The sequence below is a fragment of the Equus caballus genome, chromosome 4, assembly GCF_041296265.1.
Source record: "Equus caballus isolate H_3958 breed thoroughbred chromosome 4, TB-T2T, whole genome shotgun sequence".
Lineage (NCBI taxonomy): Eukaryota > Metazoa > Chordata > Mammalia > Perissodactyla > Equidae > Equus > Equus caballus.
Genome location: NC_091687.1, coordinates 65056038 through 65187595, shown reverse-complemented (window position 1 = coordinate 65187595; position 131558 = coordinate 65056038). Strand labels below are relative to the sequence as shown.

General features: G+C 37.2%; 1 protein-coding gene across 4 annotated transcripts; it reads right to left on the bottom strand.

Annotated features, from left to right (window-relative positions):
• Positions 1-27897: 27897 nt before the first annotated feature.
• ZNRF2 (zinc and ring finger 2) lies at positions 27898-119220 on the bottom strand. Of its 4 annotated transcripts, XR_002807498.2 has the most exons (6): positions 118291-119187; positions 69765-69860; positions 49093-49169; positions 43078-43183; positions 35380-35459; positions 31282-33007 (listed from the first exon to the last, which is right to left on the bottom strand). XR_002807498.2 is itself a non-coding variant. In XM_023639453.2 (5 exons), exons 1-4 carry the CDS (start codon positions 118748-118750, stop codon positions 35402-35404), a joined length of 720 nt encoding a protein of 239 aa, XP_023495221.1. In that variant the 5' UTR covers positions 118751-119220; the 3' UTR covers positions 27898-33007; positions 35380-35401. The 4 variants fall into 4 exon arrangements, 2 of the variants coding, with proteins under 2 accessions (XP_023495221.1, XP_023495220.1); XM_023639453.2 differs by lacking the exon at positions 49093-49169 and having other exon boundaries at positions 27898-33007; positions 118291-119220; XR_002807499.2 differs by lacking the exons at positions 31282-33007; positions 35380-35459 and adding an exon at positions 39870-39885.
• Between the last annotated feature and the right edge of the window lie 12338 nt (positions 119221-131558).

Sequence of the window (131558 nt, the reverse complement as noted above, 5' to 3'; positions counted from 1 at the left end):
CATTGTTTTTTCATTCCTCACAACCACCTTGGAAGGTTGAGGAAACTGAGCTCCAGAGTCTAAAGTACCTTGCCCAAGGTCACACGAGTGACATTGCAGATATTCCAACAGAGGCAGCCTGGCTCCAGAGTCTGTATGTTTAACCCCTTACGCTCTGCTGCTGCTGTTTCTAAGTAAACAATAAAGAGATAAGCCAAAGATGAGGAGAGACAAGAGGCCCTGCAGGGAAGAAATTCGGGAGACAGGAGCGGGAGAGGAAGGAATGAAAAGAAAAACGGGAGATGGAGAGAAGTGGGGAGAGGATTTCCATCCTTCCTCCAAATTTTTATTATCAAAAATTTCAAACCTACAGAAAACTCGAAATACAATGAACATTCATATCCTACAAATATTAACAAGTAGTAAAATTTTACCATATTTGTTTTCTTTCTATTTTCAGTGTAATTTTCTTTTTTGCTATACCATTTGGAAGTAGGTTATATACCTCATGAAATTTTATCTCAATATTTTGGCATGCATCTGCTAAGAAAATAGGCAATCTCCTACCAAAACTAAACTTATGATGTAGCATCAGTAAATATTTCATTCTCAGATATAGGTCTGCAGAGTAACTAAAAAATAAGATTGTCAATTATACGTCAATAAAGCTGAAATTCAAAAAAAAAATTAGTATGACTTTTTTTTTTTTTTATAACCTTGGCTAGGCTCTGAACTAAGGGCTTTAGGTCAGTTATCTCATTTAATCCTCACAACCCTATGAGGAAGGTTGTGGTAATTATCCCCACTTCATAGATGAAGAAACTGAGGCACTGAGTAATTCAATCACCTAGGGTCACATAAGGAACAAGCAAAAGTGAGGGGATTTGAACCTGGACATTCTGGCTCCAGAACTCAGGCTTTTAACCGCCATACTACTTCTCAAGTCAACATCATTGTGGAGGTAAAGCATGGTAGAGCACTGTGCCCTGAGCCACAGAGGGAAGCGCTGTGCTCTTACAGGTGATTCAGTGTGGCCTAATAAAGGAAAAGTTAAAGGAAGGTGAGCAAGTACCGAATTTATAACTTAATCATTTAGTTACAAGTTACTTTCAATAAGCCCTTTAAAGACTGCTTTAGTTAAAGTATGGATTTGGTTACAAATCCACAGGACCTTGAGAAATTAGATCCTTTAAACCTCAGGTAAAGTGGAGATCTTAATTTGGACTATAAACTAAAATATCATCACTCTAGTGGTTTAAAGAAATAAGATTCATTTGTTTAAATGCCAATTCTACTAACCTAAATTTATCATGTATTGGTAAATATTTTTATAGAGAGACCTAAATGTAATTTTAAAATAAAATCAATATGATTATTATAACCAACACTGATATTAAAACTTGATTCAGGGGTTATGAAAACAGCCTCATGGCTGAACTCTACTATCAAACATGTGGCTAAGATGTTGTACGTAAGTGACTGATTTGCCTGACCTGTGCATTAGTACTGCAGTATGTACGGCAGATTGTTGCAGCAAGCGCTCCTTGATAAATTACACTTTCCTCTACCCATGTGACTTGCATTAGATAAGGGTACACGGCAAGCAGAAGCCTGAAAAGTATGTGCAGATTGGGGCTTGCCCTCTCTTGCTGCTGAGAACCCTTCCACTGCCACAGGAAGAATCCCAGGCACAGCTGCTGGAGACATGTGGCCCAGCCAGCAGCCAGCACTTGTCTCCGGACATGTGAGTGAGGCAATGCTAGACCAGTTAGCCCCAGGTGACCCACCTGCTGGTTGTAGCTGCATGAACAAGTACCGGCAAGAGCCTAAATTTCTAACTCATAGAATCACGAGTACATTAAGACTGTGGTTTTAAGCTACTAAATTTGGGGGTGGTTATCCAGCAAAGGATAATTGAAACAGTACATAAAAATTAAGGAAGGCTAACTGCTATAATAAAAGACCTCTAAATACAGAATGGCTTAAATACAAGAGAAGTGTATCTACCACTCATATGAACAGTTCAAGGAGGTTTCAGATGGGTGGCAGGGAGCTCTGTTGTATGCAGCCATTCAGGGACCCAGGCTGTCAGTTTTTGCCATCTTCAATATGTGGTTTCCAAGGTCACCTTAGGCATCATAAATCCGACAGCAGAAGCAGAGAGAACATAGAGGAGAGCAAATGGGAAGTTGTACTGGGTCCCATCAAGAAACAGGGCATCTCTCCTCTTCACATTTCGGCCACAGAATCCAATCAGGTGACCAAACCTAACCATGACGGAGTCTAGCTGTGTGCCCAGGAAGATGAGGGGACAGTGTGATGAACAACTCACAGTGTGACGCAACAGAATTGCATTGGCTTTTTACGAAAATAAAAATCATGTCTGTCAGATCCAGAATGGCATAGTGCCTTGAGGGTTAGAAAGATCTGGGCAGGATTTCAGTTCCATACTCACCATGTAACCCGCGCAAATTACCTAATCCATGTTAATCTGCATTTCTTCATCTACAACATAGGGAAATAACCATCTTCACTAGGTTGTTGTGAGGATTAAACGTAAGGTACTTGGTAGAGTGTCTGGCACATGACAGCTTTTCAATAAATGGTAGGCATTAGCATTATTATTATTTTGCATGTTTCAACAGCCTCTGGAATAGTAACTTTATTTTATTTTTTTATTTTTTAAATTTTTTTTAAAGATTGGCACCTGGGCTAACAACTGTTGCCAATCTTCCTTTTTTTTTTTTCTGCATTTATCTCCCCCCCATACACAGTTGTATATCTTAGTTGCACGTCCTTCTAGCTGTGGGATGTGGGACGCTGCCTCAACATGGCCTGACGAGCAGTGCCATGTCTGCGCCCAGGATCCGAACCCTGGGCCACCGCAGCGGAGCACGTGAACTTAACCACTCGGCCACGGAGCCAGCCCCAGGAATAGCTAATTTTTAAATATGCGATAATGTTATTGTGGTTATATTTTTAAAAAGTCTTTATCTTTTACACATATATATTGACGCATTTATGAACGAAATTATATCAGGGTTTTGCTTTAAAATAATACTTTTTTTTTTTTTTTGAGGAAGATTAGCCCTGAGCTAACATCTGCTGCCAATCCTCCTCTTTTTGCTGATGAAGACTGGCCCTGAGCTAACATCCGTGCCCATCTTCCTCTACTTTATATGTGGGACACCCACCACAGCATGGCTTGCCAAGCAGTGCCATGTCTGCACCAGGGATCTGAACCGGCGAACCCTGGGCCGCCGAAGCAGAACATGTGCACTTAACCGCTGCACCACTGGGTCGGCCCCTAAAATAACACATTTTAAATATACCTGGGGAAGGGAAGTATAGAGCAGATGACGGATGACAATCAGCCATGAGTTGATAATTGCAGAAGTTAGTGGATGGGTACATGGAAGTTCACTATACTGGTCTCTCTACGTTTGTATACATGTGAAAATTTCCACTAAACAAACAATCAAAGAAAAACAAAAGCCCAAGACTGATCTCATCTCAGCTTAGAGATTCAAGAAGAAAAAGGGATGGACTTGATTGGTCCATCTTACATCACAATTTTTTTTTAAAGATTTTTAAATTTTTTCTTTCTCTCCCCAAAGCCCCCCGACACATAATTGTATATTTTTAGTTGTGGGTCCTTCTAGTTGTGGCATGTAGGACGCCACCTCAGCATGGCCTGATGAGCGGTGCCACGTCCACACCCAGGATCCAAACCACTGAAACCCTGGGCCGCTGAAGCGGAGTGCACGAACTTAACCACTTGGTCACGGGGCTGGCCCCTTTCATCACATTTTTTTAGCTGTGACTTTCTGCCTTGGTGAAACTTTATGTAACTAAAAAGGAGATACTGCTGTGATCAGCGTTATCCTTCACTTGGCTGCAGTCTTTCTGGATTTTGACAGAAATGGCTAAAATGACATACAGAAATCAAGACTTGACAGGGTTGGAAGAACTCAACTGCAACTGTTTCTTGACCTGCTGACTGCTGGAACACTTTCCCCACTCTCCTCACAGTGTATCGCCTAAGAAAGGCAAAGCTGTTTGGGCAATGTTTTCCTCAAGCACCATGATACTTAACAGAGTCTCAGGAGAGAACAGATCAGAGAAAAAGCAGGAGGACTGTAAAGATTACGGATCTACTTTCTAGTGATGGAGACAGTAAGCTTTCAGAATAGTCACATGTGTACTGAGGGTACGGTACTTAATCAGAATATCCAGTACACGAGCGATTCTCTGGTCAGCAGCACAAAATAGAAGGAGAAAGAGATTAAGAACCAGTTACTATTTCTTTCTCATAAAATGTATTTTCTGAAAGAAAAAAAACCAATTTCTCTTTACTACACCAAAGGTGTGCATAGGTTTTGTAATCATGTTCTATGAACTGGTTGATCTCATTTGTTATACTGGTCACATAAAAAATAAGAACTGAGTAGAAAGATATTGATAACTTTAGGAAAAAAAAGTCTAGGGATACAGAAGCAAGAGTTTGTTGGCCACAATTTAGTGGCCAAAAAGAAAGAGTGTATTTGGAATGTAACTTACACCACTAACATCTTTGCTAATCAGTCGCTGTACTTAAATCATGTTGTTGGATCCAAGTCAGACTTTTAATTTTCACAAATGTGGCAGACCGCCTTTTCCAAAGATGGATGGGTACAATATATCCAATCCCACACACTTCTTGTGTGTGTGTGTGTTTTTTTTTTACCATGTAACAATTGACATTCCTTCCATTGGGTGGTGGGGTCTATGTCTTCTCCCTGTGAACCTGGGAAGAACTTTGTGCCCTCCCCGACCAACAGGGTACAGTGCAGTGACACTATGCACTTCGAGACAACTTAACAAGAAAGTCATGCACTTTTGCCTTGCTCTCTTGGGACAACTGCTCTTGGAAGTGAGCCACCACACCGTGAGGACGTCAAGCAGCTACATGGACATGCTGCATATAGGTGTTCCAGCAAATAGCCCCAGCTGAGGCCCCAACCAACAGTCAACATCAACCACCGGAAGTGAGTTACTGAACCTTCAGGTGACTCCAGCCCCAACCCATTGAGTCATTGCCAGCTCCAGTGGATACTGCATGGAGCAGAAATGAGTTGTCCCTGCCAATCCCTGCCCAAATTGCAGATTTGTGAATAAAATAAATGATTGTTGTTATCATAAGCCACTAAGTTACGGGTGCCTTATTATATAGCAAAAATAATTGAAAAAATAATATTAAATTAGTAAAGCTTTTGACTTTTTGAACATGGTAGAATGTATAAGTAAAATGTGGAATGAATATGAATACAATGGGATATTTTGAAGTAACCAGGAGGGATAAATTAGATTTATACGTAACAGCATAGATCTCAAAAAGATACAGTGAAAAAATGAATAATCAGAACGATATACAATGAACACTTACATACATTCTAAAAATATTTGCAAAGAAATTTTACGTATTTTTCAAAAATTCATAAAAATCTTGTTAAATATATAGAAGGTAGATCAGAAAGACATATATTAAATAGACTAGGGTGTATATCTACGGGAGTGGGAATGTGGAAAAGGGAGAAAATAATTTAAAAAGAACAAAAAATCCCCCAAACAAGAGTGTTATGTTATGTAATTACTAAACTTAATTCACATTTCCTTCTGGGCACACAGCTAAAATCTACTTCCGCATCTCTTGTGCAGTTAGGTGTAGCCACATGATTGCATTCTAACCAATCATAGGCAGAAGTGATATATGCTATCCCTAGGCCAGGCACTTAGAAAGGGAAAAACAGCCTTGGCAACTAATAGGAAGGGTGTGACATTCCCACCTGAATATAGGCAGGCAACTCTGTGACTATAACAGACCAAGACTCAGCACAACCACTCTGTGAGCATGTCTGAAACAAGAGACAAAAGCACCCTGCAACCACAAATTATACATCCCCTCTTCTAACATGAGTGACTCGATTCTTTTTTGCCAATGATGACTCTAGCTTTGCTTTAAACATACTGCTCCTAGGTACAATCACCAAGGTACACAGCACTGAACAGCCCCAAGTTGCTGACAGCCCTCAAATCACTACAGCCTCTCCTTCCATTAATCCTTCTTTGGTTCACCCAGCATGAATCCAAACCTGTAAGTTTGTCCCAATTCTCTAACAAGGATGCCTCTTGGTTCCTCAGCCAGCTAAAGAAAGCTTACTTTGTTTGACCTCAGTTGTGTTCATGGTGACCTTTGGTTGGTGAGCTTTAACAAGAGTGGAACTTCCTGATATCCGGCTTAGATCCCTCCCTGCCACAAACTGTGACCCTTCACTTGGAAATGGTGTGCAAATCTCAAACTCCTTATATCTCCATATTCTCAAGGCCATCCTTCCCAAGACAACACCAGCTGAATGTGAGCTCCAAATAATTTGTTGAGCTCTTTGGTGTTACGTTTACACTTAGCTCCTAGGACTTTTGAGTTCTGATCAGCTTGTACTGTTCCTTGGTGAAATCTGGCTTCCAAGCATTTAACTCAGTGTTCCTATTATCTGTCTAGGTGTCCACTGTCTTGACTGTCACTCCTCTATAAGAGAAAACCTACAGTGAGGGACACAGACCAGGTAAATTGTCAGTGAGGCTGGTTATCATAGCTGATGAGTTCAGAACATCTCATTTCATCAGCCCTGAATCCTTGGAGCAAACTTGGCCTTGTGTCACTGAATTAGTTTGCCAAGAGTTGCCAAAACAAATTACCCAAAACCAGGTGGCTTAAAACAACAGAAGTGGACGGTCTCACACTTCTGAAGACTAGAAGTCTGAAATCAAGGTGGCAGCAGGGCCATGCTCACTCTGAAGGCTCTTGGGAAGAATCCTTCCCAGCTTCTGGTGGTCGCTGCAGTCTTTGGGGTTCCTTGGCTTGTAGCTGCAGCACTCCAATCTCTGCCTCTGTCATTACATGGCCTACTTTCCTCTTTGCATGTCTTTGTGTCTCCAAATCCACTTCTTCTTAAAAAGACACCAGTCATTGGATTTAGGGCCCATCCTAATCCATTATGACCTCACCTTAACTTGACTCTATTTTTCAAATTAGGTCACATTCTCAGGTACCTGCAGTTCAGACTTCAATAACTTTTTGGAAGACACCATTCAACCCACAAGAGTTCCCTTTCAAGATATTTTAGGAATTATTTTCTTTAGTTGTGTCCTCCTAGAGCTTTTCCTTTTTTTTTTTTTTAATAAGTCTTCAGTTAGTAACAGCTGGTCTTTGGCCAGACTCTGGAGACATGTGGTTGCACAAGCACATTATCAATACAACAATTCACGTGAGGACTTTTTAGTCCAAGTTTGCACTCCCTTCAGACCAAATACTTTTTCCTTTATGATATCCTGTTACATTGCTAAATCGTGCACACATCTTTCCAAGTTGCATAATTTCATCATGGACAATTAGGTATTGCAGTGGTCACTTTGGAGAAATTTGACAGCAACACTGTTAATTTGACAGGCACCCTAGCACAAAAATGAAACAAAATCCAAACTATCCAATGGGCTGCTTCTACATTCCATTTGAAGTGGTATAATGTTGACATTGGTACACTGTGATCAGTTATACACGCAAATGTAGAATACCCCTAAAAACATTATATGAAGAGATATACCTACAAATACTATAAATAAATCTAAATGGAGCACTAAAAAGGGTTCAAGTAACTCACAGGAAGCTGACAAAGATCAATAAAGAACAGAAAGAACAAACAAAACAGCAGACAAATCCTAACACATCAATACTTACATGTAAATAGTTTCACACACTATTTAATAGTAATAGTCCTACACCAACACTTAAAGGTAAACGGTGTATACAAACAAATTAAGAGATTGGCACAACGGTTAAAAAGAGCGTTTTTCTGTATGCAAGAAAGAGAAGAGACAAGACAAATTTTACCAGGAACGAAAGTGGGGATATCATTACAGACCCAGCAGACATGAAAAGGATAAGGGAATGCTACAAACAACTCTGCACATAAATTCAACGCCTTAGATGAAATCAACCAATTCCTCAAAAGCTACAAACTATCAAAACTCACCCAAAATAGATAACCTGAATAGTCTTGTAACTACTAAAGAAATTGAATCAATAGTTTAAAAACTTTAGATACAGAAATCTCTAGGCCAAATGGTTTCATTGCTGAATTGCACCAAATATTAAAAGAATAAATAGCAATTTCATACCATTTTTTCCAGGAAACAGAAGAGAACACATATTGTAATTGAGTTTTGGCAGGGTCACAAGATACAAAGTTCACATATAGAAAACCAATTCTATTTCTATATACTAGCAACAAATGTTGCTTTCATTTCAACAAATGTTTTCATTTCAAAACTGAAATGAAAAACACAAAGCCACTTATAATTGCTCAAAAAAAAAAAAGAAATACTTCGGTTTAAAATCTAACAAAACACATACAGGATTTGTATGAAGAAAACTACAAAGCTCTCATGAAAACATTTTATAAAGACCTAAATAGAGAAACCTAGCATGTTTATGGATTGCAAAATGATTCAACATACTGAAGATGTCAATTCTCCTCAGATTATTCTATAGGCTTAATGCAATTTTCAACAAAACCTCAGAAGGACTTTTTGTAGATATAGAGAAACTTTCTAAATTTATACGGAAATATAAAAACAAACAGAAAACAAAACAAAGAAAGAAAAGTTGGTGGAATCACACTACTCAATTTTCTAATAGTTACTATATAGCTACAGGAATCAAGACATTATGGCATTGCTGAAGGATCAGATACACAGATCAATGGAAGAGAAGAAAGAGTGCCAGAAATAACTGACAGAAGTACAGTGAACAGATTTTGACAAAAGGGCAAAAGCAAGTCAAAAGAGAAAGGATAGTTTTTTCAACAAATGGTGTTAGAATAATTGTACATTCTTAGGCATAAAAATGAACCTCAACCTAAACCTCACACCTGATACAAAAATTAACTCAAAATGGATCATAGATCTAAATGTGCAAAGTGAAAGCATAAATCTTTTAGAAGACAACACAGGAGAGAATCTTACGGGTTAGGTGGAGTTTTTAGACAAGACACCAAAATCATGATCCATAAAAGAAAACTATAATAAATTGGACTTTATTAAAATCAAATCTTTTTGCTCTGAAAAGGACCCTGCTAAGAGGATAAAAATACAAGATACAGACTGGGAGAAATATTTGCAATTCACAATTCTGACATGGGACCTATATTCAGAATATATAAAGAATTCTCTAAATGCAACCGTAGGGGGAAAAAACTCAATTAGAAAATGTGTGGAAGACACTTCACTGAAGAGGATATTCAAATCATAACGCTATTTAATGGTAAACAAGCACATGAGAAGATGTTCAACACCATCAGCCACTGGAAAAATGCAAATTAAAGCCATGACAATATACTACTATACACCTGCTAGACAAGGCATAAAAAACCCACAATACCCACTGCTGGTGAGGATATAGAGCAACTCAATCTCTCATACATTGCTGGTGGAAATATAAAACGGTACAGCTGCTCTGGAAAAGAGTTTGGCAGTTTCTTATTAAGTTAAACATAGACTTACCATAAGACTCAGCAATTGTACTCCTCGGTATTTATCCTTGAGAAATGAAAACACATGTCCACAAAAAAAATCTGTACACGAATGTTTAGAGCAGCTTTATTCGTAATAGCTGAAAACTGGAGACAATCAAAATGTCCTAGAAAAAGTAAGTGGATAAACTGTGGTACATCCACTCAATGGAATACTACTCAGCAATGAAAAGGAACAAACTATTGATACATGCAACAAGTTGAAAGGATCTCAATGCCATTATGCTGAGTTAAAAAAGCCTATTTCAAAAGGTTATATGAGTATAATTCCATTTATGTAACATTGTTGAAATGACAAAATTATGGTGATGCAGACCAGTGGTCACCAGTAGTTACAACTACTAGAGAAGGTATGATTTATAAAAAGGTTAGTATGAGAGAGTTTCCTTATGGTGATGAATAGTCTGGTATCCTGATTGTTGTGGTAGTTACAGAAATCTATATATGTGATAAAATTTCATAGAACTATACATAAAAAAAAATGCATGCAAAACCTGGTAAATTTCAAATAAGGTTTGTAGTTTAAAGTATCATACCAACAACAATTTCTTGGTTTTGCTAACGAACTATGGTTATATTACACAAGATCTCACCACTGGGGCATCTGGGGAATGCTAGGTGAAGGTACACAGGAATTCTTGCTACTATGTTTTGCAATTACGTGTGAGTATAAAATTACTTTAAAATACAGCTAAAAAATTGGTAGGCGAGGCTTCTAAATAAAATCCATAATCCAAAACTTCTCTAAAAGACTCTACCTAGACCAAGAAAATGTAAAAACTTAAAATCTGCCTCACTTGTGGATTCACCTAAACCCTGTTCCACACTTTGCTGTTTTTATCTTTCCTTTCTCTTCTTTTCTCTTCTCTCTTCAGAACTATCCCTACTAACTCAAAGTCCCTTAAAATCATAATCTTCATGAAGAGGTCCCTCATATTTCCTAGTATGTCAACTTCTAATCCTGGTTACATTCAGATCTTTGTGCCATTGTTAAGAACTTCCCAAATCCTGTTCTGCCCCACATGCTCCAAACCCTCCTGACCTCTATACCAAGCAGTTCTTCTGATGGCTCCAGGAGATGCAAAAACATGATAGTGTAAACAAAAACATCACTAGAAAATTGTCCCTCTGTAGCCAAAAAGAGAAAGAACTAGAAGCCTGAGTGATTATAAAGGAGAGCCAAGGAAAGCTGTAGCATCCAAATTCCAATGATTCCCTTAGTCCAAGAAGGTGAATTATCTCTGACAGAAGGACCAAAACAAACCCTTCAAATTGACACAGGTGGGATTATAAATCCTGTAACTGTTTCTATAATTATAAAGTTATATTTTTTCAGAACTATAAAATTATCAGGTGGTAGGTTAACTTTCCTCTGTCTGATCTGCCTATAGCTGGCTCTCTCTCATTCCCTTCCCCGCTTCCCTTTCTCTTGGAAAAACTTCAGGAATTAATCAAAAATCAAAAATTAATCAAAAAACATTCTGTTACTCACATACACATCCAGTCCAGATAAAATTCAAATGATTTTTTTTAAGTCTCAAGGTTTACACATATGGGGTTTAAATTTTTCTTGCTAAAACTAATACAGGAGAAAAAGTTAACTGTTAGTTTGAATAATGGTCTTGGTTACTAGGTTGTAAGTTCCAAAAAGCAGGAAAATTAAAATTTTTGACATGATATAAATTTTTGGTTTATTGATACAGAGGTTCATCGTATATCAGAATTAGAGTGATACTAGAAAGGATTTCACCTAATATTCCTGATCTTAACCTTTTGGACATAGTGGAATGATTTTACTTTAAAAACAGCTCCAGGTCTCCTCACCGATTTACCATCACGTAAAAACCATGTTAGTGCAAAGTGTCAGTTTGTACAAGACTTGGATCTAAGGCTTATATGATTTGAACTTCCTGAATCTCCTGCCTTGGTTTTATGGTTAAGTTGATTTCATCATGTGTAATTCTTATTATGCTACAAACCATAATGACTTAATACGTAAACTTAAATTGCAGTCTCCAGATCCAGAGTTAACTTTAAGAACTTAGGTTAATATTTAATTGAGTTAAATTAACAATCAATCTTCGGATACCTCAATAATTTCTAAGTACAGAAAAGATACAAAACCCTGGTCATTTATCATGGTTTTAATTTATCCTTGTCTCCTATTCTTATATAGAACAGAATGACTAAAGAGTAAACTAAGTGCAAATGCCTTTGGACATTATTGATCTTTGCCACCTTAAAATCTATGAAAGATACAAAATGTGTAGCCATGGAGAAAAGAATTAAACAGTTTTTGGCTTTACATATTCTAGTTCCGTGTTTGGAGGAAACAAAAGCGGTTATTTTGGTTAAGCTAGTAACTAATAAAATGGTTGAGACTATGCTATAGTACAGTTACAAAACAATACATCTCCTACATATGCGATAATGGAGGTGCTTCAGCTATTTATTAAGGGAACGGTTAATTTTACTAAGATGATAAATTCAATATAATAATTTTATTTAATTGGTTTATTTAGTATGCTCATAAAGGTAATTATATTTTAAAGCTGAATTAAAACAATTTATTACATGTCTACACATTTACGTATGTCTAAATAAATATTTAGGTGCATTAATGAAAGGCATACAAATTCTTCACTGCAAATCATCATTTGGATGCTATAACAAAAGAGTCAAATTAGGGTTTTTTTTTTCTGTAAAATAACCCAACACATTCTGGGTCCAGATAGTAGAGTTTCTTTTAAAAAGTAAAATATTGTGAAATCTCTTTAGTATTGGCACACTCTTGAATTATTTTAACCCAAAGGTCCTTCTTTTTGAAAAAATTAAATTTTTACATTGCCACTTATTGCTGTTTTTATATTATCAACTTATAAAAATTTCTTACATTTAGATACTTCTTACTTATGTTTCTATTTTGTCTCCTCGTCAACTCTTCTGTAGTTTGCCTTTCCCAATTTGAGAATAAATAAAACTGCCAATGTGTCTTTTACAGCTAAATGTTCTCTGGTCACCCTGGAATGGCTACCAGGTAACCTGTGATTTGCTTCTTCACCTTATAAAAGAAAGAACAGAAATAACTGAATGTGTTTGATACTTCAAATTTTAACCAACTTAAAACTATTGTGAGAGTTCTTTTTAGTTGTCCAAACATAGGTTAAAAGAACAAAAATTGACAATTCTTAAGAGAAATTTCAAAAACTGATTTAATATCAGAGAAAACTATCTTTGAGTCTTAATGGAATAGACATTTCCAGGAGATCATAAATTCCTGAGTCTTAAAAATCCTCTGGGAACAGATGGTCTTCAGATGCAGACTGCTAAGTCAAGACCCTCAGATCAAAGAGATAATGACACAAAGCAGACAGCTTCTACCCAACATGGCAAAACAAGATCAATTTTCTCATTTTCTTTTTTCTGCTTTACTGCTAATGTGATTTGTTACTGTGCTTTGGTGCCCCCTAGCAATCACCTAATGGTTTCACAGAATGCTTTTACATATTCTCACTGTTGTATTTTCATTCTCCCATCTTCTCTGCGATGTAAGGAAAGGCAAAACTCTTGTGCCTTTTTCTCAGTCCCTAGCAACTGCTCTACATCTAACTGACTACTAGATTATTTTCATCCCCGACCTCACTGACAAAAATTCAACAGCTGTTACTTTATATACCTCAGATAGCAGGTCCCTTCTGATATTTGAATTTTCCTCACATTTATTAATCCAAACCTTCAGTCTCTCAAAAATTGGAAGCTAAGCCTTAACAAAATACTTCTGTTGGAATCATGATAGTAGAGACATTACAAGCTCACTAGTAGTGGGAACAAAAACTGGGCCTATCCTTGTGGCAATGGTCAGTCTGTTCTCTTCAGAGACTCTCCAGCCTCATTTGGAAGAACTCTTTACCTTCACACTCAGGGAATCTGCTCGCCTCAAGGCACCAATAGTTGGCTCATGCCTAAGGTGATAAACGTTATTTACACTCCCAATATAGTCTACCCCCATCCTTGTTTTCAACCAACTTTTGCTTTCATCCTTTTTTTAAACCAACAAAGCACAATTCGTGGGATACAGCTAAAGTGGGGCATAGAGGAAATTTATAGCATTCTACATAAACTCTTTCAGAAAATAAAAGAGGAAGGAACACTTCTCAGCTCTTTTAATGAGCCCTCCATTACTGTGATACCAAAACAAAGATACTGTAAGAAAACTACAGACTAATATCCCTCATGGACATAGATGCAAAAACATCCTTAACGAAAAATTAGCAAATTGAATTCAGAAATATATAAAAGGTTGGTTCAACATTCAAAAATCAACCAATCAAATTCATATCAGCAGATGAAAGAAAAACCACATGATCATTTCAACAGAAGGAGAAAAAGCATTTGACAAAACTCAATATCCATTCATGATAAATCCTCTCAGGAAACAGTAGGAAGAGAAGCCAATTTCCTCAATTTTATAGAGGGCATTTACCAAAACACCTACAGTTAACATAAACTTCACAGTAGGAGACTGAACGCTTCCCCTTTACCTTCAGGAATAAGCGCGGTTCCCAGCTTTCAGCACTTCCAGTCACAACAAACTACACAAGAGAAGGAAGGAAGGAAGGGAGAAGGTCAGGACGGGAGAAGGGAAGGAAGAGAAGCAGAAGGGAGAGAGAGGGAAAGAGGAGGAAAGGAAAAAAAGAAGAAAGGAAACAGGAAGTAAGCAAAGGGAACAGATTAGAGAGCAAGAAATAAAGGATTTCAATTTGCGGACAGTATGATTGTCTATGCAGAAAATGCCAAAGAATCTACAAGAAAGCTACTAGAATGAGTGAGTTTAAGAAGATCATAGGATACAAAGTCAGTGTACAAAAATCAATCGTTTTTATATAATAGCAATAAACAATTAGAAATTTAAAATTTAAGAACTGTATCATTCACAACACTAAAAAGCACGCAATACTTAGATGTAAATCTATCAAATTATATGTAAGATCTATATGCTGAAAACTATAAAATACTGAAGACATTTTTAAAAACTGAAATAGATACAATGCGATCAATGGCTAGAAGAGGCAATATTTTTCAGACTATAACAACTGATCTATAGCTTCAATGCAATCCCAACCAAAATCCCAGCAAGAGTTTTTGTAGTGACTGACAGGCTAATTCTAGAACTTACTTGGAAGAACAAAGGAACTAGAAAAACGAAAATATTTTGGGAAAAAAAGAAGTTGGAGGACTCATACTACCTAATTTCAAGAATTACTACAAAGCACAAAGTTACAGTAATCAAGACAGCATAGTACTGAGGAAGGGCAGAAACAGAGGCAGAACAGAGAATCCAGAAATAAACCCACATATGTATGGATAATTGATTTTGACATGGTATAATTAATTGGAGAAAGAATAGTCTTTTAAACAAGTGGTGCTAGAATAATCGGACATACATATGCAAAAGAAGCTCAACTCATACTTTGCACCATATTAAAAAAAATTAATTGGAATGGATCACATACTAAATGTAACATGTAAACCTTCTAGAACATGCGTCAGCAAACTAGGGCTCATGGGCAGATCAATGGGCTGGTAAGATGTTTCTGTCTTGTCCTGTATGGTTAAGGAAGGTCTCTTTAAAGAGGAGCCTGTAGCCACTCGGAGGCAGTGTCAGGCACAGGGAAGAACAAGTGTAAAGGCCCTGAAGCAGGGGCTTGCCTGGTGTTTTTAGGAATATTCAGAGGCCAGCATGGCTTCAGGAGAACAAGTAAGAGGGAGAGTGGGAGAACTGAGTCAGAGAGGTGGGAGCGTGTGGCATGTACATAGTTGTGTATGTGTGCACATGCACTCCAGATGTTGCAGGGTCAGTAGGTTAAAGACCTCAGCTGCGGCTTTGAAAGATGGAATCTATGGAGGATTTTCAGCAGAGGAGTAACATGTTCTGATATTATATAAATTAACCTATAATTTGACCTCTACTCCTTGATCCATCAACTTTAGGCAAGAATGTTCACTGAAGTATTGTTTATAACCGTAAAAAATTTGGGGAAATTATTCAACCATAGGCATCGTTTAAACATATTATGGCACAAATATGAAATGGAATACTATGCAAATACAAAAAATGATAAATGGAATGACTATGAAGAAAGTGGTTATAAAACACCATATATAATGGTATCCTGTGAATATATATGCATAGAAGAGAGTCTGGAAATACATATACCAACAAATTAAGAGGAAAAAAAATTCCCCGGGTTGACAAGGAAAGAAAGAAATACATTGTTTTCTCCTTTGTGCTTTACTTGTATTTTCCAAAGTTTCTACAACAAATAGCCGTTATTTTATGAGAAAAAATTTTACTTTAAAACATTCAAAGGATGCATTATTAGAACCATAAACTAAAATAACCTTTTTCTTTGCTTTACCTAAAGCCCAAAAGAATCATATGCAGCCCATTTCAGCTCCTATGATAATAAGCAAGTCTGAATATTAACTAAGTGGCATGCATGTGGCTAACAACTCTCTAGAATGAGCCACTGACATTTAGCGAGGGCTGAAAGAGAATATGGTTAACTGTCCTGAACAACTGTTTTAACTTATTTGAATACAGTGCAACTTTACTTTTTAACTTAGCTTGCCAACGTTTTGAAAGTTGTCTACAGGTTTCTCTTAATTGCAAGGATTTTCAAATGTCAGGATGCTGAGACAAGGAGAAGCTTTTGGTAGATAAGAACCTAGTCAACAGGGCATTTAGAGAAAACACACGCAATGGGCACCACTTGAAAAGCAAGCAGCCAAACACGGAGATGGTAAAGGACCATCCCAGTAAATGTGCTCCAGTGTTTCTAGGAAAGGTCTCTCTTCTAGTTAGTAGTGACTGCTATGTAACAAACAATCCCAAATCTAGTGGCATAAAACAATACTCATCATGAATTATCCTCTCTCACAATTCTAGGGGTTGAGTGGACTCAGCTAGGTAGTTCTCTCGGGGTCTCTGGCATGGCTGCAGTCTGACAGCAGCTAGGGCTGGGCTGGAGTCATCTAGGAGGCTTCCTCACTCACATGTCTGGAGGTTGACATGGCCTGAGCTTCCTCACAGCATGGAAACTTGGTTCCATGAAGAAGCTTCTGGGGAAAGCCAGGTAGAAGCTGTATTGCCTCTTCTAACCAAGCCTCAGAAGTCATACAGCATCATTTCTGCTCATTGGTTAGAAACAAGTTACTAGGGCCAGCCCATACACAAGAGGACTGAAATTGTTGTTTTACTTCTTGATGGGAGAAATATCAAAGAATTTGTGAGCACGATTTACAACCAGCACAGTCCACCTTCTGGCTTAAAATCTACTAGATGGAATCAGATAAGAATAGAGATAACTATAATAAAAGGCATTAGGCTGTGATAAAGGAAGTGTTTACAAATTCTGAATTATGAGCTGGGGGGTTCACAGTAGTTTAGCACAATCACAAGCAGCTTTCTCTAGAAAGGGCACTTTGAAGGCCTTATAGAAATGGTAGAATAGGGGGCTGGCCCGGTGGCACAGCGGTTAAGTGTGCACATTCTGCTTCGGTGGCCCGGGGTTTGCTGGTTCGGATCCCAGGTGGGGACATGGCACCACTTAGCAAGCCATGCTGTGGTAGGCGTCCCACAAATAAAGTAGAGGAAGATGGGCATGGATGTTAGCTCAGGGCCAGTCTTCCTCAGCAAAAAGGGAGGACTGGCGGTAGATTTTAGCTCAGGGCTAATCTTCCTCAAAAAAAAAAAAAAAAGAAAAGAAAAGAAAAGAAAAAAAAGAATTCGTGAAACTCAACAATAAAGATAAATAACTTAAAAATAGGGAAAAGATTTGAATAGATATTTCTCCAAAGAAGATATACAAATGGCCAATAAGCACATGAAGAGACACTGAACATCATTAGTCATGGAAATGCAAACCAAAGCCACAATGAGATATCACTTCACAGTCACTAGGATGGTTGTATTAAAAAAGATGAACAATAACAAGTGTTGGTGATAATGTGGAGAAACTGGAACCTTTATACATTGCTGGTGGGAATGTAAAACAGTGCAGCTACTCTGGAAACAGTTTGGCAGTTTTCAGAAAGTTAAATACAGCTGTCATATGTATGACTCAGCAATTATTACTAGATACATACTCAAGGTAATTGAAAACATATGTCCATACAAAGACTTGTGCACAAATGCTCATAGTCAAGATAGTCAAAAAGAGGAAACAACTCAAATATCCATCAACGAAATGTGGTGTATCCACACAGGGGAACTTTATTCAACCATACTGATATGTGTTACAGCATGGATGAACCTTGAGAACATTACGCTAAGTGAAAGAAACCAGACACAAAAAGACACACAGTGTATGATTCCATTTAATGAAATGTCCAGAATAAGGAGATTCATAGAGAAAGAAAGTAGACTGGCCGTTACTAGGGGTAAGGGGGAGGGGAGAATGGAGTGTAACTACTAATGTGCATGGAGTTTCTTTTTGGAGTAAGATAAATGGTCTGGAATTAGATAGTCATGGTAGTTGCACAACTTGGTGAATGTACCAAAAACACCGAATGGTACACTTCAAAATGGTAGATTTTATCGTATGTGAATTGTCTCAATTAAAAATTTTAAAAAAGAATGATGGTAAACTTCTTGCCTGAAGCTATGTAAGATAGAAGACAATGGAACAGTATCTTTAAAATACTGAAACAAAATAAAACAAAAAAAATGACAATCTAGAATTCTGTGCCCAGAAAATTTCTTTCAAAACCAAAGGCAATAATTTCAAGACTTATTATAAATCTACAATAAACAAGATAGTGTGGGCCAGCACTGATGGCCTGGTGGTTAAAGTTCGGCGCACTCCGCTCTGGCAGCCCAGGTTTGGTTCCCGGGCGCAGAACCACACTGCTCGTCTGTCAGTGGCCATGCTGCGGTGATGGCTGACATGGAGGAACTAGGACTTACAACTAGAATATACCACTATATACTGGGGCTTTGGGGAGGGAAGAAAAAAAAAGAAGATAGTGTAATACTGGCATAAGCATAGACATAGGTCAATGGAACAAAACAGAGCCCAGAAACAGAACAACACATATAAAGTTATTTTACTTTTAACAAAGATGCCAAGTTAATTCAATAGGGAGAAGACAGCTGTTTTAATAACTGGAGAGTCATATGGATAAACACAAACTTCAATACTTACCTTCACACAATATACAAAAATTAACTCAAATTGTATCACAGATCTAAAAGTTAGAGCTATAGGGAAAATCTTTGTGACTTTCCTTTAGGCAAAGATTTCTTACACAGGACACAAAAAGCATACCAGGAAAAGAATAAACTAATAAACTGGGCTTCATCAAAATGTAAGACATGTGCTCTTTCAAAGACACTGTTAAGAAAATGAAAAGACAAGCCAAAGACTGAAAGTATTTTCAAATCATCTGATAAAAGACTGGTATGCAGAACATACAAAGAACTCTTACAACTCAACAATATGATGATGGATGACCCAATTTAAAAATAAGCAGCCCTATGAGACTTCAGAAATAACTGGGTAAGGAGTATGGCAAATTTTCTCCCCAAGAAGTAATGATAAAATTTGACAAAACTGTCAAAACAAGCATTTTAGAACTTTGGAAATTGACCGAAGGCATGCAACAAGCTGAGAAACATTTACTCAAGAAAACGTACTGAGCCTTAGTCAAAACAGTCAGAATTTGGCATTTTCGCCTGGAGCAGCTCCTACCTCCACCCACCCTGCATGACCTCCCAAGTTCTGTGGCACTGTAGTTCTACCAGAGCGGGGCAGGCTGTGAGGACCTGTGGCCTCCCTGCTGGAGGGAGTTAACTATCCGGAACAAAATGTGGTAGAAACTCATGCTCAGGGGTACTGTTGGAAACAATATCGATCTTCGTGGCAATCAGGGAAGGCCAACATTGTAGCTCGCCTGAGGTTGAGATATTGGTTGTCACAAGCAACAGATGAACAGAACAGCAGAAATTTAACATAGAGATCTAGCGTGAGATGATAATAAGTGAGCCTCCAACATATCCCAGGGATGGGATGTAAGGCTGCATGCACATAACCCAGCAATTCTACTTAGAAGTACTTACCCAAGACAAATGAAAAACAAACACATTCACACAAAGACTTGAAGGTGAGTGTTCAAAGAAGCATTATTAATAATAGCCTAAAAAGTGGAAACAATCCAAATTTCCATCAAATGGTGAATAAACAAGTGTGGTATATCCGAACAATAGAATACTATTCAGCAAAAATAAGTAAAGAATTACTAATACATGCTAAACATGGATGAGGCTCAGAAACATTATGTTAGGTGAAAGAGGCCAGACGCAAAAGACCCTATCTTGTATGACTGTGTTCCATTTATATGAAATATCCAGAACAGGGAAATTATGGAGGCAGAATATAGATCAGTGGTGGCCTAGGGCTGGAGGAGAGGGAAATGGGGAGTGACTGCTAATGGGTATTAAGTTTCTTCACAGTGATGAAAATATTCCAAAATTAGATTATGTTGAGGATTGCACCACTTTCTAAATATAGTAAAAACCATGGAATTGTACACTTTAATTTTAATTTAATTATATACTACTTTACAGTATGTAAATCATACTTCAACAAAAGTGTTAAAAGTAATGGGATAAAAATTTGCACAGACATTTCACCAAAGATAGAGCAATGGCAAATGAGCACATAAAAAGATGTTTAGAGGCCCACCCGTGGCCGAGTGGTTAAGTTCGTGCGCTCTGCTTCAGTGGCCCAGAGCTTCACCAGTTCAAATCCTGGGTGCGGACATGGCACCACTCAGTGAGCCATGCTGAGGCGGCATCCCATATGCCACAACTAGAAGGACCCATAACTAAAAAAAATACACAACTATGTTGGGGGCTGGCCCCATGGCCGAGTGGTTAAGTTCGCGCGCTCCGCTGCAGGTGGCCCAGTGTTTCATTGGTTCGAATCCTGGGTGCGGACATGGCACTGCTCATCAAACCACGCTGAGGCAGCATCCCACATGCCACAGCCAGAAGGACCCACAACAAAGAACATACAACTATGTACCGGGGGGCTTTGGGGAGAAAAAGGAAAAAAAAATAAAATCTTTAAAAAAAAAAACCACAACTATGTACCAGGAGGTTTGGGGAGAAAAAGGAAAAATAAGATCTTTAAAAAAAAAAGATGTTTAATATTATTAGTGGTTAGATAAATTCAAACTAAATGGGATACAACTACATACCCACTAGAATGGCCAAAATTAAGAAGACTGACAGGGGCCAGCCCCGTGGCTGAGTGGTTAAGTTCGCATGCTCTGCTTCGGCCGCCCAGAGTTTTGCCAGTTTGAATCCTGGGCGCAGACATGGCACCGCTCATCAAGCCATGCTGAGGTGGCGTCCCACATGCTACAACTAGGGGGACCCAAAACTAAAAATACACAACTATGTACTGGGGGGCTTTGGGAGAAAAAGGAAAAATAAAATCTCTAAAAAAAAAGGAAGACTGACAATAGCAAGTGTTAGCAATAATGCAGCAGAACCCTCATGCGTTGCTGGTGGGAAAGTAAAATGGTACAGCCACTTTGGAAAACAATTTGGCAGTATCTTACAAAGTTAAATATTTACCATATGATTCAGTAATTCTACTCCTAGGTATTTATTCAACAGAAATGAAATCACATATTCACATAAAGATTTATATATAAATGTTTACAGCCACTTTATTCATTAGAGTCGCAAACTAGAAATAGCCCAGGCATCCACCTGTAGGAGAATGGATAACAAACTGTAGTATATTCATACAATGGAATACTACACAGCAATAAAATAGAACTGATTCAAGCAACAGTACTGATGCCTCTCAGAGATATGCTGAGTGAAACGAGCCTTACACAAATGAAGTACATACTGAATATTCTCATCGAATCTATAGTAACATACAGCAGATCAACAGATCAACGGCTGCCTAGGGTTGAGAGAGATGGGTGGGAACTGATGGTACAAGGGCTTGAGGTAACTTTTGAGGGGTGATGGAAATGTTCTCTATCTTGGTTGTGGTGACAGTTACACAGGTATACACCACAGGTGTATATGTGTGTCCAAACTCATCAGACTGTATACTTATAATGGATGTTTTTGTCCTATGTAAATTATAACTTATTTGAGTTGCTTTTAAAAAGCTGTAAAGAAAAAAATTTCATTAGAAATATAACACCGTTCCTACTGAGGAAACAGGCCTCTAAAAACAGAAATGAATTAGGAAATCTGTGTCTGGCTGCCTCTATGCAAGCCTAATGTTTGTAGTACTTTCATCTGTTTTCACCTTTAACAGCATTGACACATACCAGAGTCTGGCACAAGGTATAAAACTGTTACCAGATGCAAAGTCAAAGTATTTTCCAATGACTTTAATAATCTCATGTCTCGAAAGATCTGACACAAACACTTATTCAAGAACCAGGTTTCACATACTTATGTTGTTTATATATTGGCTTGCAATACATGACTACCAACTTTTGCTAGGAATACTAAACCATAAGCTCTCTAAGGGGAGTAGCTGTCTTTTTTTCCCATCAGTGTATCGCCAGTGTCTCACACAGTAGGTTACATCTATCAAATGCTCAATAAATATGTGCTGAATGAATGAACCAATACTTCAGTTCACTCTGCATTCTAGTTCAAGTAACTCCCACACATTCTTCTTCAGGGTGAGAAGACTTCTGGAGATTATCAACATAACTAAGAATGAAAATCAGACTACAGTTACTCACAGTGGCTTTCTAGCAACTGATGTGAGTATAACAGAACCCTATTTTTGAATTATTAACTGGTACATTTTCCATTCCTCGTGTTCCTGGTTGCTTATGGCAACTTAGTAACTCACTGGTAGTTGCTGCTTCAATTGGGAGAGACAATAAGGATAAAACAAAGACATCATTGCTCAATTTTCTGTCAAAGTCAAGTTTTTTTAAAGCCAAAGGAAGAGACAAGAGCCTTAAAAGCAAAGGGTTTTTGATTTGTCAGAGCCATGTTCTGGAGGCAGAAAGGAATCTACAAACTTTCCTCTGCCAATCAAGGATCTGAGCCTGGCTGAATCAGGCAGGTTATTCTACAGACTACAGAGCTGGGAATGATGCATAATGATATAGGAGTAGCTTTCTCATTCAGAAAGCGACAGGAGCTGGACCAAGCAGGAAAGACTTAAAGGGGACACAGCCAGAGGTGAGTTGCAGAGGTCTGAGACATGCTTGGCACTCCTCCTCAAGGGTTGACACCCTATTTTGGGGTATGTGAGAAAACCCCAGATATAGGTTGTACACTGGCTATACAATAGACTCACATCAGAACGATTAACTCAGCATCTCTAGGGTGGGGTCAGGGCCTTACTATCTTTAAAAAGCTGCCTTTGAGCCAGCCCTGGTGGCCTGATGGCCTAATGGTTAAGTTTGGCATGCTCTGCTTCAGTGGCCCAGGTTCAGTCCCCAGGCACGGGACCACATCCACCCTTTGTCTGTCAGTGGCCACGCTGTGGTGGTGGCTCACATTAAAAAAAAAAAAAAAACCAAGAGGAAGATTGGCAACAGAAGTTAGCTCAGAGCAGACTTTTCTCAGCAAAACAAACAAAACCCCTGCCTCTGCCTTCCCTTCCAACCTTCTGAGTTGATCTAATGTTGAGCCAAGTGTTGAGAATCATTGGCTTATGGGGATCCCGAAGCAGAAGAGAGTAATATCCATCTTTCCGTGGTGTAGCCCATCCTGGTAGACCAACTCCCTGGCAATCCCATCCCCTGACTCCTTTTAATGAGGCACGTGAGCACAGAACCCTTACACAAACTAGGGAGCATCTTACTGAAGACAGCTTCGACTTGACCACTGGTGACTCTCCAGGTGGATTTTGCAGAGTCTCAGTTTTGTGAATGAGGGTCTGGTGGACACATTTAGCAGTTTAGGCATGGATGTGGTAAAAACTCAACTACTGCTGGAAGGCCTGAAACTCACGAAATGGCCCCGATAAAGTTCAACAGAGGGGACAACTCAGACCAGAGCAACACATCAGGACTGTTTACAATTCCTGCTGGTCATTTGGCTAAAACTTCAAAAAGACACCAACTCCTAACTATAAAACTGACCAGGTATTCAGAGCCTGTGTGTCCTCACCAAAACACTGTAATCACAAGGAAAGCCTGTGACATCTCTAAAAGCACATGAAGAAGATTCAATAGACCATCAACCTTTTAAGGTATTTCCATCCCTTTTCATTGAAAAAATTAGGAAACTCTGTCTCAATCTAGTAACAACATAGGACCAGCTCTGCTCATGCATAGTGCGTAAATTAACTTTGAAGGCAAGGTCTTCAGAAAGTAGGAATTAGTTTCAGGTAAGGATAGATAGGAATGGAAAACCAACCTCCCAGAGACACGTAAACTTGTGTGTCAAATATGGCAGCCACTAGTCACATGTGGCTCTTGATCTCTTAAAATATGGCTAGTTCTAAACACAGAGAAGTGCTACAAATATAAAATACACATCAGATTTCCAAGACTGGGAAAAAAAAGGATGCAAAATATCTGATAATTTCTACACTGATTACATGCAAAAATGACAATAGTTTAGATATTTAAACACTCTAGGAGGGGGCTGGTCCCGTGGCCGAGTGGTTAAGTTTGTGTGCTCCACTTCGGCAGCCTAGGGTTTCGTCGGTTCAAATCCTGGGCGCAGACATGGCGCCGCTCATCAAGTCATGCTGAGGCGGCATCCCACATGCCACAACTAGAGGGACCCACAACCAAAAATACACAACTCTGTACCGGAGGGCTTTGGGGAGAAAAAGGAAAAATAAAATCTTAAAATACTCTAGGAAGGCCTTCAGCCTTTGCAATGTTTGAATTCCAACAATGGATGAACTGTATCTAGTCTGACTGCCTAGATGGATATCCTCCAAATATTTGGATAATGAATGCCATTAACATTTATAGATTTAATTACATTCCAGTTATTAGTGAGACCCTTTGACTGGTTCATGATATATAGTTATTTGATATTTTCCTGAAATAGAAATTTACATTGCTAACACTGTACAGTTTGTTTTCAGTTACCCAGCGATTAAATGATCAAGTCTATCAGAAAGCACTTAAATCTCAAACTGACTTTGTTTGGAAGATATTTTTTGGTCATGCACTTCTTAAATCTCATAAAATAGTGAGTATTGAATTCATAAGTTGATGGAAAAGAACCATAGGAATAAGGCACTATATGGCAAAATTTAACAACTTTGTCTTTTAATTACAGCATCATTAAGGTATTGCAGAAAAATTATTTTTACCATATTTTATGTAGGAAAGCAAATCTTAAATCATGCAACGACATTTATGAATATAAGGGTTGTTGATACTTTAAGACAATTCCCTTTCAGGTGTTAAGTTTCTATCATTCTCACAGGCCTTGCTTTGCAGGAACTCTTGGTCTAGGAAGTTTCCAGTTATCTACAGGTGTGCCTTTGAACCAATTTGGAGAAACGTGTGAAAGCCTGAATTGGTGTTCCCATGGACACACCATATTAGATTAAGGAATCTATGAGGAGAACTGACTCCTTGACTTAATCTAATACAAGGACATCCCAAGATTTCTGCTGCTTCTCCAGGGACTAAATCTAAGTTTACCAGTCTTCATTTTCTGTCCTTCGCTAAACAAAGAAGATCATGACACAGCCAGCCAGTGGTAACACATAGCCTTCTAGAAACTAATAAACCTCTTCTGTCCTCCTCTTGCCTAGCCAAACCGACCCATCTCAACAGCAGCATCCATCAGGACACCAGGATTCACCTTTCCTGGATGTCTACTTCTACAAAGACTCTGCCTTCAACAGCAGCTTACTCCTGTTGTCAAAGTCTGAGAAGACTAGTTTAATGGAAAGGGTATGGGACAAATAAACCAAAGAGAAAAAAACCTAAAGAAAGTTTCAGAGTGCGTCTCAGCCTTTCACTAAGCAAACCTGGGAAAGTGTGGCCCTACTCTAACAGGCATCTGAGCTTAAGGAGGGATGTGCGGGAGAGTGCTGGGAGAGATCCAACTCAACCAAGCTAGATGTCGTGAAACTAGCTCAGTGTACCCCACTTGTTACGTACTTATTGACTCTTCTAATAGTGTTGGCAACTATTGTCTCTAGACACCTGCTGAACCCTAAGAGCCACACACACACACACACACACGCTTTGCTTTCTCACAACTTCCCAAATATTCCTGTTCTGGCTTCTCTCTCAAGGCTCTACCTCCCATTTAAGATCCAATTCCTTAGGTTAGAATTGATGTTCTTTATCTCTTCTCCAGCAGATACTTCTAGGATAATCAGCTTTCCCTAGGTAGACTTATTCTGTCCTTAAGATTCATCCTTTCTAGATGTGGAAAAAGAATGACTGGGAGTTGTCCTGGTCTTGTCTTTCATCTCTTGCATCTAAACAACTACCAAGATGAGTTACTTCCAGTCTCCAAATCTTTAAAGTCTTCCATTTTACTTTTCCTATTGCCAATGCTTTAGTTTTGCCCTTCATCATCTTCTCTGAATTACTATAAATTTTTTTTCCTTTTTTAAGATTGGCATGTGAGCTAACAACTGTTGGCAATCTTTTTTTTTTCTGCTTTATCTTCCCCCAAATCCCCCCAGTACATAGTTGTATATTCTAGTTGTGAGTACCTCTAGTTGTGGCATGTGGGACGCTGCCTCAACATGGCCTGATGAGCGGATGAGCGGTGCCATGTCCACGCCCAGGATCCGAACCAGGGAAACACTGGGCCGCTGCAGCAGAGCGCGCAAACTTAACCACTCAGCCCCGGGGCCAGCCCCCTGAATTACTATAAATTTTCTAACAGGCCTCTCTGCTTCTGGCTTCATTCCTCTCTAATCTGAAGGGTATATCTGATTATCTTTTTCGTGTTTAAAATCCTTCAGTCACAGTTTGGCACATACATCCCTTCAAGATTTGTCACCTGCTTACCTCTCCAGACACGGCAACTCTCCAAGAGTGTCATGCTTGTATGTGCTATACTTTCTGCCTTGGGAATATCCTTCCCAAACTTCCCATTCCACAAGTCCTTTTATCCATATCCCCTAGAGCTATGATCTAGTTGTTCTTAAAGACTTAGTTTAACCATTCTCTTGCCTAGTCTGAGTCTAATCATCTTCCTCGCTACCTCCACAACACTCTGTGTATATGTCTATTATAGCAATTATTACTCTCTATTATATGCTTATTTACTCATTTGCCTCACTCACTAAAGAATAAGTTCCTGGAGGTCACCTATCTTTGATTTCTATATTCTTGGTCCCTAACAATCCACAGAATCAAGTAGTGCCTAATATAACTGCTGAAATAGTAAAATCTCTAGATTTTAGCAACAGGGAAGATCAGAATCCACAATGTCCTCCATTATACTTAGGTTTCTTAAACACATCAGTTAAGGTCTAAGACATTACTCTTACACCTCATGACTGGAGAGAATAACAAAAATTATTTATTCTCAGATGGGCACAAATATTTTTATTTCTAATAACCGCTAGCATCATTAAGTGCCTACTATGCGCTTTGTGCATACATGTACCTTCCCACTTAATTCTCACAAAACCTTGAGGTAGACAGCAGTATTTCCTCTTTTTATAGGCAAAGGTGAGGCACAGAGCAGTTAAGTATCTCACCCAATGTCATGGAGATGGCAAAACTAAGCAGTCTGGCTCCAGAACCCATGTTCTTAACCACTATGTTACAAAACTCAATACCTCTTACATCATGAAAATTGTGCTTCAAAAGAACAAATACTCCCCTTTTTAAAACATAATAGAATGCTACTAAATACAATCCAAATTTTAAAAGTTACGACTGTACACTGACAGATCATCCCTTCCCAAAATGTAATAGCTCTCCAATCATATTTCAATGACAAAATTTACAAATAGATTTTACATTAAAAATTTGGAAGTACATCTTTACTTATGGTTAAGGTAATGAAGAAAGACCTCTTTGTGCATTAAGACTACAGTCATTTCTTAAGCTATTACAGAATTTTAACTAATACTTTTGGATTCAATTTTGTGGTAATGGGTATACAAAAATAAATAAATCATGACATCAGTTAATTCATGGTAACCTTTCAGCATTCAGATAAGTCTGTTTTATTGTGATGCACTGTCAACTTCTAGACATAAGGGTGGATATGACAAATATCCTTGAAAGCATTCTTCTCTTATTTTCTACTTCTAAATAATGGGATAATTTGGCAAGATCATTTGAAAGTCTTATTTATTAAAATATCAATAATGAGTTGTTCCATTCTAGTTTAGAACATACAAGTTGCTCTTAATACATTTTCTATATTTCTTGTGATTGACGCTTTTGATACCTTATTTAACAGGAAAATACTTTCTAATAGAGGAAATTAAGAGGTATTACAGAAGAGTTGTAGAAATCATGAACAAAGCAATAGAGATAAATATCTATTATTATCTTGATTTTCAAACAATGAAACTCAAATAGTCATTGCAAAGAAATAAAATATAATGGATTGCTGAAATAAAGATCAATTATCATCATCAAATTCCAAAATCTCTTTTGTATCTGCCTCTAGGGTCTGCTAACTGTATTATTTGCATATAGGTGCTCAAAACGCTATTGACTAATAATGAAACCTTTTCCAAATGCTGGAATCTGGTTCACTGGTAGCAGGGTCCGTCAGAACTGTTAAGTTTGTAAACATAAATCATCAGTACCTATCAACCTCAGTACACCAAATCAAAAAAGGAAGGCATGAGAATTCAGTAATAGGAGAAATCAGTCACTTCCAGTTCTAAGACTTGGAGTCCTGACAGGTGCCTTACAGTCCAGGGCAGAGCTAAGAAGCACAACTTTGGTTAAGAGATAGCACAGTATCATTTTTTAAAATTTCACTTATTTCCGGGATGTGAGTTCATGCCATGCTGCTCTTTGTCTCTCTCTAAGTAAGCAACCAACAATCCATCTTATTATTAGCCACTGGTCTAAAATTAGTGATAGCTTAAATATCTGAAAATATACCAACTCCCTTAAGTATAGTAATGTTGCACTTTCAACTAAAACTAAATATTAACCTATCTGGTTTTCTTCAATGCCTTTTACTTTCCATAAAGAATCAGCTGACTTAGAAGACTGGGTATCTCCCATTCAACACAGGAATTCTGTGATTTAAAAAGAACATTCTGTTTCCTAGCTTAAGCACAGCATTCACAGAATATGGTACTTAAAATGCTGTCTGGGTAAGTTACTACCAAAAAAGTTTTATCAGCTGTTACAGAATAAGAATCACTATTAGGAGTATACCAAGTAGCAATTTCCTCTAAAGAAAGCCAAGTAGCAATTTAATTTCAGAATGAAAAGATCTGGGTAGAGAAGAAAAGTAGACAGTAAAACAGATTAATTTAACTACTGTTAATCACAATATAGCAAAGAAAAAAATCAGAAGTTACATACTTCAGAAAAAGGTGGAAAGGGCCAAAGACAAAATGTTGGCATGCTATAGTTTTTTTTCCTAACTTAGAAAATATCCATACAAGAACAAGGGACACTTCACATTTAACCACCCACTGTCAATATGTATTTAGCTCACCTCAGGATAAACCAAACTGCAAGAAAATGGCCCAACTAACAAACTGTACTCGTATTTAATAAGCAACATTTACCTCTATGTAGTTTTACAAAGTTCCCAATAATCTGATTTATATGGAAACTTCCTCTGTGAAAGAATAAGATGATTTGGATATTATTATCAATGCAGTAATATGGATGTCAGTCAGATGGTAAATTCAATTATTCTTGAATTTTAAAAAAGGAGTTTCATGCTTTCTTCAAATGTGGCTCATTGTTAGGAAATTTCCCTTCTTCAACTCTCCAAGTTAATAAATAAAATTAGGTAATAATATTTACATTGAATTTACAATCTTTTTCATTTAAAGATATATCCCTATATCTTGCTATGTTAATTTAAATGATTCTCTGAAACTTCACTATAACCAAATTTAGAAAGTAAAATAAGCTTTGAAAAGGAATCTTCCATTTTCACTAACTCATTTAAACTGAAATCTTTTCAAAATACTTACTACAAATATACTGAGGGTGCTTCTCAGGCATTTTTGGGCTACATTCTAGTAAAGTGTTTAGTGGGTGAGAACTGAAATAACTGTGTAACATTTAAATGAAATATAAGACTTACACTAAGAAATTAAAACTTGTATAGTATGCAACAGTCAACAACACGACTTTTTCAATGTTGTTTCCACTACCACAAAACAACTTCAGTAACAGAAACATTATTTATATTTCAATCACAAACACTGCTCTTAGACAATCTGTATCTGATTTATAATCAGATCTGAAAAACACAGATTAAGACTATGCTTAGTCTATTTCTCTGGCAAAGAGCCAAAAGAAAGAATAATTTTACTATCTCTCATACATTCTGGCAAAAAAAAAAAAAAAGCCAGATCAAAGTAAGATGAGTCAAAATTGGCAATAAACCCATCATGAAGAAAAGAGTGGCACTAAAGTGAAACTTCAGAACATATTGCTTTCTATATACGCAACTGTGATCTTATTTGAGAATAGGTATTTACAAAGATTCTAGAAAGTTATAACCAACTTGGTAACCTAGGCTTTCAATATCTGTCTCCATAATATTTAGTTGTCAGCAGTTTCAGCTACATATGTAAATATCTAATGTGATTTTATGTTCTACTTAGTCAGTGTCCACATACAGATTTACAAATATTATAAGTGATACTGTGTAAAATATTACTTATAATATTTTCCAGAATGGCAACTCTGGCTTTGAATAAACACTGGAGCATCTGGGCTTTAAAAACATTTTCTTTTCAATTTCTAAATTCTTTTTGGGAAGATACTGGTGGAAACTGAATTTAAAGTAAAAATTGCTAATTTTTGTAAATTTTAACAAAAATGGATTGCTATAAACAGATTTAAGTAAATACTGTTCTAGACAAATGTAATAATCAAGTAGCACTTGACACTGACAAACACTGAACTTGCTTTTAAACCACAGGAGCTTCTATTGTACCAGCTGCAGCACAGAACCTTACAACAAACAGAGGCCAAGTGAACCACACTGTGAGAGTATGGTACAGGATAAGGAAGGAAAAGAGAACTTCAGCCACTAAGTTTTAAAAAGTCAATGAGAAAACTATATCAGAAAATCAACTTCCAGGAGAATATTAACAGTTAACTACCACAACTATAGTAAATCTTTTCCTTTAAGAATGGAAGACAACAAAGTAATTCTTACCATAACAATATAGCAGTAATAGAAAGAAAATGAATTATTCACATTCTAAGAGGTTTTTCCTGGTGTGTGTGTGTGTATGTGCAAAAGCTTACAAAATTGAAAATGTGAATAAAATGGATTCATATTAAGATATCATGATAACAGAAAAAAGTCTAAAGAAAGAATATTTTCCTTGAGGGAAGAATATTTTCCAAAACTGGTTTAAAAAGCACCTAGGAAACTGTGCTGTCAAGCTGTCACGTGGAGGTTTTGGATTCTTTTATCAATTGCAGCATAACAAAAGGCATTTCACAGCATAACTTTAGGGAAAATGTTATCCAGTCTAGAATCACACAGAAAGCAATTATAAACTCTTTTAATTGTTTATAATACACAAATTTTTCTGGGTAGCAGCAGTTGCTCCTGTATGTGCCCTTTTAAGAAATATGAAACAGAAGCAATAGAGAAGGGAAAAAATTTGAGAAGAATAAGGGTAGCAGCATTAAATAGAAAAGCATATACTTAAATACATTAGAGTATAAAGAAAGCTTGAAGGGAAAAAATTTGAGAAGAATAAGGGTAGCAGCATTAAATAGAAAAGCATATACTTAAATACATTAGAGTATAAAGAAAGCTTAAAACAAGGAAACAGTACTGTGCAACTTTCAATTACATTGAGTAAAGTGCACTGCTTAAATGTTCACTGATAACATTTTCCCCGTGTTGAAAACATGAAATCTACTTACTGGTATTTGCGATATTAAAAAAAAAAAAAAAATTTCACTACTATAGCCCTGATAGCTCTCTTCCAGTATTTTTAACCATTCAGATGAATTTTGTGGGAATATTTATTCACATAATTTTGCTTAATACATTTCTTTCTAAACAAGACTGAATTTAAAACTCTCTATAACATCTTCAATTACAGTAATAACACATTAATAAATTATAAATTAACAAAATCTTCATATTTGCTTTAAAAAATCATTTATCAAACACTAACCTCCAGATTATCTGGAAAATTAAAGATGCAAATTGCTATAAATCTGGCATCCCAATTAAATTCTGATTTTTAAAAGTATATAAAATGTCCCTCAAATTATTCCAAGTTCCACTCAAGAAAATTTTATTTTACCCTTTTCATAAGTTATTAAGTTTATGACCTGCTAAACATTTCACCCAAATGTGGGAAAACTGCCTGGAGATGCAAAGCACAATAAAATAATTACATGAAAAAAACAAACAAAAATACCCGTTAAAACAAAGTTACTGTAGCTGGCAGCACTTAAAATTGGTAATTCTTTTTTTTTAAAAGTTGCATAGCAAGATGATTCACTGCCGATTAACTGTTCAGCAGTTATAAGAGCAAACAATGTATTTCATAAACTGCAATTCAGTAGACAATCGTAGATTTAATTAATTCAAATGTAATTATGTAACTTGATTTATTCTTTGGACTGCATTCTCATAATGTTAAGCCTTTAATTTAAAATATTAACATATTTTAGCTTTCCTATGTAGAAGTCTATTTTCCACTCTTGGGGAAAAGAATCGCAGAACTTGAGATCACGGTCTACATTCAGAGAATGTTTACTGCTTGATTACATTTCTTGGTTTCACATTTAAGACTTTATAAGAAGTAAATCATGTGTTGTTAAATTATTTAAGAATAGATGAAGGCAGAAACATCATGTTGGGGGAAAATAAAGAGACCCCAAACTAAAAAACAAAACCAATTAAAACACAACGAGTTGCGCAGCTCTAGAGAACTTAATAAAAAGTAAATCAACTTTTAAATCAGTTAACTTTGGCGTCTGAATACAAAATGTTTATCAGTATTACCTACGTAGATAACTATTAAGGGATGTGCAGCATTTCCAAAATCCCTGTGTGTCCTTTACACGCATGTTTGGTACACTGAGTCCTGCAGCAATTGTCCTCTCTTCAGCAGGATTTTTTCCTGTATGATTGTCCATCTCTGCATTTCCGAGTCTCACAGAACTCAAATTTCTGGCTGCGTATGCCTGTGTTTTTGTTTTTGTTTTTCCAGAGACAGATCCTCATATCCTCTTGGTTTTTCAAGCATCTTGAAAAGACAAGAAAACTTGTGTAAAAGTAGACAAATTTAGTTTAAGCAGTAGTTCATAAAAGTAATACAAATCAAAACATAACATCCATTTCCCCATGAACACTGCTTTAGTTACTATATATTTTCATACACTTATTTACTATTCTAAAAACTCATAAACTTAGTGTTCCGCAAAAGATCAGATCAAAGACACAGGAGGACCAATTAAAGCTTAAAATAGTCAAAAAATAGCCACTACATAACAGTCATTTGCCCTCTACAATAAAAACTAAACCAGAGTCAGAAAACACACTCCTACACACAACTTATTAATCTCTCCCCAAATAACCAAAAACCTCAAACTGAAATAGTAAACAATTTCCTAATTAATTAAGACTTTAGATATTCATTTATCTCTATTTTGGACTGAGTATTAAATTCCTCTGCTGAAGAATATCAAAAATGTTGTGCTTGCTGCTACAAGTTGTCTTTTTTTTTTTTTAATGCTTTAACAACACTGACTCCTCTTCAAACCTATATACTTTTAATCTGGGACAATAAAAGGGTTATGAGGAATTTCTCATTTGACAAATAAGAGCAGTCAAAACAAAATCAAAACGTGGAAGAGTCAAGATATGCCATGTATATACATTCGTAAAAATGACTCTTCAAGAACCACAGAGACAGACTCCATTGATTCAGATTTCTGAGGGCAGTTGCCACCAAACTCAGGTTGTACATAGAAAATAAATGAAAAGATAACACTGGTACATAAGGTGAAAAAACTGAAATGCTGTTTAAGACCAAGAGACCTGCATATGGACTATGAGATGAGATGCATGTTCCACACATCGCATTAAATCATTGTGACATTAAAGGAAAAATTTAGCTGATTAGACCAGGAAATAAAAAATTTTATGCTATAAAATTCCATCACACAGAAAAAAGTTTATTGACTCTAAAAGACAAATTTTACCTATACGGGAAAGATTTAGACATATTACTCTCACATGTAAAATACTAAGAATTTTATTTTATTAGCATTGGTTTTTAATATATCTGTTAAAATGCTTCTAATTTTAGCCAAAGTTTTACTTTATTACTCATACATAAGGCGACGCTCAAGACATTCCAAAGCATTCCCTTGTTCAAAAAACGTTTTTCACAGTGAAATAAAAACATACATGCACGTATACTCAAAATACCACTCCATCATCACACTTCTCTTACACAGCAATCTTATCCCAACTTCTACTTCAAGTGTGTAAAGGTATGAGCTGAATAATATCACAGTAAAAGGTTCAAAAGCTGACAGTCTTTTAGCTCCCTACAATTTACCAAGGCTTTCACATTTCACATGCATAACCCTCCTGTTCTTATGACAGAGGTCTGAATGTTGCCGCTCTTATTTCAATTGCTTATATCTGCTGATAAACTACCGCAAATCTCCTTTGTCATATTCTAATCTGCTGCTCTGAAATTATCCTCAGTAAGTGCAACAGAATTCCTTGAATGTGTTTATTACCTCCACACCTCAAATTTAAGACTAGAAGTTACTGAAACAAAAGGAAGTCGGGGGGGGGGGGGGGGGGGGGACACACACAAGAGTAGACCTCAGGATATCATCTGTTTTAGTTCCCTGCCTTCAGTCTTGAGCCATTCAGAAAAGATTGTTGTCCGCTACTATCTCGAGTCTCTGAACATGGAGACTCGAACTCCTGTGAAACAGTTCCAGGATTGGCTAAAATGTTCTGCCTTGATGTAAAACCCAGTGCTTTATGTCATTTCTGGAAGTCTTCTCAAAAAGCGCTTTTCATATATAAGAAGATAGCAATTAAGTTAACTACTTTTCCAAAGCTAAATGAGGGCATTTAATTCACTTCACAGGGGGGCTGGCCTGGTGGTGCAGTGGTTAAGTGCAAACATTCCGCTTCAGCGGCCCGGGGTTCACCGGTTCGGATCCCAGGTGCAGACATGGCACCCGTGTCAAGCTATGCTGTGGCAGGTATCCCACATATAAAGTAGAGGAGGATGAGCATGGATATTAGCTCAGGGCCAGCCTTCCTCAGTAAAAAAAAAAAACAAAAAAAACAAAAAACAGGATTGGTAGCAGATGTTAGCTCAGAGCTAATCATCTTCCTCAAAATAAAGAAAGAAAGAAAGAACCAGGAAGGTAAAAGTTACTCAATATATGAGTCTCCTCAGGTATCAAGAAAGTTGTTTTTTATGTATCTTTTAATGTGAGTTTTCTATACAGTAGCCTCACACAATGTCCAGAACACACACACACACCCCTCAATGAATAAACGAATGAATAAAAATGGTGGTTGAGAACGTATGATTCAGCTGACAGTTTAAAAAGCAATTAAAACAGAAAAAGGGAGAATTACCTATAAAACAAGAAGCTGACGCTTAATCTGAAGGGTGCTCAGGGCAAGATCTATTTACTTCAAACCATTCATCTATGCAGCTAAAAAAGACAAAACCAGAAAAAATGAAATACTTACATTTAATTATTTATATCATGACAGCTATAATAAAAATGCTTACTTCTTGACTTTAAGACATCTTTGCAGAAAAAAAATTCAATATTTTAAATGATCATATCTGGCATATATAGATAAAAGATAAAGATATGTTTATTACATTTTGATTATTCTAAGCAGTCAAGGAAATAATATTTGCAAAATTATGCTATAAAGTACTTTAAAGTTTAAACAGAACAACCATTTTATTAAGAGAATCTAAAGAACTACCACTTTACCAATATTCAAAATTAAATGACAGATCTAGGCAGATTTTTCTTCAAAATAGATATCATTTATGCAAATATCAACCTGTTCATGCTACCTATCAACATAATCAAAAACAGCTTTTAAATTTTAATTTTTGACAATATTGCATCACATTTTAAAAGACCATATTTATATGTACTGAATACTTATTTTAATTCTATCCCATCCTGCAATACATATACATACACAAATAAATACACCTTCATCCATTTGCATTTATAAAGTATTTCATGATTTTATTAGAAGTTAAATATTAGGGTGCACATAATTACCCTCGTTGTAGATGTGCACCGTCCAATGCAGCAGCCACAAGTCACATGTGGCTATTTAAACTTAAATTCATTAAGATTAAATAAAAGAAAAATGCAATTCCTCAGTCACACTGGCCACATTTTAAGTGCTCAATAGCCACATGGCTAGTGGCTACTCTTCTAATCAGCACAGATACAGAACATTTCCATCACTGCAGAAAGTTCTATTTCACTGTGATAAATGATAATTTCAAGGCCTTGAAAAGGTTAAGTAACTTACCAACAGCTAGGAAGTTACCCATGCAGGATTCAAACTGTTTAACATCCTCATTGTTGACACATGTCAAATTTGCATATGCCACAAAGCTAGAAGGCTTGGCTAATACGCTGAAGGATAAGATTAATATTTATCATTCTCATATCCTGACAGGATGATTTGGTAGGTAAAAATAATGGAGAAAGGAAAAGTAATAGAAGAGAGTAAAGTATCTCATCTACGTGATATTCTTTCAAATATCTAAAACAATTTCTGTTGCCATTAAGACTTCTGTTGTCTAAATAAACATGCCCAATTTGGCTTATGACACTGTTTTCAGGCTGCTTTCTCCTACTCACTCGGCTCTAGAGGTCCCCTGGTCTACCAGAATACTTCTTAAAACAAAGTACTGAGAACTGAACAGAATATGCCACATGTGCTAACAACTCACAGTACCTCTGAATAGTACCTATGTGATCTAAAATGTGTACTTCTTATTTTACGACCATGTAATTTTGGCTCAATTTGAGATGGTAATAATTTAAAACCCCAGGTCTTTCTCAAATAAATTGCTATCAACCCACGTTATTTAAAATGCTATATTTCCTTCTCCCAACTTCAGTAGGAAATCATTATTCTCAATTTGGTGCTTTTCATTCTTAGGTCTGTAACTATATATGTGCATATAGTGTCGTTTCCATGTTTTAAATTTTACATAAATGCTACCCTAAAGGTAAGTATGCTTTTTCTAACTGCTTTTTTCAATCAAATTGTTTGAGATTTGCAATCGTTAATAAGTAAGGCTGTTTTTTACATTTTCATTGTGTATAGCATTCCATTATATAAGTATATTGCAATTTATGTAGCCATTCTTTTACTGATGGACACTTAATGATACTATGAACATTCTTACACGTGTCTCTCAGCACAGTGCTACTCAAAGTGTGGTCCAGAGAGACAGTGCTAATCCATAGCTGGTTTTTACTAGTCCTCAATAAGGGGCTTGAGCCAGAATACATGTTAATTTTGCCACTAAACACACTGTTTTGGGGATTGGTTTGTTTGTTTTTTTGCTGAGGAAGATTCACCTGGAGCTAACATCCACTGCCAATCTTCCCCTCTTTTTTGTAAGTGAGCTGCTTGCCACTTACAGCATGGCCACTGACAGACGAGTGGTGTAGGTGTGTGCCCAGGGAACTGAACCCAGGCCACTGAAGCAGAACACACCAAACTTAACCACTAGTTCACCAGGGGTGGCCCTAAACACAATTCTGATTGACTTTTTTTTTAATCATTTCAAGATTTTCTCAATGAAGACAGTATTATATTTACATTCTGGCACAAGCTCCTTTATCTCATCCTGGACCTGCACAATGAGTAGCACTGTCCTAGAGCAAGAGATTAAGAATTCCTCCAGGAAATATACCTAGGAGTAGAATTACTGAGTTGTAGGATATGTACAGCACTTAGCTATTACAGAGCTATCTGCCAAGTATACCAACTTAAAATTGTATGTTTATTAGCCATTTGGAGTTCCTTTTTCCTGAATTGACTATTAACAATTTTCCTAAATTTTCTTTGATATGTCTTTTTCTTATAGATTTGTACGAGTTATTATTCAAATATTTCAGCTATAATATTACATGTTTTTGATGAACCTTGCTTTCTACAGAACTGTACACTAATCTGGGCTTATGGGGAAAAAAACAGATTAAAGGCAGACCACTCACATAATACAACCTTGTAACCAGAACAAAGATGTGTTCATTCCAAATAAATAAGATACCACTGTAAATATAGGATGTTTTTAAAAAAACGGTGAAGTTAGCTTGACAGAAAGAAGATTAAGGAAGGATTGATATTGCTGGGTCAGGCAGACAAAAATCAATGCACAAAATTTGCGAACTACGAAGTAAGCAAGCACTTTCAAAATAAAGCTGTGATCTAAGCGAACTGGGTATAAGAACATCTGGTGAATGGGTGCCCTTTACCCACATTCTTCCATGGTGTGCTTCCACACACTCTCATCTGGTGAATGGGTGCCCTTTACCCACATTCTTCCATGGTGTGCTTCCACACACTCTCATCTGGTGAATGGGTGCCCTTTACCCACATTCTTCCATGGTGTGCTTCCACACACTCTCATCTGCTGAATGGGTGCCCTTTACCCACATTCTTCCATGGTGTGCTTCCACACACTCTCATCTGGTGAATGGGTGCCCTTTACCCACATTCTTCCATGGTGTGCTTCCACACACTCTCATCTGCTGAATGGGTGCCCTTTACCCACATTCTTCCATGGTGTGCTCCCACACACTCTCATCTGGTGAATGGGTGCCCTTTACCCACATTCTTCCATGGTGTGCTTCCACACACTCTCATCTGCTGAATGGGTACCCTTTATCCACATTCTTCCATGGTGTGCTTCCACACACTCTCATCTGCTTTTATTTGATGGAGCAAAACATTAAAGTACTGAGAAACATTATGAACCAGTAGGATAATGTCATCATATTGTCATCATTCTTCCATCTACCAACTGCACTGAGCTAAGTGCATTACAGAAAGTCGCTGAAGGAGAGTATTGCTTCAGATATCAAAACTTTGTTGTAATGTGTATTGAAAAACACTCTCAGCTTTTTACTTTTTCACACTATCATGATGCTAAAAACTTTCAAATTTTAAAATAGTTGAATTTATCAACTTTTCTTTTAAATTTTTATTTTGCAGAAGGGTATGTTCTGCAAAAAATGATTCCTTACCAAGAGGTCAAGAACCTTTCTCTATACTCTTTCCAACACTTTAGATTTGGGTTTCCATAGACAGCTATTTAGTGAATCTGGAATCGATTCTTATTTCAAATGTAAGATAGGGATTCAACTGTTTTTCCATATCAATAACCAACCGATCCTAGTAGTATTCATTGAATAGTTCATTCTTTCTCCACTATACTGTAATACCACTGCTGGCAAATTTATTCATTTAAGAAACATACAGCATCTATTATGTGCTGGCACTTTCTAATATTTAACTCACTTAAACCTCACAACAACCCTATGAAGTTGGTACTATTGCCTCATTTTACAGATTGAGGGAGAGAAAAACTAACTTGACCAACATCACACAGAGAATTAGTGGAGGGGCTGGAATTTGAATCTTGGGAGTCAACTCCCAAGAGTCTATGCTCTTAACTCCAGTGTCATGCTATCCCTCCATATATGCATGAGTGTTTATGGACTCTTTTCTGTCCCACTGGCCCATGTCCTTTCCATACTGTTTTAATTACGTCTTATCATGAATTTGTATAAGACAAGTCCCCAGCAGCATAGTTTTTCTCCTTCATGAGTGTCTTGACTGTTCTTGGCTCTTCACTCTTTGGCCCATGAATATTTTAGAATCAACTTATTGAGTTACATGAAAAAACTAGTTGAGGGGCTGGCCCCATGGCCGAGTGGTTAAGTTCGCGTCCTCTGCTTTGGCAGCCAGGGGATTGCCAGTTCAGACCCAGGGTGCAGATCTACACACCACTCAGGAGGCCACGCTGTGGCAGCATCCCACAAAGAAGAACTAGATATGCAGATGTGGTGCATCTGGCTGAAAAAAAACAAATCTTACGTTACAATGGGGTTGTCAGTTGGCAACATCTATTTATTGAACACAGCATAGAACACTGTTCTAGGAAGGGACCTGCAAGGATATACGACTATGTCCTGGGGTTTTGGGGAGGAAAAGAAAAGAAAACCTAATTGAGATTTGATCAGGATAGTATTAACCATACAGATTAATGTGGGATGAAGTGACATCTTTATGACACTGAGTCGTCCTTTCCACAACATGGTATACGTCCACATTTATTTTACATCTTCTATACTATCTTTCAGTGAAGTTTTAAGTATCTTTTGTAGGATTTATTCTTAATATACTTATTGCCATTGTAGTTTCTGTTGCTGTTAATGTTATTATTCTAAAAAAAAAGTTATTTTTCTTACTGAGATATGAATGTAACTGATTTTCATATGTTGAGCTCATATCTGGCAACCTTGCTAAATTCTTATTAATTTTCATAACTTATCTAATATTTATTCTTTGCTTTTGTTTTAAAATCATTAATACATAAGTATAGAATTTTACTGAAAGTTTTCTCACTTTTATTAACCTAATAAGGTATTTCTCCTTAGTCAATGTCATGAATTACACAAAACAATTTTCTAATCTCATAGTGTCTTTGCACTCCTAACGTAAATCCAATTTGCTCATGAGGCATTATCATATTTTAGATATATATTGATGAATTTGGTTTGCTAACATTTTTGGATTTTTGCATTTATGTTCTTAAATGAGAGTGCCTTCTAATTTTCTTTCTTAGACTGTCCTTGTCTAATTTTGGTAGCAAGTTTATACTATCCCCATAAAATACGTGGGAGAACCGTCCATCTTTTTATACTTTTTGTGCAGTTTATGAATGTTAACATGGTATTCTTTGGATGTCTGGTAGAATTTGTTACCAAACTGTCTTTGTAGGCCTGTTTTTAGGGTATTTTTCCCCTCAGGGTTAGTATTAATAACTAGTTATTAGTTGACTGAGATTTTCTATTTCTTTTTGAATCATTTTTATAATAATATAGTTTTTAAAAACTGCCCATTTTGATTTTTGGGTGTTCTTTGTTTTTTTGAGGAAGATTAGCCCTGAGCTAACATCTGCTACCAATCCTCCTCTTTTTCCTGAGGAAGACTGGCCCAGAGCTAACATCTGTGCCCATCTTCCTCCACTTTATAAGTGGGACACCTACCACAGCATGGCTTGCCAAGTGGTGCCATGTCTGCACCTGGGATCCAAACCTGCGAACCCCAGGCTGCCGAAGCAGAATGTGCGCACTTAACGGCTGTGCCACTGGGCCGGTCCCATTGGGTGCTTTTTTTGTTTTTTTGCTGAGGAAGATTCACCCTGAGCTAATATCCGTGCCGATCTTCCTCTATTTTTTAGTATGTGGGCTGCCAGCACAGCATGGCCACTAACAGAGCAGTGTAGGTGCACAGCCAGGAACCGAACCTGGGCCACTGAAGCAGAGCACAATGAATTTAACCACTAGGCCACTGGGGCTGAGCACCACCCCTCATTTTGTTTTGATTTTTTAATTGAAGAGTATAAAATTTTTCAGAGAATTTTCTGATTATTTTTCATTTCTGCCATGTCTGAAGTTACGTGTCCCTTTTCTTTCCTATACTATTTATTTTTTCCATCCAGAGACAGCCTTGCCAGAGGCTTATCTATTTTATTAGCCCTTTCAAAGAACCAACTTTTGGCTTTGTTGGTCTCTACTCTAGTGTGTCATTTTTAATTTCATTATTTTCTTCTCTGACTTTTATTATTTTCTTCCTCCTATTTTGTGTTTATTCTGCTGTCATTTTTCTAATTTCTTAAGAAGCTGGCTATTGATTTTCAGTCTTTCTTTTCACTCCCCTCTAGAAAAATGTCAAAAAGGTTTTCACTATTATTCAGTTCCAACTATTTTCTAAGTTCCATTATGATTTCTGCTTTGATCCACAAGTTACTTAAAAGTATATGTGAAGATTATTTATCTTCTATTACTGATGTTTAACAATGATCAGACGAAGGCTTTCTGTGTGGTACTAATTCTTTGTAGGTTGCTATGACTTGCTTTATTGGCAAAGTACACAATCAATTTCTATCATACTTCATGTGTGCTTGAAAAGAAAATGCACTAATTGCTGGGTGCAGATACACACACACTCATTGGATCAAACTTGTTAACTATATATTGCTCAATTGTTCTAGGTCTTAACTCATTTTGTGTGTGTCTGTTTGACTCAATAGGTGGGTTGAAATTTCCCATTATGACAGATGTGTCAATTTTTTCTGACCTGTATAAAAATAATGCGACTATGTTCTTAGGTACACAAAAAATTGTATTTTATACACTTTTATCATCATTATATTAATAATACTTTTGCTATAAAGTTTATTTTGTCCAATATTAATTTAGCTTTGTTGGTTTTCTTTCAGTGAATATTTGCCTGGATATAGTTTTCTATCCTCTTACTTTCATATTTTTCTATATCCTTATGTTTAAGTGTGTTGCTTATCAACAGCACATCCCAATCTTTCAATCTGTTTTCAACTGGTGAGTTTCTTCTATTTAGCTTTATTATAATTACTGATATTGGATTTATTTTTTCCTTTTTATTTTGTACTACTTACTGTTTCCTCTATGCTTCCCCCCATCTCCACCCCCTGCCTTTAAATAAAATTCCACCTTATTCCTTTTACTCGCTTGAAAGTTATGGTTTTCTGTTCTCTTTTTTTCTTAAATAATTTTTTTACATATAATTTTTCCTGTGTTGCTGTAAAACCAAGAATAAATACTTTATGAAACCAGATAGGCTCTGGTCAGACATGGCTGGAATCTCAGCTCTTCCATTTACTAGCCTCGTGACCTTAGGGAGATTTCCTATAGTCCCTCAGCTTATTTCCTCAGTTGTAAATGAGATCGTTGCAACGCTTACATGAGATAACCTATTTAAGAAGCTATGGACAATACCTGGGGTCATAGCAAACGCTTAACACATGGCAGATTTTTGAATAAAAACAGATGTGGGCTTAAATCTTGGTTCCTGCAGGGAAAAAAGACCATTACCTTTTAAGAAATGAGGTGAGGAAGTTTCAATGAAGAAAAAACCTTTTCAGCCCTAACTACAGTGTCTGAAACTTTGAGAAAGACCTTTTACTCTCGTATCAACTTGGTAACCTGGTGAACATAAACTTACCCTTTGTGATATATGCACAGACACGGCAGTCGTGCTATAGTATCCCCCTGCTGCAGTTCTTCAAGGCATATTGCACATTCCCCAGCATCTTTACTCAGCACATCCTCTGAGGAAAGAGAAAATGAATTCAGGACAATAAAACTGCAAGAAGAATTACATCAATGCTAATTTATAAAGAGTGGTGTCTGGCATATTTGGTCAGAAATACATAAAACTCAGCATCCATATTTGAAATACTGTTCATAAATCAGTGAATAACATTTACCTTTACTTATAGACAGTCTCTCTCGTTTCCATTTCATTGAGGCATTACAGTAAGCAAGAACAGTACAGAATTCCTCAAACTGCAAAGGATTTTGCTATAAAACTTTACCAGTCAAGTCAGTTATTTGTATTTTAGAATTCATTTTCCTTCTTTTACTAATCAATATTAAGCTGGTGCCCAAGATAGTTCAAAAAAGTTTAGAGTGTAATGTGGCTGAAAAGACATGAAAATGGTATTATAATTTTTAAAATTCTAAAATAATGAAATTGGATAAGTTAAAGAAATTACCCTGAATATAGGATTTTTAATAAAATCTGCTGAACTCAAGAAAATGCAAAGGTAGATCAAAGCTTTTACGTAGATTCTGAAGAAATTTTGGAAGTGAGGATTTCAGACACTGAATGCAACAATTCTTAATCTTTTCCAGGACAATGCAAAGCCCACCCCAGGCGGCAGCGAGAGTGGCTCCCAGGGGCCCTGCAGGTCTTTAAACACTATGTAAATGCCACTATGGTAACATCCGTTCTAAACCAAACATTTCTTTTGGAATAAAAAGTTCTCTCAACTTGTCTTATACTGAAAATTTAATTTGTTATATTTTATAAATGCTAAATTTTAAAAGGACCTTGCCGAAAATAGAATATGTTAGCTGGATATACTTTATGACTCTTTTTAAATGAGGAATAACTAAAACGTGCCATTACTGAGGAGTATAGTATGGAGAAACTGTTGAGGAGTATACTTTGTCAATAAGTTTAGAGAATGAAAAGTTTAAAGCAGGAGTGTGCAATATGAATTTACACCACAAATAAATAAATTACTGTTCTTGGAAATAAAAATCAAATAAGCTAGAGGGGAAAACTGCACAAATCTACACCTAAATGCTGGAAGAGCAAGGTAGGGAAGTTTCCTTAAATTAAGTGTGTCTGGTAGTACCACACCTCCTATAAAAACCAACAGATTTAATTGTACATATATCTATAATAGTTCCTTGTAGAAAAATTCATTCCATAAGAAGTAGTTCCCCCTTGAGTTACTCATTTTGAGCCAGCACATTAAGAGGAAACACAGACTTGTTCAGTCTATAGAAGGGAAAGTACCAGCAGATGATTTACCCGCAAGGCTTCAGGGGGCAAGTGGGCAACTTCCGCAGAAAAACGAGATGCCTTGGCAAGAAGGGCTTCTACTTTCAGAATCTAGGGACTATGGCTGAGGTGATTTTAACTAACTACTGGGTAGCTAGCTCACAAGCTAATATATCACAATCAGAGACTTAATCAAAAAAAGATTTCTGGATAAGTAAAGCTGGGTGAATGGAAAATGATGCTTATTAACTATCCTCCTCAAGTGTCCTTTCCTCATTTTTCTTTTCTTGATCCTGGAGGTCCCACCCACTACCCTGACTCCACCCCATCCCCCCCGCCCCCCCCAGCAACCCAAAGTCTTTCCTCCTTCTCTTGATCTCCATTTTTCCCTTACCGTGCTGAACAGCTTTCCACAGACAAGGAATCAGTTTAATGTAAAGCACCTAACTAATGATAAAGTTAATTAGTATATGGAGACCCACAAAATGCAGGCCACCCCAGTGGCCCTGCCCACATCACAAATCTAAACCTAAATCAGCGGACACTTATGGGAAACATGTCACTGTCAAGGAAACCAAATATGCACCAATCACAACCCTCCAACTCTGCTCTAACTAGCTGACCTTACCCTAGAAAAAGGACCCGCTGGCCTTATAAGGAAACCCCCACCCTCCTAGCCAATCACGACTTATTTCCACGTAGCCTCTTCTAACATTCTGTAAAACCTGCTCTTGCCCAAATTTCTTGGAAGTGCTTGTTAGGCACTGAACTGCCCCAATCCATGGACTGTTTTCCCTTGAATAAAGGACATCAAACTTGTTACTAAATTGTTCTAGTTTTGCCATTTGACACTAGGATGACAGCAGTGAGAACAAAAAGAAAAAGATCTGAAGGAAGCACTAAAAGATTTTAGTAAAGGTTTCTAATTCCAAATATTATGGCATATTCTCACTATTTAAGATTTTTTTCACCACAAAAATATACCACACCATAATAATGAATCTAAGTTCCACAACAAACTCCAAAAAATCAACTATCACTTTTTATCAAGCCTAAGACATCAATGATTATAAGATGAACCATAGTGTTATATACCACCAAGAAGAGTGCTTCCATTAAACTATGACACAAATCAATTTTAAGACATGTCTCATTTTTCAGAGCTTTTAAAGTAAGAAAAAGAAGTGTCTTAGAATTGATGGAATAGGGTATCACATTTTCTATCTTTTGGAATACGTTAACAATGCATCTAGATTTAAGTCTAAATGAACTACAAAATCTCAATTATCATAAATTAAGAAAATGAGATAGATAAGCTTTTAGAAAAAAAGACAAAGTATTGCCACATTTTTGCCATGTAAGTCTATGTAACTGATTCTCAATACCAAATGAAAATAAGTAGAAATCCATTAAGTACACACTTCAAAATGCATTGCTCACAGAAAGATAACTGTCTTAAAATACTTTTATGCTGACTCATGATTACCAAGCCTCATTTCTTTATTACAAAAGATTTTTAAAAATCTTTGAGTTGGGAAAATTTTAATATCTTAAAAGGCCTAGGTTTTATCCTATTTATAAGAAAATTTATTTACAGTACAACAAAGACAAATCCAACCTGCATATAATTAACAGAATGATATATTTTTTAAGTATGTAATGTTATCCTTTGCAGGTATTAAGTTAAAAAATCTTTTTAGTTTACTCTAGAATGTCATTTTAATCATAAGCTCCCTAAGCCCTAACAATAAAAAATAATCAGCACTGTATTTTCTATGTTAAGAAGGTACACCTATATACAAGAACAAGCCAAACACATTAATTTCAATGCAGAAGCAGTCCAATGTCCACTGTAAATAGCTTTGAGTGAAATGATCTCTACTCAGAAAATTAAAAGCTAATGTTAACACATAGCCACTGCCCAAGTGCATTCTGATGAGCAACGGAATTAAAAAACAGTTCACTCTCATGGCAAAACCTCAGTTACTGTCTCAAATAGCAAATGCTTAACTTTCAAATTAGAAAGTCTTATTTCCAATAGATCTTTGAAAGTATTTTTCATTTTTGAAAATTCACTATGCAATATGATTAATTTTTGCAACCCTGGGGTTTGGTAGAGTATTTCCCTCTCCGACCCTATTATGACAATGTCTTTTCATTCAAAGGAAAGTTTTGAGCTTAGTAAGGTGTAATTAATTACAATTTAGTAATTCAGAATTAAATAAGGCCTAAAATACCACTAAATTCAGGGCACTGAAGCATCTTCAAGACAGATGGGGAAAGATTATTAAAAATCTTTAGCCAATTAATTGAAAAGATTTATGAAGATACTATCTACAGGCAATAAGGGGTCCACACTTTAGGACTGGAATGCAATGAGGGAAGACTACTAAGTAGCCAAAATTGATACTAGAGAAGCAGAGAAGAGAATGCTCATAGATTTAACTACCCTGGTTGGCTAGTCTGGATTCCCCCTCTCCACAAGCTCTGATCAACGGAGACACATCTGACATTGTGAACAGAAACTTCACTTGTGTTGCTTTTTCAAAAGTGTTGTTGATATCCTGCCTAAACATCTGGAACAGTAAAAGTTAAATCAGTATATTGCTTATCAGTCTAATTCTGTTTTATTCATATGGTCTATGAATTAATTTAGATGTACTGAAACAGAAAAAGAAGAATTAAACCCAGAAGAGAGCAATGATTTTCAACCAGAGATGGGCATTAGAATTACATGGGTATGCATTCTGTCTTAATACAGGGGAAAAAAAATTACATATACCTGGGCCCCATTCCTACAGATTCTGAAATAAAAACGTGCCTCAGAAATGCAATTGCTATCAAGGGAACAGCATATTGAAATAGAAGGAGCATAAGATTTAAAGTTGAAAACTTAATATGAATTTCCATTCTCACTATTAGTTAAGCTATGTAACCTCCAAAATGTTGGTAAACCTTGAGTTTTCTTCTACTCTTCCTTAATATTAGTATAATAAAGGTACTCACAAAATATTAGAGATAAAATTTTAAAGAATTATGTGAAAAACTTTAGAGCTTATAAAAGCATTATATAAATTATTAATGGTTTTTCTTTTTGATCAGCACCTGAGCTAACATCTGTTACCAATCTTTTTTTTTTCCTTTTTCTTCTTCTCCCCCTCAGGCCCACAGTACATAGTTATATATTCTGGTTGCAGGTCCTTCCAGTTTTGCTATGTGGGATGCCACCTCAGCATGGATTGATGAGCAGTGCCATGTCCATGCCCAGGATCCGAACTGGCAAAACCCTGGGCTGCTGAAGCAGAGGGCACAAACTTAACCACTTGGCCACAGGGCCGGCCTCCAGATTATTAGTTTTTACCATCATTATTATCAGAGAGTACTTTATGGACTTCTGCAAAAACAAAGTTGGTGATTTTTCTATTTCTTTTTCTCCCCAATCTGGTATTCTAGTTGTTTCAACTTTACACAAGTCATAAATAATCCCATGACCACTAGACACTTCCAAAGAATACTCCTGACCTAGCCATTTCCAGAGACCTATTATAACTGCCAGGCTGGGAACAACTCCATGCAAACAACACTACCTACTTAATTTTTAAATGTTTTGGCTTCACTCTATATTTAAAAGCACTATAAATGTCCACTTTGTTACATGCTTTTATACCTAAGTAAGTCTTTTACTAATCCTATGAAGTAACTAACGTTACCTCCATTTTACAGATAAGGAAACTAAGGCTCAAAGAAGTTAAGTAACTTTACTAAACGTTTCTAAATTAGTAAGTCCTGGGGTCACTATTCAAATTTAGGCTAAGTCCTTGGCCTTTTTATTACTTCATGAATTTTGCTACAAGAAACAACTGCACTTTAGCAAAAATACTGAAGCAAATCAACTGTTTTAGGCAACATTAAGTTTGAAATACTCAAGATGGTGATGGCTACATATCTAGAGGAAGCATGCCCAAGACTGGTCACATGCTTTATCTTCTGGAGTTATTAAATTGTTGTAAAAACTGGTATCAGAAATGAGCTTACATTTTATTCCTTACACTTTACTGCTTACTTCCTTCTACTGGACAGAAAAACAGTCCTATCCAATGGAACTTCCTATAATGACAAAAACAATCTTTTATCTGTGCTGTCCCAAATGGTAGCTACTAGCCACAATATGGCCTAAAAGCAGCACTTGAAATGTGGCCAGTGCAACTTCACATTTTATTTAGTTTTTAGTAAAATATCAAACTTTAAAATATACAGTAAAGAATACACATTTATAAGCTAATTAAAAACTTCTGTAAATTGATATTTCACTTATAGCCTCAAGCTCTTAATTTGCATTGCCCAAAGAAATTACTTAAAATTCAAGCAGCCAAATATGCAAAATTAAAATATTTAGCAATTACAAGCACATATCCATATGGTTACTGCAGATCAAGACAACATGAAAAAAAGCAGACAGCCAAAATCCTTTTGGGGGGGAAAAGAAAGAAAGAAAGAAAGAAAACAACAACAACTAAGACCAAATTTGTTAGAAGCAGCCAAGAAAACTCCATGCGAAAATTTCATAATCATCACAACTTTATTTTCAGATCAAGCATCCAAACAGGTATATGATCTTTTCAGCAAAATACAATGCCAAGCACTATTATGGATCAGGCATTTTACCTGAAGAATTATTTTTTGTTCTTGAACCCTCAATGATAGCAGTAGAAAACAAAAGCAGCTGAAATGTGAAATAATCCCTAGAAAAATCAAGAATTAAAAAAATTCACAACATTAGTAAGAAGCAATTACTCAAAGAATGAAAAATTGGGCTCACATATACTTTCAGGTATAAAGTTATCTCTGAAGCAGTTAACATTAATATTCTAAATTATAGATTCATGAGCTATTACTGTGGTCAAAGATCACAAGGGGAATGAGAAATGATATTTAACAATGGGACACTGCCATTTTCAATGTAAGACAAATACATCAACAAAAACATGGGAATAACTTTTACTAAACTGTCTAAAACTCAAAATTCCTGGTTAGTGTCAGCTTTTATCCTTTTTAAAAACTTATTCTGGTTTGACTAGGAATTACTGGCTTCCTCTGCCTAGATGCCAGTGACAAATACTGCATCAAATGTTTTCCTTAGTTTGAACATAACTGAGAATTGACTAAACACATAGCCCGTTCCAGCTGCATTGTTAGAAACTTAATTGAAAATTAAGACTAATTCTGCAAAAGGAGATAGACAGAACTCGTGACCCTTCTGATGACTTCTAAAGAAAAACGTGAATACTTGGGAATATTTTAGAAATTGACATTTGGTGCCTCCCCCAAGAAAATGTAAGTAAAATAAAAAGGAACCCAAACTATAAACTCTAAAAGGTGAAATACACAAAAGGAACACTAATCAATACTTACAGATTTAGCTTTCTTGGGTCTTTTTGTTCCTAACTTGGCTAGAAAAGCTAGCTCAAGATTCAGTATTTTATAAAATTAGGTACCTAACAAGCTGCAAAAAGTCATACAAGTCACCTAAGAAATTATTAGTTTACCAAATTATTCCCCAATCTTCAAATCAAATTAACTTTCCTATGCCCCCTCCCTGTCACAATTCAACAATAAACCAAAATTCAAAACCAATTAACTGATTTTCTAAACCTTAAATAAGTGTTTTCCTAAATAAGATGTCCACATTACAAAGTAAAACAATATTTTGAAACTGCTGAATATATATAACAGAATAAAATATACTTTGAAGTAAACTTAAATTTCAGGTTCATTTTTATTTTGAATCACTGCAGAGAGAAAAACACCAGTCCTAAAAAAACAAAAAAGCTGATTAAGCTTAATTTATTACTGTAAACTTTTTAAGTCACATTAATGTATTAAATTACAATGTAGGCTCTTTGTGGCAATAAAAAGGAGTTAAGCAATCTGGGCAACATGATATAGCAAAACAAAAGATGAGTGTCACTTATAGACAATTCTGGGTTCTAATTCCAGATCTTCAACTTATCTAGGAATATAATGGGGATAACATTACCTACCTCATAGGGTAGTGGTAAGAATTAAATAAGATAATACCTGTTAAATGTCTACTGTACCTGGCAAGGAACAGATATGTTCTGAATACTAGCTATATGATTACTGTCAAGAAAGGACTCTTTCTGAGTTTGTTTTCTCTAATCTAAAGAAATGATGAAACCTGCTCAACTTGTCTCTGTAAGACTTGTGAAAATCCAATGAGACAATGTAAATGGAAGGCAATCTCTTGGAAAAAGAATAGGCTTGAACTTTGGACAATGCACAAACTTCCTTGAGGCTTGTTTTCTTCAAATAAATTGCAGGTCATAATACCTGTATCTCACATGGTCTTTATACTGATGATTATAAATAACAGCTAATGACTGTGAAAATACATATAAGGCTCTAATTAAATGCTAGCTAAGTATAAACAAATTTTTACTACAGCATTATTGAAGTAAACTGAAAAAGTCAACTCAAATGGTATTATAGCAGGCAACAATACATACTATGTTATGTCAAAACTATCATCAGATTTATGATCTAGGATTCTATCTATCTTTGTTGGAATGAATTTGAGAGGGAGTATTACAATGTGTACGTCTACTGCTTTTTGTTGATTGATGCTCAAGTGTAATAGTCTTTCTCCTCTGCTTCCTCCTGAGGCCGGAGAAAATTAGCAGGCCGATTGATAAATATTGCACAAGGGTCACAAACTCAAAAGCCTAAAGGGGGAAAGCCAGAAAACGTTCAAGGTGCAGTTCATCTTTTTAACTATTTTATAGGAAGAAAAGAACAGCACCATTGTGACAACAGATGCCAAATGAACTGGGCTTTGGTTTTAGGGATTAATAGGTAATCACAACAAACTGGTGCACACAGTCCTATTAAAGGGGTAGTCGCTACTATAGCAGAATGTCATGCGGGAATGAAGGCCCAGTGTGGTCAGATAGCATATATTTAAAGTAGTTGCAAATTTAAGTTTTAGGGTGAAATTTTCATTTTCAAAATATTGACTCAACATTTTTGATACATAAAAATGTCTGTGAGCCAGATGTAGCCAATACTTTGCAAGCTCTGTATTAAAGAAATGAAGTAAATTTCACAAGGGCAGGGAACCCTATGGGCTCTGCTTACTCTAGCACTTAGCATGGTGTTTTGCACACAGTAAGCACTCGATAAATATTTTCTGAACAGCTAATGAAGCGAAAGATCTCAGGAGACTAGGGAAAACACCAAGCAACCAATAAACAGCCAATGGACAGGAAATGCCCCAAAGCCAGGGGGCTGCTGTTTCAGTGACTTGGGCGGTTTGTTTGCAGTCTGGTGACTCCGCTGAGCTCAGACCTAATTTTTTTAAGCGTACCGGCTTCCTTATCCAAGAGGTTCCTATCAACCAATCAGCCAGAAAGCACCGATTATATGCCAAGTTTGTCAGCAAATACTCATAAGTCGATTAGTACGTATGGGTATTAAAAGTATGTATGCACAGGGAAGATATTTAAACTGTCCACTCCTGAGATAATAAAGCAACGCGTGAAACTCACATGTATCTGGAAAAAGCAAGAAGCTGAGAACCAACCAATAGCTCTAACAAGAACAGTCATGTAAAATTAACAACAGAGTTCTTTCTTGATCCGGTTTTACTCACTACTAAATTTCTAAAATCACTGTGACTAATTGCTAGATCCTGGAGAATCTAAATCTAGATTTATTTAAAACCTGAGGAAATGAAACCACATGAAAATCAAGAAAGACCAAGTATGAAATGGATGTTTTAAACAATAGTTCTAAGGAGAGGGAAAATATACTGATTTAGAATGAGGTTTATTTGCTTTCAATGAGCCTGCTCAAAGTCTACCAATCTTTAAGTTGTCCAGGCAGTCAGTAGTACCTGAGTGAACCCCAGTGGGACAAGGGAGGAGGCTGCTCTGACACCGGAAGGAAACTACCAAGTTGGGTTGAGAACAGAAACTTCTTTCCTCACACCTTCAAACAAAAAGGCCTTAGAGTGTGCCAAGCTAATGACCACTGGAGAATATCTTCCATCTTCTATTTGAGAAAGAAATAACAGTATGATGTATATGTGTGCTGAGAGATTCTATATAACTGTTAACATTATACAATAGAAAAAAAGTCGCAAGCTATCTAAGTGCACACAAGCAATGTGAATGAAGGCAAACCAAGCTGAAAGACTGAAACAGACATCTACGATAGTGTCAGAACAAATGGAAGGAAGGGAGGCAGAGAGGGAGGGAGGGGATGATGACTTTATAAGTAAAAGTTCCTAGAACTAAAAAATCTAATTTTTAATTTAATATTTCAGAGCAAGGAGGGGAAAAAAAGGTCATTGTAGAAAACTAAATCAGTAATAATGCGAGCAAATCCAAAAAAACAAAAAATCATGAAAGAAAACTTAAGACACAAAGGACAAATCTAGGAGCTCTAATATTGAAATTATAGGAATCACAGGAAGAAAAAGAGAAACAGGGAAAGAAATAATAATCAAAGAAATACGAGAAGAAAATAATCTCTGAGCTGACTAAAGACTGGAGTTTTAGCATGAAAGGGCTCATGAAGTCTCAAGCAGCATTAGAGATGGCACTAGGATGGAAAAACACTTCAACAGATTTTCTAATCTTTAAAAAAAGAAATCGATCTACAAGCTTCCAAACGGAAAGAACAGTTAACTTAAAATGAAAAAATAATGAGACCCAGGCTAGACTTTTCACCTAAAATACTGGGAGTTAGAGAGTAGAGGAATTTAGAGACTTAAAGGAAAAAAAAAAACAAGTAAGAATATCCTATATTCAGCCAAGACAGTAATCATATATGTGAAGGCAAACAAAAAACATTTGGGCATCCAACAGCTCATTAAACATACCATCCATGAAAGGCTTTCTAAGGAAATTACTCACAGAAACATTCTAACAAAAGAAAATTAAAATAAGAACAAAAATTTCAATATCCAGAAAGAGAAAAATGAAGAGTACAAAAAACAGCAGTGAGCAACGAAATATGTATAAGTAAAATTTAAAACTAGATAATACTGTGATTGAAACTGTAACAAAACTACAGGTTTTGAAAGAAAAGTAATATTCCACCAGTGTAAACTTAATGATGTAGAATGTAAAGTCTAAATTATTTCATAATATCCAGGAGTTAGAGATAGAGGGGGAGGGGAGCACAGGAGAGGGAAGTGAACAAGAATAATATATTAGGGGGAAGAGCACAAAGCAAACTCCCAATTTTGATAGAATAAAATAGAAGTATATGTTTAAAGATACATATTAAAGTAAGGTAACCAACAGAGAAATAAAAAGACACATAGTAAAAGTTCTGAATTAATTTGGAAGAAAGGGAAAGCAACTCGATCAATCCAGAGAAGGATGGGAAAGAACAAGGTAAAATAAATAATAAATACAAAACAAGAGAAGGAACACCACCAAATCTTCCAGCTATAATATAAATGTATGTGTGTTGAACAGTATAACAGAACACCATATATCCACTATCTAGCCTCAACAAATCAACTTATTTGCCATGAATTTTTAAAAAACCATAGAGAAACATAAGGAAGCAACTATCGTAGAGCACATATAAAGATATAACAGCTCAGGAGTGAGGATGAAAAAGAACAGGGAAAAACACTATCACAAAATGAAGGTGAAACTAGAAAGAGCATAAGGAAGAACCAGACGTTCCTGAAACCATAGTGAGGGACACAGAGTCAGAAACAAGAAAAATAAACTGGAGATGAAGAAAACATTTAAGAATTAAACAAAAAAAAGTCATCTATGGAAGACAATAAAAAAGATATCTCCTGCTTATCTATAGTCAAAAATAAAATCCAAGAAAACATTGCAGAAACAAAAACAGATCAAGATCTACATATGTAAAGGGCACATTGAGTCCTAGAAAAAACTAATCATGAAAAATCAATACTATTTAAAATATATCCTAGTAGATACTGGTCATAAAAAACAGAGTTCTTTGGGCATCCTGGCAAAAAGAATGTCAATTCTAAAAGGAAGGGAAATTAGGCTGGTCTTAGACTTCACCATGGTAGACTTTTATAAGATGAGAACAATGCTTACAACATCCTCAAGTAAAGAAAGTGTAACCCAAAGGTTTTACACCCAAACTGTTATTCAAAAAAACAACGAAAAACCCAAAGACAAGCAATATTAAACATGCAAGAAGTCTAGGGAACTATTTTCCATGAGCCCTTTTCAAAGGATTTATATGAGGATGAACATCAGACAACCAAGAGATGCCTGAAAAACTAAAGCAAAAGGATTGCCGGTGAGAACTGAATCTACTTAACTGTGAGACTGAAACAAATGTGGGAACTATAATTAGATAAAGTATAAATTATACACCTAAAAAAAGTTAACAGTTAATTATTGTCTTTAATAATTGGGTGTCAGAAAGTATCATTTAAAGCTAACAAAGCAAATAACAGAAGTATAAATATATTTAACTAGCATAAGAGTAAACATTAAGATAACATAACAACTAAAATTAGGACAGAGAAGAAGGAAAGAGAGAGGAAGTACACTCATTTCATCATTGCTCATAGAAAGAAGTTAATAATCTCTAAAAATATGATCATTAAGGTTATTATACAGTTATACTTACGAAAGTAATCGCTAAAAAAAAGAAATATAGTCCTTCCTAATTAAAAGAAGGAACATACAGAACAAAGAAAAACTGGCCACTTATGAAATGTTTTTAAAACCTATAAAAACAGAAAGTATAAATATAAAATAATGACAAAACTAAAACTAGTCATATTAACAAATGTAAATGAGCTAAACCAACATAGTAAAAAAAGAGAAAGAAAGAAAAGATTAGGTTGGATCCCAAACAAAATTAGCCCCACATTGTACACAAGAAGCATACCCAAAACAAAAAGATGAAAAATGAAAATAAAAGGGAAACATTTATCAGGCAAACACAAAAGAAAGAAAGAATTACAATCTTAATATCAGACAAAGTTGAATATACTGTGAAAAGCATTAAAGGAGACACAGGACAATTTATAATACTAAAAGATGCAATTTGAACCTAAGCTATAATAATTATAACATATGCATAGCGTCAAATAACATAGCATCGACACTCATAAAGCAAAAAAGTATAGGCAATACAGATAAAAAGAGAAACAGCATTAGGAGACTTTAATTCACCTTAGTCCATGACAAATCAAGTAAAAAAAATGAGGATGGATATAAAAGACCTTTTAAATTGAACATGAATATGGAACATTGGCCAAAAATGACCATATATTAAACCACAAAGAAAATCTTCAAAATTAAAATATAGAAATAGTACAGTACCTCTGATCACAATATAGTAAAACTAGAAAACAAATAGGAAAACTAGAGGGAAAAAGCCTCTAACACCAGGGAATTTAAAAATGCTCTCTCAAATAACTTGTGAGTTAAAGACGATGTCTCCCCAAAATACAGAGTATCTAAAGAAACAAAAAGTATCAATGATGAAAAAAATCACCACATATCAGAATCTATGGGAACAGGGCTGAAATATCTTCATAGGAAAACTCATACCCTTGCAAAACTTATGGTGAAAAATAAGAAAGAAAAGAAAGGAAGGGGGAAAGAAAATAAATGAATTAATACTCCCAACACAATAAACTAGGAAAAGCAAACCTAAGAAAAGCAGAAGAAATAACTAATATAAACAAAAGCCTAATATATGAATTAGGAAACAGAAAAAGGAGACCTAAAAGAATCTAAGAGCTTATTCTTGGAAAACAACAACAACAACAATCAAAATAGCCAATAATAAAAAGGGTGAGGGGGAGCAAACAGAAATACCTAGGAAAAACATTGGGGTTTTCAAAATCATATAATGGTAGAAATAAAATATGATTTCAAAATCATATAATGGTAGAAAGTAAAGAATCCATAAGAGAGTACTTTGCTAAACAGTATGCAGCAATGAAGTAGATAATTTTCTGGGAAATATTAAGAAGCAAAACAGATGTAAGGCAGAAGTCCACATAGATCAGTTTCTGTATAAGAAATCAGAGATAGTTGTCTAAGAGTGATCCTCCAAAAAAGCATGAGGCCCAGACACTTCCATAGGGAGTTTCACCAAACTTTTCAAGTTCAGATGATTTGAATGCTATTTATACAGCTTCAGAGTACAGCAAAAGGAAATCTAAATTATTTCTTCTGAAGCAAGCATAACATTGATTCTAAGACTCTAAAAAGATTACCTCCCAAACTGGTCCAACTTCATTTTTGCAAAAATCCTAAATAAAATGCTAATGAATACACTCCAGCACTACACTGAAGGTAAAATACTAAAAGTATTATCAGAAATAAAAATGCACATACATCCCTGACCAAGCAAGGTTTCAAGGACCATATCCCATAGACATACTCTTACAAAAGACCAGGAACAATTTAACGCCCATCAACAAGGGACTGGTTAATAACATGTGGTTCATCCACCTATGAAATATAAGGTAATTGTAAAGAACGACAAAGCTGAGTTAGAATATTTCCAGGATATAGTATTAAAAAAACCAAAGTTCAGAACAGTTTACAGCATGATATCACTGTGTAAAAAGTGTGTGAGGGCGGAATATATGTAAATATTTGTTTGCATATGCATTAAATATCTGTGGAAGGATCACAAGATAGTGGTAGTATTGGCTACCTCCGGAAAGGATGACTGAGGGACTGAGGTGAGAAGAGATGTCTTGGGATATCCTTCATATCTCTTTGCTTTGAAACCATGCAAGCATATTACCTATTCAAACATAAAATTAAAATTAATTAAAAGAAAAGAATGGTGCTGGCCCGGTGGCACAGTGATTAAGTTCGTACGTTCCACTTTGGTGGCCCAGGGTTCACCGGGTCAGATCCCGGGTGCAGGCCTACACATCGCCTGTCCAGCCACGCTGTGGCAGCTGTCCCACATATAAAGTAGAGAAAGATAGGCACGGATGTTAGCTCAGGGCTATCCTTCCTCAAAAAAACCAAAAACCAAAACCCAAAAAACTCATTAAAAGGAAAAAAAAAGAAAGGGATGAGCAAAGATAGCAGACAAATGCAAATAAAAGGAAATTGTCGGGAGACAATTCTCCAAGGGTCTCTCATGTTTCTGCATGTCTTAGACTATCTTTCCAAGGAACTCTGAACAGCAAACAGCCTTGGAAGATAGGGTGTGTCCCCTCCAGAGCAAAGGCTAGACATGCTTATTTCCCACAAGAAAAGACTCAGGTTCCCTAAACTCAAGGTTCTTCCTTTGTAATGAACCTTACTGAGTGTGCAGATGTCACCTGGCCCTCTTCACATCACCCTGTAAGAACTGGGGTTTGAGGAGGTGGCACAAGAAAATGCTGATATTCTGGCTATTGCTATGAGTAATAATAATAAAAGTCCTTTGATTCTGTTTTCTGTCAGAATCCATGAAACTGTGACATGCTTACTTGTTAGCTTGCAAATAGAGTAAAATCTCAGACCCTTCATAGTTTTTGACAAGCATAAGTCAAAACAGTATTAGATAAAGCAGACTAGAGAAGTATACTTTATAATATAAAGAGATTCAATCCAAATGGAAAATGTCATAAATATTTGTACAAATAACATGGCTACAAAAATACAGCCAGAAAAAAACTGCTGCAAGGCATACTTCACCAAAAGGAACTTAAAAGACTTCAAATATAAAAATTGACAAAATTACAGCCATAGAGGGGATACTCTCACAAACTTCTTCCAAGACTTGTCAGACTATGTAGGCCAAATATAAGCAAGGATACAGAGTATTTCAATAATACAATCAATTTATTGGAAGGACATATATATATGTATTTAAAAAATAACAGCAGAAGTAAATTTTTTATTCTACAGAAAACATCATGTTTCTCTTATATCCATGAATTACAGAGCTCAATGATGTACTCAGCCACAAAGAAAAAAACAATAAATTGCAAAAACATAGATATTATGGGTAGCATTACTAATATCAAGATCAAAATGACTTCCCATTACACATATCCCTCCCTCCAAAAATTTATCTTCAAAATTGACTCTTTTTTTTCTAGTTAACCTCTGAATCAAACAGATTAAAATTGAAATGAGAAATTATCCAGAAATTAACAAAAAGAACATTTCATATTAAAACCTCAGATGTAACTCAAGCTCTAAGAAAAATATATTTCTGAAATAATTTTATTATTAAAATTGAAAGACTAAAAAGAAATAAACTAAGTAGCTTTATTTAGTACTTAGTATTAATAAATTAGTAGCTTTATTTACAACTCTAAAGTAGCTTCTTTAAAAATATCAATTAAATAAATATATGCCCTTTTAACTAGCTTGACTAAGGTACAAAAGCACAAAAACAAAAATACAAAACATGAGAATGAAAAAGGTAACACAAAAGATATTAAAAAGACTAAAATAATTGTAAGAGAATGTTATATACAATGCTATGGCAACTAATTCAGAAATGTAGAGGAAAAGGATTATTTTCCAGCAAAATACAAATTCCCAAATTTGTATATTCCCAGGAAGTGGAAGAACTGGAATACACTAACAATAATCACAGAAGTTAGAAAGACTCAGAGATCTACCTTTAAAAGGACAGATGGTTTTAAAGTCAAATTCTGTCTGATATGAAAAAAAAAAAGTACTTCCTGGGTTATTCAAATTATTCCAGAGCAAAGATGAAAAGCTTTCCAATTCATTTTACTAGCATAATTTTTAGCTAGCATAAACTTGGTAGCAATGTTTTGAGAGTAATAACCCATGATTAGAGTTAAATCCAACAACATCAGACATCAACACAATTCAACATTAGAAAAAAACCTATCAACATAATTTTTTAACAAATAAAAAGGGGGGAAAGCATTAAATAAAATTAAGCTGTTTTCTGCTTTAAGTAAAAGAGAGAGGAAAATGACATATATACGATAAAGATGATTTACCAAAACTCAAAGCAAACATCTTTTAAAAAGACTAAAGATACAGAACAAGACAGGCATGCCCACTGGCACCACTGTTATCTACATCGTTAAGCTTCAAACTAATGCAGTTAGACAAAGAAACAAAATAAGTGCACAAACAGTTGAAAACATTATCTTCATTTGCAGATGACAGTTGCACATCTAGGAAATCCAAGGACTCACCTACCACCAATAGCTTCTCTTTAGACCAGCAAAACCAAGCTTGAAATTCAAATGGTGAAAATAAACGCCATTCATAACAGTAATAAAATTATAAAATACTAAGCATATACTTGACAAATTTAACCCTAAAGACAAAGGTTCTCAATGAATCAAAAAAATGTAGAGACAAACCACATTCTTTGATAGATAACTGAAAATCTTAAAAAACAGCATTGAGCAAAAGACGGTATACATCTTAGTGATTTTAAAAAGGGTAAAACATGTTGAGGCTAACTGAGTCTTATGTTAAGGAATAATAAACTATATTCACGCATCTGTACTCTGTATATAATAAACACAAAAAGTCTAAAGGTAGAAAGTAAGTCTTCATAATAGAAGTCTTCTGCATAAGAATTCCACAATATAAAACCCAAGAAAAGTAACTCACATTTTCCCTCCAAAACCTGGGGAAAAGAAAATTATAGTCTTTTGTTGCTGGGACTTAGAACTGTAGCTCTCATTTCCCTAAATCTCTTTCATCCACTATTGTAATGTTGATAATAAACTAAGGTTATGTATTTCAAGTTATACACATGCGACATATACTGCTCTAGTGTGTACTGGGGGGTACTCAAAATCAGAGCACAGACGGCACATTTAAAAGATTTGGAAGAACACTCTTTTACATCACAACAAATGGAAATGTTAAAACTAAAAAAGAATTCGAAGAATGTATGGTTTGCCTCCCAGGATTAAGTCTTCAGGTTAAAATCTACTCTTCTGTATTGATTTACTGATTGACAGATGAACTCAGATACATTTATTTTATACTTTAGGTTGTAATCCAATACCATGCTGTCTTAATTTTGTTGCTCAAATTATTCTTCGGGAGCTATTTCGTATTGGCTCCTGTGTCCCTTTGACATGCCCTCAACTTTCTGGTTTTTGAACACTTCCTTGCTACAGAAAATATAAGATCTCTGGGCTCTTCTTTATTTTCTCCGCTCCAGCCCTGGAAATCAGCCATTTCTCCAAGGAGCCCTGGTTCTTTTTACCGAAGAAGGATATTTAGAAACCAAGATCTGGGTGCTGGCTGTCAAAGATTTTCAGTTATAAAAAAAGTCTCTCATATCAAAAAGCATTACCAGGAAAGGCCTAGGAATTGAGGTGAACGCTAAGGAATACAGTTTAAAGGGATTAAGGTAAAAGGAGACTCAAGTAACAATAATCTAGGAGGTGCTGACAGGTCAAGAAGCCTGGAGATTCCAAAATCAGTCTAGTGGAAAATGAAAGAAATAAAGCAAATCATAAATACTTAGATGGCAAAGGAGTGGGACTTTCTAGACTATCTGTCTTTATTACTTTATTGTTTTATTACCTTAATACACTGTTAAAATGTTAAGAGTTAAATACAATTCCCAAAAAAGGCAGAGCCATTATGTTAATATTGCCTTCCCTGAAACAAAACCACTCAATGGCTGGGAAGACACTTCTCAAGGTCATCGCTAAGGCAAATCCAGGGCAGTGTTTTGAATTATTAGGGCCAAGATGACTTAAAGGGGGAGGAAAAGCATTATAAAAACAAAAAAAAAAGATACACAAGTAATAAATGGTCATTGAAAAAATATGCATAAGCATTTCTTTAACAGTCCTCTCTAAAATCTTTCTTGAACAAAATATTCATTGACCTTCTGCAAAATCCTTACTCCTCCCTTTTGGAAAAATTCTTTAAAAAAAGGAAAAAAAAATCACATTTTATAATTTTCACATTTTGGAAAGATTAACAGCCCTCAAATATCGTTTAGAGCAGCTAGGTACTCTCTTACAATCTCTTTATCCCAAATGGAGTCACTCCACTGCCAACTCTCAAGTTACCTGTGATTCCTCCCTCCCCCTTTCCAGCCATCACTAAACCCATTTCATCCTTTCTTATAATGCCTTTGACATCTGTCTCTTTCTCTTTCCAATATATCATCTAACCACTTCCCACATAAAGTACCACACGTTCTCTAAACTGGTATTTAAGAAGTTCTTTTCCTTACAAACACTTTTGCAAATTAATACTAAAATTAATCTTCCAAGCTCCAAATAATTTATTTAAAAAATTAATTATGCAGCCATAATTTATTTTTTCACCTTCAATTCTCTTTTATCATTCTCCCTTGCTCCAGACTATACCTGTCTAGTTGTTATTTCTAAACATGTCCTCCATTTCTCTGCAAATCTTACTAATGCTTTCAAGGTCTAGATTAAATGTCTAAATAGACTAATTTATCTTTTACTATATACATACGGGTAAAATATTTTGTGAAATGGCAAAACTGTTGACAGACATGGGCTGAATTCTAGCTTTACACTTATATAGAGGAAACATAAAAATGAGATAAATTTGGAAATGCATTTTATTAATATTTGTATGAGAATCCATTTAAAATGACAGTCTGTCAATACCGCATCTTAAACCAACATAAGAACTGTGGCCAGGGAAAAAATCTTTTTCCTTTTGAGGACAGCTATGTTGGTTCACTTAGTTTCCTGCACTCCAAAAATCTTTTTAAGGTCTCTGTTTTGTTTCTTCTTTTGATTTCTTAAAATCAAGAAAGTTTACTTTGAATGTTGGAATGATTAAAAAAAAAACACCAAAAATGACATTATAAAAGTGATACAAGGATAAGGAGAACACAAAAAAGGGAAGGCTTATATAAAGATCTATGAAATGATGAGACAAATTAAGAATCAGGAAATAAAGAAAAAAAGATGCCATCTTCCTTCTCAAATTTTATTAGTGAAATCAGAAATGGAATCTGAAACTGTCTTCACACTTTGAAGATCTATCAGAACTTCCTTCTCACTGAACTACGTATTTTTATTTCACTTTCTATTCTATTACCTTATTTTATAATAAGACATACGGAAAGAATGTACCTCAAGATAAACATATTTATCCATGTACAGACACAGCTTTTTACAGTATTTCTACTTCTATTCAGAATATGAAAGGATCCATACTTCTACAAAGATTAAGGAATCTGACTATCATCAAATTTACATTTCAGATTTCAGCTGTGTAGGCCACCATGTTACTTATAAAAAGCAGGAAAATATTTTTTCATTAAATTGCAGCTTTAAATTGTCACAGCACATATAAGAGCAAGTAGTCTTCCTAATTATCCTCCCACCTCCTACTTCTCCAGAACTATTGCTGCTATGCAAGATTTTTAGACATCTAATTTGAAATTTAACAACTATGGGCTTTTAAAAAAAAATATATCAAAAGAATTTTAGATTTGTTAACATGTTAAATACGGCGCCTATATGTGTTTACCTCTCAAAGTCAAAGGTAATATTTCTTAGTAGTAACAACAGGTCTTGTTTACTTAGCACTCTCTACTTAACAAAGAAATATGCATGATTTCTCATTTGATTTTCACAATAACTCTATGAAGATAGGCACGACTTCTGGTCCTAAGTTTACAGGAGACAAAACCAAGACCAAGATTACAACTACAGGATAGCATGGAGATCTGAACTCAGCAAGCTGAATTCAAAGTTTGTACTTTGTACACAGTACTGTTGTTCTTTATAATATTTTAAATGCACATCAGTGCCGCTTTTGAGCAGCTATATGTTAACAAAAGGGTAGTAAAATTGAATTTAGTGCCATATAAAATAGGTGCACAATTTTGGTAACTGGATAAGACGGTAACTATGGTAAAGTGTTTGGATGACCATTTCCAGTCCATTACCTATATAAACACATGCTAAATTTTAAATTACTACACAAAACAAGAAGCATTTAGAAGTATTAACATAAATAGAAGAGGGTAAAATATTATTTTTCAGGATACTTTAATATTTTTCTCTTTTAATTAAGATTATGATAGTTTACAACCTTGTGAAATTTCAGTTGTACAATATTTTTCTCTTTTTATTTGGTATTTGGTTAATGTGTCTCTAGGTATAAATTCATTTTTATTTATACTGCTCAGGATCATAGTGCTCCTTCAAATCTGAGAATTCCTGTCTTTCAGCAATTCTAGAAGGTTCTCTGTCATTTCCCTTCACATACTGCCTCTCACCAATTCCATCTCCCATTATGCGTATGTTACACCTTTTGTAACTGTCCCACAGTCCTTGGATACTCCAATCTGATTATTTTTAGTCTTATTTCTCTTTGCTTTCAGTTTTTGCGGATTCTACTGATATATCCTCTAGTTCAGAGATTCTTTCCTCAGCTGTGTCCAGCCCATTAAAGGCATTCTTCATTTCTGTTTCAGTGTTCCTGATCTCTAGCATTTCATTTTGGTTCTTAGGATTTCCATCTCTGTTTACATTGCACATCTGTTTTCCATGCTGTCTACTTTATCCATTAGCACCCTGAGTATATTAATCACAGTTGTTTTAAATTTCCAGTCTGATAATTCCAATATTCTTGCCATGTCTGCTTGTCCTGTGTCTTCAAAAAAGAATTTTTTTCTGATATGCCTTGTGATTTTCTCTTGATAGCTAGTTATGATGTACCAGGTGAAAGGAACTGCAGTAAACAGGCCTTTAGCAAGCCAGCCCTGATGGCCTAGAGGTTAAAGTTTACGGTGCTCTGCTTTGACAGCGTGGGTTTGGTTCTCAGGCACAGAACACCACCAATCATTTGTCAGTTGCCACACTGTGGAAGCAGCTCACACAGAAGAACCACAAGGACTCACAACTAACATATACAACTACATAATGGGGCTTTGGGAATAAAATTTTTAAAAATGAGAGAAAGATTGGCAACGAATGTTAGCTCAGAGCAAATCTTTCCCAGCAAAAAAGAGAAAAAAAAAACCCTACAGTGATGTCAAGCAATGTAAATACAGTATACAAAGGTTTTTTGTTTTTGTTTTTGTTTTAAATAGGCCTTTAGTAACATGGGTAAGATTTCTATAGTTCTATCATTAGGTCTCAGCCTTTGAGTGAGCCTGTGCCTCTGGACTGTGACCGTTACAAGTGTTTCTCAGTTTTTTTCTCCTCCATTAGGTGGAACAGGATGGGCTAGAGTGGGCTGGAGTTGAGAATTTCCCTTCTCCCAAGTCAGTTAGGCCTTGGTTAACTACTTTCCCCTGAGGCAGGCCTTGTTAAGAACATAGTCCTCTGGCCTATTTCAACATGGTTCCTTTTCCTCTTTCTGCTTCTCCGATATTTACTGTGGGAACCTGGTCGAGCTCCTGGAGGTAAATCTTACAATATTCTCCGAATGTGACTGGATCCCTCTAAAGTTTTAAACTCTCAGACTTTCCACACTGAGCCCCCAACAATTCATCAATTACAGTTCAGGTTTTCCTTCTCTGGCACCAGTTCCTGCAATGGTTCCAGATACTGAGTCTCTGCTCCAGGAAGCCAAAACCCAAGAAGGCCTGTATTCGCCTGTCTCTACAATCTTGGGGGCAGCAGTTTGCCCCGTGTCCTTCCATCTCCTATGGATCCAAAAAGAGTTGTTAATTTTTCAGTCTGTTCAGCTTTTTACTTGTTGTTAGGACAGAGTGGCTACTGCCAAACTTTCGACATGTGGAACTGGAAACGAGAATTGAATTCCATCTCTTTTTCTGAGATTATTATATGTCTGATGGATGTTCTTTTCCAGGCTCCATGCCATGTACACCTTTCTCATATTTTCCATCTCTCTCTCTGTTACACTCTGTGTGATTTCCTCAGATCCATCTTGTACTTCACTAATTCCCCTTGCAGCTCTATCTAATCTGCTGCTTAACCTATGCACTGAGATTTCGATTTCAATGACTATTGTCTAAAGAGTTCAATTTACATCTTATTCACAGGTGTCTTATTTTTTACTTACCTCCTATTCATCCTTTTAAGGATTTGAAAATAAACATATTTATAGTTCTAAAGTTCTTGGAGTGGTAGTTCTAATCATATCTGCTGACTCTCACTCCTTGTATAGTTAAAATTTTTCATCACAGGGGACTGGCCCCGTGGCCGAGTGGTTAAGTTCGTGCGCTCTGCTGCAGGCGGCCCAGTGTTTCGTTGGTTCGAATCCTGGGCGTGGACATGGCACTGCTCATCAAACCACACTGAGGCAGCGTCCCACATGCTGCAACTAGAAGGACCCACAACAAAGAATATACAACTATGTACCAGGGGGCTTTGGGGAGAAAAAGGAAAAAAATAAAATCTTTAAAAAAAAAAATTTTTCATCACAAGTTCATCTTTAACAGAAGGTGACTGTAATTTTCTATAGGAACCCTCTGTGGGTTTTTAGAACAGTTTTGCCAAACTCTTCTGGGATATCATCTACTTTGAAACTTCTATAATATAGTATAAGGGATTTGACACTTTCTACTGGCTTTAATTTCACTGGTATGACAGCCAATTTATAGTACAAAAAATAACTTCAATTCATAATGTAATCTTTATGGAATCATTTAAAACTATCATTAAGAATTCACATTTGAGTTAAAACTCAACCACAGAAATCACCAATGCAAATAAACAAAGAGAGAGGTCAAATCAGATAACAGGAACCTTTCACAGAAGACAAAGTTCACACAAACTCAGGCAATGATAACTTCCTCCTTATTTAAAATTCTGCTTGGTGGTTGGCTTTTTTTTTTTTTTCACGTCTATTATAAGAGACATGCCAATTTCAGAAAGCATCCTGAATTCAGAAAGATTAAAATGTCGGGGGGAAATCTTAAAACCAAGAAATATAGTATGTTACGCAGACAGCAAGCGTATAACTTAAAATGAGGACCACAACTGCCTGGAAAGCCAGACAGTATCTACAGAGAGAGGAAATATGTTCTTTCCTGCAAATACACTACATGCAAAGCCAGGTCATTAGAAGGCTGCACGTGCACACTGGAATCAGAGTGCTGACTGCCTGCTGCAATCTACCTTCAATGTTTGGGTGAGCGAGACAAGATTCTCCCATGGACAGCACAAAAGTTGGGATACTTATCCCGCATTTTCATTGTAGAACAAGCTGCCTTCCAACTGACTCAATCTTTCTTCAAATACGTTTATTTCAACAGAGTAATAATCACATCTTACTCTGTCCATAGAGTCAGTCTTCTTTCTGATGATTTTGAAAAGCTCTGCATTGATTCACTACATGAGTTCATAATTAACTCTTGGAAAACAAACTTATTTCAAGCTACACCTACCTCCAGGTGCACAGGCATAGACAAAGGATCAACTAAAAATAAAACAAAGGTTTCTTAAATACAAATCGTACTGCCCTCAATCACAAAAGTCTAAAATAAAAACTGAACCTCATATGCTACAAAACAGGCTACCATCCAATGAAGTTTAAAGACCAATACAATAAAGACTAAGAATCTGCTAACAATATTTATTTCAATTTTTGGTTTGTTCTGAAACATTTTAGAAGATGAGGAAGAAGGAAATGAAGAGAGACTCTATGCTCATAAAATTTATATTAAGTTCATAGACTTTACAACAAATTACTAGACCCATAAACTAAACAATGAAGCATATGAAAGAGGGAAAAGCATATGAAATAGGCAGTCCCTGACTTAAGGGCAACCTATATAAATGAATACTCATTGTAGCATTCTGAATTTTTTCCATGCTGCCAAAATACCACTTGCAATAACCACTCACATCATTCTGAATCACTCCCGGCCATGATGGCCTGGGCCTCCTACCTGAACCTCTGCTGAACCAGCTGCCTAAACCCTGAGCGCTTCCACCTAAGCCAGTCCATTTTCTTCTTCAGCTACCAGGACTTGAGTATCTGGATATATTACAGATTTTTTAAAAAGAAGAAAGCTGTTGTGGGATACTCTGGAAAATAAGCCAACATTTAGAATATCATCTCTCTGAGAATGAATTTGAAATTCACAGCAGACACAGAAGCTCTGAAAATAGAGTAGAAGTTACCTCTCCTAAGGGAAATTTTACATTTATAAAGGAAATCTCTATTTGTAAGATTGCCTCCCTCTCCGTACTAGGAAAAAAAGGATGACTAAATCACAAGAATATTACCAATGGAAAAAGGCACCAATTTAAATCTGCATAACAAATCCCTTATTTACCACAATTTTCCTGGTAACCTCCCATCACTCCTCTCCCACCTTCTTCATCTTTAGCTGAAGATGGCATTTAAGCCGAAATTCTAAACCACCTCACAGATTTGCTCATTTTTCCCTGGGTATTTCCCATGCATACTGGAGGTATACATATTAATAAACTTTGTTTGTTTTTCTCTTATTAATCTGTCTTTTATTACAGTGGTCTCAGCCAAGAACTCAGAACTGTAGAGGGATTTTTTCCTCCCCTACAGGGCTCTGCCTTCAAAAAAGAGTGGTGTCAGAATTCCTACAGCCTGTGACGGGGAAGCACATTACCCACCTGCCACTTCTAACCTAAATCAGCCAATCAAAACTCCTCCTCCTTTTACCCATAGTTGGCCACTGTCCAAGTTTTAAAACTTCAAGAACCATATATAATTTTTATGAAGCTGTTTTTGCTTCTTTTGAATGTTTATAGGCAGTTAATATATATTTAATAAATTAAAAAATTTCAGATCTACCCACCTTAAAGTAGATAGCCATTCTTAAAAATGGCTGCAACTTTATCTTTTGCATTAAGTTTACTAACTTCTGAACTAGAATATTGTCAAATACTTAAAACCTGAATCCTTGGTTTACAGTATCCCCAAGCAAAAGGTTACATATTGGTTCAAGATACCAAACAAGTGATCTAGCAGAAAACTTTAATGACCTGAGCACAGTTAAATCATGAAATTAAAAACTGCCAAATATCAATACACGGAAAGACTGTATTTTAGACATATTACACAAAAAGTAAATGTACAGAAAACTAAGACTGTCTGCAAATATATTATATGTCAAAGGAAATAGATTTGTGGTTTTTAAAATTCAAGGCCAAAGGCTTAAGATTTAAGGATATTTATTTTATTTATTTAGTTTTTGGTGAGGAAGATTTGCCTTGAGCTAACATCTGTGCCAATCTTCCTCTGTTTTGTCTGTGGGTCACCTCCACAGCATGGCTGACGAGTGGTGTAGATCTCACCAGGGATCTGAACCCACAAACCCGGGCCACCAAAGTGGAGCACACTGAACTTAAAACCACTATGCCACAGGGCTGACTCAAGGATATTTATTTTAAAGACACTTGTAATAAATATAATAATTATGGGAGGTAATGATAAGATAATGGAGTAAGTATGAGAAACAATCCCAGTCACTTCTACCTCAAATTCTGAACCTAAATGAGAATACTTTTTATTTTTTAAGTAGCTGAATTTCAACTAGATTATGCAAAGTAGCCAACTCAATTTCATAATGCAGAATGTTTGGATATAATCAACAGGTACATGTACTATTCAAAGGAATTGCTAAAAGCTACTTTAACTTGTTCACTGGAAAACGAACGGGGAAAAAGCACTCTTCTGTCACCACTGTAATAGTGTGGCTGAAGCACCACCTTATTAGAGAGAGAGATTCCTAAATCAGTTTGCAAAAAAGCTACTCAAAGTGACATGTTCATTTCAAAGTTAAATTCTACCCCTCCCAACACATTTGTAATCTGAGGAGAAATCTGGAACTGCTGACTAAGTGCTACTACATTCATTAGCCTTTGGCTGACCCTAGGCTGTAGGATCCAACTGTTTTATTCACCACAGTGTCCCAAGTACTTAACACTTTACCTCATACTTGATACCTCAAAGACATTTGTTGAATGAAGTCAATCTTTCAACTGGCTTCACTGTTTACTGGCACTCTTTCTACTCATTCTATTTCAAACCAAATTTATTTTTTTTAAATCTGAAATTTCTCATAGCCTTTTGAAGTTTGTCTTTCTACTTAGGAAATTTTGAAAAAAAGCTCTCATTTTTCCTTTATTTTATTCTATTTACTTAACATTAGGAATGACTATTTGGTTTTTTTTTAAAGTCTATTCTAAAATGTACCAAGACTACTTTGAACCTCTCCTAGGGTTCTGAGTACCTGGAGATTGTGGTCAGGAAAGAATGGTACAGCCAAAGCACTAGATCTAACTAAAATACCAGTTAGCTCCAGGGCTTGTCAATGGTCTTCCTTGCCTTTTAAATTTTACCTGAAACATGAAATTCATAAAATCTAAGGTAATTCTATTTTAAAATATTATTTTAAAGTACCAGACTTACCATTATAGGTTATTCTTGGCTTTGTTAAACACATCACAAGATGTAAATCCATTTCATCTGAGGGTACAAATTTTGAGCATACAGGGCACTTAAATCCTAAAAGGTAAAAGAAACCCATGTTACTTAACTATTCTGAATATCCAACTACATTTTTTAAAAAAGCATGAAAGACAAAAAGCACTTCAACTTCAATATTACACTGTAATACACTCCTTATGTGCAGCTTAAGGCGGGAAGAGAGTTTGTGACTATAATATCTGACTTAAATCAGTTTATGAAGACCACCCTATTCCCAACAGAACAGTTCAAGTGAGGAGAATTTGGTTCACTACAAAATTCCCATATCTTCTTCTAAAGTATGAGTCCAATCAATCTCATTTCTGTCTAATTTTTTTACATTGACTTAACTTAATGATTTTGTTATAACAGTTCTGTATTCTGACCATCCTTCTGGCAATTATCTTTCCCAATTTGAGTCACAAGGTTTTACAGCTAGAAGTATCTTAGAAACTATTCTACCCCATCAACCTTTTAATAATTTATGTGACAAAGAAAGTGAAGCCTTTCAGAACAGCAAAATCAGATCTAGAATCTAAGACTCATGACTTCTAGCATAGCAGTCTTTCTGCCACACCATGCTACTAAAGTCACAATGTAAATAGAAAATAGCATCAAACAGGGCGGATTTGAGAGTCAATTTTGACATAAATATTAGCTAGATTCCTACAATATTCAATCCGTACTACTAGGTATTTGCTTAGAGTACTCTATTAAAAATAAACTGGGATGCTGAAGGAGAGAACAGGTTATGAGGTCAGCTCTATCCTGCCCCCTCACTTACCAAAGGGAATGGTCCCATCGACGGTTCCTTGCTGTCTCCTCGCTGCCCCATTGCTCCCTCCCCAATATCCCTAAGCTGCTTGAGCAGTGCTGAACACCTGATCCAAGAAAGCCAATTTATTGTTTGGCCTAGGAACAACAGATCAGAAGTGGCATAAAAAGATGATCTGGGCCAATTTGTTTTTCTTGGAAATATGACTAAGAAACAGCCAGAGGGTACACTGGTCAGCTGTGAAGAGCTGAAGCAGAAAGGTCACACACAGGTAAGAGAGAGACTGGAGTGTCCATCTTGGCTCATGTGTAAGCTAAATTTATAAGAGAACAGAAACCATCGGCAAGCACAGGAAAATGGTTCACATGGACATCTTGAGCAGATGTGCAGAGAGAAGCAGAACTGCCGTGGGAAACAACAGCTAATAAGAAGGGGGGTGAGAAAACCAGTCCCTGAAGGTGCCTCAGATTCTGGCAGCTCTCTACTTCCAGTACACGTGTTCTTACATGCACTCTCCTCCCTGTGTCATGACATGAAACTCACGGCAAACAAATGAGTCAGACAAAAGCATACCTCATGCAGAACTTTATACAAATTAGGAAAAGGTTTTGGCATGGGTACTTAATCCAGATATTCAACTTCCTAAATGAGATATATGAACACTTTTTCACATTGTAGTAAACAAGTTTTAAAAGAAAGAATTAAGGTATGTTTACTTCTCCCTCTTGAAAACCACCGAATTAAAAAAGAAGAAAAAGGAAAGAGGATTTATCTAAAATGAAACTACAAAAACGCTGTAATCCCCGAAGACCATACCAATACAGCGAAATTTGGATCCAACAGGGAGAAGACAGACTCTCGAGCAGCATTCATATTTCAAGAACCAACTAACAATACTTTGCTTGGAATTGTGAACATTTTCTTCCCTTGAAGTTAAGAAATAAAAGCGGGCAAGAGGCAACCAATTTTCTAACCACTGATCAGAATCATCTGGGTACGGGCACATAAACTCTAAATTACCAAACAAAAGTGCAATGCTGTGAACCACTGAGTGCATTCAACTGCCCACAAAGTACAGCCTAAGTAGAGAAAACTGTATGTGCGAAGAACCACCTGGATTTCTCACTAAATACAAAAACAAATGTGTTTCTCCTCCTATCTAAACCCCACTAAAATCAGAATAAAGTAAACACAGAATAAAGAAAAATTTAAAAGCAGACAGCAGCAGATGAGAAGAAAACAGACGAAGGAATTAACAGGACTGAGAAAACAGACATCCTAAGTGTCTGCAGAAGTAAGCCAATTCTAACTACATAATTCTCCAAGGACTCAGCAATCTATACTTCCAGTGACTTCCCAAGACAATGGTGAGTCATGAGGTTAAAATCTAGATTGACTGAAAGACTGAATAAAAAAAGATCCCCAGATCCCCAACCTATGACACATAGCCAAGGAACTACACTCCCCAACTAGAGCAGGAGAATGAAGGTTTACTATAGAAAAAAAGATCCAAAATAGACTGACTTGAGGACTCCAAGTACAACAATGCAAAGGGAAGAAAACAAGGAATAAAGATCTACGTACTGAAAAGGGCCCCTCCTGCCAATCTCCTTTACTCCATCTCTACAAGAAATTGCAGATTCCTCTCTTAAATCAAAAGGTCCCACAGAATGAAACATCCAGATCCCTGCCTGTTGATAAGCCCAGTCTTACACATAAAGATTCTAATCAGCTTTTCAGGGCCTCTCTCATAACACAACACAATAAAAAAAATATTCTTGCATAGTTAACACAGCAAAGGCAAACTCAAAACACAAATGAAACCATTTTACAACATACATCACAAAAGGACAATATTCTTAATGTACAAAGAACTCCTAAAAAATGAGGAAAACCCAATACCTGCTAGAAAAATGGGCCAAAGTTTTCACCAAAAAAGAAAGATATGCAAATGATCCTTAAACAAAGGAAAAACTGCACAGTGTCAGAATAAAATACGTGCTTTCCTCTCAAGTACTTTCGTTTATTTTTTTATTCTCGTTTTAGTGAGTTTTAGGAGGGAGGAGAGAGAAACAGACGTGCTGAACTCACCATATTTAACTAGAAGTACAGGTGGTTCTTTGTACATACCGTTTTTTCTCTTTAGGCTTTACTTTATTCTCTACATTAAGATATCATTACTCATGCCAGATTGGCAAAAAACTCAAAAGCCTGACAACATATTGTTGACAAGCTGTGGACAAACAGGTACTTTCACACATTGCTAGCAGGAATGTAGACTTGTACAACCTCTACAGAGGGTAATTTGGCATTATCTAACTAGATTACATATGTATTTACCTTCTGACTCAGCAATCCCATTTCTAGCATCTCACCCTGAAGGTATGTCCCCCAAAATACAAAAAAAAACAAGCACAGATAGAGGATTCTGGGAAGATGGTGGAATAGGAAGCAGAGGCAGAATCTGTCTGAGGTAACAACTGTGGCACTCTGGAGTCTACTGAAGGCTTGCAGTTTCCAGGGGAGGACCTGGACAGTACACTGTGGTTAATTTCAGCTCTTAGCACAGTAGCAGCTACCCTTTCCCCACCCCCCAGCCACACAGTAGGCAGCGGTGCACTTGTTCCTGGGACAGCTTGCACACAGTTTGCTGGAGCCAGGGTGGGCAAAAAGGACCCTGTCCTCCAAAGACTGCACTCTGATCCCTGATTGCTGCTTCTGATCCAGGAGGTACAGAAAGAGAGAAGGGGCAGTCACTGCTGTTGGCCCTCTCCCTATTATTGTAGGCCCCTCCCACTCTAGCTGAAGAGACTTCAAGGGGATTTAAAGGGCCTGCATCGGGGGCTGGTCCCATGGCCGAGTGGTTAAGTTTGCGCGCTCCACTTCAGGCGGCCCAGGATTTTGCCAGTTCGTAATCCTTGGTACGGACATGGCACTGCTTATCGAGCCAGGCTGAGGTGGCATCCCACATGCCACAACTAGAGGGACCTACAACTAAAAATACACAACTATGTACCGGGAGGCTTCGGGGAGAAAAAGGAAAAATAAAATCTTTTAAAAAAAAAAAGGAAAAAAACCAGCATTATTAAAAAAAATAAAAATAAAGAAATAAAAAAATAAAGGGTCTGCATCCTTTTTTCCTCCATTTTTCTCTTTTTCCCCTTTTGGAAACCAGACAGTAAAAACTAGGACATTCAAAAACAACCACACATACAGGGAAAATTCGAAAGTGCCTGTGCACGCCCAGGGGAAGACTCAGAAAAGACCTGATAAGATGTTAAGTTTATACCTCAGGCTGAAGATCCTCAGCAGAGAGAGCCTACAACACCCTGAAAAACAGTAATAAAAAATAGCAGACCCTGAGGAAGCAAGAGAATCTGATTTCTAGAGTTACCATATTGTTAGATTCGCATGTCCAGTTTGCAGCAAAAAAACATAAGGTATACAAAGGACAGGAAAGTATGGCCCATTCAAAGGAAAAAAAAAAATAACAGAAGCTATTCTTTAAAAACACCTAATGGCAGATATGCTAAACAGAGACCTTAAAATGCCTGTCTTGGGGCCAGGCCAGCAGTGCAGCGGTTAAGTGCACACGTTCCACTTCGGTGGCCCAGGGTTCACCGGTTCAGATCCCAGGTGCGGACATGGCACCGCTTGGCAAGCCATGCTGTGGCAGGCGTTCCACATATAAAGTAGAGGAAGATGGGTACGGATGTTAGCTCAGGGCAAGTCTTCCACAGCAAAAAGAGGAGGATTGGCAGCAGATGTTAGCTCAGGGCTAATCTTCCAAAAAAAAAAGCCTGTCTTAAAGATGCTCAAAGAACTTAAGGGAGATGTGGATAAAGTCAAGAAAACGATATATGAACAAAATGGAAACATCAATAGATAAAAACCTAAATAGAAATCAAAAAGAAATTCTGGAGCTGAAAAGAATAATAACTGAAATGAAAAACTCATTAGAGGGATTCAAAGGCAGATTTGAACAGGCAGAAGAAAGAATCAGTGAACTTGAAGACAATGGAAATTAATATGTCTGAGGAACAGAAAGAAGAAAAGATTGAAGAAAAGTGAACAGAGCCTAAGGGAACGGTGGGAAAACAACAAGCGAACAAATATTCGCACCATTGGAGTCCCGGAAGGAGAAGAAAGAAAGGGGCAGAGAGAATATTTGAAGAAATAATGGCTGAAAACTTCCCAAATTTGATGGAAGACATGAAAATATAGACATATAACGAGCTCAACAAACTCCACGTAAGACAAGTTGAAAGAGACCCACACCACGATACATTATAATCAAACTTTCAAAAGACAAAGAGAGAATCCTGAAAGCAACAAGAAAAAAGTGAATCACCACATACAAGGGATCCTCGGTAAGATTATAAACAGAGTTCTCATGAGAAACTTTGGAGTCCAGAAGGCAATGGGTTGATATATTTAAAGAGCTCAAGAGAAAAAAAGTCAACTAAGAATCCTATATCCAGGAAAACTCCTTCAAAAGTGAAGGAGAGATTATGAAATTCCCAGATAAAAGAGCTGAGAGAGTTCATTACCACCAGACCTACCCTAGAAGAGACGCCTAATGGATTCTACAAGATGAAATGGAAGGACACTAGGCAGTAACTCAAAGTTGTATGGAGAAATAAAGATTTCAACAAAGGTCTTCAGGTCAGGGGAACTGTTCTTGAGGAAATGTACTGTAGGAAATGTGTCTAAGAAGCTTCATCCATATCTGGTCCTGACTGACATAACAAGATCCTGGACTTCAAACTGATGTCTTAATGGGATGAGAATGTGTGGGTCTTGGGAAGAAAGTGAGTATATTTTACATATGAAAGGAACGTGAATTGTGTTTGCTAGAAGGTAGACTATGGCATATAGTCTCCAAAGATGGTTGCTGTCAATTTCATGCATCCTGCTCCTCACATTAAGAGAAGTAGCCTAACTCCCATTCCCTTGAATCTGGGCCAGCCTTAACGACTTGCTTGATCAACAGAATGCACATGTGATATTCCAGGATTTCTCTTTTTGGTGAGGAAGATTGGCCTGAGCTAACATCTGCTGCCAATCTTCCTCTGTTTAGTATGTCGGATGCTATTACAGCGTGGCTTGATTGAACAGTGTGTAGGTTTGTGCCCAGGACCCGAATCGGTGAAGCCTAGGCTGTTGAAGCAGAGTGCGTGAACTTAAGCTATTCTGGGATTTCTGAGATAAACCTTAAGAAGCCTCAAAGCTCCCATTTGGGCCTCTTGGGATGCTCACTTTTGGGACACTCCTTCTTAGAATGCAGCTGATAGGTTCTGGGAAGCCACCGTCACATAGAGAGGTCATGGGTAGGCATTCCATCTAACAGCCTGAGCTGAGCTCTGAGCTGACAACCAGCATCAATTGCCAGGCATAGTGAGTGAGCTACCTTGGATGTTGAGTTACTCTGAATTTTCAGATGACTCCAGCCCCAACTTCCATATGCAACTGCTTAAGAGACTCCAAAGTGAGAACCTCATCAACTGATCCCAGTCTACTCATAGAACCTTGAGAGATAATACATTTATGTTTTACTTAAAACACACACACGCACACACAGTAATTTACTGTGGCACTCTTTGAAGCAACACAATATTGCAAACATGTAAGAGATCTGGTGAATAAACATCTGTGCATCTATACAATGGAGTACTACACAGCTATAAAAACAAATAAGGAAGGTCCCTACGAACTGACATGGAGAGATATCCAGGCTATCTTAAGTGAAAAAAGAAGCTTGCATAGATTATGCTAGCTATCACGCAAGAAGAGTAAATAAGAATATATGTATATGTGTGTATCCACAAAAAAATAAAAACAAAACAAGGAAGGATAAACTTTAAACTAAGGTTTACATACATGTTACCCACAGGTGGTAAGTGTGAATGTGGTGAAAAACACGGGGAAGAGGTACTCCTGAGTACACCATTTAGTAAAGCTTTTGACTTTTGAACTATGTTAATGATATACATATTCAAAAACTAAACAAGAATTAGGGGAAATCTCTTCTAAAATTAAAGATAAATGGAAACAAATGAACTATATATTAAATAGATACAAAGAAAAATACACACACACAAACACACTTAGCTCGGTCCACTAAAAGAGCCTGGAAGCAATGACACCTCAGTACCAAGCAGACCTAGCCCCCAGATCTTGGGTTTCTAAATATCATTCCCCCACAAAAGGAACCAGGGTTCCTTGGAGAAAATGCCTGGTTCTAGGTCTGGGGCAGGGCAAGTACAAGGTGAGCCTAGAATATCTTCTTGTGCCAGACTAAGGAAGTGCTCAAAAGTTGATACGGACATATAAAAAAGCACAGAAGCCAGCTTGAAAGGGCTTCTCCTGGTCAAATTTGGCAATCTGAGAATCAAAATGGATAACATAATATATTATAGAATTTTAAATTTAAAAAGAGTGCAAAAGTACCTATGGGTAATTACACATTCTGAAAGTATCAACCCAAGATCACTTAATTAACAAACATAAAAAGGTACTTTTAAAATGGAGGAACTGGCTGCTATCACCTTAAACAAACATTCCAACTTAGTATCACCAACAAAAGGGCAAGGTAACATCTGTGCTCCCCCACGTGACTGAGGACATGATACTTAAGTATACTCTTGCCAAATTTAATTTGAACCTAATTATGAGGGGATTCAGAAAAAGCCTCCAACATATAAGATGTACACCAAAACAAATTAATAGAAAACATAATAGAGATTCAATACAGAGTGGCTATTATTTACTGAAATTGTCCCTTTTTCAATTTTCAGACAGTTCACTCATTCTAAGTTCTTAGAACAGTACAGTTCTAAAATGACATTCTTTAATGATAAAACCAGACCCTTTAGACTAAAGGAAAACTTCTTGTAACAATTCGATGAGACATACCCGCTGCATCAGTTACTTTACACAGTAAGTAGCATCAGCACCAGGAAATGTGAATACCTTGTCCTTTTCCACTGTTGGTGACTAAGGCAAAAAGAATTTTCTTTATATCCCCAGTGGCCCAACCTTACTTTTACTCAGTATTTGAACATTGTTTCCTTGTACCACACACAAAAAGGGACTGATCTTACACCTGAGTCTGGTAAATACATCTACTGGCAGGAAAAATAAGGGTGAGCTTTAGGTTTTGTTTTTTTAAAGGTTGAAAAACTGCTCCCACAATCAGAATCTTTTGGGCAAGACAGAAAATGAAAGTACCAGGCCTTATTATCAGATTTACATATCAAATCATCACTCTACAACTGCAAACAAGTTATCTAAATGCGCTCGCTTAGCTGATAGCTAGAAACAAAATAAAGACACCAGAAAGGGGCACACTGGCGAAGCTATCCTCTCAACCACTACCAGAGTCCAGAGAGAAAGACCAGAAAGATAACCTGTGTTGGCTGCTACAGAGATACAATAGGTACCAGACTTTATGACTCTTCTATTTCAACCTTTACAATAATCCAAATATTCTGCTCCTCCCCCAGATGTCATCAGCCTTCTGTTAGCCCCGCTGGTTGTCAACGTTCTCTACCCAAAGCTGGCGACACTCAAAGTTTCTCCAAAATAAAAACTATTCCTACACTTTCCCTTAAACAAAGCTCTATTCTTCTCGTCTCAATCAGTTAATTTAATTGACTAATATAAATAATTTCTAGAAAGAAATGACCAATAGATTTAAAACTCCCTTAGGTACATGAGCACTAAATGTGACAAACAATGGGATGAATCAGTAATAGAGGAATGTGTTCAGGAGATTTTTACAGCAGGTGACCTCCACCTGCTAGACCAAACTCCCAGGTAATACAAAACAGTAGCTGCCAATTCCTATCTTCAATAATGGAAGTGAAGAATATTAAGCAAAAGGTGTCTACAGACTGTCTTGGTTTAAACTGCTCACTTAAAGAGGGCAGCTGTCTTAAATGCAGAGAAATTAAAAGCAACAGAACTCAACTCTTTTGATTCCTAAGCTATCAAGCTTTCTACCACAGCATCCTTGCTTTTGACCATGTTTCACATTACTGAACACACACACCCTATTTTCCCCTACACCAGGCTTTTCACACAATCTCTAACTACTACCCTAGTACAAATCTGATATAGCTAATTTAACCTTTTTCCTCCAATAGAACTTATCCATTCACACATCCATGCCTTTGCTCTTAAACCAACATGCTTTGTTTTTCTCTTATTAAAAATCTACACCCATCTCTTCAAGCCCAGGTAAGTCTCACTATCTCAATGAAATCTTTTAAGAGAATTCAAAATTGTAATGTTTTTCTCTGTCCTACTATATTCCTTTTACTGATAACATTCATTTGATATATATCATCATCTACAACCTCTCTTCTGTATAGATTTTATCTCCTGAATTTGAAAGTATCTGTGGGGCAGAAACTGTATATTCTTTTAAGTATTCTATTCAACCACCCTGCCCCAGCATCCAGCTAGACTTACAGTTGAGACAATATATATCTAAATGCATGCATAAATGAATTGTATAGTTGTTCTGAATTCTACAGAGGCAAGAGTGGCACAATTAAACGTACATTACGGAATTCTAATTACTGGTAATTCTAACTGCAATTAATAAAGTCCTAAGCACTGCATGCAGGAATGAACTGCATTTTTTAAAAATTCAGTTTAAAAGTAAAATTACCCCAAATATGCCAATAAAAAGAAAGGCAAACAGGGGCCAGCATCGTGGCCCAGTTGTTGGGTTTGCACACTCTGCTTCAGCAGTCCAGGGTTTCGCTGGTTTGGATCCTGGGCGCAGACAGGGCACCGCTCGTCAGGCCATGCTGAGGTGGCATCCCACATGCCACAATTAGAAGGACCCACAACTAAAATATACAACTATGTACTGGGGGGACTCGGGGAGAAAAAGCAGGAAGAAAAAAAAAAGAAGACTGGCAACAGTTGTTAGCTCATGTGCCAGTCTTTAAAAAAAAAAGAAAAGAAAGGCGAATAAATCAACTTCCACGAGCAAAGTTTTATAGTATACAATATGTGAGTGTAAATTGAGGAGAAAGACATCTCATTTGCCAGCAGGGCCTGTTCAGAGTTTAGCAAATACAGGATTGTCTTTATGAAAATTTTCCTCAGAAAATACAAGCCAATGTACTTAAATAACCACAGCTAGAATTAGCTGCAGACTACTCACCTTCTAACTATCAATGGTTTTCTAATAGGTAAAACTTCTGCTATAAGAGAAAAGGTGTCCAAGAAGCCAAAGGGAAGAACTTAAGTAGACCCTACATTGTTGAAAGATGACAGTTACTTAATAAAGGGCAAAAATATCTCTAACAAAATAAAAATGGCAAGATAGCAAATGTTCCCACAACACAATACGGCAGAATACATTTTAACCTTGCTCAACAAGCCTATTTACCAGATTAAATGTTTAAATAAATGTTAATGTTTAATGTTAATGTTAAAATAAATCATCAAAAACAATTCTTAATGAACCTACAAAACTAACATCATTACACATCAATCTGCAGAACAAACATTCCTGAAAAGTTTAGCTAATGTCAGAATCATATTTTAAGTCCATTAGGGAAAGTCATTATTTTCTACTATCTACCCATTTGTGATAATTCTGTCACTTTATTCTTTTTTCATATATATCTTTTTAAAAGAACTATTTCTGAGGAGAACGCAAAGAGGAAATGAAGCAATTTTTAGTGAAAATTATGATCTATTTTTTGTAGTCTCAAAGCCCTTAGTATGCCTGTTATGACATATAGTAGACATTCAAATACTGGAATGAATGAAAGGCTATCCAAAAGAGTATCATTTTTCCATATTAAATACCAGCACACTGAAATGATTTATAAAATGTCCTACAAGGGTTCTTTAAATATGCTCTGAAGTTTTCTCTGTAGTTTAAAAAAAGGGGGGGGGGATTTCTTTTCCCTCTTTCGGTTCCTGATTTTAAAAGAACAAAAATACTTCTGGGATTGGACATTTTTCTATGCTTTACACTAGGTGCACCTAACAATGTCCTCAGTGTTGTTCAAAAAGAGCTGCTTCTCCACGTTCACTGTAATCACTCCCACGCCATCTAGACGCGAGAATGTGAAAGGGCCCTAAGGGAGCATCTACCCTAATCTCCTTTTACAGATAAGAAAATCCAGTGAAGTAAAAATTTTTGCCAAAGTCATAAAACAACTCAGCAGCAGTAGGACCACAACGAGGGCTCTTTTCATTACGCTGCAGCCCACTCACCTATCAGACCTCTCTCATAAGCATTTGTAACCAACTAAACTAATGATTTACAACACCATATACATAAAAATGTTATAACCCATCCAATCATTATAGGGCATCTATTTTGAGCTTTTTTTTTTTTTTTTTTTTACCAAGGAGAGCTGATATTTCTTGTGAACAGTGGCAAAATTCTACAAAATCAAGAATTAAGAACAGACACTAGGAAACAAAAGCAAATCAAAATCCATACTGGAATCAAATCCTGGACTTCTTAACAAATGTATTTCCCATATTTGGGAAACGATTCAGAAATTCAGAGATTAAGCATTGGAGATTCAACAATCTTCCTCCACCCATCTGAAAAATGTTTTGCAGCCATTGTTTAAATCATACAATGTAATAACAACATGCAAAAATGTTTATGTCTTTGGCATTTCACAATCTTAAAAACAACACTGCAAAGATGCCCATCTTTTTGCTTTTGTTTCCTATTATTTTATTATTCCTTTTATTGTCTTCTAGCCTATCAATCAACTTTCCACTAATTTTTTTTTCCTCTCCTCCACCCTGCTCCCCAAAATATCCCATTAGCTTTATCTCTTATCCTGTATTTTGGCTTAGAGTCTAGATTATTTTAAATACATACAAACTAGAAATCAGATAGAGTAACTATAAACAATCTTAATGGTGGGCCACAACTGACAGAGAATGCTTCTCTGTCACTGTAATTTGTGTGAGCCCTATATTATGCAGAGAAAATAATTCTGATATTGAAAATTACAGCTTTATAAGAAAATAAATATCTTCAGCAACATAGGTATTTCCCTGGGAAAAATAACAATAATATAAATACTCTCTTTTAAATTTGAGTGAATTAAGAAATTAATCTATCTTACATAAGAATGTCAAATAGAAAATGATGTGATTGCTCTTAGTAAACAGTTGTAAAAGGGGAACAGAAGAATCAAATGGCTATTCAGAATGGTAGAAAAGTAAACAAAATATGGTAGTATGGCGCAGGTCAGTTCCCATGGAAAACTAAAAACATTTCATGTGGCAATATGAAACAAGGTGTACTTAATTTACAATATGAGTATGTCAATTATGGTATAAGGACCTAAGAATCAGTGGTTTAACTAGCACAAATGAGTCTTATGAAATTCAATATATTGAACATCTTCTGTCATCAGTGAATCTCAAAATGGCCACAAACCCCCACTGCGGAAGAAGGTGAAGCAGGGTACAGAATGACCAAAACATAGACACAGAGAGATAAGTAATTTTTATCCTTCATCGATAGCAACAACCTCACTTTTAGAATAGGAGGAAGATGCCTCAGTCCCAAGGGTAACTCAGTCTCTGCATTCTTGGGGGCAATTTTAGAAACTTGACTAGGTATGTGTTTTAGTATATTCCAGCTGCTATAACAAAATACCAGAGACTAGACATCTTATAAACAACAGAAATTTACTTCTCAGAGTTCTTGAGTTCAGGATGCCAATGCAGTCGGTGAGGCCCCTCTTTCTGGTTGCAGACTTCTCCTTGCATCCTCACATGGCAGAAGGGGCTAGAGAGTTCTCTGAAGCCTCTTTTATAAGTGCACTAATCTCTCCCTGAGGGCTCCACCCTCATGACCTAATGACCTCTGAAAGGGCCCATCTCCTAATATCATCACCTTGGTCATTAGGTTTTCAACATATGAATTTAGGGGAGGCACAAACATTCAAACCACAGCAGTATGCAAGGCACTTTTAGAACTGAGCGTGAGCTTCAACAGTAGTCAGAGTCGATTTGTTTATTTTCCTAAACAGGACAATAGCCTCTGCTCTAGAATTTTCTGGGGAAGAGGGGGAGGCAGAGGTTGGAGTAATGGCATTTGCTCTGGGAATTCACACGCTAGATGGAGAAATACAACTCTGAGCCACAACTTATCATCTAAGATACAGTACAGCTATATAATGCCCACTAGCCTTCGGGGTCATATGTAACATATGAGCAATATATTAGCTTTGCCATGGCCCTAGATTAACACAAAAGTCAAATGAAGAGAAAAAAAATTAAGTACAGATTTCAGAATTATTACAAAGAACTTTAAGCACTACAATTAATAACTATTTACACTCATTGGTTTAAAGGAAAACACTATGAAAAATCTGCAAAGGCCACAGCTAAAATTTTCAATAAGCTCAATGTCCCAAAATAGTTTGCTTCTAAACACACATGTTCCCAATTCCCTTGAGTTGCAAAAAAGACATATGACCAAAGTTTGATAAAGAGCTCTACAGACTATCAAGCAGGGTATAGCCCAGGTGGCTTACAACTGTTTATTACCTGTTTCATTTCAGGTTCTGCCTGTAAGATAGACATGAAGTTTCTATAATATTTATATTTCTCATCTTACCAGGTTTTTGCTATTCCAAAAACTATTTACGAAAGGCTTAGTTGAATTTTACTGAAGCTCTTAAGTCTCTTTAAAATGGAAATGGAAATAAAATGACTGCTTTTAATTTGTAGTAACCAGACTTCATTAGCCTTCAAATTTACTCAAGAACTACAGGCACAGTTATAGTCTTAATCAAACTATTAGTCAAATGTCTATAACTTTCAAAATAAAAATATTCCGCTGAACTCAAAAAAATAAGGAATGATTTAAAAATATATCTTCTTTGTGTTTCATATCAAGATATCTATTTACTTCACAGCACCATGCCAAAGCAGAGTAGATACTCAATAAATACCTATTGAATCAATGAACAACTGTGTCCTCCCTCTAATATGTCCTTCCTCTTGCCTAAATTTGAAGATCAAGTGTGGAGTTTTTTCTCTCTCCACAATTCTCCGCTTAGTGCTCAAATTAATGGCAGCTCTGAACAGCGAGCTAAAGGACATTTTTAAAGTATGGCTCACTATGTTTCTTCCTTTCTCTTCCCTCCCTCCCTCTTTCTCTCCCCCCCCTCACGTACATGTACAGGAACACACACACACAACACAGACATTTTACCATGCTGCCAACTATCAGAATTAAACCTAAACCAAAGACAACAAAACACGTAAAATTTCATTTTCTAGCAAGTAGGAGAAGATGGAGTGGCAATCACAGGGTTGAGGAGACAGAAATTCTAAGATTTGTTACTTTCTTACTGTAAACCTGGACTAGTTATTTGGTGGACAATAGATGGTGCCCTACTGTTGTTGTGTCAGGTGAAATATACATTTAAAATGGCTTAATGTTCCACTCAGCCACAGGAACATGAGAGAGAAGCTAACACAATGAGGCACATATTCTTCTGATAAATAATCATAGTATAAAATCTCCCTAATTGACCATTAAATATATGCTTTTTTTTTTAAAGAGCAAGGAATGATATGTACATTACACTCTTAGAGGACTTACTTTTTAATAAAAGTCTAAAATTTTTAGTGCACCTGTTGTTTCTAAAGATAATCTTTTATCACTCATCCTGAAAACCTTAAAATCTTTAACGATCTCATTCACTCACATGGAATTAGAGACTTAAAGAAAGAATTCCCCAAGAATAGCTATTTAGAACAAAGATCAAAAGAAGAAAAGTTAAGATCCAACTGGGAAGACAAAGAGCAAGAGAAAGTATGAGGGCCTGACAGACCGGCTACAGCAGAGCTGCTGGAACACAGGTGGTGAAACAGGAAGACACAGCAAAGAATAAAAATATCTGCTTTTCTATAGTTGCATTTCCCTTCTCACTGTACTCTACATTGTCCCAAAAAGAAAAAAAAATTTAATTGGAAATGTAAAAAAAAAGTTCAAAGAAAAAATATTGGGAAACATAATATACAGGGGAAAAGTGTGCAAAACATTTACATTTTTTAAGCCTTTAGAATAAGATTTAAAATATACTTCCGTCATCCTAGTTGTATCTTACACTTATATGAGTAAACGTACTTTTCTCCATGTACTAATGTACTAATTTGAAATGTGAGGAGACAAAAATTAATAATTAAAACAAAAAATTATAATTTAAATAGTAGCCAGATATCATTTTTAAAATATTATTTAAATATTCTATTGTTTTCCATTAAAAGTAATATGGTTTTGATGTTACAGAGATTTCTTATGAATAATAAATTTTAATACAGTAATTCACAAGTATGTGTACTTAACATAAATCTCTTTATCACAAACACTACATACGCTACCAAAAAACTGTTTTTAGATACCTAATCAAATACAAAATGTACCTAACAAAATCTGATAGGATTTAAAAAAAACTTTTTGGTAACTAGGGCTTTAAAATCTTACATATATTTGGCTAAAAGTATGTTCTGTTATCGTCAGTAATTTTTTACGGCCACCATGACAAATGAAGAGGTAATTATGAAGCCTAACATAATTAATAGTTTAGGATCATGATTAAAATCAAATGTTAATTATAGCAGCTGGCACCTAACTGTAGTCAGTATTGCTTTTACACAGAGAAAACTTTGCCTACTACTTTTGTACTCAACCAAACTCAATGTTGCCAGTATTTCCTAATATCAATGCATACATAATTTAATCCTTATGATTTATCATGTCACATTTGATTTAGAATTAAAGGGCTGGTTCTATAAGGGTTTTCAAGTTTAGCAGAAGACGTACTAGTACATGCTACTCTTAAGACGAGCAAAGGCTAAAAGAAATACCACCTCCCAAGCACAAACCAAGTTCTCCACTTTCTTAACACATTTTATTTAGTCTGACAAAAGTTACTGACTTTCTTTCCCATAGGGGCTGATCTCTGGAAACAACTTCTCATTGGCATGGTGTTAATTACTTTCTTAAAGATACAGTCCTTGAGGGAATTCACTCTGCATTAAATATTTCCCTAGCTATACTTACTGAGTTTGCTGGTAGTTCCTTGTTTCTATGTATGTTCCCGTCTCTTGGGTCCCGCCAAACTCACAAGTGGGAGGATCAAATAATAGCATTACAGACTTAAGGATTTATAACTCCTTAGGAATGAAGGGAATTAACATCTTACAGCCTATTTTCTATTTATCTCAAAAGTTTCTTTTAAAGAAACTGCACTTGGGGTAACTCTGGCCAACTATGAGCCCACAGGCTAAACGTGGCCTACTGCCTACTTTTGTACAGCCCTTGAGTCAAGAACAGTTTTACATTTTTAAGCAGCTAAAAACAAAAAAAGAAGAAACAATCATAATGTTTTGTGATATATGAAATTCAAATTTTACTGTCCACTAATAAAGTTTTATCGGAACTCAGCCACATGCATGCATTTATATATTTTCCATGGCTGGCTTCATATTACAAAAGGGATGACAGAGATCAAAGGGCCTGGAAAGCCTAAAATATTTACCACCTCGCCTTTACTAAAAGTGTGCTTGTGCCTGGAGTAAGTCATAAAAATTGTCCAAAATATCTGAATATTTGTTTCAAAAGGGGGAACTAGGAAAACCCCTTTGGAAAATTTTGGTTATGACAAAAATTCTGTTTGTAATCTACCAGTAAACTTGATTAAAAAGTTTAATTTGGGCCTGGCCCTGTGGCAGAGTGGTTAAGTTCGCGTGCTCCGCTGCAGGCGGCCCAGTGTTTCGTTGGTTCGAATCCTGGGCGCGGACATGGCACTGCTCATTAGACCAGGTTGAGGCAGCGTCCCACATGCCACAACTAGAAGGACCCACAAGGAAGAATATACAACTACGTACGGGGGAGTTTTGGGGAGAAAAAGGAAAAAAATTTAAAAAAAAAAAGTTTAATTTACGAAAGAGTTGAGGAATAACGACGTTCTAGTCAGGCCAGTATTGTCACTGCTTCCCTGAAGCCACACCTGTTTATTCTCAATCCATCACCAACCTGGTAGATTTTACCTCCTGAGTATATCTGTCAAACTCAATCACTTCTCCAGACATCCATCACCATCCTGTAGCTAGCTATTTTATTCTTTCCTGCACTAACGTGGTAATCTCTATAAACACATCTGAGGTAGCCCTTCCCCTCCTCAGACTATTCTTACAGGCCATCTTCAAAACACAAATCTGATTTTGTCCCTCTGCTGTTTAAAACACACATACACAAACTTTTTATTCATTATACAAAGCCTTGCATTGTCTGTTCCCTCCCAACTCCAGCCTCATTTCTCTTCAAACCACTACTTGACATTTTAAAAAAAATAATATATACTACATACTACATATGTGTAGTTTCCAGATCAGCATGATTTAGTTTTTAATTGAATCCCTATAATGCAAAAATTACTGAGCACCTTTTGTACTGCATAATAACATACAAGGTTAGAGTATTTAATTTTTGCCTTCCCATCTACCCTGAAAGTTACCTATACTTTCATTTTTATCCAACAATAGCCAACATAGTAGACTCACTCAAAAAATACTCAATGCTTGATTCATTATAAAACCTTGAATGTGTTCTCAACAGCAGGCCAGGGGCAGATGTGAAAGATTCTACATCTGGGCTCTCAAAGGGTTGCTTCTAAGAATAAAGAGACAGAAAACAGTCTCTTTTAGCTGTCTACTCTAGTCATCAACTAGGGCATCATTACACATTTGAGTTTTATCAGAGAAGTAATAAATTTTAGCACTCACAACATTTTCTTATTCCTAAAAGTAAAACCCAGGTTAATCAATCATTTTAAGAAAACTAAATTTCTGATTCTGTTGGTGAAATAGAACACATTCAGTATGATTATGTAATTGACTACATCAGAAGAGTGCAGAGAATGTTAAAAGACTCTAAGTTCATTCAAAATCTCTCTCTCGATACCCCAAATGATGTTTATAAATTGTGCTTTGTGAGTATTTTAGAAATTTTACATTTTAATATGTTGCTCTAACTTTTTAAAATAAAAAAGGCCCTCAGTAATAAACACATTATCATCATGTATAGAAAATGGTATTTATTTCAGATATGTACATTTAAGTATATGAGGCAAATGATGTAAGTAAATGATATGATATCTGAGATCTGGCTTAAAATATTTCAGAGAAAAGAGACAGATGAAGCAAATATGGCAAAATATAAATAACTAGTTATGTGGATGACAGGTACATGAAGTTTATTAGTTCACCATACTATTTCTCTCTACATCTGCATATGTTCCAAAACTTTTCTAATAATATTTTTATAGTCTTCAAGTAAATCTAAGAAGTCAATTTTTTTCAGTAAATCTGAAAAGGCAAAATTTAACTACAGTTAAAACTGAACTCAGAAAATATTAAAATTCTAATTTTAAAAAAACAAAATTTTGACAATACTAATTCTTATAGAAGATGCAGAGCAACAACAGACGCTCAAATACCATCAGCCTAAGTAAAAATTGATAAAACTACATTGGAAAACTGAATAAAGCTGAAGGTATGCATAACCTATGACTCAGCAATTCCATTTCAAGGTATGTATCCCAGAGCAGTGATTCTCAAACTTAATATGCATAAGATTTATCTGGAGAGCTTGTTTCAATTCCCTGGAACCCACAGATTCTGATTCAGCTGGTGAGGGTGAGCCCCAGGAATTTGCATTCCTAACAAGCTCACAGGTGACAACACCAATGCTGCTGGCTGGAGGACCACTCTGAGTTAATACTAAAGAAATCTGGCCACATGAGCACCCGAATACATCTTCAAATATTTACAGCAGCAGTGTTCCTAATAGCGAAACCGAAACAAATATCCAACAATGGAATGGTTAAATAAATTGTGGTATATTCCTAGAATGGCATGATGAAAATTAACCACAGCTTCTGAAGGGTAGCAGAATATGCCACCCCAAAATATGCCACTTTAGTATACTGATTATTTTGAGCTGTAGACATCTGAAAAATAACAAATGCAGTGAGAGGCTTTCTCTGGCCTCCCCTCCAGTGCCTAAAGACATATTCTCCAAAAGGAACTCAACTGTCATAAATCCTCTCCCGGGGAGTTTCATCAACCAGGGAAGATTGACTCTTATCACAGGAGAAGAAACTAGAAGTTGATACCACATCCAGACAAACTGTCACAAACTATAATACCTCCTCCATCTATTCTTTCAAAAGCCCACTCAGCTTTCCTAAAAATGATTTAAGCTCCCCTGAGAGGCCTATATCCCTCTCCCCTTTCCTATTAAGATGGTATTTAAGTCTGAATTCTAAGCCATCTTGGAGAGTTACTCATTTTTCCCTGGATATCTCCTACATCTGCATAAAGTATACATGCTAAATAAACTTTTGTTTGTTTTCTCTTGTTAATCTGTCTTTTATCACAGGAATCTCAGCTAAGAAATCAGAAGGGTAGAGGAAAAAGTATTTTTCCTCCACTACACTACACACAATACAAATGAATCTTACAAAAATAATACTGGGGGGAAGAAGCAAGACTCAAAATAAGAGTATGATGTCACTTACCAAGCTGGCAAAATTAAAGATATTCTTTAGAACTGCATACATAAATGATAAAACAAAGCAAAGTAAGGAAATGATTATCACAAAAGAGTATGATTATTCTAAGAGAAAGAAAAGGTTTTACAATCAGGCAGACGGGTGGGTTTCTGGGGTACTGGCAATGTGCTATCTACTTCTGGACATAAGTGATAGCTGCACTGGTATTCATTTTGTAAAACTTATTATTCTGTTTTATGTGCTTTTTCTTATTATAACAAAAAATTTTTTAATATGTTTTCTTTGATGATAGAATTTTATGAAAAAGACTTCCCAAAGTTTATCATCTGAATCTTAGTACTCTAAATCTAGCCTCATCTTTTAATCAATTAAATTATATTTCATAATCTAAGTTCAGAGAATTAAATATTAGGCTTGTGGTAAATGCAAATTTCATTAAATTAAAATACGAAGTTTTGCGGCAACAGCATGACAAATACATATTGGTACCATAAATCCTAAAAAACATATTTCTGCCTATTAGAAATACTTAGGCTCAAATATCTTGAAATTTGGAACAAGAAATAAGGCAACAAAGAATCTGATAGAAAATTTAGCAGTTAAGAGTCAATGAATGAAAACAGTAACACCTGCACTTAGATTCAATCTATAATTCTGCCCAAATAAATATCTTCTAGATATCTAACTGGTGAAACTTGGAAACTTGGAAAGATTCCAAACACTGTAGGAAAAATAAAAGTGCAGGTGTGAGAAAGATTTTTCTCCTTCCCACCCCAAAGCACCCCCCACCCCAAAAAAAAACAGCCGAAAGAAGAGAAAAAGGAGAATGCAGGCTCCAAGAAAAACATCACTATGAAACACACAAACGATGGATGCCATTTGACACAGCATGCAAGGACAGGAGCACCTCAAAACTAAACTTTTATCAGTCTACACACAAACAACGCAACAATGAAAACCTGGGAAACCACAGAGACCATCTGGAGTCTACAAAGTTTTCACCAAGATAGGTGAGGGTAAAAATTCCTCACTAGGTCAAAAACTTTGTAAATCTTATTTAAATACTTACCATTAAACTACTGGTTCCAGAAGGAATAGAGGTAGCAGAGTAGAAAAAAGAGGGAAAACCCAATCAATACTAAGAACAAAAGTGGCAACACAATATCAACTCTAGGCACCCACAATAAAATAGCAAATAAATATAAAATACGAGGGCAGGCGGCCAACTTTTTAATAGTATTGAGAGGTGGGTTATCAATGCCTCCCTCTGCCTCTTATTCCTATTTTGCTTATTATTGGGACATAGAGTTACTTAACAGCCACTCCAAAAAGCAGACTTGGGAAGGCAAAGAAGTAAAGTCTGTAATTTTTATTATGGCCAACAAGTCAATATATAACTTAAATTACTAAGGAAACCAAGAATCCTTTTCTTACTTAAATTCTATTCTATAGCAATTGGACTACCCAGCATTTTAGGAAAATCACCTATGCTTACCCAAAATATAGTTGTGTAGATACACAACTAAACCAGCTGTTTAACTGAAAATTTCAGTGAATAAAATAGACGGTTTTATTATTTGTTGGTATGGTTGATATCTAAACGTTATCCTGAACAAATGAAAGGTGACAATACCCAGTCACCTGACTTACAGGCATCCAATGCCATAAAAGATTGAATTTTACTCTTCATGACTTTGTTTCAATGGTTTTTATTGTTTCAAGTATTTCATGTAATCTTTAACTTACCACTAGCTTTTATAACCACCATTTAAGGTAAATTGTAGATAGGAGAATTTATTATTTTGATTTGGATGTTAGCTCACATTTGCAGAGCAATTTACTATAAACCAAGCAATTTGCTAAATGCTACTACATTACCTCATCTAATCTTCAAAACCACTACATGAGGTAGGTACTATCACTATCATCACTTTAATATTGAGGAAATAGAGGCTTAGAGAATTTAAATGATTTGGCCAAAGTCACAAAAGCCCAACTACAGATCCAAAAATTCAAACCACTATACTACACAGAAAGAAAAAAAGCAACTTAGAGTAATACTTTCACAATGTTTCCATCTTATTTTCTTCTGTTAAGTGCTGAAAATACGTATGACAGATAAATGTAACATGAATCACAAGTCTTATGGAAAATTTCCCAATTCATTGATCTTCTAGAGTACTACAATACAAAGACACCAAATATACAAGTAGGAAATAATTAAAACAACAACACTTTAATCTTAGAAAAATCAAATTCTAGTCATAAGTAAAAACACTAGAGAAGCAATGTTTCTTAGCGTTAACTGGTCAACCTCATCTGTAACACTGCTGTGAGAATTAAAACACACACACACACAAACATGCCCACGTTAAAAAGAACAAAAAAGTATATTCCTTCTTGCTACAAGGAACTCATTAAATGAAACTAATGGCTTACAAGAAAGATAAACCCTGCTTGGTTGTTTTTATGAAAAAGGATTTTTCAACTATAGCTTTAAACAGGTATGCATAACCTATGATTCAACAATGTTTTAAAAGACTAGAACAAATTTACAAAAATACAGTCTACATTCAAGTAAAAGCTACATAAAAGGAGGCATGTTTTTCCTTAAACTTAAGCTATTTTTTAAAACATGTGAGTAGAACTAGCGCACAGCCAGATCTAACAGTGATAGTGCTTCTAGCTAACAGTATCTGGTTAGTTCGAACAGCTCCCCATTTTCCTCAGAACAATTAAAGCTTTACCACGTAAGACTGAAAGGCTCAGAAAATAAGTACATTTAAGAGATGAAAGGCAATCGGTATCTCAAACAGCAAAATGTCATACTCAGTGGTGTTCTAGTAGATGTTTAACAACTGCTATACAGAGCGGGAAAAAAAATCTTGATTTTTACTATTTGCTGATTTCCATGGTATAAACTGTCTACGTCTGAACACAGAATTGAGAGATGAGCAGTAGCACATTGTCACATAGTATTTCCACCACACAGATATGACAGACGTCAATAACCTCAACAACACAGCTAACAGGAAAATGCAATAAGATAACCAGGAAATGACTGCTGAGTTTTGAGTATTTATTACCTTTGCTTTAAATACAGCTTACTTAATTGTAAATTTATATAATTTAATTTTAATGATAGCTGCCAAAATCCTTAACTTCACAATCAACTCTAGGAAGAGCTGGTTCCAGCACACCACTGGCATACAGTTCCCTTTTTAATCCTCTCCAGTCCTTCATTTATTTCCCTCATTTTGCTATTACACTTTCCTATTAAGCAAGGAAGAAAGCTGTTATATTTTCATCAATCAGCTCTCTCAACTATTTCTTCTAAGCCTACGTGAATGTCCCCTAAGTCCACCCATTTTTGCTGTTCAGCTAGCAAGGCCCACCCCTCACGCCCCTAAAACATAAGAAACAGATAATATTCATTCACATTTTTCTCCAGTCCTCACCACAGAAAAATGAAGGCAATGGCCAAGTGCATTTGCTGCAAAAAAACTTCCCCCAACTAATTCCTTTGACATGACAGTTTTGGCATGGCATAAGCTCTTTTTAAGTATCCTAAAAGACCAGAACAATTCACATTTACACCAGTATCATTTATAATCCATATCACCTGCAATGGTATGTTATTACTTTACTCTCTGCCAATCTGATAGGCACAAAGTGCTATCGAATTACTACTTTAGTTTGCATTTTCCTAGAAAGCAATCTGGCAAAATCTATTGAATTTAATCATAGAGAATGCTGTTCCAGGAATATTGTGGAATAGGTACTTAGACCAACCCTCCTAAAAGAAACAAATCAAAGTCCAGGATTCAAAAAAGAAAATCTTAAAAACATTAATGTGCTGACAAGAAAACCACAAATTCTTAGGCCAGAAAATGAGAGAAAGCTGGAAACCCAAAGCAATAAGGTGGACAATAGCAGGAGGCTTTTGCCTTGAGCTAGGGTGTCCTCAAAGTGCTATGAATTCACCATTAGGGTAAATCAGAAATAACCCTCCTCTCCTTACCACCACCTCCCAGGCAACTTCAAAAAAATCCACTGAACCTTGACACTGGGTTGAAGGGGGTGGAAAAATCCCCACTGAGAATTTGGAACCACAAATAGAGCTCTTGCTGCTTTTGCTGTCTGAATTCATAATTTCTAGGTGGTCTAGAAACCCGAAGCTGAAACTCTCACTCTTAAGCATGCATCAGAATCACCTGGAGGGCCAATTTAAACACAGATTGTTGCAGCCTCTAGGGTGGGCCCAATGATCTACATGACAAGTTCTCAAGTGACGCTGATACAGCTGGTCTGGGACCACACTGTGCCAGGCCCACTGATGTAGAGTGATCACCGCGTCCCCAGGCTCCTGGAAGAAGCAAACATTTTATGACAAGCGTGGCAATGCAGTTTGGAGGATTCACAAATGGTGCTGGGACAAATGGGTATCCACGTGGGTATCCACAAATTGGACCCTTACCTTATATCATATACAAAAATCAATTCCCGGAGGATTAAAGTCTCAACATAAAAAAAGCAAAACTATACTACTTTAAGACTCAGGAGAAGGGAAGAGTTTAAAAAACAGGAAAAGACTGATAAATGTACATTAAATAAATGACTTCTGTTCATCAAAAGTCTCTATTAGAAATGACATGTCTGGAATCTGCTTTAAAATATTTCAGGAAAAAAGGAGAGGGGACAGAGATAGATAATAAAGCATGGCAACAATCCTGATAAAAGTTGAATCTGAGCAGTGACAGTTTATATACTAATTTTTCCTTAACCTTTGTGTATATTTTTTCCTTTCACTCTTATACAGCATTAAGCTGGGAGAAGAAATTTGGAACTTACATAACGGACAAAAAAGCAGAATACAGAATATATGAAGAACTCTTACAAATCACTAAGAAAAATACAAATGACAACAAAAAAATAAGCAGAAGACAAGCACTTGATTAGAAGAAATGTTTATGAAGAGTAAATAAGCAGCATGGAAAGGAAAATTAGAACCACGGTAAAACACCATTTCTTACCCACCAAACTGGCAAATATTAGGAAGTCTGACAAAAGTAAAAGGATATGGAATAAATGAACTATTTATTCACTGCTTGTGAGGATGTAAATTGGTTTAATCACTTCAGGAAACAGCATGCTTTTCTTCAATAAAGTGAAGATCTGGCTACCATGCAATCCAGCAATTCCTCTCTTACCTTAGAGCAGCTGTCTTAAAATTGAGGGCACTCAAAGACTCTCCAAGGTATCAACTTTCAAAGACATCAACTTTTACATACCCAAATTCAGAACATATCTTTATACTAACTTGAAAATGGTACAGGTTCTCCTTTCCTGTCATCCATTTCACATGTGCCCTTCTCCCACTTTCTAAAAGAAAGACACACCTTACTCATTCCAAATCTTATTGTGATGCACTGTACCACGATGTAAAAACCTCCAGGCACCAAAGGAAGTATTTGACAATTACTTTAATCAAAGAAACCTAAAAAAACCCACTCCAACCTCAGTCCATCTCATTGAGAAACATATTTCCAATTAAATACTTTTTATGCCAAATGTATATGAAATTTCTATAATTTCAACATTATTTTTCATCAATTGCGTATTAGTAGAAACTGCAATAAATGTTAGTATCTAGAGCTTGATGGCAACATAACATTTTTAATGAAATTTAAGGTATATTTAAAATATATGAAATTTTATGTATAAATACTACACAATATACATGTATGTATATAGATACATACATGAAGAGGAGTATGATAAAGTGATTTGAAGACATTTAAACATAAAAGTATGCTCCTCTGGGAAATAGAACAGAAATATGATTTCAAGGTGAAAAACAAACAATGTAAAATTTCCAATGACAGACTAGCTTGTTCACGGATGTTTTAAAGGATGCCAGCAAATCTCAAGACACTATGGTATTTATATTTCATTGGATACATTTAAAAGAGTGATAACTATTTTTAAAATATCAATATTTTTAATATTACTGAAATTACATCCTTTGCAACTATGTAAACACTATGATTAAAAAATATTAGATGTCAACTTAAAAATGTGCAAGAAGGTAGATAGTTTAAAAAAATTATTTGGGGGACAAAAAAAAGCAAAAAACTTTGAAGACCACTGCCCCAGAGTACTTGTGCACATGCACACCAGGAGTCATGAATAAAAACGTTCATGGCAACATTGTTTATAATAATGTAAAACTGAAAACACCATCAATTCCATCAACAATAAAAATGGATTAATCGGGGGCCAGCTGATTTATGGCATAGTGGTTGAGTTTGTGTGCCCTGCTTCGGCAGCCAGAGTTTGGCTGGTTGGGATCCCAGTCCCTGACCTGCACACCACTCATTAAGCCATGTTGTGGTGGCATCCCACATACAAAATAGAGGAAGACTGGCAACAGGATGTTAGCTCAAGGACAATCTTCCTCACCAAAAACAAAACAAAGGATAAATCATAGTATAATCAATCAATGGAATATGATGTATCAATGAAGATGAATAAACTACAGCTAAGACAATAATATAGATGAAAAGTACAAATAATGTCATATACTTAAAATGACTCCATTTATATAATATTCAAAGCCAAGCCTATTGTTTGAGAATGTTCACTGTTTAGGTATGCATAACTGAGGGGTAAAGGAGCAGGTGGCTCTGTGGCCAAGTGGTTAAGTTCGCATGCTCTGCTTCAGCGGCCCCCGGTTTCACCAGTTCAGATCCTGGGTGTGGACCCAGCGCCACTTATCAAGCCATGCTGAGGTGGCATCCCACATAGCTCAACTAGAAAGACCCACAACTAGAATATACAACTATGTACCTGGGGGCTTTGGGGAGAAGAAAAAAAAAAAAGAAGATTGGCAACAGAGGTTAGCTCAGGGCCAAACTTTAAAAAAAAAAAAAAAAAGATAAGAGAAATAGCGGTTATCCCAGGGGCGGGGAGAATACTATAAAAGGGCACAGAGGGAGATTCTAGGAAACACTGAATGTTCTATTTCTTGGCATGGGTGGCGGTACAGGAAGATTCACTTTATTAGTCTTCAAGATGCATATATGTTTTTTATGTTTTTCTATATTTAAGATATATTTCATAATAAAAATTATTTTTAAAAATTACCCTTCAATCCAGCAATCCCCACCTGGTAATTTATCCTAGGGATAATGGCATCAGTATACAAAGAATATATGAACGAGGATTTTTTTTTCTGTCTGCAGTAGCAAAAACTGACCAATAAAAATAGCTCAATAATTTGTCCAATATCTGTACCATGGAATATCATGGAGTCATTAAAAAGAATCTGAGGTATACTACTCGAGGAATTTTCACAATGTTTTAAGTGAGAAAAGTAAGACGCAGACAAACATCCATAATATAATCCCATTTTTGTAAAACAACGACCACAAAATCCCTATATATGTGTGTATATAATTATATCCATGCACAGCACAAGAATTCAAAAGATAAACACAAGTTTATCAGGCAAGCGGAGATGTGGGAGATAAAAAGAAGGGAAAGATAACCAAAACTAATTGGGTGTGCACATATACAAATGTATAAAGAGATGTACCGACTAGCATACCAAAGTGTCAGGGGTATATATCTCAGGGAGTGGATTTTCAGGTAATTTTTATTTTCTTTGTTATACCTTTATGTGTTATCTCAAGATTTAACACTAGCACACATTATTTTATAGTCAGGAAACACTGAGGTAAATACACATCTTCCTTGACTTATGATGGGTTATCTCCCGATAAACCCATCATAATTTGAAAATATCCTAAGTCAAAAATGCATTTAATACACACAACCTACCGAACATCATAGCTTAGCCTAGCCTACCTTAAACATGCTCAGAACACTTACATCAGCTTACAGCTGGGCAAAACAGTGTTGAACATCTCATGTAATTTATTGCACACTATACTAAAAGTGACAAACAGAATGTTTGTCTGGGTACAGAATGGTTGTAAGGGTATCAGTTGTTTACCCTCGTGATCTCATGACTGAGTGGGAGCTGTGGTTCGGTGCCAGTGCCCAGCATCACAAGAGTGTTCTGTACCTATGGCTACCTGAGAAAAGATCGAAATTCGAAGTAGAGTTTCTACCAAATGTTTATCATTTTCACATCACTGCAAAGTCAAAACATCATAAGTCAAACCATTGTAAATTAGGGACATTTTGGACAAAGTATTTCTGGACATTAGAATAAATAATATTCCACGTGGTAAGATCTATACAGAAACAGCCCTAGGTGCTCAGTTAATAAAATGGAAAATAAGTGACATACCACACTAGGGAAGCTTTTTCCAAGACGTATGCCACCATCAGTGCCTCTCATGTGGTAATGTGTATACAAATCACTCAGGCATTTTTAAAATGCAGATTCTGTTTCAGTAAACCTGGGGTGGAACCTGAGATTGTGCATTTCTAAGCAGCTCCCAAGTGAAGGGAACGTCATTGTTCCACAGACTGTACATTGACTAGCAAGGAGGTAAGCACTTGGAATGTGCCAGGCTCTGTACTAGGCACTTTTGAAAATATTATATCATTTAATCCTTATTACCATCTTTTGAGGTAGGTTTAATAATTTCCATCTACAGACGACTAAATTGAAGCTCACAGTAAAGCAGAAAAATACTCATGATAGAAGTGAAATACTGCCCCTTGGGTAATTTTGTTAACGAAGCTTCCTCCCACCCCCAGGCTCTTCCCATGCTAGATACAATTTCTTCCCACTTTGAATGATACCTTCTTTCAGCAGCAAAACACTACTCAAAGAGTTCTATGAGTTTACACTGAAGGCAAAACAGAATAGCAAATCACATGACAAAGGGAACACAAGGTGTGGTTCCTGGGCCACTAGCAGCAGCAACACCTAGAAACTCATTAGAAATGCACATTATCAGGCCTCACTGCAAACTTACTGAATCAAAAATTCTGAGGGTGGGGCTGATTCTCAAGCCCACTAAAGTTTGAGAGACACAGAATATCAACAAAGGATGAATGAAAAAGAAAGTCAAGTTACTGTGAAATCTGGGAAATGCTGAATTAAAACAAGTTAACCAGATTTCCTTCTTTATTACAGAACTTTAATAGGTTACAAACATGCTTGGCTACAGAACTCCACCTTCCAGGAGAATGTTATGGAACAAGCGTTCAATAGGAGTAAACTCTCAATGATGCTATCCAAAGCAGATTTTTCTCCTTGAGGTCTGAGGGGTAAGGATACACACCTAGAGTCAGACTTGAGCATGAATCTGAGCCCTGAAAGTAGGAGTAATAGTAGCACAGGAGTAGTAACAAAAGATGATACCACTACCAGTTATTTTCTGTTTATAAAAGTTAAACATGTATTACTATAGAAAATATACGGCAATATATGAAAAAAATAGCAGTATTCCTACTGGCCACAGATAATCGATTTTTAGTGTTATGGATATTACCTTCTGGTCATTTTTCTTTATGTACACATATACACACTAATTTGGTAACAAAATTACCAAACCACAATCCATACTACTTTTATATTATAATCATTTGTTTCCAAGCTATCTATCCATTAGACTATGAGCTTAAGACAATTAAGTGTTTTTCACCTTTGCATTCCCAGTACCAGAAAGCCTACCCAGCTACCGCAGCAGGCATTGAATATTTTTTGACTGAGTGAAAAAGTAAAGCAACAAAGCAAAATCAGATACATAGATTATGTATGATAATAGGGGAACAATTCAAGTTTCCTCCATGCTGAATTTTAAAGCCAGCTAAAACACAAAAGAATATCTAAGCCTTGTGCCGTTTTTTGCTTGTAAAAGCCCACTATCACATTTTCATACATAAGGAATACTTTTCTCTAGTCTTTGCTACATATAACACCACTTTTTTAAAAAGTCTTATGACATTAAGTAGTGGATACACAGCAAAAGCAAGAATAATGTCAACGGGGTGGTAGACAATATGGTCCCCAGCAGACCTTAATTTTCTGTGGCATAAGCTTGTTGGATTTCTCAAATTCCTCTAGAGCTCCTAACTCTCAGACAGAAGATTGCTTTCAAACATTAAGGAATGATGCTGACAAAACCAATTCACCATTCCCTCTGAAAAAAGTGAAACCACCTCCTTCTCTGAACAAGCAACAGCACACCCCTTTCAAAAGTATCTTTAGGACCCTCCTTTTAGTGCACTAGCCTAACAAGAGGACACTTCTCTGAGCTGCTGACCTAACCATTTGTTCTTATACAGTAAATATAATTACCTTTTTGGAGTTTGTAATAATGGGATTTGCCTGCACTAGTATATTCAAATCCAAGACATGGACATGGTTTAAAAGAGAAAAAAAAAGCCTCACTATTCTTTAGTCTATCTTGGAAATCGAAGCCCAGAAAATGAAAGATGAAGGTCATAAAGCTAGCTCTATTGACCTCAAAATAGAACTTGTTCTCACCATACCCAGGGACCCTTCCAAAAATATTTAATATGTCAAAAGTAAATACAGCTAACTATGCCCCAGATTGCTTTTAGGAATTTTAGTCAAGCCCGTTGACTAGCTTTTTAAAAACACTCTTCCCCAGAGACTCTAAAGGAATCCCCAGGCTCAAGTTCTGCCGTCCTAGTCACCTTTCTCAACCCATGCAGCTTGATATGAAAGATGAGCAGATCCTTCTCTTCTCCTGTTCTCATCTTTGGTGAATATGGATTCCATATTCAAGACTTGGTACATTCTGTCTCACTGTCATAATAGTCAATTCCCTTTTCTGGTTCCTCTTGCATAAGGCTGGAATTTCTTTTAGGCCTAGCTGTTATTTTGGATTACAGTTAAGTTGTACAAAAAACTTAATATGATCTTTGACCCACTGATACCTCCTAGACTCACATATGAAAACAAAATACGTATTATAGGCAGAAAAAATTATATGTCTAGCCATTTTCTACTTAATTTTTTAAAAGATTTAGACTAAAACAAAAACAATAAATTCCCAATTCTTGAATCTTTGGTTCAACCAATTCTCTACATTCCCTAGACAAGTGAAATTTCTCCCATATTTGGAAATAGGATCCTAAAAATAAAGTTCCCTGAACTTTGTCCTTTTCCCGAGAATTGACAATTCGTGATAAAAATAAATCAACCACTATATCCCACTTTGCTATAGTGAATACCGTCTAAAACATTTAATTATCCAAAAGCTTTGCCAATCAGATAAATTAAATTTAAATGGATAAATTTAAGCATTAATTTATAAATTAAGTTTATCTTTTGAGATACTTACACACTCAAGCCTTCTACTATATATCCATCATTAGTTAAACAGTTTGGGTACTCTTAGCTCTGATGTCCACACATTAGAGTACTGTGTTCCTGGACAGCAACTGATTGAGGAGGGAATGACTGGCATGAAGGAGACAGAGCAGGGAAAATGGGAGTAGCAAGAAAGAACTGCATTACCTTTTCCAATGTGTCCCTCCCTTTTCTAATTTATTATACAATTACCCCAACCCCTCAACACAAAAGAGCACATGATGTATGACTTCATTCATATGAAGCTCAAGAACAGGCAAAACTGATCTATGATAATAGAAATAGGTAATATTAATCAGCCTCTTAGAAATAGGGTGGGAATGACTGGGAAGGAGCATAAGAGAATTTTTCTAGTGAAGAACGTGTTTTCTATTTTGATAGTGTGTTGGTTACACCATGTATTGTCAAATGTATTTGTCAAAACTCTTCAAACTGTACACTTAGGATCTGTGCGTTCCAACGTATGCAAATTAATCCTAAATTTAAAAAAAAGAAAAAAGTAGCTGTTTTCTTTTCACAAAGAGGTCAGTTCCCAATGATGACAAAATTAGAGAAGGCTCAGGAAAAAACATAGTCACTTTTTTTTAAATTAAGAAAAAAAATGACAACTACCCAGCTTGATGAAAACAGGGTCCATGTCTGTTACATTCACTACTATCAGCACCTAGCATATATCAGAAGCTTAATAATTTGTTTTATACATAAAATTTCAAATACAAAAGAACTATACAAAAACATCATAACTGTACCAAAAAATTAATAATTTTGACATTAAAAAAATTCATAGACCAATGGTTCTTGATTAATTTAGGGCGATATATCTCTTTGAGAATGTGATGAAAACTATAGAGTATTCCTCTAGAAAAATGAACATATAACAAAAAATTTTGTATATGATTTCAAAAGCTTATGGACCACCTGAATTTTATCCATAAATTCCTTGGGGACCTACTGATTATAAGCAAAGAACCTCTTTCTATAACTGGACTTGTTTTTAACATTTGATTTAATATGAATAAAAATAACAGACAATTCTGCTTTGAATTGCTCAAGAGTCTACACCAGATGATCACTGCATTTTTTCTTTTGTTTGTTGTTTTTTTTAATTCTACTAGTCCACTCATTTCTATTGTTTCATAGCAGATTTGAAAAATACTCACGTAACCATCTTTTAGATCAAGAATTCCTTATAATTTTCTTTCAGGTACAACAGCTAATAGCTTATTCAAGTTACTCAAAGTATTTTTTTTACATTTGATCTCAATGCTTTTTCTTTCTCTCCTATTGATAACTCATTAATATAACCAAAAATACTGCATTTTCCTCAAACAATAGGATATTCAAGAGTTATCATGGTGTGGTAGGTAGAATAATGGCCCTCCAAAGATGTCTTCAGCCTAATCTCTGGAACCACGTTAGGTTACATGGTAAAGTGGAATTAAAGTTGCAGATGGAATTAAGGTTGCTAATCACTGATCTTAAAATAGGGAGATTATCCTAGATTACCCGGGTAGGCCAACTTAATCACAAGGGTCCTTAAATTGTGCAAGAGTGAGGCAGAAGAGTGAAAACCAGAGAGACAGCAGTGTAAGAAAGACTTGGCCCAATGTTGCTGGCTTTGAATTTGGAGGAAGGGGTCATAAGTCAACAAATCCAGGTGGTGTCTAGGTGGAAAAGTCAAGGAAACAGGTTCTCCCTTAGAACCTCCAGAAGCAGCCTACCAACACCTTGATTTCAGCCCACTGAAACTCATTTTGTACCTCTAACCTCCATAACTATAAGATAATAAATTTGCGGTTTTAACTCAATACATTTGTGGTAATTTGTTACAGCATCCACAGGAAACTAAGACACACGGTGAAATGAAAAAAAGTACTGAATTGATCCAGAGTCATTATGATTTATACCACTTAAAAGCCAAATTTCTTAACATCTCAAAGTCTCTGTTTTCTCATTTATAAAATGGAGATATTATGTTCTGTCTCTGGCAAAGTGTTACTTGAAGATATAGAGTACGTAAATATGCTTTTATAAACTAAAATATCTACATATGTGAGCTAGTAATATTATTACACAAGATCATTATGAACAAGATTATATTCATGGTGGTATATTAAGATATATTTCAATATATATACATATACAACTAAGAGTTCCAGAGACAAAGCTTCATTAATATTTACTGAAGCTATTTACGTTTTTCTGATAGCTTTATGCCAAAAAAATAAGCATTTAAATTTCTAAAAAAACTCTTCAATGGTAAAATATTGAATGGTAAGAACTAAGTCTTTTACTACATACTTCTATATTCCATAAAGAACACCCCACATAGCAATTTATAAAGATACTACACATATAATAAATTATTGTAATAGAGAATTTAATATTTACGGAATTATGCCACTTGGAGTTACGGTCAATTCTAAATTACCTTTAATAAAACAGAAGAGGGATGATCTGAATAAATACCATCCACAGAATTTCTTTTAATTAGTTATTACCTGTGGACTTCTCTCATCAGACTGTCATAATAAATATTCTCCCTTAAGAATTCAACTGTTCCAAAAAGTGGAACAGACAGGAGCCTATATAATTTAAATCCCTATGAAATTAGATACCTGAAATAGCTAAAAATCACACAAAAAAATCTTGCCATTAATAAAGCCCCTTTCTTCTTCATTTATAGAAAGCAATAGACTTTTAAGAACCATTTTAATAATTTAAATTCATAACCCTGCACCTTTATAACTGACACAATAAACCTAATTCATAAAAATTTAATCTTATAAATCAATAATCTGGGAGGGAATATTTAAAACATATGAACAACCAAAGACTAATCTGTAGAATATAGCATGAACTACAAATCAATATAAAATAGATGAACAACCAAACAAAAAAAGGGCAAAGTCACTGAGTAGGCAATTAAAAACAGAAAATACATGGCTAATAATAAACACATGGAAAACTGCTCATTTTCACTAGCAATCAGGAAATACAAATCAAAATTTTTCATCAAGTGAAATGGAGGAAAAAAGAAATAACATCTAATACCAGCAAAGTCATGGAAAATTTAGTATTGTCATATAACGGTGCAGAATAGATTAGTAATGCTTTTGGAGGGGAGTTTCAGTATCTATTAAAAATTAAAGTGTGTATACCATTAAACCAGAAAATTCTACCTCTAGGAATCTGTTGTATAATAAAGAATTTGTCAGGTCTTTGTTCCTGGCTACCTGGCACAGAGCTTCTAAAACCCTTGGAATTTCACAAGTAATAAAAGTGTCTTCATTATTCATGAGACCCTTGGATCACATCTGACTTTAGGTTAATGAGATGATTCAGAATGAGGGCTAGTCACCAGAAAGACCAACCACGTGAGTAAAGGGTTGGGGTGTTTTGAGCCAGGCAAACCTCTGAGGAGTAGAGGAATTTGGAGATTGAGTTCAACCACATGGCCAATTTTTAATCAACCATGCCTATGTAATAAAACCCAAATACCGAAGTCTGGACACCTCAGAGGAGCTTCCTAGTTCATGAACACTGTGTTGTGCCAGGAGGGTAACACAGCCTGATTCCACAAGGACAAGGCAGGGAAGCACTGCATGTAGGACCCTCTCAAACCTCATACTATGTCTCTTCATTTGGCTGGTCCTAATTTACATCCTTTATAATAAAACTGTAATTCCAAGTACAGCATTTTCCTGAGTTCCATGAGTCATTCTAGTGAATTATCAAACCTGACGGGTGGTAGAACCCCCCACAAATTTGTAGTCAGTTGATCAGAAGTGCAGGCAACCTGGGGACTCCCAAAGTGTGGCTGACATCTTAAGTGAGAGCAGTCTTGTCAGGACAATGTCCTTAAACCTGTGGAGTCTGACACTAATTCCAGATGGCTGGTGTCACGATAGTGTCCATCTGAGAAAAAAATCTGTACATATGTACATATTCATAAAGATGTTTACTACAACACTGGAAAAGTGGAAAGGTGGAAACATCCTAAATTCTTACCAATAGAAGAATGGTTAAATAAACTACAGTATTAGGGAACAGGAAGTACACAGCAATTAAACCTCCTAAACACATTAAAGAGAGAAAGGAAGATTTTAGAAGAATATAGTATGACCACATTCTTGATAGTAACACTCTCCATCACAAAATCACATACAAAATCAAACTCTTTTTCTCTGTATTTATAAGCACATAAATAAATTTATTAAAAAGTTAGGAAGTATATTTATAAAAAAGGATAATAGTGACATCTGGGGAGAGAATGGGATAACCAAAGGAGGAGTGGAAGTAACTTTCACTTTATATTGTTTAAATTTCACAGAAAGGGATTCGTATTTCTTCTGCAATAACAAAAAGAGGACTTCCAGTTAAAGACAACTGCCTGAACACATTTATCAGCCTCTGCTCAGTCCAACATCCTACTAAATTCATTAAAAATGTAATTTTTAAAGGGAATAAGCCTATAAAAGGACAGAGAACATGAAAAAAAAGCAACACAATTGGACCACAGAAAGAAAATGAATGAGTGGTAACTTTCACTGCAGAACTAGGAAAGCAGGCACCAGAGAGGACTAACAAGAGCAAGATTCACTGCAAGCCTGTGTAAGAAGCAGTCAGAACTCCCCAGTTGTCCTCCTTGACTTCAAGCAACTAAGCAAGTGCTCCTCCCCAACCCGGGAATTAGACTAGAGCTCTGTGATTGGGAGAGGGAAAAGTTTCTGGACTTGGGGACAGTACAAACAGCTAAAGGCAGAGGTAACTACTGATACTGAATATGAAGACTGAATCAAAGTACCACACTAAGTGTGAAGACTCCCAACCTTCTTCTCACTCTGCTCCTAGAACACTGGTATAAAAAAAGTATGTCCTCTAGGCAAGAAGAGAGAACAGCCATTTTGGAAAATAGGACCAGCCCAAGAGAAAAAGACCATAATTTAGTATTCCTAACAAAAGGGCCCAGACAGATGACCTTACACACACACACAGCTTCCAATCAGCTTTTTAGTGCCATATTTTTAAAGTACGAGTAACCTGCCAAAGATCACCAAACATTTGAAGAAAGACCCTAAAACTGGGAAGAAACTGAGTAGCCAGAAAGAAAAAAAAAAGCATATGACACACATATATGCAAGCACAAATACATATCATTAGTATTCTTAGAAAAAGATATTGTACCCATAAAATAAGAACAGAATCTATGAAAAAATTCACAATAAGAAAACACCTTGGAAATTTTAAAAGATTACAGAACAAAGGGTTAGACAATAAAGTTGAGGGGGGAAAATCCCTGCAAAAAGATTTTTAAAAAAGAGAGAGAAAAAAGATAAATAAAGCAAAGGATCACTCTAAGGGTCTAACACTGAAATAATGAGAAAACAAAATGGTGGAGGAAATAATCATGGAAATAATTTTTAAAAACTACCTAAAATAAAAAACAAGAGCAAACTGAAAGGACCTGCCAAATAAGCAGCACAACTGATGAACAGAGATCCATCCCAAGACACATAATAATGAAATTTTATAACCCTAGGGCAAACGAAGATCCTAAAAGCCTGGGGTGGGGGTGGGGAAAGAGAAATTTCACACAAAGGATCAAAAACCAGAATGACATCAAGGTGCTCAACAGCAACACCTGGAAGCCAGAAAGCAACAGAGCAACACATTTAAAACACTGAGGGAAAATAATTTCCAACCTAGAATTCTATATCAAGCCAAACTACCAATCACGAGTGAGGGCAGACATAAAACATTTTCTTTCAGACAATGAAGTCTCAACCTCTTCCTTTACATTCTTTCTCAGTAGGACGTACGAGACTGTGTTCCACTAAAGACAATGGACTACTACACGAAGAAAGAAAAGATGAAACTAAGGAACTAAGAGATTTAACCTGAGAGGCAAATGGAATCCCCAGGGTGATAAAGAACAGAGACCTCACCGGATAACTAATTCAGAATGGAGTCAGTCCGAAGGCTCCAGGAGAGACTTTACCACCACCATGAAATTCACGGAATGTGTAGTTTATGAATAAACTGAGAGGAGATTTATACAATTGAGGGAGGGTTTGTAGACTACACACAAACCTAAATAAATTTTAAAAAACACAAAATTGTGCAGAAAAAGAAAAGCAGCCAACTGTGAATAGACACCGGATTAGGAGAAGAAAGTTAATTAGGTTCCATACACTTTACAAGTAAGATACAAAATAAATAACATTTAAAATACAACAGGTGCATGTAGCTCATCTAACTCCTGATTCTCATCTCCAAGTAACAAGGAAGGAAATTATTTACCTTACACACTTCTTATGAGACTCAAATGAGTTAGTGCTCGTGAAATCACTTTCTTAACCCATAAATTACTAAATAAAAGTAATATTTTGGGGCCAGCCCCGCGACCGACTGGTTAAGTTCGCTCACTCCACTGTGGGCAGCCCAGGGTTTCACCAGTTCAAATCCTGGGCGTGGGCATGGCACTGCCCATCAGGCCATGCTGAGGCAGCGTCCCACATGCCACAACTAGAAGGACTCAAAACAAAAGAATATACAAAAAAAAAAAGTAACGTTTTTAGTTCAATATTTAAAGACACAAAGTGGTTTATAATATTAAATATTCATTTATTTTTTCTTTTAAAGAAACTAATGGCATTCCTCCAAGGAACTCAATATGGCAAGATGGTGGAAAGAGTGGACAACGAGAGTTAATAAGGAACTAAGATTTCACTGTGACTAGATGTGCTGTTTTTGAAGAAGTGCTACAATAAACAGGAAATCTGGAGAATTCCAAATCAAGACCTTAGACCTCTCAGACTAGAGAGTGCCAAAGCACCACAACGTGGTAACATGCTTTATCAAATGACACGTCATCCAGGCTGCCTGAGATGCCGTAAATCATACAATAACTATAAAAATACTAAGATTTTCAGATTCTGCCCTGGAGAAGTAGCATACACTTAACAAAGAGACTGACCCACCTTAACTCCTCACCACCCATCCCCCCAACCATCTCCAACCACCCACAAAACATACTCAGATTGATTAAGAATATTTTGTAGCACATTCAAATGGTTATAAAAGTGCTATTAAGCACAGCACAAATTATTTTTTTTGAGGAAGATTAGCCCTGAGCTAACTGCTGCCAATCCTCCTCTTTTTGCTGAGGAAGACTGGCCCTGAGCTCCCATCTGTGCCCATCTTCCTCCACTTTACATGTGGGACGCCTACCACAGCATAGCTTGTCAAGCAGTGCCATGTCTGCACCCGGGATTCCAAGCGGCAAACTGCGGGCCACCGAAGTGGAATGTGCGAACTTAACTGCTGTGCCACCAGGCCAGCCCACAGCATAATTTTATTTCTAAGAATTTTATGATTATCCCTATTGGTATAGTTCACATCATACCTATTTTCTTTGGTTCAAAAATTCAGTTTACATATATTTACGCTTAAATGGAGCAGTAAGTTTTTATGTATGATTTAAATAATTTTGGTGATCAATAACCTTGTTGTCAAATAAATTGTGAAGAACACTGAATATTTACAAAGTTTTTGCCACATGACTAGTACAGTAAACGTGCTATAAAGCTTAATTCAGGGCCTGCCCCCGTGGCTGAATAGTTAAGTTCACGTGTTCTGCTTTGGCAGCCTGGGGTTCAGCAGTGCAGATCCTGGGTGCAGACCTATGCACTGCTCGTCAGGCCATGCTGTGGTGGCATCCCACACAGAAGAACTAGAATGACCTGCAAGTAGGATATACAACTATGTTCTGGGGCTGTAGGGAGAAAGAAGAAAAAAAGAGAAAGAGGAAGACTGGCAACAGATGTTAGCTCAGGACCAATCTTCCTCACCCCCTAAAAAAGCTTAATTCAAATATTCAGGGAAGATTCTTAGAAATAGAAGTCACATAATAAAAATAATGATAAAACCTAAAACTAAAATTTTGGATTGTTTCTGCAAAATCTGAGAAGTTGAGAAAAGTACATGGTCTTTCTGAAGGGAGTGAGTATGGGGAGTGGCATATGAATTTCCATTTTTGATAGAGAGGTTCAAATGTTAGTTAAAAATATAAAGGTATAACGTACCTTATGTAGATTACTTTGATCCTCACAATACTACAAACTAAGTATTATTTTTATCCTGATTTTTGAGATGAGAAAACTAAGGTTGAGAGGGGTTAAGTAACTTGCTTAAAGTCACATAGTGCGGATGGAGTCGACCCAGGCAGCCTGACTTGAAGACCCAAGTTCTTCCCCATAATACCAGAACACAGCCTGCACATACAGAGCATTCCATCTCCTTCTCTTCAGTGACTGATTTATGGATAGGCACATGACTTAAATGGGGCTAATCGGAGTCTTCTGTTGGATGTAAAGGTAAATACTCCCTTCAGGCCTCTCAGATCACATGCGGATGAAAGTAAGAGTGAGCCTGCAGGCCATCAGCTTAAAGACGACTTGTATTCACTAGAAGATGACAAAACAAGGTAAGAAGCAAAAGGAGACCAGATGGTGTGGGTGAACACACACAACTGCTAAATTTCAGCTGCAGGGACCCTGGTTTCTGCACTCGTTCCTTGAATTCTGTGGGCCAACCCAGGATCCTCTCTAATAATTTGACACAATATATTGTTTTTCCACTTAATGATATTTTGAATTGTGTTTCTATCATAGGCAAATGAAAAGGTCTGAAATTCTCTGGCCACAATGCAATTATTCTAGTTAACACTAGAAATAACAAAAAGGGCAGCAAGAACAACAACAGTAAAGGTACCACCTAAAAACGTTAAATCCACACTTTAAAATAATTCCCAAGTAAAAGAAAAAATCTAAACGTAGTTAACAAAATTATTCCTCAATAGAGTTGATTTAAAAAGAAACCAGTGTACTTAAAGACAATGAAAATACTATGGGAAGTGACTATATGTACCGAGGAGTAATCATAGATTTAAATGCTTTTATCATTAAAAAAGAATAAATGAAAAATAAATGAACTAAGAAGCTAGGAGAAAGAACAAAATTAACTTTACAAAATGAGAAAGAAACTAACAGAGAAGAGCAGAACTAATGAAATAAAAATCAATAAAAGTAGTAGGGGCTGGCCCTGTGGCATAGTGGTTAAGTTCATGTGCTCCACTTTGGCAACCCAGGTTTGTGGGTTTGAATCCCAGGCATGGACATCCACCACTCTTCAGCCATTCTGTGGTGGCATCCAACATACGAAATAGAGGAAGACTGGCAGAGATGTTAGGTCAAGGCAAATCTTCCTCAACAACAACAAAAAGTAAAATTTACTGTTCAAACGAAGAGCTGGCTCTCTGAAACAAATTACATGTAATAACCGATTACGTATACAGTTTCTTCTTTTTTTCTCAGCTCACGTGTATATAAACAGGATAAATTAATGAACTATCATAGACTAACCAATTAAAAAAAATTAGGATATACAGGATGGTCAGAATTTATTAAATGCAAATGATGTAATGTACTTATTCTTTTTTGATATACTAAATTTCTTTATTGAAAAAAAAAAAGCACTGAATAGAACAATGATTCTGATATTAATCAAAATGCATCTCCCAACCAGTACTTATAAATATCAAAAATCTCACGAGTCTTCATGGGGAGAAAAAAAAGATTTAGATAATCCTAAAAATTATACCTTGCTTGAAGAAGTTTGCCCTTTCTAAAGGGCAATTTGGCAATAAAGATCAAATGTCTTAAATAAATACATATCTTTGGTTCTAACAATCCCAGATCTTTGACAAATTTCTGAGAACTAGAAAACTATAAAACTGCATATCAGAATTTTGACAGCAATGGTAGGTTAACAGTATCAGACCGAAAACAAACTATACAAATCCTGACTCTTTTTTCACTCTCACTCCTCCACATCTAATCCAGTTGGCCCCATCTTCAAAGAACCAGATATCCAGAGTCTGGCCACTGCTCACCACCTCCGGTCCAACTACCCTGGTCCAAGCCACTGCTACCCTTTGCCTAGATTTTTGCCTCCTTGCTTGACTCTTAGCCTCCAGTCTACTCTCACCTAGCGGCAGAGTAATCCTGTAAAAGCCCGTCAGGTAATGTCAGTCTTCTACCCAAAAAACTCTCGAATGCCTCCCCATCTCTCAATAAAACAAAATCAAACCCAAATCAAAATAAAACAAAAATCAAAAACCAGGTCAAAAATCAAAAACCTGGGGCCGGCCAGGTGGCACAGCCGTTAACTTCACATGTTTCACTTCAGCAGCCCAGGGTTCACTGGTTCAAATCCATGCAGACATGGCACCACTTGGCATGCCATGCTGTGGCAGGCGTCCCACATATAAAGTAGAGGAAGATGGGCACGGATGGTAGCTCAGGGCCAGTCTTCCTCAGCAAAAAGAGGAGGACTGTCAGCAGATGTTAGCTCAGGGGTAATCTTCCTCCAAAAAAAAAACCTGGATACAAGGCATTTGATGATTCTGCCCCACCCCACTCCTCTCTGCTCTCATCTTCTACAACCCTCTGTACTCCAACTACACTGGTTTCACAGTGTTCCCAGAACACATGAGATACATTCATTACATTCATACCTTAGGGCCTTTCTAGTTACTGTTCCTTCTGCCTGGGAATGCTTTTCCCCTAGAAATCCTCATGGTTTGCTCCCTCACCTCAGTCTCTGTCTGAATGTCACCTTATCGGTGAGGTTTCCGCTAAAACCCTATTTAAAATAGGGACAAGCTTCTACTCTACAGTCTCTACCCACTGTTCCACTCCATTTTTCTCCATGACATTCAACACCCTCTGATACACTACACATTTTACTTATTTATTTACTGTCTCCCCCAAGTAGAAAACAAGACCCACAAAAGCAGGGATACGTGACTTATTTCTCCACTTCTGCATCCTTGGGACATGGCAAAGGAGCTCCTCATTAAATATTTATTGAGTGAATTTTGGAATACTGGGCAGTCATTAAAAATCATGTGATAAAAAAATTTAATGAGATGGAAGAAACTGATGAAGTGGAAAGAGTCTGTTACCAAACAATATGTAACCCACGGATCAAAGAAGAAATCACAAAGGAAATCAGAAGATATTTTCAACTGAATGTTAACAAAAACACTTCAAAATGTGTGGGGTTCAGCTAAAGCAATTCTTGGAGGGAAAACTGTAGCTTTAAAATCTTATATTAGAACATCAGAAAGTTTAAAATCAAAAGAATACATACAATGAATGTTCCAAATTTTATATCTAAAACAAACATACATATACATGAAAAAAGAGACATCAACATTTTATTCTATTTCTGGTGGTAAGATTACAAGTGATTTGCAATTTCTTATATGCACTTTTCTGTGTTTTCTGTATTTTAGTTTTCTCTAACAAATATGTATTATTTTTATAATAAAAAACATTTTAAACACTTCTTTTCCTTGTGGTTCAATTCTAATCACTGGCCTCCAACTCCGCCTGTCTCTCAAAATTCTTGCTCCCAGGGATTCCATGCTTGCTCCTTCTCAATTTACATGCACCCCTAGGTAATCTTATCCACTTTCTGGCTTCATTTATAACCTGAAAATTGACGATTTCTCAATTTTTTGTAATGTCCTAAATTAGAAACTTATATTTCCAATTACTTAAAGGCTATTTCTCTAGATGGAAATTCTACAGCCATTCAAATTATAAAAGGTGTAAAGGACCTCATTATCATTTCCTAAAACTTGTTCTTTCCTCTTTATTTTCCATATTGATTAATGACATCACTATGCACACCTGTTCTCAATCCTATCAGTTTTACCTTAGAAATCCCAATCAAACCCAACTTTTCCTCTCCCTCTCCAATGCCATGATTTCGATTTAGGCATCTTCCACCAATTAATTTCTGAGAGTCCTAGTTTATCTTCCTGCTACCACTCTCCCCTCCTAACAAGCAATTTAATCATGATCAGGGTTACTGTATTCAGCTTCAAAGGCTGACCAGTGCACTGCTCAGGAAGGCTGCTGTCCATATAAACTATGATTGCAATGGTGCCCTCTGGCCTGATCATGATACTACCCTGCTTTAAAAACCTGGCTGGCTAAAACATACTTATAGCACTATAAAATCCTTCAACGACTGGTCCGATCCTATTTTTCTAGCTTCTTGTTATTCTTCCTTGCACCCTACAATTCAGACACATTTAACTTTCCAGTACACCCTATCAAAATCTGTGGCTTTTCTGGATTCTTCTCTAGTCTGTAGTATCCTCCCTGCATAAAACTTCTAAATCCTTCAAAACACAGTTCAGGGGCCAGCCCCATGGCCAAGTTGTTAAGTTCATGCACATCGCTTCCGCCGCCCAGGGTTTTGCCGGTTCAGATCCTGGGTGCGAACACGGCACCGCTCGTCAGGCCACGTTGAGGTGGCGTCCCATTTACCACAACTAGAAGGACCCACAACTAAAATATACAACTATGTACTGGGGAGATTTGGGGAGAAAAAGCAGAAAGAAAAAAAGAAGATTGGCAACAGTTGTTAGCTCAGGTGCCAATTTAAAAAAAAAAAAAAAAATCACAGTTCAAATGCTACCTCTCTGGGAAGTATTCTTCGGCTGCCCTCCTCACAAAAGCATTTTGTTAATAGTTCTATTACAGCACTTGTTACAGTGTATAACAATCTCAAATTCAACTGAGCACTGAGTAAAAACAGAAGCTCCATGTTTGTACCCTAGACAATTACAATGCTCAGCTCCTAAAAGGGGCTCAAATTCATGTTTACTGAAGCTACACTTACCACATACTTATTACAACTTTTTCAAAGTCAATAAAAAATGAGTTTAAAAACAAATTAGAACAGTTGCATGTTTAGCTGGTCAACCAAAGTCTATAATCAATGTGGCAGACAGATTTTAGGTTGGTCACTCATATTTCCTGCCTCCTGATATTTACACCTTTCCGTCATTCCCTCCCCTTGAGTATGAGCAGGACCTGTGACTTGCTTCTAACCAATGGAATTCAGCAAAGGCAATGGGCCTTATGTGATTACATGTATATACTGACATAACAGTGTAGCACCAGCTCATCTTGCTTGAATCTCTCCTTTGTTGACTTCGAAGGAGCAAGCTGCCATTAGCTTAACAACCATGAGGAAATGAATTCGGCCAACCAGCTGAGGCAGCGAGGAAGCTTAGAAGCATGGAAGCAGACCTTTCCCCAGTCAAGTCTCCAGATAACAACCCAGTTCTGGCAACACCTTGATTGCAGTCTTGCAGAGGACCCAAGTTAAGCTGCACCCAGACTCCTAACCTATAGAAACTCTAAGATAATAAGTACATGTTGTTTTAGGCAGTTGATTTGTAGTAATCTGTTAATAAGCAGCATAGAAAATTAATACACTCAGAACCTAAGGTATTTCTTAAGTCTTTGTTCATACAAAAGGCACATTTTCCCCAATTTCTAAACACTTAAGTAAGTGTAGAACAAACTTAACTCATTAGTTAATACAAGTCAAGTACATGCAGAACTAAAACATTTAGGAAGTATTCTGCTACACAAGGCAGTTCCTATACTTCTTTTTTAACCCATTCGCTAATATACCCAATTGTACATATACCCAGTATATGTAATAAATATAATATTAAGGCAATTCTCCTTATACACACAAAATAAATAATAAACATGGAAAAAGCTGTTATCTAGTTAACAGTATTGGTAACCATAAAATAAGAACCTACTTACTGGTTACCAAGCCAACTATCTGTTCATTAACTATCTGTTAGTAACAACAGAACTCTTAGTGGCTTTGCAGCCAGCAAAGTACCAAAAGTACTTAGGTCAGGCAGCTCTCATAACAGATGATGCCCAGCCCAACACAAACCACTCCTCCCTTGCAGTCAAGAGAACTTTTTGAAACATTCCCAAAGCAGAAACTTCCATGACAGCGTCCATACTTTAGCATAACAAAGCATACAAGGTGTCTCCTACAGTGTTTAAACATACGTGGGATTACAAGTGAGAAACATTAACCACTGGAGTTCTTGTTTTTTAGAGGGGTAACGGGGGGGGGGGGGAGGTTAAAAGCGTCATTTTTCTTAAGAAGCAGATATTTCTCTTCTGCCACACTCCATAAAAGTCTCCAACTGGATAAAAGAACATTCAGGAATAGGAAGTAGATTAATCACAATATCCCAAATTCAAACATTTTGGCACTAGATACTGATAAGAAGCAATGAATGAAAACAATTCAGTAACAGAGATAATGGACATAATCTACCACCTTAAAAAGCTACATATGTCCTGAAGATTAAGAGAAATAAATCTGCCTAGAAATACAGGTTATATTTAACATATTCAGTTTTAAGAGAAAACCCACATCCTTCAATGTAAGGAAGCACCTTTCCTAAGTAACTGGAGGCAACTGAATTACAATCAGACTACTGAAATACTCATGAACAGAGCACACCCAAACAAACTCAAGCCAATTAGGAGGAGGTCAAAAGCAATCCAGCACCACCGGATAGGTTAATTGTCCAGCTTAATTCATTTTACGTTTTTACTTCCAGACTCAAGGATATAAGAAAAGCCCACATGATTTCTCCAGAAATAATCTCCATTCTGTGGTATATTTTTATAGTCCGATTTACCTCCCCCATCCTTGCTGGATCATTAAAGACTATTTTACCACCCATAATAATTGATTTTATGAACATTAGCAACTTGACAGTGGAAAAAATGCAGACATAAAATAAAGCCAAAAAAATCCTAAGCTATCTCCAAAACTTTTAAATATGAGACGATAATATCCTTTAAAGACTGGTTTCAAAATAGAAGGGATAGACAAGAGAAGGCTTTCGTTCACTTTAATAGTACTCTCAGCAGCGTGAAAAGAACAACAAAAACAAGAAAAACCTACTTTACCTAGAAATTCCTGTATGTATTATAATCATCTTCTGATAGCCAACAATTCAGTTCTAGGAAATTCTACAAAACTTCTGTAAACTGAAATATCTGGGTTAAGCACCTCTCTTTTAGTTCTCTCTAGAGAGAATTAAATAAGAGTGTATATGGCCAAAATACAGGTCCAAAAGAGACCAAAACACAAAAGCAATATAGAAAATCTCATTCAATTAGGTAATTTATTATGACAAACTAGTAACAATTCAAGTTGCTAGACTCCCAAATAAAAAAAAAAGTACTATTGCAGTTTTATACAATTACAGTAAGAACTTTCCACTAATTCAGAAATATTCCTTTTCTCAATTTTCAGATGGAATTACTTTATATATGCCCAAACATCTGTACAGTTTGTTACTAAATAAACACATTAACCCATAACACATACCAAAAAATTATGTCACTGTTTAGAATATTGAAGTCTAATTCTTAAAATAATAAGATTCATCATCTGGCTCTCTAAATCTCAGACAATGAGAAACAGGCTCCAATTGTTTCCCTGATGAACCCATCCACTGAAATATAGGTAAAAATCTCACTAAAGCAAATGCCACTAGAAAGATGCATTTTTACCTAAACATATTCCATCTCCCTGTCTCGACCAGGATTTGTTCCCATCATATAAAAGGAACAGGTAATTTCTCTGATTCCCTTCCAATCCTTCTCAACTGGGGCTCCTCATCTGAACCAACAAACACAAATTATTTGAGTGACTGTTTTCTCAAATTTCCCAAGAATGATACACAATTAGATCATTCTAAACGTATACGAAAAAAAAGTTAATTGTTAAAAGTTAATTGCATACAATAGGTGCCTTAGGACATCAGGGCTCCATTCTCTACAAAGACTAGGTTAAGAAAGGTTGCCACAAATTCCTCAACGACACTGTGCTGTTCGCAGGCCCCAATCATCCTAACCCCAAAAGTACTAAGAAAACTAAGTGCACAAAGCTAGGAATTTAGGTAAGAAAAAAGATAAATGCTTTACTTCTCCAACTTTCGGCAACCAGATCTTCATTTGCTAATTTACTATGAATTAATAGCATGGGTGTCAACTATTTGCCCCCTGCTCTGAAAGGAATATATTCAAGAAAATAAAGTCATACAGCTATACTAGCTCTTTGTCAAAGGAAGTTATCAGCCCTTTAAAACAAATGAGTAAATAGTAATTGATACATTAAAAAAATAAGAGACATTAATCTGACAAGCCTTTTCCTATTCCTCCTTAAGCTTTTAAATATACATGTCTTTTGATGATCATAACTGCTAAATGCAAATTTCCATTTTAAAAAGACAAATTTTTTGAAAACCAGCTTATCCTTTACTCTTGCACTAATCTCCCTCTGAAGAAACTGTCTTTGGTTACTCCTCAATGTGGTGGCTACAACACCTTCAACTGTGTTAATATGATCAAACCACAGTAAGAACAGCACTAGTTCTTTTTCCCCAAAACAAGATTTTTTTCTCAAATGGCCCAATTTTAAGAAATATCAATATTTTTATTTATGCGGCAAAATTATGACAAGTAATTAAAGTAAGGTAATTAAGGAGTTGTTCTATATTGAATGGGCAAGGCAGTATTAAAAAGATGGAAACAACTAAATATGACATTCCCATTTTTAATTTATGCTAACGTGAATGCGGATAGTACAAAACGTCAGAACAGATAAATTACATTATTGAACATCCCACTTTACCAACTTCCTACTGAAATTTTTCACATTTAGAAACGTACGAGTGAAAGGGGCACAAAAATGGAGGGGATGGTGTTTTCACTGTTCATCTGTGCTCAACTGTAAATGTACGTAACATCACGATACATAATGCAATGACATAGGAATGTTTATCTTCTATAGTCAACATCTCTAACTATATTTAACTTCTGTTTCTTTGCAAGAACTGGAAAGGGAGAGGTGTCTTGATTTATCGACTATTAGCTGTTTTGAGGTAAAGATTATCACCATAAGACACAATCGAAGAGGTTGAGTTCATTTTCCTCAAACCAAGTGCACCTCCCTCCTGTTTCTACATAAAAGCACATCATTTTGCCATTAAAAATTTCCATTTTTCACAAGTGACTTCTCCTGAACTCTGGCCAACACTGCTTTTCAAAAGTGCCTGGGCTTTTGCTGCATCTTGCAGGCAGGGTTGTGATAATTATTAGTTTCTCTCCTTAAGAAACTGTTTTCAACTTTTTAGACGCTCTGTCCAAATGAAGCAGGACTCACATTAACCATTATCTAAAGTTGCAGTTTACTGGGCTTAAAAATACACTATTCATTAACACATTCGTCCAATTAAAGTATCTGTGGTAGGTGGGACTATTTACACAGACTTCGGAACTACAGTTTCATATTAACAGTCAGTCCAAAGGAGACAAGCGCCTCCTTTTTCAAATACTCCTACGTTCACTGAGACCCTCTGACTTCTGGCCTTTAAAAACGGCTCACCACTCGAGTCTCCAGATAGAACGACATTTCAGCAATGGGTTTTCTCCTGACTTCCTGATACCAAAAGCCACAAGCACGAGGGCTGTTGCGTCGGCTTGTTTTAAAACAATATATTTACTCCATTCCCTTCCTGGGGAAAATAAAGACTTTCTCTACTGGGGAGCCGCTATGGGGTGAGGGTGCACACCGTGCTTTTAAAAAAACACCAGGGTCTAGGCGGGAGCGGCGCCGCCAGGGTTAAGCGTCAATTTTCCTCCCCGGAGGGGCGGCTGGGTGGGCCGCGCGGCAGCCCCCGGCGCTCGGGCTGCAGCAGGGAAGGGGGAAAGCCGGCGCGGCCGTGGCCCACGTGCCGCCCGCGGGAGGCAGGGACCCGGGGAGCGGGGAGGGAGGGGGCCGTACCTCCAAACATGTGCGGCGAGAGGTGAGCTGGTAAGGAGCCGATCACCAGGCGCGGCCCGCCGGGGCCCCCGCCGGCCGGCCGGTCCCTGCCGCCGCCGCCGCCGTCCTCGGGGCTGCTGTGGACCGAGTCCTGCGAGCCGTACGGGCCGCTGCTGCTGTTGGGGATGCTGAAGGAGGACTGCGCGCCGCGGGCCCCCGACGCCACGCTCCCCCCGGCCCCGCCGAGGGAGCGGCTGCGCGGGGCAGCCGAGGCCGCCGCGGCGCCGCCCGAGGCGCTGGGCTGGTGCGCGCCGGGCACCTGAGCCGGAAACCTCCCCGCGGCCGCGGCCCGGGCCCCGCCGCCGCCGCCGCCGCCCGCGGTCCCATTGGCCCCTCCGCTGCTGCTGGAAGGTAAATCCGAGCCCGAGTACGCGCGAGTGCGGCCGTTAGCCGCGGCCGGGCCGCTCTGCTTGGCGCCCATGTCTGCCCTGCCCCGGGCCGGGCCCGCGCGCAGCTCCCGGAGCGCCGGGAGGGCGGGAGCGAGCGCGGGAGCGAGAGGGCAGGGCCGAGGCGCCGCGGCCGGCCCAGAGAGCCGCCCGCACGTCCAGGGCCGCCACCCGGCGCCCCGAGGGGCGGTCGGCGCCCGGCGCGCTCTCCTTCTCGGGGGCGACGGCGGCGAGGTCGGCGGCCTGACGGGGGGCGCGGGAGGCGAGGCGAGGCGGGGAGGAAGGAGGTGCCGGCGCCGGCGGGCGCCGCTCGCTGGCTCTGGCGGGAGGGGCGGCTCAGGTGGCTGCGCGGCGGCCGCTGGTTTCGGTTCTGGTGCGCCGCGACGGGCCGCTGCCGCTCTCTGCCGCCACCGCCGCGCTCTGCGCCCCGGCTCTCGGCACCGCCTCCTCCCGGGCGGCCGCTGCTACCGCCGCCATCCTCCTGCTCCCACGGCGGCTCGCGGGTGAGTGGGAGGCGCCCGCCCAGACGCCGCCGGGGCCACCTTCCCTCCTCCCGCGGCCACCCAGCTGTTATTAACGGAGAAAGAGGAGAAACGGGTGGCGCGTGAGTGGAGGACGGAGAAGGGGAGGGAGGGGCGGCGCGCGCTTCCCGGCAACCGTCGCCGCGCACTCCCCCGCGGAGGAGGGGCCGCGGTGTGGTGGGGGGGCGGGGGTCTGGGCCGCGAAGGTGGGAGGGGGTGCTCTGGAGGAGAGGAGGCTGCCGGCCCTCGCACCGGAAGGCCGAGGAGCGGCGCGGCTCCAGGGTGCGCCCCGGCCCGTGTGTTTGGGTTGCGCGCGATGACCCCGCCCTCGCCCCCTCCCGCCGCCCAGCGGATTGGCTCCCGCTAGCCTGGCCCCGCCTCCCCCGGCCGCGGCCCTCCCGCCCCGGCCCCGCCTCGCCAAGGTACCGCGGTGTGGTAGGTGCTGCCACCCGCGGACTCGGTGATGGACAGGTGGCTGGCCCCGCCCCTACCCAGGGCGCGCCCCCTCTTCCACCTCGGGGCCTAAGCGGATTGGAGGGACGGCAGCCGCTCCTCCAGCCGTGGCACGTGTGGTCGGACGCTGGAGAAGACCGTGTTGCCCCTTCACCTTTTCCCGGCTGGGGCTGGGCGTGGCTGGGTCCCGTGTCCCAGCCATTCAGATTGGGTGGGTGTTAACCTCCTCGTTGGTGTTACTCGGTGTGTCTTTTAAATAAACCAGAAGGTTAGCAGTGCTGATGATAAAAGACTGAGAACTGAGAACACAAGAGAAATAACCAAGAAGGCAGAAGACAGATTTGAATTAGACCTATCCCATAAAACTCTCTGACCATGGAGGCAGCATAGTGTTGGAAGAACCAGAGATAATCCAGCCAGACCTTCAGTTGTTGGGCAAAAACTGTGGTGCAGAGAAAGCTGCACCCGGTTTAGGAGACCTGGAGTCTAGGTCTGGGACCAAGACTAAATTACGTGTAGTGAACAAATTCTTTTACCGTTTTGGACTTTAGCTTCCTTACCTGTGACATTTGTATTACATCTCTAGGACATCTGCAGCTTTAAAATCCTATAATTTCTCTCAAATGGAATTTAATAAAATCCTCCTCAGTCCATTCTTGACTGTGGTATATCTTGCTGGCAGAGCGTGGTCTGGATATCCAGTGGACGCCTGTTCTGACTCAACCATTTGAAAATACCTAAAGTGCCTTCTGTGTGAACATAATAGCAACTGGTGTTTTTTGTACAAACTACAGAAATAAAATCTTTGTCTTTTTTCCATATGTGGAATGAGTCATTTATGTAATGATTTTCATCACTCTTTCAATTATGAGGATTAAGTTTTTAAACAGAAGTGATGAATATATGTATAGATGTTGATATGTATATGCATTGTGTGTATGTATATATATCATAATATATCAAAAATATATATAAGATATATATTTGTGTATCTGGGAGCGGAAACACAAAGCTGCTCACTGCAAATCTAAAATAGTTTCATCCCATGTATGAGCTTGCTGAAAGCAGCATTTGCTTGGTAAGCAAAGTTTGAAAGGCCAAGGGGGTTACCAGAATGACGAGTTCTAATTCAAGAAGGTATTTAATGATTCGATCTGGTTTAACTTTTATTGAAGGAGGCCTTCTGTGTAAAACTCTGGTTCAGCAGGAATTTGTTACCAATACAGTAAGAACTTATTGCTAATAGAGAAAAGTAACAAACACTACAATTTAAAAAAAAGGAGTAAAAATATATTTGCAAGTGTCTTAGGAGCTAACAAATGATAGTTTCACACTCATCATTAAATTCTTATACATGCATTTTAGAAGTTTATAATTTGGAGCAAATCCCTAGTTGAAACTATTAAGTGGAAAGATTTAACAATAAAACCCGTGACTCTTAGTTGTATACAGATTTAGTTATATTTTGCTTTATCACATTCAAACTTAGTTATATTTTTAAATCATTTTTACCAAATGGCAATTACACCTTGAAAGTGCTCAACATTTATTCCTAACTGGGAAAAAAAATCCCCTTTTAATGCCAGGTTTCCAGCTATCACATCACTCACAACAGCTGGAATTTTACATTTCCTTGAGTGATTGTTTGATATAGATCCATTCCTCACAAGACTGTAAGCTCCATGAGGGCATGGAAAGCATGTGGTTTTTGCTCACCATTGCAATGCTTGGCACACAGTAGCCTCTAGGTAAGTATTTGTTAAATAATTGGTGAGAAGGCCAATTACAGGCTCAATGTTAGACATAAGAAAATAAAAATTGAAGTTGTAATTCATTCAGCTCACAGATCAATGTTTTGTATTCCTCAGTGCCAGGCACAGCGTTAGGGCAGGCTAAGCTAGGCAGTGGAAACAAACCTCTACACCTCAGTGCCTTAATGCAGCGAAAGCACACTGCAGATTCACCTGGTACACCGTCTCATCTCTCCCCAAATGGTTCCCCTCTTCAGTGGCAACTCGGGGGGTGTCTTCTCCAAGTGGTGACTCAGAGACTCTTATCTGATGGCCCTCAGACCCCTCACAGAGTCCTCCACTAAATCCTGTGTACCTGGCTGGCCAAAGAAAAAGGGCAGATAGTGAAAGAAGTCTTGGCCAAGCCTGTAAGAGTTGTTTTGCCCACTTTCCGTGTTGGCAGAATCAGTCACATGGTCCAACCTAACTGCAAAAGGGTCAGGAAATGTGGTTTTATGTGTGCGCCCAGAGAGAAAAGGAAGTCATTTTAGCAAGCCTTTGCCACACACAGGAACAGTTGTCTGACTGTCAAATATCTAAACTGAATATTAAATCTTAGTAAAACTTTTTACAACAAAAATTGTTATATGAAAATTTTCTAGTGACAGCTATTGTTACTAAGCCATCATAATGTAGTAAAGAAAAATTAATTCTTGTGTGTGCACGTGAATCATCTAAATTCTATCTGTTTTAAATTGTTCTTCTAGAAACACCATCTAGCACAACTCTTAATTCAGTCATTTAGATCAGTGATCTTCAAAAATATGATTCCCAGGTCAACAATATCCGCGTTGCCTGGAAACTTATCAGAAAGGCAGATTTTCAGACCCCCACCCCACGCCTACTAAACCAAAAAGTGCTTGAGCAAGCCCTCTAACGGCTTCTGATGCATGCTGACATTTGAGAACCACTGATCTAGAGAATCACTGATGAGTTTTAAGTAGAATACCATGTTAAGATGTTCTCATCATTTTCATTTAATACCCTCTCCATATGGATGTCCCGTCACCTCATTGTCACAGGCTGACTTCAGTATTCTCACTCACTGCTGTGTTAATACTTCCTTCACAGCACTGATTGTGCTATTATTATTATTGATCTTCTTGCTTGTCACTAAACAATGCAGTGCATGATAGGCCTCACATCTGTACCCCCAGCATCTAACAGTGCCTGGCACCTGTGATGGTACAATAAATTATCTGTGAATGAATAAATGAGTGAATGAATTTCCTACTTAAATGATCATTTCTTGAAGGTTACACATGACCTCATCTTGTACTTAGCCTCCTTGACATCTCCCCTGTGGTAGATGCCCCTTCCATTTCCTCCCTGGGTGGGACTTTTTGTTTCTTTCCCCAGGAGGATTCTGGAGTTATAAAACTTTGGCCTGCTATGTTCTTTCCTAGGCCCTCTTCCCTCTCTCCTCAACCTCTCTCCAAATAGGATTCCACATTAAGCTGTCAGTGTGTTTTATTGTCAACCAGTTTTGACTTAATTTAAAACTTGTAGTTTCTTTATTGTACTCTACCAGTTCTTCAAAAATTAAAAGTGCTGCTTCATTTAAACAGGTACACATGGGTGTACACACATATATAGACCTGAAACCAGTTGTTTGAGATGATGCCCATGCTACATGGGATGCGCTCCATTTTCTATCTTATTCCATTTCACCTTTGTAAAATGCTGGTCACTGCCTACTGAACTGGTTTTACAACCCACTAATGGGTTGTAATCTGCAGTTTGACACATGATAGTGTTAATCAGTGTTTTGCAAACTTCAGTGCAAAAAGAATCATCTGGAGACCTTCTTAAAACCGGCTGCCGGGCTCCACCCTCAATGATTTTCATTTCATGGATCAGGGTTGAGCCTTGAGAATTTGCATTCTAACAAGCAGCCCAGTGATGCTGATGCCGCCAGACCTCAGGCCACACTTGGAGAAGCCCTGGTCTAAATGACGCTCTCCTTTACATAATCAGAATCGGTGTTTAAATGCCTCAGTGACTCTTAAAGAAACCGGAGCCCCAGCTCTTTAAAATTCATAATATTTAGAGGTTTTTCATATGCTCTATTTTCTTCCTCCTCACTAAATGGTGATATTTTAACCAATGACTTTTGGCATTCAAAATTAGTTTGAATTCGTAAAGCACTTCACATGGACAAAATTGATGGCCAGAAACCCAGACAGAGCTGATAAGCTGGTTGTGGGCTTACCAATAAAAATATACCTGACTGATCAGTTTGCTGTTTTCTAGTTTGAATTTCAGTTGGGGTGAGTCTCTTCCCTTTGGTCCGTATTGTTTTCTGTGCTTCTCTTTCCCTCTTGGCCACCCCCTCCCCCCCTTTAAAGCTATGCTGGATCAGACCTTTGACATGTAGAACAGCAGATTTGCACAGAGCAGAAGAGCTGTCCCACCCATTAGTCCTCTCAGTTGGGCCCACAGCCTCTCAACAGCGCTCGTCTGCAGCCAGCACCAGCCATACACTTTTTGCTAAAGTCTCTGTCATCCCACTTTTCCTTTCATTATAGTATTTAAAAGATGGCCATGGTTTTGCCTTTTTCTTCTTTTTTTTAGTAAGTGTTATACACTACCCAGTCTCTTTACCAAACTATAGGACTATATGTATAATTGCCTATCTTTAAATAGATCTTTTCCTATTCTTTTTTTTTTTAAAGATTTTATTTTTTCCTTTTTCTCCCCAAAGCCCCCCAGTACATAGTTGTGTATTCTTCGTTGTGGGTTCTTCTAGTTGTGGCATGTGGGACGCTGCCTCAGCGTGGTCTGATGAGCAGTGCCATGTCCGCGCCCAGGATTCGAACTAACGAAACACTGGGCCGCCTGCAGCGGAGCGCGCGAACTTAACCACTCGGCCACGGGACCAGCCCCGATCTTTTCCTATTCTTATATTTCATTTTTTAAAGAAATAAATGGACCATCTAAACGTTAAAATTTATCTTAATACATCCTACAGAAAACGGTAAGTATCTTAGTGGTGATTAGAAACTTATATCTTAAATTCTAAAACTAAAGTTAGTTTAGAGGAATATTTAGGAATCACATTGTTGGATAATTTTTCAGAGAACATCAATCGTTTGTATAACGTCTTTAACACGCTTTTATATTTCTGTCGTGAGTAAGCCAAATTCCCCCTTCCCCTTACTCTCATTCATTCTTTAATGAATCAGCCCTGTCTTCTAAAGGATGAAGCCAATCATGACAGGACTATAAGCACACACCGTGAAGTGGGGGAGCTCAGGCCAGGGTAAGGCCCTGGCTCTGTCTAGCACTGGCTGCGGGATTTAGTAAAGCCACTTAACCCGGCTAAACCCGTTTCCTCTGTAAAATGCGGATGATCATATGCCAGTCTCATAGAGCAGTTGTGAGTCTCAAAAGACTGAGTCTCTATTTGAAAATACTTTGAAATTTGTTAATAGGTACATAAATTTTAACCTCCATGTTATTGTCCCTAGCAAGTTGTTATAATTTGCATATTACTTCTAGCAGGTTGTGATATTGTGCAGTTTAATATATACTAAGACTCACTGGAATTGATTTTACCACTTCGTGTAATTTTAATGCATTATTGACACTTAAGGATTTATTGGTAATAAATATTTAGTAATAATTTACTAATAAGTATGTATATCACTACGCTAATCTTGATGACAATATGACATATGATGACCAATCTACATCTTTCTACCATGGGATGGATGGAAGGATATGCATATGCACATATGCATATATATATATATATATATATGAAATTTTGAAAAGAAATTGTCATTAAGAGACCAGGGACTAGCTATTTGAAATCTCTAGTATTTAAAGCTTTTTTTTCCCCCACTATCTCTTAATTCTACCGGGTAGGTAAATTACACTTTCACTAAGGAGTCTTTGGGGTCCTGGATAAGATTAAATGTGTTGCAAAAGCATTTCATGCTAATCAGTCGGTGACCAGACCCCTAAGATACGTCAAACAGAGATTCTGGAATCAGTTTTTTCCTCCAAAAACAGCTTGAGACACAATGTCAGTACCTGCTAATAAAAATACTAATTCTTGCTTATCAAAATGGTATGGAGTATTAATAAGAGCTTAAACATTTATATTATACTCTATTCTCAACTAATTCACTTTGGATTACAAACTATGTTTTTAAAAATCTTTAAAAGCCCTTATTTTAAAACCCTTAATACAACACACCCATGATGCTTTTTCTCCATTATGAAGAAATCTCTCAGATTCCATACATAATGTTTTGAAAAGAATCTCAGATCTTTAAGAGGGGCATACTCTTGAAAAAACATAAAATTTAGCAGAAAGCTGTGTCATGGGGTCAGTACCGAGGGGATTTTCCCAGCCTGCAGAAGGAAGAACAGCTTGGAGAAAAAATAGCTCTCTGCTACATAATGCATGTGGTCCCTCCTCCAATGCATATGCACTCTCCTCCCTGCTTCCTGTCACTTGTTTAAATCACTATGGTTATACATGAATGATTAAAAAGTATTATAAGACATTTTCCCTTACCACCTCCTCCCCCAGCGGTAGCCGAAAGCCCCAGTAAAGGCAAGCCCCTTATTTTAGGCCTACATTGCATAAGCCTCCCAAATACAGGAACTCTGTTTCTGTTTTATTTTTAACTCCCTACAGTGCCTGCTTCTAGAGCTCCAAGACAATCTGCACACAGAAGACAGTAACAACCGCTGTGGATCACAAGGGGCAGCAGTGATCATCCATGTCCTGGATGTCTCCTGACTTGGACTGGCAGTACCACATTAAGTTTGTGTGTGTTAAATGTGCCCTCTTCTACACTTTTCACCCGGGGCAGTCCATACCTTGGGTGGCCAATTCCCTTTGAGTTGCTACCGATTGATGTATTCCCCCAGGTTAGGCCAGGTTGGAAGTGGTAAGCTCAGGACTGCAGGACTATCTTTCCCTGGCAACAAGAAAGAAAACAGAGCAAGAAGAGCTACTGTTCATCTGGCCCCACCCTCTATTTCCCAGAAGCTAGCTGGGCTCTGGCTGCACTCTAGGGATACAAGTCTAAACCAGGTAGATTGTAGAACATAGCCCTGAACTAGGTCATCCCTGGTCATGGAAACGTCAGGATACCTTGGGACCTGCTCTGGAGATGTCTTCATTCTTTAAACAAAAAGTGACTGAGTGTTTGTAATGTGCCAGGCTCTGTGCATAGCCCTGGGCGTGCAAAGTTAAACCAAACAGGGTCCCTGCTTTCCAACACCTTATAGCTCATAGTCAGGGGACAGAGACATAGCTATAAATAATGAGATGAATAGATTGCAATGTGGTAAATGCATGCTGGAGCTGAGTGCAGGGGTGGGGGTTGGGTGAAGGACAAGGATGCATTCCCAAAAGTGATACTGAGCTGAGTCTTGAGAGAGGGAGTTGGCTTAAGCAGCCGCAGGCATTCCAGGCTGAAGGAGCATGAAACAAGGGAGAATTTTGAGCATCTGAAGAACTGCAAGCAGTTCATTATAACTGGAATGAAGAGTAGGAGGTGATGAGGTGAGCGAATAGACTAGAAAAGTAGGTTAAGGCAGAGTCTAAGTGGCTCGTCGTGCTGGGCTAAGTTGGAATCAATCCAGAAGGCAAAAGGGAACCACTTTCATAAACAGGGAAGTAGCATGACTGTGTTTACAGTTTAGAAGGATAACTCAGGCAGTATTTTGGAGAATCTATTGATAGGAGGGAAGAAAGCACAGTGAAGTAGAAGGCTAGTTAGGAGGCTAATGTAGGGCAGGTTCCAAAGCCATTCAGAGAGTAGCCTCCACGGGTCTTGGAGACCTATTGGATGTTGTGCATGACTGAGAAGGAACACTCAAGGATGACAGGTATACTTTCTGGTTCCTGGTAGCGCTGGGTAGGAAATATGGGGGAAAGATCAAGTTTGAGAAGTGGGGAGATGGATTCAGCTTTATAAGGCAGAAAAAAAACAGCCTTTAAATTGTGGCAAGGCATGGGGTTAAGTTCTGTGGGCTTTAGGCATCCAATCCTATGTTGAATTTGCATGGGACTATAAACAGGTTTACCCTAGTCCTGTTACCTAGAGCAGTGGATTTCGTTTTGCACAATGCTTCTCAGTACTGGAACCATGTCTCCTGATCTCTGTGTGTGTTCACCCTGCACCAACTCAGTGCTATTCCTAGGACAGACATCCTGAAAATGGGGAGTCACAAGGGGCAGCAGAGTTAGTGCTATGCATAGTCAGGTTGGAGGGTGACCAAATATTAATGCTAGGTGTGGCAAATTTATTTTTCTTCGTTGTTAACATTCCACGAGTGAAGGAAATTTAGGCCTTGTTATTTTCCAACACAGTCTACAGTACAGATAGCAATTTTCTGTAACACTGCATTATGCTATTAGAAAGTTCATCACCTCAAAAATTACATCATGTATTATTTTTAAAATAATGACTGCATTGGCAGAAAAATGCCCACCTAAAGATGTCCATGCCCTCATCCTGGGACCTGTGAATATGGTACCTTACATGGCAAGAGGAGCTTTGTAGTGTAAACAAATTAAGGATCTTGAGGCTGGGAGATTGTCCTGGGTTATCTGAGTGGGCCCAGTGTAATTACCAGTGAAAGAGGGGGGAGGAGAGGCGAGGCAGAGTGATGCAGTGCGAGAAGGACTCAATCGGCCATTGTTGGCTTTGGAGACCGAAGGGGGCCCTGAGCCATGGAATGCTGATGGCTTCTGGAAGCTGGAAAAGGCAAAGGAAATGGATCTTCCTCGAGAGCCTCCAAGAGGACTCGGCCCTGCAGACATCTTGATTTTAGTGCACTGGGACCCATTTTGGATTTCTGACCTCTAGAACTGCAAGATAAGAAATTTGTGTTTTAAGTAACTAAGTTTGTGGTCATTTGTTACAGCAGCAAGAGGAAACTAATATCATGACTGTTCTTTAAGATTTCAGAAGCCCCCTGATTACAAGCTGCCTCAAAAAAAAAAAATCTAGTAAATATGACCATGAAATCCTTATTTGGCTAATCATACGTATATTTTTTTTTTGGCTTCCTGCCCCACTCTTGAGCCCTGGTAGCACAGGACACCATGGTTTCCTGAAGCGGGGCGCTACCAGTATCTGAGGGGGCTCGCTGCTTTTAAAAGACCCTAAGTGGAACACAGCTGGGACTTCCATTACCTGCCTCAAAACAGCCTTGTAGGCAGACTTCCAAATGCCAGCATGGAGGTTAGAAGTTCACAGCATTAAAAAGAGCAGGCTTTGGTTCAGGGTTTCCTTGTTTTAAAAGAACTCTGAAAAGTCAAAATATCTAAGTAGATAATATATTTGGTGAAATTACGGTTCTGAAAATGGCCGGTGTGTGCCAGGACTTGAGGAAGGACCCTGAGTGATGTCTGATACATCTCCTGCAAAGGATAGAAGGTACTGTCGGGAAAGTCCACACTGACATCTAGTGATACAAAACTGCACTGCCAAAGGCTGGAAACCTGACACGGTTTGCATCAATGGGCTCCTCATTTTTGACACACCCCCCCCCCCCCCCCCCCCCCCGCCCCCTCCACCAGAGGGCTCAGGACTCAGTGCAGACCAGGTGACTTCAGCCGCCCTGGGTGGGGCCAAGGCAGGTCAGGCTCCTTTATGCTTGTGTGCACCCGTGCAAAGTTTAGCCATCTAAGAGTTTTGCCTCTTAATTTTTTGAAATTATCATTTCTACACACTTCAAAGCTGAAGATTTTACTCCTAAAAGCATTTTTTGTGGCTCTGGTGGCCAGACACTTTACTGCCAAATGAGTTTTTAAGAGCATTTATGTTTTCTAGGTTCACAGAACAATGCTTTGGCTGTGATGTCCTGAGCAAGGAATGACCTGCATCAGGGATGGAACAAGTGCAGCAGAGACAGGCCCTTCTTTGTCCCTAAACTTTATCCGAATTCGATTTTCATCAACCATGAAGCCTAAAGCACAGAAGAGATGGCAAAGAATGCCCTTTCCATTTTTCCCCTATGCACATGGTGAAAATAAGTCAACAGAGATGAGATTTCTACTTCTTTCCATAAAGGGGGCAAAATTAGAAGCAAGACTGGATTTTGAAGGGTGTTACAGTAACCCAGGTAAAAAATGATGCATGACAATGTGACTGTACTTAATGCCATTGAGCTATACACTTAAAAATGCCTAAAATGGTAAATTTCATGTTATGTATATTTTACCACAATTAATAAAAAAGAGAGAGGCTGATCCCTATCAGTAACAGTGGGAATGAAAGAAGATTATACAGGTGTAATCAAATGATTGGATACAGATATATTTCCATATTCTCATAGGCAAAATGTGCAGATTTAGTGTAGCTGGACAAATATTAAACTCTAGAACTCTGATGCCAAAAATACCCTTACAACCTTCTCATCGAAACAAACAGACCTAAACATTATGAAATAACTTTATCAGATTTTATAATGAAATGTGTTTTTTTAATACATTTAGAACATTTTCTTTTAAGATGTATAAATACCAGGTTCCAAGAAAATCACACAGATGGAAAAATAAAATGTGCTACACTGAAAGCACACAGAGTTAGCAGACAAAGGGCAAAAAGGGGGAAAAAGCCACTCCATGAGGCACCTCTGATTCAGTTTTGACTCTCAGAAATATGAGAGAGGTAAAAACATTTCCAGAATTTCAGTTCCTTCTGTGAAGCAAGCAAAAAAGGAAAAGATGAATAGGAAGGAATTTCAGACATGACTTATGCAAATAGCAGATTCATAGATTTGGGAATGATGATTTTTTAGTTTTTAGAACTTGTAATGCATTGAAATTTTGACTCATTGAAATTCCAGGGAGGAATTAGAAGAGATGTTGAATTTCTTCAGTAAAATGTAACATATCAATTAAACATTCAGATTTACGTCTATCTGATTTCTCCAGTATGGCTTTTAACACATGACACACTACCAATAAATTTAGCTACATTTCTTCATGCCCGCCCCCCACCAATGATTGGGTAAAGAAGTAAAAATACTGTCAAAACCAATATTAATGAGGAGAATGACAGCTGCAAATAGGATTTCATTTTAATACAGCAGGACTTTTTCTACTGAATGGAAGTTATTTGATAAAAGCTCGTGAATTTCAGTAGCAAGAGTTTCTTCTGGAGCTCACAACGAACTGAAAATGTACAACTTAAACAAACATCTTAAAGCCCCACCACGCAGAAAATTTACTTAGCTTGATACATGCAGACTTCAGAGAAACAGGAGTTTTGGAAAGCCAGGCCATCTCCTCCAGTCCTCCTCAGCCATCACGCAGGGGAAAAACAAGTATCTGTTACCTTCAATGCCCGATATTAAGATGATCCTGACCTACAGTTGAAATGGTGATGGCTTGATAGATTGAGTAATAGAAACTGTCTTGTTTTTCATATTTAGTGTAATCAAGCTAATGGCTATTGTATAATTTTCCAAACTACTTAATGGATATTTTATGATTTAAATAATTATCTTTCTTGTCAGACAAGATATAAAGAATCAAGATTTCCTCATCAAAGAGTGAATAGCCTCAGGAAGAAGTTTATATCTGTTGGAGCCGTAATTCTAGGCACTGATCTCCAGACCAACGGCTGATCTGTGGTGAAGTGTTCATAGTGAAATAAGAAAAATTAGAACAATGCAGTAACTGCTTTTTTCTCTATAAAAAGCTAAATGTCTTCAAACAGTATAATGGTTCCTCAAAAAATTAAGCATACAATTACCATATGATCCAACAATCCCACCTCTGAGTATATACCCAAAAGAATTGAAAGCAGGGACTCTAACATGTATTTGTATGCCCACGTTCATAGCAGCATTATTTACAATAACCAAAAGGTGGGAGCAACCTGTATCCATCCCCAGATGAATGGATTAACATGTGATATATATATATACAATGGAATATTGTTGTGGTTAGTGCCATTGAGTCAATTCCAACTCCTACCAACCCTGTGTACAGCAGTGGAACACTGCCTGGTCTTTTTGCGCCATCTTCTCACCTTCTGGTGCTGTATCAGACAGTACTCCACTGCTATTCAGAGGGTTTTCATGGCCAGTTTTTCCAA

Bases quoted from the DNA above. Each gene is read 5' to 3' on its own strand.
- ZNRF2 (XM_023639452.2), bottom strand. From the start codon at position 118,750: ATGGGCGCCAAGCAGAGCGGCCCGGCCGCGGCTAACGGCCGCACTCGC. The intron at 69,861-118,290 runs GTACGGCCCCCT...TTTACCTTTTAG, and splicing joins CTCGCCGCACATGTTTGGAG to GATTTAAGTGCCCTGTATGC. The intron at 39,886-43,077 runs GTAAGTTTATGT...GTTTTTTTTCAG, and splicing joins CTGTGCATATATCACAAAGG to CCAGATGCACCACATCTGCA.